Below are 142,848 nucleotides of genomic sequence, written 5' to 3' on the forward strand. Positions count from 1 at the left end.
TGCCATCGAGCAGCTAATGAAATTTAAACTATAGCTGCATTTGAAGAGTTTTATTACAAAACTGACACCTGCTTTAAAAAAAAATTATTTCCATCATGAAACTTGTTATTCATTCAGGGTCACAATGTGGGGCTGGAAAGCCTTGAAAAGTATTGAATTTGAACTTCCAGATTTTCAGATGTGCGGGAGTTGCACAAAAAATGTTTGAAAGATTATGAACGAATAATGTTGTGAAGGTTGAAAATACATGTGAGTGCTTACTTTTTTATGTAGCTGTGAACATTGGTGTGATATTTAAAGACGAGATGAAACTTTAATGTCGGGAAACTGGGTCTCTGCAGGAGAAAATAGTAATGTGATGCAGCGAGGAATCTTTTGAGAGAATAAGTTTGAGCTGCATATGGTCTAGTTACCCAGCTGCACGTGGAGACATTAATGTCCTCAACAAGTATGGAGCTACGAGATGGAAATGAAGTAACTGTATTAAACACATCATCTTGAATTTTTATGTATTGTTGCAGGTGGTGGGAGAGTGGCGCTTCAGCCTCATCCACTGTGATATCCTGCTGACTCTCGACGTCATGATGTGCACCGCCAGCATCCTCAACCTCTGCGCCATCAGCATCGATAGGTGTGCTTTTCATCTTTTTTCTCTCCTTTTCTGTTTTTCGCTGTGCTTTGCATCTTGTCTTGTCTGCTCTTCCATCTGTTTTCTCCCTCCAAAGTTCAAAGCAAGATAAGAAGTTGGTTGCTGACAGGTGATTTTGTTATGGCCAGTTTGCTCTAGAGACGATAATAACAAAGATGATAGGAAATCAAATTGTGATTTCTTTGCTTTGTGCCTCTTTAACCTTGATCTTGATCGGTGCTGGTATTTATTCTCTTCCCGAGAACAAAGGGGTAAACAGAGCACACGTATGCACTTTTACTACCTGGACACAGATGCAGTTGTTCAGAAGTTGATCGCGGTTTGCACTTTGACCCCCAGAGTCTTTTGAAATCAGTAGAGTTCATTTTTATTCCTCACGGATCAGCAAAACTGTCAGATGTTCGATGACTTGGTGCTCCTCCGCTGCCCTTTCTGCAGTCCTCTGGGAGGCGAGCAGACTTCCAGGGGCCGAGCTGTCAGCAGCTGCATCCTAATTCCACTAACACACTGACACACTGAGGATGCACTGGTTTACACTTCAAAACTGTCTAAATACCTCTGTAATATGGAGGATTAATTCAGGATAGCATCCAACTGTTTTGTTGAAACTTTAGATGTTGACAGATGCATGCTGTAACTATATGTAATCATAGCTGTATATAATTTCTTTCGTGTTTTTGACACTCTAAAATACCCAACTTAAATTCTATATTTTATCATCATGCTTGACAAAAGTCTCCAGAATTCTTCTTAAATGGCAAAGTCAATCTAATTTATAGTTACAGTGTGTGTTTATTTTCTTCTTTACTATCCTGAGCACACATACGCCACACTCTCTCTGCTCCACACACCAGGGATGGTCCCAGTGCAACCAGAGTCTGCACTGCAGGCCACTGAGCACTGAGCTGGGAGGAAAGTGCCTTGCTCAAGGGCACATCGGCCGTGCTGAGAGAGAGGAAGGCGCTGTTCTTTCACCCCCTCCACCCAAATTTTTCCTGCCGGTCTGGAGATCAAACCAACAGCCTTCCGGTCACAAACCCGCTTTTGTACGCCCGGCTGCCCCTTAAAGTGTGGACTCGTGTCTACGAAGTGTTGACATTACCTGCAATTGTTTTAATAAGCATACTGTGTATACTTTAAATTTACAAACATATTAATGCCAAATGGAGTGCTGTCTCTCCCAGCGATTCCTCCATAAATAAATAATCTAACTGAGATTATTTCACCAGTGACAAAGGAATAGCCTTGCGGTTACAGAGAGCATTAGAAGTCTGCGATAAATGAACGGCATGAGCAGAAACGCTTCCCATTTCATCATCCTTTTTTTGAACAATATGCATCCAAATTTTCAATAACTGTGTACATTCTTAAAAGAGTGGTGTTAGTAACAAAGATGCACATTAACACGTTGGGAGACAATCCAGTGGATTAACAACTAACAAGGCATCTATGGCGTTGTTGACTCCATAATCTTTGGCCGTGACTGTTGTACATAAGAAACCCATTTTGACCATAACTTAGTAAATCTGTTCAACACTAGGCGAAGAGAAAAAGCATTTTTTCTATTGTGTGTACTTCATTAACTAAACCTTTCCATTCCTCTGTTGTGTAGGAGTCAGTAAGCAGCCTAGAAGTGCCTGGAGATTTTTTTTTTCTGCACATATCAGAACACCAAATAAATATTAACTTCAGTGTTCTTAATGAAAGTCAAATTTCCCTAAAATAAAACTCAAAAAGTGGCAAGGTGTTTTCGTATTAAATATGCCCTCCAATGTTTTGTGGATCACTGACCTGAAATGCCTTAGTGAACAAATGCCAGTGATTGGTTCACGACCTCCAGCGTTTTAAATCCTCTCCTCTAAAATGTGCTTTCTGCTATGGGCTCATAAAAAAAAAAAATCTAATTAGACACTTTCATCCAAATTCTATCCATGTATGCCAGCCGGTGCACTTCAATTGAAATTTCAATATAACCTTGGTTTTCCCATGTATTTTTAACAATCTCTGCAAATTTTTTTTTCATGAAGCTCTTATGCAGTCTGGATATAAAACCTCTGTTTAGCTCGGACAAAGAGGCTCCTGAAACTTCTCTCAGCACTGAGAAATCCAGATCTAGTGGGCAAATTTTAACAACTTGGTTTGTCTGCAGCATATTTTTCTTTCAAAATTTGGAAATCTTTTAATTGTCCCTTACCTGTTATTGAGTAAAACGTTGTTATTCCTTTGGCTATCCAGTTTTTAAATCGAGGGTCCAACCGATTTGGCTTAAAATTGGGATAACAGGAACATCGTCTAGTTATTCTTAGTTTATCTTGTAATTTGTATTCCTCCCTAACAGAGCTCCAGACTTCAGGTTGCATCAAATAAATCTTTATTGCCTCAATTGGAGGGTTGTTAATTAGTGGCAATTCAGTGTCTCTCCACCTGGCGTCTTGGTGGCACAGATCACAAACGGCCTAATCTGAACTGAGTAGAAGGAAAATCTTTAAAATGTGTGTCATACCTCCTTCCTCCTCTTGGAGTTGGGAAGTTTTAAACCTAACTTTTTTTTTTTCCTGGATACTTTGATTTGGATTGCATTTAATACGATAAAATAACAATAAAAGAGCATTATTTGACAAAATAATGAAGGCAGCATGTTTTCTGTGGGTGATTACTTGTCTGTGAAAGATGTTTTTCATCCCAGACACAAATTAATGACAAAAAGTTGCTTCTAGAGAAGGCAACAAAAATCTCACATCTAGAATTTCTCAAGACAGTGAACAGACAGACTTAACAAGACCAGGTTGAACCAAGTTGTGCCACTCAGAATTAGTTGCAAAATGTAATAATTTGCATGTTCACATGTACAAATGACTCAACAAGTGTTGTTGAGTCATACCACTTACTCTATTGTTACTGTCTCAGCTGCGGAGATTGTGAGCTCTGAAAATAGCCAAGCATGTCCAGCAGCTTTGAGTTATTCTGGATTAAATGCCCGTCTCCCTGCTCCCCAACACACACACACACACACACACACACACACAACTAGGCTGTTGCCGAGTTTGTTGGTGTGTTAGAAGGCTAAAACGTGTCGATGACCCTTTTTTTCACAATGATGACAAAATGATGAGTTGCTCTGTGAAAAGGACAATTAAATTATTTTTTTTTTTTTTTTTTTATCCCCAACGAAAAATAATGACATGAAAATGCCAGAGGTAGACTAATAGACAGGGAGAAAAAAATACATTTGCCCCCCTTTCTTAGACAATCTAACAGACAAACGTTTCCACTGGAAGTGAGTTTGAACTCATGACACCACCTGTTGGTCAAAATCGCATACAGAACGTTTTTCAGTCAGTCAGTCACTCGTTCCCAGTAGTCAAGTTGTAAAAAAAAATTTTCACTTGATGAAAAGTGAGGATAGCAGTTTTACAGGGGGGATGATTTTACCATTTTTATTTCAGGGGGGATGCCATCCACCCTCATCCCCCCTCAACTCGAGTACTGCTCGTTCCCATTACATCGATAGATCTAGAGCCGGCTCACCTACATGACACGGCTAAAAAAAAAATAACATTGTCCTCTCAGTTCCACTGCTTGGACTTGAGATTTTTTAAGAAATGTTATCCAAACACCAATTAATGTCACTCCAACACTCATAGACTCTATATTGCAATTTTTTTAAACATGGATCAACAAAGCATTCCTGAGAATTGTACCTGTTGAAGACTGAGTTGCATCAGCTCCGACTCTTGGGTAACTGTCTGTCTGTGTCCCTGACCCGCCGCCCCTTGCTGGGCTGACAGCAACAGAAAACTGCTCACACCTGCATTTAAAGCAGAGGTCTCTCAAATTGGTTTTGACATGCTGGCAGATTTGGACTTTTTGTCAAAGTATCTACGAAACTGGCTTTGACAGCTTTTGTCTGTTTGTGGGCTTTTGGATGGAAACTGGGAGTTGTTTGTCTGGGCTGAGCGTCAGTCACTGTACATGAAGGTCAGGAGCGAGTGCATGTGTGGGATTATGGTGCACAAACATGCCTGTAGTCTTTGTGTGCATTTCAACACTTTAGACTTAATTTCCTTTCAATTTTTCAAATGTTCTCTTTTAGTCGACCTGTATTGATGTATTTGTGTGTTTGTGTACTTGCAGATACACAGCGGTGGCCATGCCTCTGCTATACAACACCAGATACAGTTCTCGCAGGAGAGTGGTGGTGATGATCACTGTGGTGTGGTTCCTCTCCTTCGCCATCTCCTGCCCTTTACTCTTTGGACTCAACAACACTGGTAACAGCACAGCCACTTGGTGGTCACAGTTTATCAACAGAGTGTTCAGCCACTAGTTGCACTAGAGAGCAAAACGAGTCCTAATTCAACTGCAGAAACTTTAATTATGTGTTTTTCAAGCACACATTCAAGCACAGAGGTGAATAATGAAAATAAGGACAGGACCTGCATTAGCCAATTCATCAATAGAACGGAGCTAAGATAATAAAACTTTAATGCGGTGGAGTACTGCAAACAGTGAAGTCATTTGCTGCAGTGAGACCAACCTCTCATTGAATGGCTTTCAATACAGCAATTCATGTAATTTTATAAAGGGGAAGTCAAGAGCTCCATTACAAATAGCTTTTCTTCTCTGCTCAGTCAGCTGTGTCAGTACAACTGAGAGCAGGAGCAAAAACACAAAACATTTTGAACGGAGAAAACTCATGAACAAAAAGGAAATGCCACGTTAATGCTGGAGAAGAAGAAAAGTGAAGTCACTGAAAATAGAACTAACTCTCAGACAACGGTTTTCTGAGTACTCACTTTAGGGTACTTGCCAATACAGAGTACTAACATGAGTACTTTTTTTAATACTGCAAAAATTCAGATTAAAAAAGTAGTGAGAGTGCTGAGAGCATTTGGACTGAACTCCACTGAGAGCCTTAGGACAGTCACTGAGTTCTGAATTTACAACATAAAACTTCTGGAGTGAAATACTAACAACTAAGTTTCAGTTTCTTCGCCTGAGTTTCAGCAGATACGCCACTCTCACTGTTCCAGTAATAGACCAAAAACCTGCACCGACATTCACAGAAACAAAACGCTGAACTGTCTCCGAGAGTCGAGACAGAGCAGGGAGCTGCACTTTGTTAGCTGCAGCTGGATGCTCCTGTCCTCTTGGGAGTGTTTCTGCTGGAGTTGCTTGCTGCTGTTTGCTGCTGTGAGCCTTAGTAAATTCGCTGTACTCCATGCTCTGTTGATTTTTTAGATGTTTTATCAAGTTACTTGTGTTGAAGGAGCTCGTCTTCGCTCCTCTTCATGATATTGCCCTCTGAGCCTCCATTGTCATGTCACGCTGGTGTGTTTGAATCAGTGCATTTTTACAAGTATGACTGCATGAGTACAGTACCAGACCGATACCCAATACCGATACAGGAAACAGTTCATCCCTATCTCAGACTGTAGCGCTATGCCCTGAGTTCGTCCACAGTACCGGTGATAAGAAATACAGAAGTTCCAGTTAAAGCCTTACATAGAGCTTCATGGCCTGGTATACATCTGTTTATGTTATTAAGCATGAAAAGCATGCGCTGTGCCCTGCGATGGACTGGCGACCTGTCCAGGGTGTTTCCTTGCCTTTGCCCTATGAGCGCTGGGATTGGCTCCAGCACCCCCCCCCCCCCAGAAGATGAATGAATGAATGAATGAATGAGCATGCGCTGTCTCTTTTTATTCTCTTCATATGTGCTTCTGTGGAAATACAGGATCTTTTATAGGGTTTAATAATGCATACTTAGAGTGCACAAATAGACCCAGACACACAAACAGTGCAGTATCCTGGTCCCTCAGCATTATTATCATCCCTGGATAAAATACTAAATGAGATGTTAATGCCATACATCTTCATAATTAAGATGCCTAACTAATTTGTTCATTCATATTGAGTCTACGGTAAATCTGTGTTTTATTAAGATGCCTAACTGTTCAGCAAATGAGAACACTATAGTGCACAAATACACCGACCGCTCGTTAACATCTGAGATTTCAATATGCCTTGAATGGACAGTGAGTGACAGGTGTCACTCACTGTCCAGGTGACAGGTGACAGGTGACAGGTGACGTCCGCTGCCGAGCGTTTGCAGACCAGCGGACACACACAACTCTTGACATTCTGTTGTCTCGTTTGAGACGCGAGACAAATATGAGAGCAAAGATACTCGGCACCTAAGCCCCAACCTTAATGAAGGCAGCTGTGAAGAGGGGCTTAAGTCGTGAATGCAGCCGCACTGAGCTCAGAGGAAAACACTTGACCTAAAATTGAAAACAAGTAATGGCAGACTTACCAGTTGGCAGCCTCAGTTGCATTTCATACACATCAAGAGCTGGTGTAGATATTTATGCACATCGGTAATTGATTGCCCATGAATATTCTTGTACATGGTTGAACACAAAGGCAATTATTTTCAAGACCGCCACTCTGTCGCTCTGACACGCTCCCTCTTGAATGTTTCTGTAAGTGCTAGAATGCCTGTGAATGGTTTTTATTTCATTATGGTGAAATATGCACGGCCAAAGTTTGGATGTCACAGACTTTAAAACGCCCCAGTCTTTAAGATATTAGTTCGCTTCAGTGAAAGGAAATGCCATTTTAATGGCATCTTTCTTCTGTAATTGAATGCATATCTGGTTGAAGGAGGATGTTTAGGCAGGACGCAACACAAACAGGGGCTGGGCTGCAACAAACAACAAAAGGCTGTTAAGACCATGTAATATACAATGCAGCTCAAAAAACAGTGGAGAGATTATTTGTATGGATTTGCTGGTGCACCATGAACAAACAACTAGAGAAATAAGTATAACTGATGCAACTTCTTAAGGTGATTTCTGAAATTTGCATTTACGTATGCATCCATTACATATATATGGGGATTTTTGGATCAAGTTGAAAGCCATTTTTCATTTTCTCGTGACTCTGATTTAAGATTTAAGAACATATATCTAAAAATTGTGATCAGGCTTTTGCCCATGACTGCAAAAATCTTTTTATAATTCACAGCAATGAAATTTTGTGACTTTTCTCTTTTGTTTGTTCCTTCACATTAGGAAAATTCCATGCACTGAGTCGATGTTAATCTGAATTTTCTCCTCTTTCTGCTCTCTATTAGCGAGCCGGGAGGGGACCAAGTGCAGCTTCGCCGACCCGGCCTTTGTGGTATACTCATCTGTTGCCTCCTTCTACGTTCCCTTCATCGTAACGCTGTTGGTGTACGCGCAGATCTGTGTGGTGCTGCGCAAACGAGGCCGGCGCACCGCCCCGCCTCGCAGACACGGCCTGCATGCCCCGGGAGCGGCTGAAGCCGGCGACCACCAGAGACACAGGAAGGTAGAGCTGCCAATGTGTTTCGGTGATTCTAAACCCACCGCTAAAGCCATTCACATTTCAAACTCTTTCATAATGCATTTCTTCTCCCAGACCTCTCCCAGCAAACATTTTCACATTGAACAGATATTGATCTGACAGCCTGCATCGGTGTTGAGAAATCCATGTAAATATAACAACAAACAAAAGTTGAGATGTGTATTGGTTCATACCTGCTGTCTGAATTGTTTTGTGAAACTGGGATTTCAAGATCTGTCTCCTATCAGCTCTGATGTTTTTAAAGCCGTTCAAATGTGATTTTTAATGTGCTGTCATATCACATCATGAGAATTTTTTGCTCGTTTGAGCTGATGCTCGGTCAGCGATCTCCTGCACATTGCCATCCATCAAATGCTTGCTGGGTTTTCATTACTTGCATTTTCATGGACAAGAACCATCACTCCTATTCAATATGTTATACCATCGTTGTCTGGTGAAAACCCCTGAGGTGATTTTAATTTAAACTGAAATATTAAATTGTCTCATATGGGTTGAGAAAGTTCCACAATCCTTGGGGCTTATTAAAACATTTCAAAACCCACTGCATTAGTGGAAAAATGTGTGCTGGTCAAGCTCAAAACCAGACTGGTTTTCCTCATTTTTTTTTTTTTTTAAAAGTTGGTGTTAAGAGATTGAAGGTTTTCACTCGACATATGCTCCATATTCTCAGGGTAGCGTTACTATTTTGTATGTGCTCCCCCCCCTTCCCTCTCAGAATAAGTGTACACACCCAGAGGATGTGAAGCTGTGCACCCTGATCCTTCGGCCCCCCACCGCCGCCCCTCAACGCAAGAAAGTGGTGAGTCTCCTGAACGAAACGAGCCGTAATAAAACCGCACAAGGGAACTTTCACTTCACTTTCATGTTTTTTTCTTTGCCTCATCCACTCTGCCTGTTCGCTCCTCTCCTCCCTCTGATCATCACCAGAGTTCAGAGTCTCCTTACTTCACCCTCATTTCACCTCCACAGTCAAACCTTGCTTTGTCCCCGCCGTCTGCCTCCCTCACCGCCCGCCCTCCTCCCTCTCTGTCTGCCAGACCTTGGTGAAGGAGGCGGTCGTGCACCCCCTTGAAGTGGAACCGGGACGATTCCTGTCCCAGACCGAGCAGAGCCTGGCTCCTCCCCCCGCGTCCCAGCCTGCCTCCCACTCGGGACAGGCCAGGATCTCCCTGTCCATCTCAGTTGGACCCGCCCCTGTCCTGCCCTCCACCGTGGCGCGGTCGGCTCTGACGCCCCGCCCGCCCACCCTCGAGGATGGCATGAGGGGCCAAGAGGGGTGGAGGGAGCGCCACGAAAGCAGAGACAAAGGGGGGAGCGTCAAGGAGAGGGTGAGAGGGAGGCTGTCGCAGCAGAAGGAGCGGAAGGCGACACAGATGCTCGCCATTGTGCTCGGTGAGACAAAAACAGAGGGAGCTGCAGAATAGCTGATTAGGTCTTAATATCTGGCATGTGTCATGTGCTAACAACATTTGGGATAATTGAGTTTGCAGCAACACAAGTCAGTACATCTGTGCTAGGCCTGGGCCATATGGACAGAGTCAAAGATCACAATATCTTTGACCAAACACCTCGATATGGATACTGTGATGATATTGTAGGGACGACTGTTGATGCCTACAAATATTTCAGATATTTAAAGAGATTTTTGACAAACAAACATTAAGTGGATCAAGTAACAAGACTCAAAACAGTCTAAAAAGTTCAGAGAATTGAATCCTTTTAAAAACAAAGAAAGATGAGTCAATTAATTGATAAGTTGATCGAAAGAAAATGAATTCAAGGGATCATTTTAGCCCTTTATAATGTAAAAACACCAAACATTTGCTGGTAAGCGCTTCACAAATGCTGAGTTTTGCTTGCATTTTTCAGTTTGTGCTCAGGCAACTAGTGATAGGTATTGCTTAGTGTTTTCGACATTTGCTAGATGAATTGATTTCTTGATGAATCAAAAAAAAAATATCGACAAAGAAACGACCATATAACATCGATGAAATCAGAGCAGAGCAGAGGGATTGAAACCACCTAATCTCCATTTACCCATTTTAATGATGCCAACTGTACTCATTATACTGTTTCTCGTGTAATCCCTGTTTGCGTGAGATTGACATCACCAGGGAATGTCAAGTTAATATTCGCAATTTTGGAGAACATCAATGATCCCACGTGAATCATTTGCACTGGATGACTGATGATCTCTGCGTCCTGTTGAACACAGAGGTCCCATGATAAAAACGAAACCCGTACAAATTGAATTCTGGACAGGTTTAAACATAATTTGGTTTGGGTACATGATTCCTTTTTCCTCCTCCTGTAATTTCTCTTCTTTCTGTCACAAAAACAGAATCTGTTCGGGAAGGTTTTAATGGAATTTTTTCAGCCAAAACTAAGTTTAGCTCGGGTGAATAATCAAATGACAAATTGTTAAAAATTAATTGCCGTCTTAATACGGTTGTAGCAATATCGGCAAACTTCATTATCTTGTGCAAATGCATTAGATGAAGCACTGAGGTTGGCGGGTGTTTGATTAGTTACATGAGGTCCCCACATAACACTGGTCCTGCGCACAGAGGGGTGAAGACACCAAACACACGCACTCATTCATGCATTAAATTGATGCCTTGTTCTGTTCCCAAGGTGTGTTCATCATCTGCTGGCTGCCTTTCTTCCTGACTCATGTGCTGAAGGCTCACTGCAGGAGCTGCTGCATCTCCCCCTCCCTGTACAGTGCCGTCACCTGGCTCGGTTACCTGAACAGTGCCGTCAACCCCGTCATCTACACCACCTTCAACATCGAGTTTCGCAAAGCCTTCATCAAGATCCTGCACTGCTGAGAGAAGGAGGGATATAAGAAGCGCCGTCTGACAAGTAAAAAAAGGAAACATGATATCAGTTTGAGAGCAGAGGTGAGAGATTGATGCTCAGACTGAAAGACTAACGGCAAGGAAGACAGAGAAGTGAAGACGTCAGGGTTGGTTTTGATAGACAGGAAGTGGGAGATGAGGCGCGGGGACATGAAAGAGTGATATCTTGTTGAAAATGACAGACAAGAGGAGTGTAAACAGCCCGTAAGACAGAGGAAAGACGGGGTAGAGTGCAGAGAGTGGGAACGAAAGAGGCAGGGAAAGGGACGCAGAAATTAGATTTAAAAAACAGAATCCAGAAGGCAAGAAAAAGACAACTAGGAAAACACAGAAACAAGCTGGAGACACTCACAGAGAGGAGGATGTGCACTGCACTGTATATATAGTCTGAAAAGGGAATATGTGAGGGCTGCATCCCAGCTGAGAGACTGCACACACTGTATGTGGGGTCAGACTCCCTCAGACATGACTGTTTTTCCAATTCACTGGAAAGTTTGACTCGAGTCAGGCTCTGTCTGTTGTAGTTTCTTGTAAACTTGGCTAACAGCATCTTGTTATTTGTTCGCATGTGCTTGTCTTTCTCAGAGGACGCGAATATGTCAAGACAAATAAAAAAACAATCTTTGATTTGCGAGTTCAACTTTTTTTTTTAAAATTCCCATGCCCAAGGCTGTATCTGTTTCTATAGATATATTTTTTAACAGTGCATTAAAATTACATGAAGGGAGACGCTGATTTGGTGATTCGGCACACGGAAATGAGCAGACGGGAAAGAGTCCTTTTATGTGTGTATTTTCGCTTTGATTAAGTGTGTATTTGTGACGTATGTCTGTAAATAATTGTATTACTGCTTTAGGCCACAGAGGACTGCCATTGTAAAGGTCATTGCAATAAACAAAAACAACAAAAAAAACATTCTCTTTTGCTGCTTCCTTATAGCCTTATTATCATCAGTCTAATAACAAGGATTTGTAAAGTGCCTTTCACTATAAAATTTAATGTGGTGTACCGAGGCTGTGGAAAAGGACTGTGGGCGAGTCATTAGAGGTCCAGCCGGATTTCACCACATTTGAGCTGTTGGTATTCAGAGAGGAGACTTGTGTGCGCTGATGTTGGATGCCCGCCCTTGCACACTGGTTTATTCAAAATCTTGCCCTCTTTGTTCCTCCCATCCTATAATGGAAAATTGGGTCATGGACTTCTCTATTTTTCTGCAACTTTCACTGCCTTTAAAAACTGCATCTTTAATTTAACTAGGGACAGTGCTCTTAAATTGACCACTTTGGGAGATGAGATACAAAACATAATCACATATAGAGTTCTTAGACCTCCAGTTACATTGAAATTTGGCAGAAACAGTTTCGGGCACGTTGGCAACACAAGCCAGCTGAAATTCCTGTTCAAATACTGTTATCTTTTCCTGCTAAATTGGTTCCTGTGCACTGTGCGCTCTGATGGTGCCGGCGACATGTGGAAAATAATGCCACGGAATCTGCCTTTGATGTTGTGTCTGTATATGCACAGCATGAAATGAGAAACAGGCCTGAGATACCACCCTGTCTGACACAGCACCTTCACCTGGGTGGGAATTGGCACAGCTCAGCGACCAAAGCCCTATCCATGTGTAGACCCCAGTCTCCAGGTGAAACACAGCACTCCTTTTATTTTTTGATGAGCCTTTTAAAACCCTAGGATATAAATAGAAAAAAACATAAATGCTTTGCTTACTGGTGAAGAGTCTCAATTACAAATACCGTAAAAATCATTCCAATCATCATAATCATCATTCCATGCGTCTGCCATTACAATTATTTGCGAAGGAGCTCACTGAATTCCAGCATGGTGCTGTAATTGTAATGTAATAGGATGCCACCGCTGCAACAAGTCAGCTGGTGAAGTTTCTTCCCTCCTAGATATTCCACCATCAGCTGGAAGTGGGATTATTGCAAAGTGGAAGCGTTTAGGAACCACAGCAACTCAGTCACCAAGAGACAGACCACGTAAAGTTACAGAGCGGGGTCACCGAGTCCTGAGGCTCATAGTGCTCTGCTGCCTCAGTAACTGCAGAGCTCCAAACCTCCTCTGGCATTAACATCAGCACAAAAACTGTGCCAGGAGTTTCATGGCATGGGCTTCCATGGCTGAGCAGCTGCATGCAAACTTTACATCATCAAGCACAACGCCAAGCGTCAGATGGAGCGGTGTAAAGCACGCCACCACTGGACTCAGGAGCGGTGGAAACATCTGTGGAGCGACCAATCACGCTTCTCTATCTGGCGGTCTGATGGACGAGTCTGGGTTTGGTGAACGCCAGGAGAACGTTCCCTGCCTGATTGCATTGTGCCAAATGTAAAGTTTGGTGGAGAAGGGATAACGCTATGGGCTGGTTTTTCTGGGCTCGGCCTCGGCCCCTCAGTTCCAGTGAAGGAAAATCTTAATTATTCAGCTCACCAAGACATTTTGGATAATTCTCTGCTTCCAACTTTGTGGGAACAGTTTGGGGGAAGGCCCTTTTCTGTCCCAGCATGAGTGAGCTCCAGTGCACAAAGCAGCTCTGTAAAGGCATGATTGGGTGGCCGACCTCAACCCCATCCAACACCTTTGGGACGAACTAGATCGGAGATTGTGAGCTAGGCCCTCTTGTCCAACATCAGTGTCTGACCTCACAAATGCTCTTCTGGATGAACGAGCAAAAATTCCCACAGACTCACTCAAAAATCTTGTAGAAAGCCTTCCCAGAAGAGCGGAAGCTGTTATACTAACAGAAATGTATAACCTGAATGGAAGAAACAGTGGTGGACAGGTGATGTAGTAAGTTCAGTTCATGGAGAGCACAGACACTCAGAGGGTGGACAGCGTGGATGAAGAGACAGACAGGAAACTTTACAGTTTATCAAAGCAAACAGTACGCTGTTGCTGGCCTAGTTATCCATTAACATGGAGAAAATAATAAATTAGGCATACAATGATTTTTAGCAGCTTATTGGAGATACTATTATGTATCTTGCGAATGATTAATGTCATGTATATTCATGCCAGCACTAATGCCAACTTTGTTAACATTTCGTCATTTTACATAAGGTTGATCTTAATTCAGAATAATCTGCATAATTAAACTGTAATTACTTGTTGCAAAATTAACATAAAATACTTTTAAAAAATATTTATTTCAATCCTTCATTCTGTATCACTGAATAGATTTGCATTGTTTTTCACTGTAAAATACGCCACAAGTGTGTCTGAATAAGTACCTTTGGAAGCAGCTGGTTCATATACAAAACATCAGATCTTATTTTTAGTGAGCACGAACTATCAGGTTATGCATTTTTTATATAATATACCCAAGGTACTGACATTATGCTTCTTTTACAACTGAACATAGGATTAGGGGAAGATGGGTCTGTCTGTTTGCAGGCTGAAAAAAAAAATACCTGTGAACGTGGATGCACTCCCAGGCACATCAGACAATATTAGACAGCTCTGTTGCCAAAGAGGAGGAAAGCTTTGACGGCTGCAGGAAGGAATATGACTGAACTGGTTGACCTCTCTGACCTGTTTTCTTCTAAATACTATTTCACTTTCATAGTATCATAGTTTTGCTGTGGAGAAGCTCAACTAGACGCCCTTTTCTTAATCCACAGGGAGAGAAAGCTGGCGAAGATCTGTTCAGTTCATATAGTTATGATGAGCCAGACAACCTGACTGCTCTTAAAAAAAAAAAAAAAAAAAAAAAAAAAATTACTCAAGGGGTTGTCACGGGTGCACCCAGTGGTGATGCAATCCCTCCATCATGTTTGCTCTTTGAAGTGATCTCCTCGCTGCTGTAGCCCTGTCACTAGGTAACACCATGACTAGAAGTTTGTCAGCCAGCCTGCTGAACTCTTCCCTCATCGCCGTCTGCCAGCACCTTACACTGTCTGATCACGCAACATGATAAGATGAACAAATACACTTGCTGATGTGAAGGAGGATGAGCACATACACACACATACACACACACACACACACACACGCACACACACACACATAATGCCTCTTCAATTTCATGATTGGAGTATCATTATTTGGATGCGTATCTTTCAGCCATTTGAAATTCAATTCCTTTAGTTTGCATGGAGTTTGTGCATGTGTGCCTCAGCATGTGTGAGTGGGAGTGACCCAGTGGCGTGGTATACATTACCCTCTGTTGTTAAACTCCAACCCAGGCTCACAATTATCCCCATGCATATTTCATGGACCCCGATGACAAGAAAACAGATATCCATTACTGCCCAGAGTGACTCCTAGCCCTCACTGTCCTCCTGACCAGAGGAGGAAGATTAAAGCTGAGGGGGGAAAAGTGTCATGGTAGGAAGAGAGATGAAGAATGTGGAGGGGTAACATAATAAAAGGATTAAGAGGTAACTGAGTAGAGGTGGAGGGCTGCAGAATCCCAACAGAAGAGGTGACAAACTCCTGAAACTCATGCACGTTGAAGAAGATGGATTCACAGTGACAGAAGAGACATCCTTGGATAAAAGATGCGTCAGAACAAAAGGGTTTCTTTGGGGTCCTGTCGGGGCACTGATGGTGCATTTTTTCCCCCACAGTGATACTTGCGGGTATGATGAATGATACTTGTCTGATTAATCCCATGCATACAAATGAAGCCAACGAATGCAAATCTGTACGACAGACATTCAGGTGAGAGCTCTTGAGAAATGTTCCCCATCTTTATTGTGTAGAACATGAAAAGTGTATTTTGCCCTGCAGATGAGAAGCTTTGCTTTGATTTAACATACAGTTTATTTTATCCACAGATGTCCCTTTCCAAAGGAGCATCTGTCACTTGTTACCGTTTAATATTTATCTCTGATGAATTAATTAAGTTAAGATTTATTACACTTTTGGTGCCAGTGAACCGCAATACCTTGTGGTGCCTTTGATCGGGAGTTTTTAGATGATTCGCTTTTTTTCTCACAGCAAACTTGTGTTTGGATGTTATCTTCTTAAATGTGTGTTAGATAATGACCATGAAATTACAAGGTTTCATCTGACATTTTGGTCAAAAGGGTAATTCTCATGCTTGTTGCAGTGTTGAAAATGTTTATTTAAGGGCTGTAATGAAGTGGCCTGTGAAAACATCGTATTCGCCTTGTTCTATATGGTAGGTGAAAATGTCAGTGCTTCATAACTGGAGAATACTTTGGACAAATATGCATAATTCTCTACTTTGGTGTTGTCTTGGTTTCTTTCACAGAGCTCATCTGATTCCAGTTCAGCTGAGGTTTATGACTCCTTCCGTCATGTTCAGCCATGTCGTAAATCCAGTGGAGTTCATCCAGAGCAACTCCTGAATACTATTTGAGATTAACACACCTTCAGCCCGAGGAACATCAGCATATTGTACCTTCCCCAACACTACAAACACTTCCAGCAGCTAAAGACAACTTCCCCAAACTTGATAAATATGGATTCCACAAGCTCCAGTGCTTCTGATGCCCAGCAGCCTGTGATTGCCTCCATCTATCCGTCGCTTGAGTACTGGACATCTACATCTTTCCAAACTCCATCCAATCCTCCAAACATGGGTGTTTCTGCTCTGGCCCCGTCTGCGCTCTTCACACTTTTGCCCAACTTTGGACTTGCCGAACAAGTTGCTGCAGCTAATGGGCATCATGGAAACTTGTACCCAGAGCTTCCATCCTTTTCTGAGGTAATGTCCGAGCCTCAACCTCTAGAAACACCATCGCCTGTCTCTGCTTCTTCAGCCTTACCCACTGAGACCCAAGACACAGGAACTGCTCCTCCATCATTGCCCCCGAGTGATAATCCCCAAGATTCTCAACAGAGGAAGACTTCAGATGGAGGCCCAGTGGAGGAGGCATCAGTGGATCTGACATTAGCCAAAGACCCTCCTGATCAGCCTGATCCAGAGCCTGGTATGGTAATAAAGCACACTCTCCACTGTGCTGTCACTTACTCACATGTCTCTGACTCCTTCGTGTTAGTTTTTATTCAGACTATCCTCCACAGAGCTTCCACAAAAATCAGCTCCAAGTTCCTCTTTTCGTCCAAAGTCTTGGATGGAATAGGTTTCTAATGGATGTGATATAACAGAATCACATTTTTCATTCATTTCAATCTGCCTTCCATGCACAACATAGTGCTGAAGCTCTTCTCTGGCTCATTAATGACACTGAAATGTGCTGATGATGGTGAGTGGTCTGTTGGTTTGCATCATTCCTATCGAATAAAATTTTTAAAAATGATTTGAAGATAATGTTTTATTGTCCACTTGACTGATGTGCTGATTCCCCCAGGGATCTATTCTTGGATCTATTGTAGTTTTGCACCCCAACAGAGTGTAGTTTAGGATTTTCATGGTTTTGTTGTTGTTTTTTGTTATCTTTTTGACAATTGCCACTGGCCCAGACCATATAGTGTAGTACATATTAAGTATATAATTTTTGTTCATTTATTGTATGAATTTTAAGCTGCATGTTAGGTTTACTCAACCTTTCCTCTCCCAAATAAGAAATAATATAATCTGTTTATCTGTTTATCTGTTTATCGAGCCAGAAATAATCTTAAAATATACTTGTTCTTGTTTTTTGAGTGGATGTTTTCTGTTTATTTAAATTATCCTTCCATCACCAGGCAAGTCACTTCAAAAGCAAATTATTATTATTATTTACAGCTGCATGCTTTTTGATGATTACCCACAGGGTTTAATGGCTTACCCAGCTTCACATTTACAACCACATCGCTGCCCAGCTCCATCTGGTGCAGAACGCCGCTGCAAGGCTTTTGACAAAACTTAGTCATAGGCTTCACATTACACCAGAACTGGTCTCCCTCCATGGGCTGCCAGTCAAGCATAAAATTGATTTCAGAATTTTTACCCGGAAGGCTCTGCATGTAGGTCATACTCTACCTTATATTATGGATTTGTTCTGTCCTCACAGAGCGGTAAGGTCTTGCAGGTCCTCTGAACAGGGCCTGATAGCTGTCAAACTCCGAGTTTAGCTTTGAGAAATTACACCTTTTCTGTCAGGTATTCTCTAATCAGACATTATGTTGTGTTGTCTCTTATGCTGGGTAACAGTTTATGATAACAATCTGTTATAAGTCATTTATAAGCCATTACTTAATGCCTAATTAATGATGAACTAATCATGAAGTACACGTTTGTATAGAACTTTAAAAAAAAAAAAAATGCTGATGCTTTATACCTAACGTACCAAAATGCGCCAAGTTACCGTGCACTGAATGTTGTTTCATACCTCCTGTGTGGTTTCATGATTTCTTTTTTTTTTTTTTTGCAGTCGGCGGGTCTTCACAGCGTGCCTGTCCATCACGAAATGTCTTACTGATGGTCTGCATCCCCGTCCTCATCGTGTTGGTTGCCACCTCGGCTGTTTTAGGTAACGCTCACGCCTCCACTCTGTATCTCAGTGAACAGAATTGACTTTTATTCAAATTCTGATGCATGAATCGCTGTCGCTGTTAAACTAGTGATATTATTTGCAGAGCAGTGGTTCACTGAATTTAGTCACAGAGTTACTGACACAAACTGTACGATCTCGTCTCTTCCCTCCTTTGATTCATGCTCCTCTGTTACAATACATTTACAATTCGTCCTGCTATTCTTATCATCGCTCACTCACTGACTCACTCACTCGTGAAGGGTGTTTTTAAAATGTGTAAACACTGAGCTCCTGAATTATTATTTGCCAGCCCGTGCCTTGAAATCCTCAGATAAGGCCCTCTTAGCAAATTCCCCAGTCAAGGCTGAAGACTGAGGATGAGGATGGCAGGGCTGTGCTGTCAGAGCTCCGACCCTCTGAAACAGCTTACCTGAGGAACTTTGATCAGAAAATCCTCTGTTTTCCTTAATTATTTTACCTGTCACTTATTTTAATTGATTTGTGTTTTAATTGTATGTATTTATTTTCCATAGACTTAGAATTTTAAATCTTTTATTTTTAACTGTTTTATTTGTTGTGTTATTTGTAGATTTGTTTATTGGATTGCTTCTGCTTGCTTTTATTCTGTCCCTTGTTTATGAAGCATTTTGCAAAAGTTTTGGTGCTACATTAATAAAGTTCTTCTCCTCCTCCTTCTCCTCCTTCTCCTCTTCCTCCTCCTCCATCTTCTTCTTCCTCCCCTTCTCCTTGTCCTCATCCTTCTTCTCCTTCTTTTTCTCCCTCTTCTCCTCCACCTCATCCTTCTTCTTTTTCTGCTTCTTTTTCTTCTTCTCATTGTTATCACACTGACTCACCTGGTTCACTTCGACCTTCAAAATTCAATTAAAATTGAACCGATTATTCCAGTTGTCAACTAGATTTTAATAATCATGTAAACCAGGTGTACCTTCACCTGTTTAGACAGCCACAGTTTACCATGGGTGGTGGGAAACCGGTGTGAAACTGATGCAATGGCATAATCATTTGAATACGAATATGTGTGTTCTCCCATTCACCTTGTCCTCTCACTGTTTTTTATTGTCTCCTCAAATTAGTCAAATTCCTCATTTTCCCCCCTGAGTTGCAAGACTTAAGTCTGCTGTGTGGCGAAAACGGGAACTGCTGCATCCCAACTCTGCTGCCTCTTCTGGCCAAGAACCCTGTCAACCAGACACTCAACACCACTGCAGGTAAACAATAAAAACACAACGTTAATTAATGTCTGATTACTTGGGACACTGAGGACTTTCATATTCATATCTAATTCTCTGCAGGTCTGTCTTAGTCAGATGATGATAATTACATGTCTATCTAATATCTGGCAGTCGTGGCCATTATTTGAATGACCCTATTACAGATGAGGCTTCAACTTAATACTAATATATTAAATTCTTTATGGACTGATTTGAAGATCTTCAGGCCTAGTTATAAGGCAAATCTTTTCAAAATGGGAGGCAGGCGTCCCCCGGTGGGGCACCAAACTGTTTCAGGGGAGATTAGAGACTGAGGGTGGTAAAGATATTCATGAAATTCTTCTAATAAAGATTTTTTTTTCTTATCAGTTATCAAAAAGGCAATGCTGTAGAGTAGCCGCAGTTACTGTCATTTTATGATAATTGAGCGACACTTCTGGGGAATTTTTCTGTTTTTCCTACTCCAGTCAGAGAAACTAATAGATCCCTTTGCAGTCAGCCTTTTTTATGGTTTTGCCAGCATGTTGAACAGCAGTTTTAGGCCAGCTTAGCTTAAAGATTTTTTTTTTTTTTTTTTTTTTTTTTTTTTTTGTCATTTCTGTTTTATTTGACAGTGACAGTAGAGAGAGACAGGAAAGGCAGGGGAGAAAGAGAGGGGGGATGACATGCAGCGAAGGGCCTGGGCTTGGATTTGAACCCAGGATGCTGCCATCAGGACTCAACTTTAACAAGTGGTATGTGAGCAGGTGAGCTGCTGGGACGCCCCCTCCTTGGCCTGGTTGTTGTTGAAAACCCCAGTCTGGGCGCCCCTGTGGCTCACATGGTAGAGCATGTGCCACATAATCAAGTCAAAGTCATTACTGCAGCGGCTTGGGTCCAATTCTGTTCTGGGCCCTCTACTGCATGCCATCCCTCCTCTCTCTCTCTCTCCTCTGCCTCTCCAGTCTCTCTCTACTGTCACTATCAAATGAAGCAAAAATGCCATAAGTAAATAAAAAATCTAAAAATAGCCCATTTCCCTGCCTTTACCCAGAATGTCAAGGTCCAGTCAGTGACGGCAGGGACAGATGGCGTATTGTCGGGGGGACGCTGGCGGCAGAGGGCACGTGGGGCTGGCAGAGCAGTTTGCAGTGGAGAGGGAAACATGTCTGCGGAGGCGCCATCGTCTCCCCTCGCTGGATCATCACCGCCGCCCACTGCTTCGTCCAGTAAGAGGCGAGGGAACCCGGTGTGGGAGGAAAACACGCTGTACATTCAGGGGGAAACAAGCTGGTGGGACGCTGTGTTAAAGTTAAATGCACTGGGATGTGGGTCTGCAGGAACTCTGTGCTGTACCTTTCAACATCAACCAAATCAGTGTGTGAAGTTTTGACTAATCAGTGCATAGAAGCTTGAGTACCACTGCATACTGTGCACAGGTGTGGTCCATTAAATTGGCAGGAAAAATCAAGTGAATGTCCAGTATTCAAAGATTACGACAAGTCTGAGTCAAAAGAGGCACAAGGCCGAGACAAATCCAAGATGTCAGAGAAGTGACCTGGTCAGCAGGGCTCTTGACAATCACAGGAAAGACAACCTTCCCTGTGTGATGATAAAAAAAAAGAAGAAAAAAAAAAACAATATCAATATGTCACCTACTTAAATTAGTGCAGTTTGGGCCTGAATGGACAGTAAAAATGGGTTGGATAGTCATTGTCAAGACTGTTTCTCAGTATTGGCTTCAGAGATATAGATATTGAAATATTTCTCCATGTGACAGCTGAGGTCTGAGATCTGAGCTGGGTTGAGTTTAATTGAATACCCCAAAAAATACAGCATTTGATCTCCCTGCCACACCGGTGTGTTTCCACAGGTACAACATGCTGTATGAGGGCGACTGGCAGGTGGTGGTGGACACAGTCAGCCTGACAGACGATGCTCTCGGCAAACGATACAGAGTTCAGGAGATCCTCTACCACCCTCGCTTCAACAAAGACAACAGCGACTACGACTTGGGACTGCTGCGCACGACCACTGAGATAGAGACCGGAGGTGCAGCATCTTGTCATAATTTATAAATGCTTGCTCACTGGGTGTAGTAAAGTAAATTACAAAACAGGCCCGGTGGCAAGAAATGTCTGAAATCTTTTTTTTTCTTTTCTTCAAAAAACTGCTTTGTAGAAACTCTTAAGTCCTGTATTCTTTGGACTTTTTCTTTAACCTGCAAAACAACACCTGCAATTTATCCAACGTTTAGACTGGCTGATGAGATTAACTGTTAAACACTACTATAATGGCCTTGTTAACAATTAAGTAACATCCATAATTAATATAATATAAATATAATTACTATATAATGTCTAGACACTAATATGCTTAGCTCAAGTTCAGGTAGTTAAGTAGTTAACTTGCTTACCTGTCTTTATGGGTGCAGTGTGTTTATTTATTTATTCATTCATTTATTTATTTATTCATTTACTGTCAGTGGCATAAATGTTAAATTAATGTGTTATACCCACTTTGGAAAAAAATGAATTGTTTCTGTAATGCGATGCTGCTCATGGCACTCAGTCTTAGTGGTGAGCCAAATTTGTGGCAAAACATGTTAACTAGTTTGCCAGATGCCCCCAGTTATTTTTGTATATTATTTTTGCACTTTTTCACAATATAAAAAATCAGGCAGGGCTGTTTTTGAACGGTGCCAATCCGCTGACTGGTTGGACTGTCTACATGTAAGTCAGCTATTGCGAAAATTAAATCCAAATTTGATAACGTCTCTCTTATTTTACAGAAATCTGACAGATTCCATAAAATACCGTGAAATATAAAAATACTGCTATAAAATACTATCTTGATACACATTATACTATACTCCAGGCAAATACAAATGACAAAATATGCAAGTTGTGACTATAAATGTACTGCTTATATTTTTATGTTATATGTTATGCTATACTTATATGTATGTTATTTGGTGTTTGTGTCATTGTGATGGCATCAATCTGTTACAGTTACAGTTACAGTAATAATCTTTACTGACACAGCACTGTTAAACACTGTTATAAAGCACTTTAGAGCACTTTAGGAGAAAATGCAGACAGAACGATAAAATCAACTGTATAAACTAAAGAGCAAAAAAAGTTATAGTCCTTTCTAAGTTCAAAGATGTGTAAATGGCCAATAACTATTTCACTTCTCTCTATTTCTTGGCTTCTACTCAGCGTAAGACAAAGTGCCAACCGAAGTTCCTAACGGATAAAATAAAGTTCATTGAATTGAGCTGAAATGAGCTGATTCTGATTTCTGTGTGCTGATTGCAGGCGGGGTGCGACTGGTGTGCTTACCCAGACCGAAGGAGTCCTTTCCTCCTGGAGCCTCCTGCTGGATCACAGGCTGGGGATACATCCAGGAAGGGGGTGCGTTACACACATTAACATGACACACACTGACATCCCTCTTGATTGTGCCATTTACGTCTGCACTGCACCGTATTCATTACCAGCTCTTGCCTCTTGTCGCTCTTCTCCCCCTATTTTTAACTCAGTGTGGTATTTTCTCTCCATCATGCCTCATCTAGATCAAATTGCTTGTATTTAAGAAGTGAATGAAATTGATAAACAACAAGTGTGTTTCCCCAGTGCCTTTCAATTTTTACGTTTGTATCATAGTTACCGTCTAATATTTCTAACTTGACTCTTTCTCTCTCTCTTCCTGTCAGGCTTTGTGTCGGATGAGCTGAGACAGGCTCAAATAAAGGTCATATCTCAGTCTATATGCTCCCGCCCAGGCGTCTATGGTACCCACTTAACTCCCAGAATGCTTTGTGCTGGCAATATGGAAGGAGGCGTGGATTCTTGCCAGGTATGCACACAATCCTATAAATTGCCACATCTTTGAAGTTTACAGTAGATCGATTTGCATCAGTTTCCGCCATGCTTTCTTCAAAACCTGATTGATGCTTGGAATGTGTTTTGGCCCTGCATGGCTGTAAAGGGAGACAGTGGCGGGCCGCTGGTGTGCCAGACAGCCAAGGGAGAATGGAGGCTGGCGGGGGTGGTGAGCTGGGGACAGGGCTGTGGACGGCGCAATAAACCAGGCGTCTACACCAGAGTGACCGAGCTGATCCAGTGGGTTCAAAAATATATCAAGGTACTGTGTGATGGGATTCTGTTTTCAATATGAAATCTGAACCATTTTATATTGAAAACAAGAAACCCAGTATCAGGAAGGTTAACACTGCCTCTCCTTCTGTGAATTAAATAGTTGTGTGTTAGAGGTTTGTTTTATCCTTGTTTTTCCTGTGAGGAAACTTTTTGCTGTGAGGAAAGTCTTTTATATTTCTGGATTTAAAAAAAAATCTTAAATAAGCTAAATTGATTTACTTTGCTTCTATTGGCAGATGTTATTCTGTGTGGTTACAGATTTTTCAGACATTATGGTATAGAGATATATGAAACTGTTATACATGGAGACACTGTGCTTTTCCACTTTTGCAGCTGGATGAACCAGAAGGAGAGGAGGAGACCACGACAGTCATGAGTCACACAACATTTTAGCTCTGTAATCTAACATTTGTCTAATGTCGTAAGTCAATAAAGACGCACCATCAATTTTCTATGCTTGTCTGTTGTGGCTGTGTAGCATATAGTGGACAAATTATTACTTAGACTTGATTTCAAAAGCAAAATTCAGTCCCACAGTAGCCTTTTGGTTTCCCACACTTAAGTGTTATTTGGATCCAAATTCCTGACGAGCCAGTTGGCCATGCTATTCGGAGAAATTTGATCAACTTGTGATGTGATATCAAAGCTCACTGATGGTGTAATTAGATGATGACGATGGTAACAATACATTATTAAGTCACAAATGGACTGGTAAAGGGATGCTAGCATGTAAACACCCAACTGAGACGATCTACACCTTGAAAATTATTTATAAGTACCGACTCACAGCTTTACAGAAAAGTTACAAGCCACAATCAATGGATTTTCAATTATGATTAAATATAAAAAAATAATTTACCACAGTTTTGTATGCTTTTAACTGTTATGTATATGTTATCATTTATTAAATTAGGATGCCTAACTTGAGCCAAGTGAACTGTTGGTGAAAACAAGCCTTTTGGCTAAGTCTGGTACATTTACCTTTGTTGAAATGTTGATAAATGTACATTGTCCTTTTTCAAATAAATAAATTGAAAAACTTAATAGAAACTTAACAGAGTCAGTAGAAAAAAAACATGAACGGAAAATAATGCTTATTCCACCTTTCTTGGAAGCTGAAATAGGCCTCACTTCACCAGGAGAGATCAGTGTCACATAGTGCACCTTTAATTTTCAAATTTGAATTAAAATTTAAATATTGTGAACCATACAACCGGATAAATCTTTAAAAAATTAAATATTAAAAGGCTTCTTCATTATTATATTAATGTGGTAAGGACCTAACCTCGAGTGTGAGAAGATGCAAGTTGAATTATTGACTTTCTACTTTAATTTTGATTATAATGCGGGATTTTATTGTCGTTTCCAAGTTTAAACCGTCACTTATTTTTCTTACGTCCACAACACGCACCTATAAAATCAGCCTGCAGCGCCAGGCAGCAGTCACGTAGGCCACATGGACACATTTGACCTACTAACCATTATTGTGTTTGCGTGTGCGCGTCTGTCGTGAGCACGCACCATTCTGAGCGTGCACCGCAATAGAAAACAGCGGGCACAGGCGCACCGCGCACAGTAAAGGACCCTGGGAAGTCGGCCAGCAACATGAACCGCCCACCACCGCTTGAGCCCCCGGCGCATTTACGCAATAAGCGTGTTTGTTATGGCAGCTAAGATAAAAGAGTTAGGTAAAGTTACTTAGATTATAGAGTCCTACCTCGGGGGTCAGCAGCTCTCTAAATACTTCCACTACGCGCAAAAGAAAATATATTTACGCTTGCATAAAGCACAACATTGCGTGGAGGAGTTGCATGGAGATTGTGCAAGTATCTTTGTGAGAGCGGACCCCGGAAGTACGGAGATAACGGCGATGATAATTTACTTTTGGTGCGGGTTAATCCAAGGTGAGAGGCTCTCCTCCTCCAAACAACGCCTTGAAATCACCGAGGGACGGACTGAGCAGGTCGTTATAATAAATGTCACATCTCCCCTTGGCAGGACATCCTCATAAGGAGTTTGACATTAAGAATCGCAGTAACAGGAAACACACGGCTCCGCGGCTGCAGCCTCAAAAGTCTGAGTTGCTTTTGCCCAGTTGCACATATCTGAACCGGTCCTGACGCTTTTACTGACAGCCGACTCGGCTTATCAACCTGCGAGTCATCATGTGTTCAGTCGTGAAAGGGGCGAAACCGGTGCAACAAGCTCTGGCCTTCACGCTTCACCTCCGCACAAAGACAGCGGCTTGGAGTTGTGCTGCAACCCGGAGCAGAGTCCTCTATCCCGGCGTGCACACCAGCAGCAGACCGTACTGCTCCCGGATGGCGCTGGGCGAGAGACTCCTCTTCAGACAGGTAAGGTGGTGTTTATTAACTGTTTATTTATTGATGATAATCATTTTCAACCCGAGTTCTGTTTCATCAACAATAATATGTAGGTGCTGCAGTGTCCCATAATGTTTGCATGCAGTTAACAGTGGAGGTGAGTCAAGTGGGGATACACTCCTGTCAGAGCTGTCAGGTTTCATTTCTGTTATTTATATCCTGACTAAACGCACTGCACGCATTTCGAGGTGCTGGGAAATTCAAGGCATGCAGGCTCATTTGTTTCATTTGTTGTCTGTTGGCAGCAGTGTAACAAAAAGCTCCTGGCTGTGTGCATGGGGGATTAAGCTGCACTGTGTGTGTGTGTGTGTGTGTGTGTGTGTGTGTGTGTGTGTGTGTGTGTGTGTGTGTGTGTGTGTGTGTTGTGATGTGTTGCCCAGGCTCACAGCCTCATACAGACAGGCTAATTTGATTTCAAATGAAACTCACCTAGAACTTCTGATTTATGACTTGCACACAACAGAACAGCATCCAGGAAGCTGTGAATATACATTTTATTGGTAAGAGTGAAATCACTCCCAACATCTGATTACAGTTAACTTTGAACAAACTGCTTTGAAAACAAGGAACTCACACATAATAAATGTACACTTGCCCTCCCTAGCATTTCTCACTCTGTCTCTCTCTCTTTCCACACACACACACACACACACACACACACACACACACACACTTTTTTATTATAGAGTACAGGAAATGCCTCAGGTCATTATCATCCTTTCTCATCTAACCTGGGGGGGCAGAGGAATTTATGATTCACCTACATTCAGTCTCTGCAGCCTTTCCCAAATGTTAACCTTAACCAACCTAGGCCAACTCTAATCTTGACCTAATCTGAACCTTAACTTTATCCAGTAAATTACCACCCAAAATGTAAACAGCCAGAGCCTGTATGAACTTTTGACAAATGAGTTTGTATATATATTGTTAAAATGTAAATGCCAATAAATTATTTTTTTTTAAATTTCACTGATAGTTATACTATGTATTAACAATAAAATCATCATATCAGTCATAATCATTTCAGTGGGCCCAAAATCATTGTTTTATGTGATGGCCAGCACCAAAGGTCAAGTGGCCTTGCCTCCAAAATGATGAAATTCCAGATCTGCATCTAACGCTAACACACCTTTGTGTCCTCACCCCCGCCCCCCTCTCTGTTCAGCTGTTTGAGTCAGCGAGCAGCACGTACACCTACCTGCTGGCAGACACACAGACCAAGGAGGCGATCATCATCGACCCTGTGCTGGAGACACTTGACAGAGATCTGAAGCTCGTAGACGAACTGGGAGTCAGGCTGAAGTTGGCAGGTTAGCTATTAGCAAACTCCATGATCATTCAGCAAACCTCCACTGGCACAGCCATGAGGTGTGGTTTTTATTGTGTAATTGCACACTATCACAAAATCTATTGAACCATAAACCTTGTATTGGCCAAATGCAGTCATTCTGCCCCGTCCTCCTCGCTGACCGAAACAAACAACTCTCTATGTTTTCACACACACTGCACCTGATCCTTCACCTATAAACTAGTGTTTGATTCATGCACCAGGGCAGTATTGGCACTTTTACTTAAAGGAACAGTTCACACAAAATACAAAAAAAAAAAAAAAAAGGTTTTGTTACTTGTGTGATTTGGTGAGGTTTCCAGTCTCCCTTTGCCCCAGTAAAATGGAGCTGGGTGGCTGTTGTTGTGTGAAGCTCAAACCATCAAATAGTTACATGTGTAAAACTCAACAGCAGCATCTCTTTCAAAAAACGATGACATGGACACCTGATGTACCCCACAGCCGTCAGACAGAGAGTTTTGTTGGGAACTTCAGAGACAGTTTTCTGGTATTCTTCAGCAGGAAACACTACCAATTCACACAGCAACAATCTGGGTGGATGGATCACACTAGGAGTGAGTTGGAAAATATCCTTTTTTGCATTTTGGGTGAACTGTTTCTATAATAATGTCGCCATGTGAAAAATCAGTGAAAAACAATTTTCCACCGTTTGGTACTGTGGTTAAACAATAAATAAAGACTGTACTTATTAGCTTTTCTGCCTCCTTGTTTTTGGCAGTAAACACCCACTGCCATGCAGACCACATCACAAGCACAGGGCTGATGAAGAAGAGACTGCCGGGGTTGAAAAGCGCCATTTCCAAATTCAGCGGTGCCTCTGCAGATGTCCACCTATCTGACGGAGACAAGATCAACTTTGGAAAACATGTAAGGAGCAACTGTTCAGTGGATTATACTACACCTAGAGACCCATAGAGTGGCTCAGTTTAGATATACTAATGTCTGAAGGTATAAGCATTTATGAAAGGCAGGCAGGACATTACACTATATCTTTAAAACATGTATTGTCAAATATGTATTGTACTGTATTGACACATTCTTGATCAACTTTTATTTTGAATCTACATGGTGTGTGGCTCTGTAAAACTCTTTGAGATGGAGTTGTTTTGGTTAAAAGTGCTTGATTGCAGAATTTGGACCGGTTTGACGTTTCCTCTTTCATTGCCTCTAGCATCTGTCAGTGAGGGAGACTCCAGGACACACAGATGGGTGTGTGACTCTGGTGATGGGGGACCAGAGCATGGCCTTCACCGGCGACGCTCTGCTCATCCGAGGCTGCGGCAGGACGGACTTCCAGCAGGGTAAACCGGCACTCTCACCTTGATCTGATTATCGGGTCAAATATCTTGTGGTTACTCAGTGTCGTTCCTGAGAAATCACCAAGTCACAGTGAATGTTTTTGGTTTTGGTTTTTGTAATACTATTAGATAGACACATGGAGGCAGTGTTGCCATCTGTTGGTGTTGCCCAGGCTCAGCACACACTTTCCTTTTGTTTTTCAGGCTGCTCCAAAAGGCTCTATGAATCAGTCCATCAGAGGATCTTCACACTGCCTGATCACTGCCTCATCTACCCAGCACATGACTACAAAGGTTGGCTGCTCAGTTTTTTTTTATTTTTTTATGTCATATCTCAAGGATTTACTGGTTTCAAAATGTGTTGGATTTGATTAAGTACTGACAGCGCAACATGTTTTGAAGGGGCTGGTCAGTCACATGTAAATAAACATTTTTCTAAACCATCACCATTTTTCTAAACCCATGTCGGTGTTTAAAATTTGCTTGTTCCACTGTCTCTGTTAACATTAGTCATATGCAGACGGCGGTTAGGTAACGTTCAGACTGTGTGATAAGATCCCACTGAAATAACAAGTGAAACCACAGACTCAGATGCATCAGACCAACCCATTTCCAGAGGCACAGAGTGCTTTTGTCATCATCTTCCCATCCTTTAATATAGGCCTACACCATTTATCAAAACTGACTCAATGCATGATCTGTCATGGGAATTTTTTTTTCTTGATAAGCTGGAGCCGTGCTTTCCCTACTCCTGTCCCTGGGATGCTGAGTACTGCTGGTTTTCATTCTATACATTTAACCCATTAAGACCAAATGTGTCATTTGCACGTGTATTAAGCACGATTAGACTGGGGATGCAATAATCCACCAAATAAAATAGAGAACCAGAGCAAGGGACCACTGTTCAAAAAATCTTCACCAGTCAAAATCTGCAGTCAGAGAAAGAGGTTTTGTGCAGAATTCCCTGGCTTTTAACAAACAAAGTAAAATGCAGAGTTCATGGAGTACAGAAAAAAATGACGTGAATGATTTTAAATGAGTCGTCCTATGTTATCTGTCTGTATGGACAGATCAATAAAGCTTTTCTGGAATTTCTGGAAAGTCATGGCACTTTGAAAAGTCTTTTTCCAAACAGGGAAAGTCAGGGAATTCTTAGGATGTGCAGTAGAATATCATGTCAGTTTAAAAGTTAAAAGTTAATCATTCACCAAACATAATATTTATTTTCTGTTGTGTCATAGAATACAACAGCTGTTTTATTCTTTAAAAGGTTTAGGTTTTAAAAGGTTTAAAGGTTTTAGTCATTGGGAGATGTGGTAATGTTGGAAATTTTTTCCATCACTAGTCTTGCACATCTGGTCCAGTGAAGGTCTAATTTATACTGCTGGGTTAAGAGGAGGGGCAGATGTAGCTGAGCAAGTTGTGTGTCATAGTGTGCAGCCCCTGCTCCAATCAGGTGATCGAGAGTAAAGGAGGAATATAAACGTACCAGGACATGGTGTGCTTGAGGACTCGGGGGGATATAAATTATGCTGCCATCTCTCCCTGTGCATCAGGTCAGATGGTGTCTACGGTTGGTGAGGAGCGCAGGTTTAACCCACGCTTGACCAAAAGCCTTGAGGAGTTTGTGGAAATCATGGAAAATCTTAATCTCCCCAAGCCTGCTAAGATAGGTATCACAGTCATATGAAGCTCTGTCCTGTAATATCCGTGCTTGGCTAAAGAACAGTTAACTCATCGCAGAGGCGTACTATTGTTTTTGAATACTCCTTTACAGTGTATTCATATTAATGTTAGACAGCGTGGAAATATTTCTGTGCATTCACATCTTCCCTCGCATTCATTTGCATGAATTTACTAACTTGGAACAATTCAGCTTGTTAAGAGTTTGTCTCTGTTCTTCCCTGGCAGATATTGCAGTGCCTGCCAATCTGGTTTGTGGAGTCCATGAAGTTTGAGTGCCGATTTTCATCACACATCGACATGCAAACAAAATGAAATAAGATTTACATATTTACCTCGGAGCAAGATTCACTAAAAAAAGCACTTGATTGTAATTTAATGTAAATTTAAAGGTGTGTATGTCTGAACAGTTTCTCCTCTGAATCTGACTGATTAATAGCTGTAATTATCATTTGGTGGCTTGCCCACTGAAGACACCACTATCATGCTGAAAATAGAAACCCGATCAGTTATATGTTTATTTTTACACGACTACTACAGAACTCTACACAGGGAAAGACGTAAAGAAAGTAATCTGTATGACTAATGATAAGTTATTTTTGCAATAAATTTTTATCACATTTAAATACAGAAGTCTTTGGTCTTTACTTGGCTACATCATTCTGAATTGCAGAGCGGGAGAGGAAGTTTTTGAGAAGTAAAGCTATAATAGGAATGTTCCATTCAAGGCTTTGGTTTAGTATTCATGAATGCTCGACTGAGACAATTGAGTTCTTCCACATGGCCTTTCCAGTGATTCCGGACTTCTCTAGCCAAGGCATTACGCACAAACACTCTCTCACACACTCTCTCTCACACACACACACACACACACCACTCTGACTGTTGCCAGCCGTGGCCTTTTTGCATAGCAGGAAAATGAAGCTTCTCTGATTTGCATTCAGAATCCATGAAGGCCAAGTTTCCACTGCGAAAGTCAAAACCATGTCAAGGCCGTGCCTCTGCTTGTTTGACTGTTTTCTGCTCCTCTGTCCTCTGAATGTACTGGGTCATTTTTTAAAAAAAATAAATAACAGTCACTATCACAGTGTGGAGCTGCAGCGTCCTGCCTCCCATCACATGCCCCTGCTGAAGCTGCTCATCCGTTTGATAGTATGCCATAAGATAGGACTGGACTGATACAGGCTTTTAAAGGCCAATCTCAGTGCTTGCTTTTGGACTGAACCACTTTGAGTTGAATCCCAGCTTCATGACAGAGAATTTTCACTGTTTCCCACTCACATTTTTTCTCCTGTCAGTGTGTAACAACCCCTGAAACAGCATTTAAACCACCATGGGCCACTAAAACACCATTGTAACCCATACTACTGCCATTATTTTGGATGGATCAACAGCTACTGTGGATAATTATGATTAACCAAAGTGTCCAATGGAAAAAAACAACTTCATTGCAGATTTCATAGACTTTACCATATATCTGTGGTGAGGCAGGAATCTCCATTATATGAGTAGCAGACCGCATAAAGGCAAGATAAAAGGCCAATTAATCTGACTAACTATACTGCAAGTTATCTGATTTAATTCCCTTGAGCTGTACTTGTTGGTTGTTGGTAATTTTATCTTTGATGGTTTGACAATGAAGTGTCTGCAAGCTAATAAAACACAGAAAGGCACTACACCCTAAGTAGATCTTTTAAACAAATAAAAGAAAGAGTAGACTAAAGGGGAGATAGTGATCCTGTCCTGTCACATGCAAGTTGACACTGTCAGCGAGACACACACACACACACACACACACACACACCATCTAGCAGCTGTCTCTGTCAACACCTCAGACAAACAACATTACTGAACGGCCCCTGTGTTCTCACCTAGCCTACCCACTGACAGACACCTGCCTTGTTTTTCATTCAGAGCAGGAGGCGTGTGAGCGCTGTTGCCATCAAGTGGAAGATATGTTGCTTTGGCGGCCCGGTTTTTCTCCACTTAAAATGCCTCTGGGTCCCTCTTCTGTCTCTTTTCTGCCTTTGAGAAGCAGAGGTGCCAGCTGTCCTTTTCCCCCAGTTATGTCCCATCTGCTGTCCCTCTTTCAGTCTGTCCCTCTGCCCACTTACACCGTGCCACCCTGAACCTGCCGCCCATTCTCTGTCGCCCCAGCCACATGTCACCGGAGAGGATCTATTACGCTATCAGCTCATTCAGAAAGAGCTGTAAAGAGGCCGGCCAGGGTGATAAAGCCTGTGGAGTGGAGAGTGGCTCCAGCCTTGCAGTCCCTAAGGAAAACTCACTATATAATACTCCTATAGGGACTTAAAGTGTGTATGTGGTGCTCAGGAGTGTGTTTACAGTGATCTTATTGCCTGATGGTATTTTTCTTAAATTGTACAACATTCCTTTATGGATGTATAGTGAGTCTGTGATACCCTGTAGTGGGCTTGTAGTGATTTTATACTAATTAATGACATGTTTAACCTCTTAAAATAAGGGTACTATATTCTTACAGGGACTTAAAGTGTATCTGTACTGAAACACTCAACAGCAAGTTTACATTTACCCCATACTGTTTTATGTTTCCATGGGGATACACAGTGTAGTAACACTGAATTTATAGTGAATTCATTAATTCGTTAATCGTTTAAGGGATCACTAATATTCCCATAGGGACTTAAAATGTGTCTCCAGTACTCAACACTAAATTTATACTTAACCCACATGTTTTATGGCATTTTTCATTCCCTATTTTATCACAATAATCTTCTAATGGGGAACTTACATTGTCTCAACGTGACCAAATGGTGACTTCATAGTGACTTTTGGGGTCTTAATATTTTATTAATCATTATTAAAAATTGCTTTAAAAAAATAATAATACTAATACTACTAGTGACAATAATAATTGTGATGATGATACTAGTACTAGTACTACTACTACTACTAATTATTATTATTATTATTATTTGATATATAGTAGTAATAGTAGCAGTATTTTAATTACTGTAATTTATATATTTATTTTTACTATGTTGTCCCTAAAATTCTCAGGTTATTGTTTAAAAAAAAAAAAAAAAAATGTAACACTACTACTACTACTACTTCTACTACTACTACTACTACTACTGCTACTACTACTACTACTACTACTACTACTACTACTACTACTAATAATAATAATAATGTTCTTAGTAGTATTAGTAATGGTAGTAGTAGTTACAGTAGCAGTATTTTTATTTATTTATTTATCTATTTATACTATGCCATCAGGTTATTATGACTTTAGAGTATTTAATGATGTTTAATCACCATTTGTATTACGGTAACGTTGACACAGTTACAGTTACATCGTTACATAGTTGCCGTTGTTGCAGCGTCTGTGTAATCTGTACCCTCAGTGCTTTGACTCTGTGCAGCAGCGGCTCTCACTTCTCTTACAACAATAAACTGCCTGATGAGAAAGTCCTGGCAGTTCCCAGAATAGAAATGCCGCCTGGGTGCGGGACTTGAACGGGACTCTCCTCTCAACCGGCGGTGAAGTTTCGAGCGCAGGACTTTCCACACCACCACGCACAAAACTTTTTTTTTTTTTTTTTTTTTTTTTTTTTTTAGTTGCTTAGTTCCCGCCTCCCTCGCCCTCATACATGCGCTCAGTTTCACCTGTTGACGCCGACAGGCAGCTCACAGTCATCTGTCACTTTCCTGGGAGGCGATAGAGAGGGATTCAATCAAACCAGACGAAGATAAAGGTATCAAAAAAACCGAGACAGAAAAACCTGTGGGACTGACTGTCAGCCCCCCAGCAGACAGGAGCTGGAGCGCTCAAAGCGACTTTTGGCGACCGGAGTTGTTTCTGAAAGTGAAAGCGCTGCGTAAAGTTCGCTGAAGTGAACTTATTTTCCATTCACTTTGTTGTTTCGTCCGGCTGTGCAGCACTATGTTATGAGGCGGAGGAACTACATCACTTCTCTTTGAGCTTCAAAGCACGTTTACGCGGTAAGAGCTGTCGCTTTGTTTAGAAATTAGTTCACTTTATTTGTTATCGCACCCAATGCACGTCAGTACAGTGAGTTTTTTTTTACCTCCCCAGCTTCCATATATCCAGAAACTTGGGATAAAATATATTCAAATCTTTCTTCCTGTGTATTTATGGGATCTTAGCATGGGATAAATTTGTCACTCCCTATTAAAAGACTGCAACACATTAACCTTATGAATACAGTCAACCTTTTTTTAATCCATATGCAGCTGTTATATCAGACCTACTTATAACAGAGAGAAATTAATAGACCTATGTCTTTATGATGTGAGGAGACACTTGACTAGTGCAGTCACTGCCTATTATTTGATATGAACAGTGATTTCACTGCAAGCATGGCTTGTTGTTACTTGATGTGTACATGCCCACCTTTGAGTCATTCTGATTAGTCCTGCCCTTTGCCCTAAATACAAGCCTACATAATGAGGATTTTTCATTGCTTATCTGTGAAAATAGTTGCAGTGTCTCTCCCTCCTCTCTGTGCCTAGCAGTTATTTCTCAGCCAGGAGTCATCAAACCACATATCCCATGACAAAAAAACTCTGTTTACATGAATTCCCTTTTGTTTACAATGTGCCTGTGATATCTTGCCTCTATCTTTGCATCAGCACATGGAGGGTAAACAGGCAGGGTGGGAGTGTAAGCTGAGAGAAATAAAGATTGCCTCGGGAAGGGTCGCCGTCTGGGGAGCTGGGAGGTCCTGCGTTTTGCTTATTCTTTCTCACACACGCCTTGTTTTGACCGGCATGGACAAATCTGTGTCTGAGCCCTTCGTCCCAGGCTGTCATTAATGGATCATTCTTCTCTTGCATCACAGTTCCCAGAGATTCGCTCAGGCCAAAGGAATCTCCGTCAGTGCAGTTGAACCAGTCCTAATGCCCGCAGTAGTTACACCGCCGGCTGAGAAATAAGCGGTGGCTTCTTTGAGAACATTCCTCACAATATTCCTGCATCTGTGCATTCAGGCTTATGTAATAATTTCTACCAAAGAGATTTGCTTTATGCAAGCCTAGCTAAAGCTTACGCCTGTGGTTTAGTTTGAAGTAAGTGTGGCTTAAGGGGAAAATAGCTGAAATACTCTTAGACTATTCGATGTCTGTGATGTTGAGTGTGTTGTTGTGATGTGTTAAGTGCTGTTGTTTACTTCTCTGTCACCTCAGCCTGCTTTGTTTACTTCTGCTGCAGAGGGTGAGTCCTACATTTCCCAGAATGCCTTTTTCACAACATACAGGTGTGAGCTTGAGTCATTCAGCACAAGTGATAGTGCTGTGCAATATCTGAGCAAAAGTCATTTTTTTTTTTTTTTTTCGGTCAAGAACAAGCGACAGTTCTCAAACTCCTGTGGTTCCAGTGCATTATAGTCCACTGAGGCTACTGTCTGTGGAGAAAATAGATTTCCTCCTGCAATAGTTAAGAATTAATATAAAATGTTGAGTCTAGAAAAAACCTCTTTGGTTTTCAGGAGTTGACACTAAAACCGGTTGTTTTAGATGGCTCCCACTCCATTGTAGCTGTTGTCGAAACATGTTAATGTGGTGTCATGTTGTGTAAATTTGGCCAGTAATCCGTAGGGGAAAGACGAATACACCACCAAGCAACATCATAGCTTATTTTCTTAAGACTGCTGCAGTGCTTTAGGCTGATTTTCCCTTTAGTGGTTGGTTTCATCATCAGTTAATAAAATATTTGATACAGAATGCAGGCCGATTGGCTCATTGCAAACTAAAGTATAGAGTTAAACTGTGTGTGTGTGTACTGCTCACTATGCACATGCATCTGTGTGTTTAACTTTTTCTTACTGGCCCACACTGACAATCGGGCAGCCGTCAGAACTGGCCTGTCACCTGCTCTTCCTGCTCACAGGCTAATATTGTGGTGACAGCTTCCTGCAGCTCAGCTCTGGACCAATCGTAGCCGCGTGCAGATGGTGTTGAGGTCACCTGGTCCTACAGAGCGTTCGATCTGTCCGATGTCGATGTGATATTTGACGACAAGTCAAGATAGGTCTATGAAAATCTCTTTTGAGGAAGAGGTTGCACAGAAACATAAGCAATCAAACATTTGTATGCAGATTTAACTTGCATACACACACATACAGTCATTTATTCACATGTATATTGAGTAGAAGCCATTGCCACTGTCATGCACGTATTCTGTATCTATTGTGCACTAACGCTGCTATTTTAAGGTCATCTGGTAGAAGCAAACTGGTGTATTGCAACATGAATCTCCAGTGTTTTTCAGTGAGTGGTTTACCAGGCCATGCCTTTCAACTTGAACTTTTTTGTTTGTTTGCTTTTGAACAATCCCCCTTTGGATGCAGCAATGCCTGTGCAAGCAGCAAAAACTGTCCACAGTCCACAGTCTGTATCTGTGTGTACATTTTCCCATTTTGCCAGTGAAAACAGAATAAAAGTCTTCTTTTTTTTCTGGAAACATTGTGTACTTGAGTCGCTGATGTTATGATGTGAAGCCAGTTATTGAATCAAGAGACTAAAAGACTGGAGATTGGTCTGTTTGATTGAAGCAGCAGGCTGTAATTGTGGCCTGTAAAAAAATGTGACTTGTCCTACCAGTTCACTTGGCTTAAAAACTGGTTTTGATCTTTATGCCTTCTGCAGATGAGAAACAGCCACTTAACAAAAGAATCATTACTGCTTTGGGTGCCTGGCATAAGAGTTATCCATGCTAATAGAAATAATGCCAAACTAATGTTGTTGCATGCCACTCTGGTCAGAACAATTCAGCACTTGGTAGCCCAATACAGTGAATATATGTGCTGTGGTCAGTGTGATCGTCTGTGACCACAGTTTAATAAAGCTCTGAGAGGATCTGAGGAATTATCTGTCATCTTGTTTTGTTTTGTTTTGTTTTGTGCTTTACAGACTGAGCCGAGTTTCAGAGTCATGTTTCAATCTCGTCTTTTGTTTCTGCTGCTATTCAGCATCTGGAATCAGAGGTTCTTCCTGCTCAGGGCCTTTCTTATTTTATTAAAATCTAAAATGCAGTGCAGCGAAGTCAGTGTGTCCTTTATGTTGCCAAAATTCTGCGTCCGCCTACAGGGCTAGGACACGTCCCCGGTCCTCTGTTTACAGTGCACAATGCACACAAACACCCGGAGATTAGCCCCCTGTCAAAGTCGGCGTCAGCTTACTTACTGTTCATCCAGTTGACAAAATAATTCCTGCCCATTCTCAGCCAATTCATGAACTTGGATTCCTTGAACATTCAGAATCTGGACATAACTCCGTATTATTCTTTAACATATTTCTGTTGAATCGTATGACATGATGAAATAACAGCATTAATGTATCGTGATACAAAATGCTATTGTCTGAATTCATGATAAAGAGTGATTAGTAATGATCATCTCCCACAAACTAGCATCTAAAGCACATTTATTTGACCGTTATGGATCTACAGTATTGCAATTGATTTCTGACAATGCAGTTAGACGTCTATTTAAAAATAATTACACACGATTGCTGACATTAATTTTTGACTCCTGTTCCAGTAACACGCTTTTAATATCCAGTCTATGTATAAACCAGTGTGAACGAGGCCCGCTATGTTATGCATTTGCAAGTGACCTCCCTGGATTAATTTGGGATTGCCCCCCCTCATCCACCTTCCCCACCTCACCCCAACCTAGACACACACACACACACACACACACACACACATGCAGAGAGGCCAGTTGTGCTCACGTGCCCCATGTGTGACGCGTTTTCCCTGTAGCACCCAGGCTGCCCTTGCATTGCGCACATAGCGGCAGGCTCCCCTCAGCATTCACAGCCGCACACAGCGTGCCACAGTTAGCACTCTTTTGTCCTGTATGTTGTTGACCGTATGGTTTTGTGTGGAACAATGCTCATCCCCACTTTTTCTTTTTCGCCTTTCATCAGCGAGGGCTCCTGACAGGGGATGAGGTGTTTTCAAAATGCCACCACGTGTGTTGCTGTCATTGGGGAAATATAAGGCTGCTTCTCATTCATAATATTAGAATCACTTTATTTGGCAAATGGTAAAAATATACAGGAGTGTGTCGTGTTGGCAGTGGTTGCCAGCTCCAGGAGTTTCACGGTTTACTTACACACACTGCAAGGACATCAGGACTTTACATTTAATGCAGAAGGACAGTACAAGATGCACAATATATAGACTGTACATACAGCAGCACTTGACTTACATGTGATTTGGGATTACACGGTCCTCTATGGGTTGAGAAATCTATACCACTCCTAGACTTAGTTTACAAAATCCTTTCAGAGCTAGAAGAATGTATGGTGGCCCGTCGAGCTGAAAACAAAGTTGTTTGTTTTTGTAACAGTTCACAGTTTGACAATGTGTGGTTTTCACCCGATACTTACCATATATCAAACAGGCTGTTCAGCATTAAGGAAGGAGTATATCACAGTACAAAAATATGGCAATACATAGCATATTGTGGGGCCAAAAAAATGAAGCACGATCGCCCATTTGCTGCATTTCATTGCAATTGCTTCATTGCACTTTGTTGTTGACTGATGAGATTCATTTTGTCTGATTTTTTTTTTTTTTTCATTTCGTTTCTTGATTTCTAACAGACATATGAGGTGTTGTTGTTTACCTGACATGATTCGACTGCCAAAGCCTTCAGTCTTCATCAGCAACACCTCTGATGAAGATAGAAGGCTTTGTCAGTCGAAACATGTCAGGTAAATAACAACACATTATTTCTCTTTATATAAGAAACCAACAAACTACATTCTTTGTTGTCATTGAACTTAAACTTCATTTGAACTTTATCACATCACACGCATTGAATTGTCTTGTGCCATTCCTGTTCAGCATCTGCGCACATTCAAAATTATAGCCAGAAGACGCTTCAAAATTATTATTTAGTCAACATCCCAGCTATAATCACATCATTTAATAAGATGGAAGCTTGTGAAATGTTCAAGACCACATTTTCCACTGTGTGAGCACTCGATGGGTAAACTGACTGCAAAATGGGGGTTTCTACTATTTGAGATCAGTAAACACATTACCAACAGACTGATAAAGCAGTGGAATGGAAACGTTGACTTATTTGCCCATAAACTGATCGATACGGTCCAGCGATCATCTTGTGTATATTTTGCTCCCTCTTGAGGATTTCCGGACTTGCCGATTATGTGGTGGCTGACACGGACAAAGTCAACAAACTCAACATGAAACACAGTCGAGCGTGCAATATGATACCAGGAGTGAGGAGGGATTTTGTCATGCAGCAGCCTGCATGTGTTTTTGCCTGACTTCCTGCTGGAGGAGGTGAGATCAAACTGCGGTGCGATGGATGGGGATCACTGAAAGGTCACAGCGGGACTCACTGAGCGGCCCAGCATGTGCTTGGACTTTGCTGATTTTGAGCACATGGTGAGATAATGTGACACGGACTGGCATTCTTTCACTCCTTCGCTCACACCCCCCTACCTTATGTGCTGATTCATACTCTCACACATTAGTCTGACTCCGTGTGTGTGAGTGTTACGGTGAGTCAGCTGTGGATGGTTACAGCTGAGTTGCAGTGGATGATTAGCTCTGCAGAGTGTTATACAGAGTGAGTCTTCTAGTCGTCATCCCAGCAGCCTGGGAGATGAGGGTTATGTGTTGTGTCACCTCTTGGTGGGAATTATATAACACACACGCACACTTCTGATTTGAACAGCGGCTCTGTTTGTTCCCTCTCCTAATCTCTTGGGCCGATCCCCTCCCCTGCAATCAAGACTAATTATTTTAGGCAGCGTTTTCTTCTTTAATCTCCCTTTCAATCTTTGTTTCACTACTTTGCCCTCTTTTCTCTTTCTGCGTCTCCTTTTTATCCTCCTTTAATGCCCTCTCTCTGTCTAACTCCCTCTCTCTCGTCAGTTCATTGTGTTTGTTTAGCCTTTTGTTTGTTGCATGTGACGAACCACTGTGTTGACATGAAAGCATGGACTTTACTCCTGCATGCCTCTCGCTCAGGTCCGGTGTTGATAGTGTATCTGGACTGGACTTTAGCTAGAGGTCAGATGGCAAACACCTCTGCTGACGTCTGTTTGGGTAATAATGAAACTCAGTCAGTTTTGGCGCAGGAGAAGCTCTGACTGCTCTGTTTTCACTGGAAGTTCACTGTGTTTATTAGAAAGCGTAAAGCCATACAGCACGGTTTGCAATTTACTACACCGCATAGTGCAAAAAGCAGCTTTTTCCATACAAGTGGTAATATAGAAAATTAAGGCAGATCTCTCCAAATAGTGTCAAGAATATTCTCAAAACAAGTTGATTTGCTTTGGTAAATCTGAAATTCTCAACCCATATGGCAGACGCTTGATGCATTTGAAGGAAACATATTGTAAGACTGTTACTAAATGTTTAGTGAAGGTGGATATTTTTTGCCGTGGATGGTGTCATGTACTGCGCCTGAGAAATCTTGATTGGTCAAACATATTTCCCAGTTGAAGCGCTTCGGCTGCGGCTCAGCATTTTCACCTCGTGGTCGTTGCTGTGTATTTCCACAGCAAGAGGCTACTGCATCCTGTGGACGGTCACTGTGAAAACGTTTGATATTAAACGCAGACTTTTGCATTTGTGCTTAGAAGTAGTGCATGCAGGACATGTAAGTCATGCATGCCTCATCAGCTGATCTTCAGCTGATCCAAACAAGTGCCACTCATGTTCCGCACTTCAAACGAGGCGGTCGGCTTCAGCGCTCAGCGCCTCGTTCGTCCCTGTGGTTCCTGCTGTTCTGGCTACATGCTCCTGCCGGCTAGATGTGCTGCTTTCTCCTTCTCCTCCTCCCCGGCCTCCCTTTGTCCTGGCTCCTTACTGAAATACACTTGGAATGGTATGTTTCTATTAGAGCCGCAACTAGCGATTATTTTCATTCTTGATTAATCCGTCAATCCACAACCCAAAGATATTTAATTTCCTGTCATAGACGACTAAAGAGACCAGATAATATTCACATTTGAGAAGCTGGAATCAGAGAATTTAGAAATCTTCTTCTTGAAAATGATTCAAAACGCTTAATCGTTTTGATTAATTTGGTACTTGGCAACTAATCGATTATTCGACTAATTGTTGCAGCTCTAGTTTCTACGGGCCTGTCTCTTTAAATGGATCTTCCACATCTGAATATGTATCAGCTTGATTCTGCTCTGTGCAGACCTGTGAATTATACACCCTGCTGAGACTTTAGTGTACTCCTTGGAATCAAAGAGATGGAGAGAAAATTAATTGTTTGTCATTTTAGGAATTGATTAATCATTTTAGTCTTTTATCAAGGTGTTTATTATGTGAAGTGCTGGTCAGACTAAGTCTCCCACATAGACCGAAGTTTGTGAGTATTGATGTTCACCCAAAAAGTGGGAAATTTGGACCAGATTTTTTACTGAAAGTTGTCATGTTTCCTGGAAATTGTATTGTTACGTGGAGACGATGTGAGCATGCTTCCTGTGCGAGCATTATAATGTTTTATGTCCATGTTTTATCTCTGTGAAGTTGCACTCTGCACATCGGGTGTCCCAGTAGAAATATGATACCGGTCTCTGACATTTTAGATCCCACTTCCTCCCCCTCTCTCTCTCTCTGTCAGTCTGTCTTACAGGCACCCTCCTCCACCCCTCTCTCTCTCTCAGTGTCAGTGTGCCAGTCGTTGTTTGGAAGCCCTCACTCATATCTGAGTTGTATATTTATCTCTGTGCTCCTGCTCCTCCTGCATGCCCTGTAGCCTAATAAGGCCTGGACACACGGGGAGGGAGGAGGAGAGGGTGGGAATGGCTTTGACAAAGGAATCAAGAATATTTTCCCACAAGAGCATTTTGGCTTTGGTGTGTGTGTGTGTGCACGTACATGTGAGTGTACATGCACATGCATGCCGTGCTTTGTGCTCGCATGCATGTTTTTGTGAGAGAGAAATGAGACAGCTGGGTGGTAAAGGGCAAAATGAGATGGGGATGACAAAGGTCTGCAGCTTGAAATGTAGCAGCAGCCACTTGTAAGGCACTTTGAGGTGGATCTATGCAAACACGGCATAATGAGATTTGTTTGGGTCAAAGTGCATGAATGCGACATGTAAAAGCAATTATAGCACCGCAGCACATCAAAGTGTATTTTGGTGGGTTCGTGCAGTTTTGTGGCCAGTGTCTCCCTGTAGTATTGCATTGATTGGTCCAGTTCCATTCACATGCTGTCCCACTGTGATGCACTTCAAAAGCCGCCAGCACAAAGGCTATTATTTACCAAGCTTCTGTCCGTACACCAAAGAAAGACCTTAGCTAAGACAGACCCTGAGATAGAACCGCAAAACCACCACCCACATCCTGCTATTTTCTAGTCTCTTTCACGATTACTTCCTCTTCACTGAGAGGTGGTTTCTCCATCTCAACTACTGTTTTCTGTAAGTTAAAGGGGATTTCTGCACTTGTAAGCGCTTACGCAGTATAGCTTATTACTCAAGTGTGTTATCCCCTCCGTGAGCTGGCACCTGATCCTTCATATGCCTTCAACCGTGCAGCAGATTAGATTACTGCAATATTCAGAAAAGTCAAGTCAGTGAGGTCCCCCAGCGCTGCACCTCTAATTAACCGCTTCCTCTCTTCGACTCAGAAATGCCTCGACACAACATGGACTGCCCCAGGAGCCAGTGGGAACAAGGGCTGCGGACGCCGTGGATCACCCGATTGGCTGGAGAGCGAAGTCCCGCCTCCTCGGGGGCGGAATCAGACACAGAGAGTAGCAGCACAGAGAGTGAGAAGGTAAGTGATGGCCGTCCCCTCTTTAACTGCTGTCAGGTGAGGCTGTTTATGATGGGGTTGAAGTCATTTTCCAGGCGCTTTTATGTCAAACAACCTGGCGCTGACACATGAAATTAGCTTACGGAGCTCCTGTGTGCAGGCCAAGCAGGACAGGGAACTCAAAACTCCACGAAACTGAACCAACACATCATTTTTTCTTTCTCCGTTGATTAAAATGTCTGCCCTTAGGCCTACGTGCGGTAAAGCTGCCTTCTGTTTCTCTCCTTTCTCCCAGTCCTGCTGTAAAAAACTGGAGGTTGGCTCAGTGAGGATCCTGCCGTCGCCTTCCATGCTCCAACAGCGAATCACAGAGATCGACCAGCAGAAGGAGGAGCTAAAGATTGAGGTGAGGAGATGCTGATTCAACCTCTAATTGTTCTGTCACATCTAATCAAAATCAAATCACCACAACAGGTCAGTTTGGCTTCAGGACCTCTTTAGTATCTTTCTCTGAATTCTTTAAATAAGATAAACCTGTCGCACCTGAACTCAAAGCCGTACGTAATTTTACTCAAATATTTGCCTTTATATAAGCTCTTTCAAAACAGCTACACAGTTGTAACTAAAATATGAAGTGAGTTAGAAGCAAAACTGAAAGAGTATTGCATAAGGAAGTCGTGGTCTATTTTTTTTAAACACTGACTACTGAATTTGATAGATATAACTGAATGAAAAAGTAGATCCAGGTTGTGGGTCGTCCTGATAAACCAAATCAACTTTTGTCATATGTTTGCCACCTTCAGTGTCAGTTTATAGACTTACACTGAGATCAATAACATATACAGGCAAATGTTTTACTACACGTCCACATCACTGTAAGATGTCTTTGCTGAAGTCTGCATGTTTCAATCTAGCAGACCTTTCGAAACCTGAAAACACTCAGAGAGCAGGAATGCATATCTCAAGCTTGTTGCTCAAGCTTTGGTCAGCATGATTCACCTCTGCGCCGTCTGCTGTCCTCTCAGCTGCAGCTGGAGATAGCCCTGCTGCAGGGCGAGCTGCAGGTGGAGAGGAGCCAGCTGCACAGACAGACCCAGCAGCTGCAGGCGCTGCAGGAGGAGGCGAGACAGAGCGAGAAGCACAGACACGCCGACAGACACAAGGTGAGAGACACTGCATGCACTTTAATGTAACGTTTACAACCTTTTGTTTTTTAATGGGGTGCAGCTGTGGATGTTTTGCATCTGATAGTGTTTTTATATATTTTTTTTTATGTATGTCATGATTTTGTACTTTTGTTGTAATGGTTCATGGTCAGCAGAATTTCCTTCTTCAAGACAATAAACACTAACCTGAGTTAATGAAACATAAAGAATTTAAACTGTTCAGCATGTGGACTGAGTTTTCCCCCACACTCGGTGTAGCACAGGCTTGTCCATGGTGTAGTGCTGATAGCAGATACACATTATCCTGTTCCCACAGTTTCCCTTGGTGCCTAAAATCATTATAAACAACAGTATATGTGATAAGTGGATGGAATGTAGAAAGTACATTTTTATTCACACATTTTGAGCTGTTCCAGAGCGCACACATGCTGCCCTGTGTAGGATCAACCTATTAGAAATAGGTGTCAGCCAGATTAATAAACACTGGTCCGGTCGATTTATTTTAGTTACACATGGTTATACTACTCATTTCTGGAGTCCAGTTTCAAGAATGCTTTTTTCATCTCTTGGGCTGATCTCAGGCTTGAATCTGCCTTGGTCATAACTGGATGTTGATTCAAGTTTTTCCTAAATCTACAGTATAAATTGGTCAATTCTACTGATGTTTGGTTTAATTTTTCCCAGCATTATTATATGATGGTCCACACACTACTACACACTGACTTGCCAAATCCTTTCCACTGGATAGTTGTATGTTGAGGGGTTCAGTACAGAGCTGATTTAAAGATGTTGTTCCAGTCTTTACGCCTGGTCTTTGACTCAAACTCAACTGCACTCAGTCTTGGAGCTGACGTGGATCAGACATGGTCTTGAATACAGCCCTAGTAAAGAACACCCTGTTTATGTTTTTTGAAGACGTTTTTCTTGCTTTGTTGTTTCCCCTCGTTCCCGTAACAGCAGGAGCGAGAGGGCCTGGAGGAGGAGAGGACGCGGGTGGAGGAGCTGAAGAAGAGGTGTGAGGAGAAGGAGAAGCTGATCCCCACGCAGCCGGAGAGCCAGAGACAGCAGCTAACTGTGCAGCTGCAGCAGGTCTGAGAACAGCCTCATACATGCTATCAACTGCATCACCAAACCACAACCACACACAGTGCTGCTATTGAGCGCCGTGATGACTAAAACTGGGCAAGTTTGTGATGGCTAACCACCACGTCAAATTAACATCAGATTAATTGGATGTAGAGTATCAGAGGTAAAATGATCAGTCCCCAGTTGTCTGTTGAATTCTGGTGAGATGGTGAATTTACATTTAGAAACACAACCACAGCCATTGAAACTGAAGACTAACCCTCTCACTTCCGGTGCCAAATCTTGAGAAATGCGAAGTTACCCAGCTGGAAAAACTGCGTTCCTAGGATGTTTTTGAGTGGCAACATTATATTTTAGGTTGTTTTGGTCCTGGAGCGTGCATCTGACATTTTCGTGAGCATTTTTCTTTAGTACAATTTAGAAAAAAGACATTAAATGCAGCACTGTGAAGTTTGTGAAAATATAAAACATCATTAATTGGTTAAGTTTTTTGGTGGTGATAAAATGGTTCATGAAATATTATGCAGAAAACCATGAATTAAGGTCGCATCATGTTATGTGCTTTTTGACTCTTATTTGAATATAGTTAGACTGATTTGACAGCACTAGGATGGTTGTGTGGTTTTCATGACTAGCATCAGCCTGTCAGTCAGCACACTCTCACCTCGCTGTAATTATGTCATGTTTAATCAAACCTGTCTGAAGTTTTTATTGAGAAGCTTATTGAAAATGTATAGACTACCAGCTACTAATAATTAAACATACTGATAAGTCATAGTGTGTCGTTGACAGGTTGCTAAATGAAATATATGTGTGTGTGTGTGTGTTCCACTTAGTGCACAGCCCTGGGACATGCTGGTGTGTGTCAGATACCTGCAGTGTTGACATCACTTAATTTTCGGTTGCACAATGTTTTTTAAAACCTGTGTGAGTTTTGGTGATTGTTCAGTACCTGTTCGACCAGATGTGTCAATATGTCAGAGGTTTACAGGGAAAAAACACACCCACCCATGTTCACACACCCTCACACACACACATACACACACACAGGGTGGCCATTGTGCCTTGTGAATGTGGCACAAAGACCAAGATGGTGACTGAGCCCTGGATTTAGTTTTGTTTTAAGCGCTGTGTGTAATGATGGGCTGGATGCCATCCAACAGTGTTTTGTTCTCTTACGGTGTGTCAAGTCAGATTTATAAAGCAAGCACTTTAAACAGAGCATGTTTGTCACCAAGGGATATAAAGACACAAGAGCGGCAGAGCAGGTACAAACCAAACCGGAGACAGCGCTGCTTGTTGAGTGTCACTCGACATTTTCCTGTGCTCTTTTCTTCGAACACGGCTGTTTTCTTGTCTTGTTTCCTGTTCGGGGTTTTTCATGATTCATTGCTACTGAAACCAGCGCTTTTACTTTTTGTGCCAAAAAGCATGAAATACAAATAGCTGCTTCAGGAATAATAAAAAGTCTAACTGAGGAGTTTAGTTGAAGGCATTTAAAGAAACACTGAATGACTGAATTCTATAAAATCAACCAGTTATCAAACCAATTATGTTTTTCATATAAAATGATGGACGGCACAAAATCAAAACAAGAAATGGCACTAAAGGTAAAGCTTAGGTTACTGACTGGCAAAAAGTCAACAGTTTTGGATTGGTTCTTCATTGGAGAGATGTTGAATAATGATTTTCAGGTCAGGTAGAGCTCATTAGGAGGTATTATACGTCGTAGGCAGGTGTGGTAAAACTCTTAAACTCTTTATAAGTGTATTATAATAACACACATAATGTGCCAAAGCTCCAGAACAAAGATATTCAAAGTCCAGCCAGCAAGTTGAAGGTGGCCGCCGCAAAAGACGTGAGCGAAAGTCCCAGAGTTCCCTTTGAGTCCACAGGGCCTGTGGATAGCAGAGCTTTTATTCTGAAAGGTTTTATTTCACCATCTGAACAAAATTCACCTTTTTAGTTTGCATTTTTGGTTGGAAGTATTTTGTAATTTTTTGGTAATTATATACTTTGAGAAACACTACACATTCATTCATTCATTCATTCATCTTCTAAACCGCTTATCCTCACCAGGGTCGCAGGGGGGTGCTGGAGCCTTTCCCAGCGCACATTGGGCGGAAGGCAGTGAAACACCCTGGACAGGTCGCCAGTCCATCGCAGGGCAGACAGACAAAGACTGACATTCACACACACAGTCACACCTAGGGGCAATTTAGCTTCTCCAGTTCACCTAACTTGCATGTCTTTGGACGGTGGGAGGAAACCGGAGTGCCCGGAGGAACTCTGTCTTTTTTGTAGTTTTAGTCTTGTAATGTTTAATGTCTGGTCATTTCCGGCATTTCTTGTAATTTTTACTTTTTTCACTTATTTTTCCACAGATTGCATGCGAATTATCAGACAGTTTTTTAGTCTTTTTTGTAATTTAATGTATTGTGCTTTCAGTGGGTTAAAAGGGAAATAATTTAATGCCATTGTGGCCAATGCCTTATGTCGTGGTGTGTTTAACATGTTACTTGCAGCAGGACAAATGATTGGGACTTGTACATTTTAAAAAGAGAAAAGTCAATAATGGCTTGTTTTATCTAGTGGCTCCTGGCCCTCTTTAATTCTCTAAAAACTGACCTCTGACCTGAACTTTTGCTCAAGAGGTTAAATACTTTGTGGGACAAATTCATTGATCAGTACACTTAAAGTGAGGTGTTATTCTTCATATTTCATCCAGATTAGATATTAAGCATTTTGGAAAACTTTCCAAATGAAATCGGCTGGTATTAAGGCTGATTAGTTGCTTTTTTTATCTTTTTGCACAGGAGAAAGAGGCGATGGAGGCTGCTGTTCGGGCTTTCGAGGACTGGGAGTTTCGCGTCCTGGAGCGAGAGAGCGGCATCGGTGAGGAGGACGAGGGCGAGACGAACAAAGAGAAGGAGAGAGAGAGAGAGATGGACAACAAGATCTCCTGCCAGCAGCATGCGGTCAACACGGCGCAGGTAAACAACACGGTTCAGCTGCTCCAGACTTGTTGTGCGAGTTTGAAGCTTATCCACATGTCATGTGCTCTAAGTCACAGTTTACTCTCGCATGCAGACGCTGGATTAACCTTCAGGCGAACTTCCTTTGAATGCGTTCCTGTGAAATAAGACTTACATACACACAAACACACACACACACACACACACACACACACATCACTGCACAAAATAGTCATGATCTTGATACCAGGGAGGTGATGTGCCTCTAAAAATTATGTCACAAAATATTTGAAACAAGCACATTTGTATGAGAAACCCTGTGCAAAACTGCAGCTTTTATCTGATTGATTTCTTATGTGATTTAAGAAAAATATTCATTTAAAGAAGCACTACTCTCTTTTGCATTATTTATTTTTCTTTTTGTTGTACATATTACGGAGCGTGCAAGTCTCAACACTGCCCCCTCCAGTTCTACCGGGCCAGTCAAGATCATTTGAGGATAAAATAAGTGTGTAGTCTTCACTGTAGATTTTAAAATCATTTGTCTGAAGAAGGTCTATGACCGAAAGCTTGCAGTAAATTTTGATATGCACAGTGTTTTAGTGTGCGGTTGCTGTTTTGTTATCTTCTTTATCCTTAAGTTCAGCTCCAGCACCTTTTCTAAGCATATTGCTTACGGATGAGCGGTGGCTTTTTCTCAAAATCATTTGTCTGACATGAATAAAACATTTCTAGCCACCCAGCCCTCATCAGTGTGTACAAGTCCAAATGTCCAGTGCAGTCCCTACTAACCCAGGTCAGGAAGGCTAACAGGTGGAATTAATCACCAGTCACTGTGACTTTACCTAACTCACATAGAGCTTCAGAGTAAATCAAGTTTTGAAAACCAGAAATGGCTGGGAATGCTTAATTATTATGCCTTCATCTTAAAGTGTTACATTATAGGCATTTTTCTGCATTTGTCGTGCCTGTTTTCCCTTTTATTAGTCAGTCTGCATTAAATAATGGGGATTTACAGTACACACACATGCACACACACAGTCACGCTCCTCTCCTCTTTGTGTCCATGGATGTCACTGCATGTTAAGGCCGGCTCTCCCACCCCTCCCTCCCCCGACACGAGTGTGAACTTTCCTTTCCTTGCGCTCAGCTGCAGCATCAGCCCGCCGCTGTCACATGACTCCTCACAGCGAGCTAGGTAATCACATCAGAGGCCACGACAAGAACGAAATGAAAAGAGAAAGACAGAAGGAAAGGGGATAGTAATGAGGAGGAGGAGGAGGAGGAGGAGGAGGAGGAAGGGGGTTGCACACACTGCAGTCGAGGAAATCAACAAATGAGAAATCATCAGGGACGGTTGCATCAGTTTGAAACACACGCGAGAGCTGAACAGTCAGTGGAAATTTAATCAGAATCACCATCATGTCCAAATCACAGCAGCTGCAAGTTTTGGATGAATTTTGGACAATCAGTATTTCCCAGATGTAAGAAACTATATTTGTTTGATACAGAAATAAAGAGCAAAAATCACACCATCACCATTTTAACAGCCTTTTCAGTGAAAATGAAAATGCAGAAATGATCATTTCTAGTAAAGTCATGAATCGTACCAAAATCGCAAATCTGTCAAATTAATTATGAATTAATTAAATTAATATCTTTTTTCCCTATATTGTTTTATATTACTACTGCCCTATTGCTTCCATTATAAATTAGTTCTTTATGATAGAGTGGCTAGAAATGGAAAAATAAATAAATGAGTGGAAGACAAGAAGACAAAATTATGATTTATTATTTAATTTATAAGGAACACTGTCACTGCACTACTCACTTTGTGATTTATTGGACTGGGGATATTTTTTCAGTCTCAGATTTAATGTCTAAGCTTAAGAAATAAGAAGTGATGGTATAATGTGTATAAAAAAATTACATCTTCATATATTTTGAGGCAATATTTTTTATGAGTTTATATGTGAAGAAAGCCCTAACTAACTATCGGTGGTTGAATTCATATCAGATTGTGTCTTTATTAGCTGGAGTGTGTAGGAGGCAGAGTGAATGAGGGATGGAGAAACAGAGGGATTGTGTGAGAGCGAGTTGACTCAGCTGGACTGCGGCCTCGCCGGAGCTGACAGCTCATTTCTGGACCTTCCTCTCTCCACCTTTGACAGATTTGCCGCGCCGAGCCGCTGATATCACGTCTCTCAGTCATTCGCTGGAGTTACATTCCCAGTCGTGCTGTCATGTTTCCCTCTCAAGCCTCTCATTAACTTGCAAATGGATGTTTGATTTGCTTTGTGTGTCCCTGAATGGATCGTGAGCGTCTGCACTTACGAACACGAAGCGTCGCCCTGTCGCATCAGAGTCAATATTTACACAATATCACATCGCGGCGTGGTGAACAGATTGCATGAACCCGGGGCGACCGGATGAATTAGTTATCATACATGGCCATTCTGTCGAAGAGAACATATGACATTTCACACAAAAGGGAAATGTTTTGTCTTTTATTTTTCCTGTTCTCAGGAGCGAGTCCAGCAGCTGGAGAGGCAGCTGAAGGAGATGGAGAGAGAGAAGGAGAGAGATCTGAACGCCTTGAGGAAAGAGAAGAGAGAGCTGCTCCAAACAAGTCAAATGGTAAGAGTGAACTCAGTGACAACACAGTGATAAACAGTGTACACAAAAGAAAAGTAAACAAAAGAATCAACACCTAAATCTGAATTTTTAATGCTTACTGATTTTTGCTCATGTGTGTAAACGCTGGTGTTAAAAAGACCTGCAAAGGAACAAAATGCCTCTTTTCCATTTGTAACTTTTTAATCATGTATGTAAATTTACTTGAAAACTATACGATTACACAAATCATAAATTGGGCTTTTACGTTCAGTCTCTCACAGCTGTAGACGATAGTAATCATAATCATGATAAGCCATTTTGTTCTGTGTGTTCACTCATGTCACACACCACTGATTGGATTTTGACAAAACTCTTGGAAATGCTTCATCCTCCCATAAGACCGCGAGTTTTAGTTAAAGAAGTGTTTCATGCAAAAAAAATAATCTCACTGGTCGAGTTAAACCTCCATGGACAGAGCCAAAAAATAAAAAGCCGGTGGGAGAACTCGAATGGAAAACAGAGAGCTCTATTCAAAATATAAATAAAAAATTCTGAATGAATAGCCTTTTTTTTTTTTTTTTTTTTTAAATCCATTCATGATCACAGAAGTCATCATATTGGAGGTTCAGCAGGCTCACTGAACCTCCAACCTGCAGGCTTAACTGGCTGATAATGTGACGAGTTTGAATTAGCCAACCTAGATAGTCTCTATGGCTAGCCTGCATGTTTATGTGAGTAACAAGAGTCTTAGCATTCACAATATTCGCTGCCTCATTTATTATTCTTTTCTGTTTTCACTGGGAGCCAAATGTTCTCGTGCTGCATTCATGAGAGGTGGGAAGCTGGGAATGTTCGGACTTGGAATTTACAGCTTCCCACCTCGAAGCGTTGAAGTGGTCGGGAGTGGCGAGGTCAGAGCAACACGGAAACTTCTTGTTGATATCGGCCCTGGAACTGGCATGAATCACCGACTGCAAACGGTTGCATAACAACATTAGGCCACATGAAACTGAACCACTATCAAGGCTGTGCTGACTTGCAATGCAAATATACCATTAGCCTATAGAACACCTACACCTGCCTTAATATCAGTGTGCTCATGCATGTCTGCATAAACAGGGACTAGGAAGTCAACAAGTTCCTCTCTCCACTGGCTTTCTACCATGTTGCTTTTCTGTGTTATCTGATGCCACAGACATATATCTCCATAAACCGGAGTTCTCAGAAGGACCAGAGTTTCCAACTGGGAATTATGAGTTTAGAGGGCCATTTTTTCCTACTTGGAAGCTGGAAACTTCCCAGTCTCACTGCTCATGAATGTGGCATTAGCCATAAAAACTGAGCTTTATCTCAACCAGTGAGGTTTTTTCTGCCTCCAGAGCCGCTCAGATTCTCAGAGATACTTGTTTTACCAAAACTCTGCCATCTTCTTTGCACCTTTATTTGGCATTTGCAAAAATAGGGTTTGCACTACAGTGACACATAAAAACAACATAAGGTTTTGTTTCTGATTGGCTCAGACGGGGGAGCGACAGGTTTATTATTGCCAGGTCTATCTGTCTGTCTTCCTCCATAGCCATCTATCCATCTGTGTGTCTGACTCATGAGAATTTCCAAGTCATATAACATTTGCATCAGCATTTTGTAATGACCATTTGGCGTCACAAAGTACGTGATTCACCAAGTCACTGATTAAGCTGCACTCTCACTTTATCACCCAGCCAGTGGATTTCCTTTGATTGCTTATGACGGCACCAGTTAGCATGAGGAGACAAGATCAGTTCAGAGGAGCAGATCAGACAAGGAGAGAGAGAGAGAGAGAGGGAGAGAGAAAGTCAAAGAGAGAGAGAGAGAGAGAGAGAGAGCTTTGTCAGAGCTGGAAGGAGGGAAAGAGGGAGGAGTAAGCAACGTGAGGGAGGGTGCTGTGGGTGCTTGTTTGTGCATGTGCATGTGTGTGTGAGCGAGTGACTGTGCGAGTGTGTGTATGTGTGTGTGGAACAGAGAGAGAGAGAGAGAAAGAAGATAAGTTGGGAGAAGTTTCACATCCGTGCGACAGCCGGTAAGCTGAAACATGCACTTGTATCAACCTGCGAGGCTGAGGGGTTTTAAATTCTTGTTTGCCAGAAAAGTTCCTTGATCAGCTGTGCTAAATGACAGAGAGAAAGGGAAAGAGAGAGAGAGAGAGAGAGGGAGATGGAGGGAGGGCAGAAGGGAGTGGCAGATCAGAGGAGAGAGGGACAGACAGTGTGTGACTACAGTATGACTGTGTGTGCGATGCCGCTTGCCTCCGACAGCTGTAAACTCAAGCGGTTGTGTCGCAAAGAAACTGAATTTTACACCAGATAGTTTCAGTCTAACAATCTGAGGAGCAACAATGGAGACAGTGTGCAGTCTTCCCAGGCTTTTATGCTTATATATATATATATATATATATATATACATATGTATCTCATAATTACACATCATACAAAACATATTTTAGACATTAGTAACTGCTGTATGAGCTTTTAAAGAACGCCCTCTCCGGTATTGTTGCTATATAGAATTCATACTTCCTATAGGTCAGTACTGTTACAGAGCAGTGAGACAGATAAGGGTTAAACAGTGGACTGCATGTGGCGACTGAATTGCTCATGTGTTTGTGAGTCAGGGAGGGGAGGAGGGAGGCAGGGAGGGAAAGATAGTGAGGCAACGATAATTTTTAACTCATTATGGTAGTTCGCAGAAGCGGGAGCAAGTTGCACTTCTCAGTCGGATGCGGTATGTCTAATGCTGAAGCCTCTTCGCCTGTCAGTGTCACAGCTCCACTCCAGCGTGTTAAACTGTGTGTAACGGCGTGCTCATGCATTGCAACCTGTTTCACGACAGGTTCAGAGTCACGTCACGGCTCGGAGATCTGATTCTCCTGGTTCTTTATTTATTTGTCTGTCTTGCAGGTTGTAGAAATACAGGACACGGACAACAACAGTGTGGTTAAACAAAAGATATCACATTTTATGGTTATTAATTAACGAGGATACACGCCAGCATGTATGATTGGGGTTGGAAGTACTGATCAGGGTTCATTGTTGATCAGTCTGATAGATATGGGGATGGATGTGTTGTTTGCTCTGTCTCAAAGTTTAACTTGATCACACTTTCTTGCAGGTCCTAAAAGACAAGAAGCCGCTCAGTGACTGGTCGAACATCACCGGCTCGGCGCCTTGCATGATGTCACTCTCCCCGCTGACAGTTCACAAACCTCCACAGGTATGTGAACGCGTCACCGTGGATACAGCGCGTGTTTACCGTATACGAGATTCTCTGGAATGACACTAATTCGATTTGGCAAATTTTTTTCATACTTGACACAAACTGCCACTGTTGTCCTGCATTCAGGAGCCGTGCAAGCAAGAATCAGCCAGTTTACCCAGAAGACGGAGCTCGCATCGCAACCACAAACTCAGCGACCGGCCGCTGTCGGCGCAAGGTGAGCGGTCGCTGGCCCCCACACCTGATGCTCTCTTGTGTTTTTGGTGTGCTTAGGCCCAGAGCACCATCATACAGAGTAAAGGCCCATGTTTCCCTCTACTCTTGTCCTCATTTTATCCGTCTGTTTGTTCACTTCCCTCCCTTTCAGTTGAATTGAAGGTGTGTCAGTGGAGTCAACAGGGTTTATGGCTGTGGTAGAAAGCAGGATTTACTTGTATAGACTGGATGGGCCAGTGAGGCTTCCATACACTGTAGCTACAGTTGGTTAGTTTGAGTTTGCTCTACGAGCGGCCAAAGCTCCTCGTGTGTTTTTCACACACACTTAAACAAGGTTCATATGGGTGCTGGAAATCCTTGAAAATGCTTTGAAATGCTTTAATGTGTTTTTTTTCAAGGGTTGAAAAACGCTTGGGCTTTAAATTAGGTCCTTGAAACTGTTTGAAATTGTGCTTGCATTACTTTCACAGTAAACCGTCTTTGTAAATGTGTCTCCCCTCTTTAGAATGCTCTCACTAAACATTATTTTGGTTGTTTATAGCACAATAACATTGGATTCAACGTGATGAAGAAGTGAAATAATCAAATGAACATGATTTACCACAGCCATGAGGTGCTGGAAAATGTTTGAAAAGTGCTTGTGTTTGAGTCAAGAAAAGGTGTAGGAACTCTGCTTAAACATCATCAAATATCTGGGCAGTTTGATGTGTGTGTGAATGTGTGTGTGTCTTTGTGTGTCTGTGTAAACTTAATATAGTCCTTCAGTTACAAAGTGCTTTCCAAGTTTATGAAAAACAAGGTAAATACTCACAGTTGCAGTCTAAATAAAAAACAAATTAAGATAACAGTTGATAAGGTTAATAAAACTGATAGTTACTAAAAGTTATAAAGGAAATAAAAGTACAATAAAATGCAACATCCAAACAAACAGGGAAAAAAGTTGAAAAATGCCAGTTTATAGGGATAGGTTTTTGAAAGTGTCTTAAAATGAGGCACAGACAGAGTTTACTATCTACAGTGTATAGTGTGTGTGTGTGTGTGTGTGTGTGTGTGTGTGTGTGTGTGTGCGCACGCGCCTCTGTGCCCTCTTCTGCTTCTTTGCTGTCATTTTGCCAAGCCCCTTATGCCATGACAATAAAAAAGCTGTGATCTGTCATTGGGATACACTGCCGCCACTGGTGTGGTTTCTCCCAACAAAGCCTCCTGTCACATCCTATATAGAAACGATTTGCAGTAATCAGTGCTCGGTGCTCTTGTGTGTCTTACTTTGTGCTCCTTCCTCTCTCAGGCTTGGTCAGGACAGAGCCAGACAGCCAGAGCCCGGAGACTTTCACTTCCCCCCTCCCCTCCCATCGACTCAGCAACGGGCACAGCAACGGGCACAGCAACGGGCACAGACCTGGGCACAGCAACAGCGGCGGACTCCTCACGCCGTGCAACAGTGCCAGCAGCTCTCGCGCTGCCAGGTCGGTTGTTTTTACAGCTTGCTTGATGAGATCTTTTAAAGGGAATGAGATTGTGTGTGGCTTTTTTATTTTTTAAATGCGATTAAGTTTTTGAGGATTTATATGGAACAGAATGGAAAAGTGATTCATGTGTTAAACTTTGAGTCACAAATGGAGAGATTCAGTGGCATGTGTGAAGGGTTTCAATTCAAAATACAGACTAAGCATCACTATTTTTTCCTACATGTGCAGAAATATGGTGACACTGGTGCAAGAACATACTGTTCTTTGCGATAATTCCCATAGTAGCAAGAGTTTATAAAGCACACATGGTCCACATGGTCACAACAGGATCTTACATGCATTGCAGAGAGAATATGGAGGACAGTATAGTAGGCAGTAGATTATAAATACTGTGCATCAGGAGTCTCCAATGAGCTACCAGTGGCTCACCGCCTGTTTCTTAGTAGCTCATCAAAACATTTTCAAAAACAGAACAAAATCAGTGAATCAACAGGAGCGCATTTTTGAACCCCCTTCCCATTTCAGTCCAATCAAATACACAAGATGTCCCACGTCCCCTCCAACTTGCAAAACTGTAAGAACATCCACCAAGCAGCCCTGAAAGTATCGGCCTCGCTTGGCTCCACATTCCTTTGTGAAGCAGCTTTTCCTGATATGAATGTCATAAAATCTAAATTCAGCACAAGGCGGATAGATGAACATTTAAATGACTGCGGAAGGGTGAACAGAAGTGGAAAAAGCGGCTCCAGTCAGCTTACTGTGAGAAGGAGTGAATGCACTTATTATACACACATGGACTGTAAAATGATGAGCTTTTGATACGAGAAGTGAAAAGCAGGCTCAGTCTTCTATGATTCAGAAAATGCATATCACATGCATTTTGATGTGCATGTTTATGCAAAATGTTGCTTTAGATAACATTAAACATCTGTTGCATTTAGCTGGTATGGATTTAAACCTCATTGATGAGTGGTTTGATACAATATATGAATAAATGTTAGTAATATAAGACATGAATAGGTTTTTCTCAAAGTAGCTCTCAGATTGGAGACCCCTATTCCACATAGCTGTACAGTATGTATACAGTGCATAAAGCCTTTGCTGCATAAATGCTTCATGCATGTAGGCAGTATAGGGTTGAGTAGATAGTAGCTTAAGGCCTCAGTGCATTGGAGCAACATGCAGTAATGTGATGAGATCGTTTGACAAAGTTGGGTGGGATGCATGAAATAGTTGGCAGCATTCAGGAGTTAGAAGAAAAAAAAAGAGAAAAAGAAAGGGCAGGGCTTCCTAGCATGCAGAATAAAAAAATAATGTAACAGAAATCATTGTGTCCACTTGGTAAAAATTAATTCTCCAAAATACAAAAGCACAGATACCACCGAGCATTCAGGTCAGAGCTCACTCACAATGCATTTCAGCCTGAATATGGTGGAGTTTGAAGTGTTGTTCTTATTGCTTCCCAGCTATATTGGATTAGTTTATTTGCTCACTGTAAAGCACTGTGAGTTGCATGTCATGTGTGAAAGGTACTCTTCAAATACAATTTAGTGTTATTATTAGAAAACAGCAAAATGTACCTATACGAACATTAAGAATAGTTCACGTAATAAGAAAACATTTTCAGAATCAGATTCAACTTTACTGGCCGGGTGTGCTTCTGCATACCAGGAATTTGTCTCAGGTTTACAGTTAAATTGTGTCTGTAGCTGTCCTTTAACGTGCTTTGCTGTCATGACAACATATCCAGCCAATTTTCCAAACAGCACATATCCTATTTGGTCTCTTTATATTTTTGTGTGTAGGAAGGATGATATTGCCGTTGACGACTTAATTACATTTACTTTACCTGACCAATAGAGCGATTCTGGTTCAAATTGCAGCAATTTTGAAAATGCTGGTCATAGTGACACAATGTTAAAAGTCTTCCTTCCTCTTTTAGCCCGTCCCAAGGACTGCTGGACCTGGTTGAGATCGAAAAGAAACTCAGGGAAGCCAAGGCGGAGAGAGAGCGGCTGCTGAGAGAGCGGGTGAGTCACCTGCAGTGGGAAACACTAGCTGGCAGCTCTAATCACCACCGACACACTGCATTAGACATGGCTGTCTGACTGCTGACGCCCACACAGCTCGCACATGACGGTCCAAGAAAACAGAAAACAGCAGGCAGATGGCTGAACGCTTTCAATGCATGCACGCCTTATTGGCAGGAATCGAACCTGCAAATTTACAGCCGTATGCCTGTGACTTGGCCGAGCTGGTAGGGCACCACAGTCATGACTTTCAAATGTTAGATCATGCTGGTTTCAGACACTATTTCAAAACACTGAAAGCAGCTTTTTGGTTTACTTAAAGGTGCATTATGCAAACTTGCAGAACCCTTTAGACTCAACTGATTTAAATAAGTGGAATAAGCACATGCTTTGATGGTTTAGTTCTTATCATTGGCGTGACTCACTACTGCATGCTTATTCCACTTTTTTATTTTTTTAGGTCAGTTGAGGCTAAAGGTTGTCATTTCAATCAACCCTCACTAATATCACAGTGTGTATTTCACACACCAATATCAGGTGAGGTTTCTTTTTATTGACTTAGGACAGCAGTACATGTTTGTTTGTTTAGTCCCACAGTAAATCGTTTATAGCTTATGATGTGCTATAGTTTATATGTGTGTGTGTGTGTGTGTGTGTGTGTGTGTGTGTATCCAGGAAGAGCGGCGGCGGTTGTTACAGGAGGAGAAACGGCAGAGAGAGCTGGCCTCTCCCAGGACGGAGCCGCCAGAGAGCCCGCACCAGCCTGACCCAAACCCACAGCTGAAGGCCAGTTCTCCCCCAAACTCCCCAGAGGTACACACACACACACACACACACACACACACACACACACGTATGACATGTGAAGCCCAATGAGTCCTCACTGTCAGAGCATTTTGATATTCTTAAAAAATATCCTTAAAACGTCCCCAGATTTTAGCGATGGTATATTGATCACATCCAGCCAGTTATTTACTCACTTTGTTATTAGTCAGACAAAATTATTGCATTATAATCAATAAATACATTCACTTTGACTTAGAATAGAATATAAAAAATAGCACCATTTTTTTGTTTGTTTGTTTGTTTTTAGATTATATTGACAATATGTAAATATTTTGGTATTATTCAGGGAAATGCTTCAGTACTCTACACTCGACCTGATAAAATTTCGTATTTTGTGAGAATTGTGTCAAAAATATTCAAATTGTCAAGTACAGGTAATAAAACACATCATATAACCTTTATATAACCACAAAACAAAGCTTAACTGCCCATGGAAAGTTTCTGGAAATTTACCGTACATTTTCCACCCCTTTGCAACCCTAACTGTGAACAAATCTAAAGGCAGGAAGATCGGGAGGGTGCTCCACAAACCAGGACTAGAAAGTCAGCCAGATAACTAACTGTGTAACTGTGTAACTGTATACTGGTGATAGTGGTTTGAATCTGAGAAACAAAGGTTGGATATTCCTGGTAATCATTTCTAATAACATTTCAGAAGATATTCAGTGACACTTTGTAAAGTTGCCTGGCTAACTTGCTAATGCTTCGAGGAATACCCCTCAGGAAAAAGTAAAGCAGAAACAAGAAATTCACAAGACGGCATTTCAGGCCGAGCAGACAAACGCGGCAATGTGATCTCATAAAATCCTCTGGTCAGATTTCAGCTGAAGGTCTCATTGAAGTGACGAGTGTAACCGCAGCCACATACTCAGTCCTCATTTACCGCCAGACTCCATGAGCGACAGCGTGACTCTGCTCAAGCTCGCTTCCATTTGTCCCCTCAGCAGCGTGGCCTCCCCCTCTTCCTCTCTCCGAACTTTGACCTCCGGGCCCATGTGGAGTCGCTGGGTCACGGGGTCTCGGGGTGCATGGGCCTGCGCATGACCTCTCGCCGCTGCGCCGGCTTCCTGACCAAACGAGGCGGAAGGGTCAAGACCTGGAGGAGGAGGTGGTTCCTGTTTGACATGGACCACAGACGACTAGCTTACTATACAGGTTAGACCGGCCGGGAGGAACTGTGTTTGACTTAGCCTGTGTGTGTGTGTGTGTGTGTGTGTGTGTTCATGTGTGTGTGTGTGCATTGAATGGAAGCCTTCTAACTCTCTCAAAGGAAGCTTTATGGGAGATTATATTACATGAACACCTTTGTTTTCCCTTTGTAGTATATTATGTTTTTTTCACTCTGCACTGCAAAAAAAATCCATGTAAACATTCATGTAGTCCCAAATTAAATCTTAATGAAATATTACGGTCATAAAATCTTCCAGTGGGATGAGGTAATTCCGCTTGTTGTTGATTTTTTTTTCTGGGAACAAGCATAAATATGTGGAAACGGCAGAATAAGGCAGATCAGCCCAGGAGTGTCAAGAAAAGGAAACTTGATTCAGGAAAACTCTGGAAACAGGTTGATTGATGAAGCATTGGGATAAATAAGAAGGTGGGATTATTTTGGGATTATCTCATCCTGCTGGTAGATTTTTTTTCACATGCTTTAAGAAAAACAAGATTTAAAAACTGAATGTAAATCAAAATGACTTGTGAAGACATTTTTTTTTTTTTTGCAGTGTGGTTGTGTTCACAGTTCAGTCGAGTTAAAATCAGTGAAAATCACCAGTGAGTCTGCTGTAATCTGCTCTCTCTTTGCCCTCTTCCTGCCACGCTGCAGACTGTGACGAGAGGAAACTGAAGGGAGTGATTTACTTCCAGGCCATAGAGGAAGTTTACTACGACCATCTACGCACAGCCACAACAGTGAGTTCTCATGCAGCATGCAGCACATTTTGAATGTTTCTCTTATGAGTGTTGAGTGTTTCTGCTCCAAAATGTGTGGCCATCAGCATAGACACAACAGATTCACAGATCAACACAGAGTCTGCCTCATTTGTCTGACTAGAGCGATGATGCTCTCTGTTTTGACATCGGAGTTTACTCTAAAATGTCCCTCCTGTATGGGAATTAGTAGTAAAGAAATATTGCAGACTGTGGCTTTAGTCACATTGAAATGAACGATGACTTCTTTGCCTTTGTAGCCTGTTGTGTCTCAAACAGCTCTGCCAATTTATGTCAAAAAAATTGCAAAAATTTTTCCCTAACTCACATCACCAAGAAAGGCACAAATGAGCTTCCTGGATGCTGAAAATAGCATTTGAGAGAAGCTCTCACTGCATTTCATCTCCATCTGTTTTGTGCACTGGAGCCACTCCCCTTTAGTCCTACCTTTTTTTTTTTTTTCACCCCAACCTGTTTAATTATAGGTGTGGCTCCCTTCTTTCCAGGTCATAAGCCTGAGGGAAGACCTTTATGTTTGAAACATTTTGTGTGTGTTTTGTTTGTGCCCTGTGTGATATGTGAAGATGCACATTGTCCTGTATTTTAAAGCGCCCATTTACAAATGTAAAAATATGCATTCAGAATTATTTTTCTTAGCATCCAGGGAGCTCATTTGCTCTTGTCTTGCCGAGTTTCATCTGCCATTTGGTTGAGCTCTGATCTTGTAATCTATATTTAATTCTTCTCACGTATATCTCTGAAAAACAGGTTCTCAGTGTACCAGGAGGCACAAATTATTACAGATTAGTGAACGATCTCACCAAGTAAAACGCCTTTCTCTCCCTGAGTGATATCCTCCTGGTTTATGGTTTTTAATTATCCCTTTTTTCCACATTATGTCCCACCCCGGTATCACATTTCAACAGGAAATGCTTCACATTAAGGAAGCAAGCAGCTCTCAAAATGCAGTTTCATTGTCACTAAGTTCTTGGAAGAGCCTTTTTCAGCTGAGTAGAAATTATATACAGACTACTGTTTGTCCCAGTTGTTTATTTGATTATTTAAATGATTTGGAGTCAATAAAATGAGTATGTAGTGCAACTGATGATCTTATGATTGTGGCTCTGTGCCCTTCAGTCTCCACGGCCCAGCCTGACCTTCTGCGTGAAGACGTACGAGCGTCTCTTCTTCCTGGTGGCTCCCAGCGCCGAGGCCATGAGGATCTGGATGGACGTCATCGTCACGGCAACAGACGAGCACAGCCGGTACTGACCTCCGCCCTGCGACTGTGACCCACGAGCGAAGCTACACTTTTCCCCAAATCTGCTTTTGTGGTTTGGAAAGTCAGCCGGGCGACTAGGGGACCGGTCGTGTTTGTCGCTGTGGTTCGGGGTGTAAAACGTTTCAGAGCGCCAAAACGGACCGAGCAGACGAGGCACGTGAACTTTGGAGGAAACTGTTACCAAACTGATGCCTGATACAAACCACAGCCAGATTTACACGACAACAGATTGGGTCTCTTCATCTCAGGGTGTGGAGGGAGCTCTCTGTTTGGACATGGTCTCCCCCTGGTGGTCACAGTCCAGTATTACAGGACCAGCGTACACTACATTAGAATTTCTATTATACTGATTTTCATTAAAACAAAAGAAAAACACACACTGTACATTAAATTGTCATGGTTTAAGTTATTATTTGGACATGTATATGGATGCGATGAATGAAAGGATACACTGTTCTGACTGCACTATTAAAAAGTTTCTTTGTAAACACTTGGGGTTCGTTTGTTTTGTCACTTTTAATGAAGGTGAACATCTTTACACTCCCACATAGCAGTGGAATAATAACACAGAGGACGGTGTGAATTAAAACACCCAAGATTCATATATGTTTGTGTATTGTTGTTTTGGGTTATGTTGTTTTAGACTATTTAGTGCATTATTTTTGGGCGTTTCAGGATAGAGATGGGCTCTTTGCTGCTAAATCAACCAAACTAGTCTACACAGTGCTTCACACTGAATGTATTTTCATACTTTCAACACGAATTGCTTCCTGTTGAAACATGACAAAACATATTTAGCTCTTTGTTGCCGCTGTGAGATCACTTTTGGAATTGCAGACAGTGTGATCTGACAGTGGCTTGTTGAAGACTGCTTGTGTGTGTGTGTGTGTGTGTGAGAGAGAGAGAGAGATGTAAACCAAAATGAGGGGCCGATATAGAGTATTTGCAGTGTTTTTAAATTTCTGATTATCATTTTCTTGTAGATCCTTTTTGATTATTCCATGGTCATTTTTAGAGCCTTCAGGATCCGGCCTGCCATCATAATTAAGAAAATAAATCAGCTCACTCACTCCTTCAGCCTTTCAGGAAGTTCAGGCTGAAGTGACAGGTGATTATTTTTATTTTACCTGAGACGGCCCGGGTTTGATATCAGCTCGGACTCTTTGCTGCATGTCATCCCCCCTTCCTCTCCTGTCTGCCTCCACTGTCTCTGCCCAACACAACAGACATCTCAGAAAATAATCTGATTAATCAAACAGTCAGTGGAAAATTCATTACAGTGTAGACTACTATACAGGTTAGACTGGCCGGGAGGGACTGTGTTTGACTTAGCCTGTGTGTGTGTATGTGTGTGTGTATGTGTGTTCATGTGTGTGTGTGTGTGCACTGAATGGAAGCCTTCTAACTCTCTCAAAGGAAGCCTTATGGGAGATTATATTACATGAACACCTTTGTTTTCCCTCTGTAGTATATTATGTTTTTTTCACACTGCACTGCAAAAAAATCCATGTAAACATTCATGTAGTCCCATATTAAATCTTAATGAAATATTATGGTCATAAAATCTTCCAGTGGGATGAGGTAATTACACTTGTTGATTTTTTCTGGGAACAAGCATAAATATGTGGAAACGGCAGAATAAGGCAGATCAGCCCAGGAGTTTCAAGAAAAGGAAACTTGATTCAGGAAAACTCTGGAAACAGGTTGATTGATGAAGCATTGAGATAAATAAGCAAGTGGCATTATTTTGGGATTATCTCATCCTACTGGTAGATTTTTTTTCACATGCTTTAAGAAAAACAAGATTTAAAAACTGAATGTAAATCAAAATGACTTGTGAAGACAGATTTTTTTTTTGCAGCGTGGCTGTGTTCACAGTTCAGTCGAGTTAAAATCAGTGAAAATCACCAGTGAGTCTGCTGTAATCTGCTCTCTCTTTGCCCTCTTCCTGCCGCGCTGCAGACTGTGACGAGAGGAAACTGAAGGGAGTGATCTACTTCCAGGCCATAGAGGAAGTTTACTACGACCATCTACGCACAGCCACAACAGTGAGTTCTCATGCAGCATGCAGCACATTTGAGCGAATTTGAATGTTTCTCTTGTGAGTGTTTCTGCTCCAAAATGTGTGGCCATCAGCATAGACACAACAGATACACAGATCAGCACAGAGTCTGCCTCATTTGTCAAACAGTCAGTGGAAAATTCATTACAGTATAGATAATTGATTCGTCGTTATAGTCATGATTTACTTATCCACTTGTTGAGAACAGATGTAACTATTGCTACTACTGCTGTTTGGGATTACTGATATATGGGATTATCTCATCCCACTGTCAGATGTTTTTACTTGTTTTAAGAACAGGATTTTTAAAACTGAATATGAGAGAATGAGATTATTATTACTGCCACCGCTAGCTACTAATACTACTATTATTACTATTACTACTAGTTAGTTACAGAAAAAGGAGTTATAAAGTTCTTTACCTGAAAAAAAAAATAATGCTGCTATGAGTACTGTGGTAGAGAATTATTTAATTGTGCTTGTCTCAAATACCCTTTGCCTCCATCGGTCTGTTTTAGCTCTTTATCACTTCACTAAAATCCAAAAAAGACAATTACAGGACTTGAACTTGAACTTGACCAGCCGCGGTTATGTTGCCCTTTTGAACTGCTTATATAAAATATGCAAGCGAGAGGCTTTTTTTTTTTTTCATTTTTTGAAGAAAATGTGCTTGTTCCATTCCATTCACTTCCTCTTTAACTCTAAATGAGGAAAATGCTGAATAAAACACTCATGTTGGCTGTGCCTCCGTTAAAGCCTGTGCGAATGTTGCAACACTAATTGTTTTGCAATACATATATTCCCATCAGCTCTCACTTTTTTTGTAATCTTTCGGTATAATTTTGCAAAAGGTTTGACACTTTAGTTTATGTAATGTCTAGATCAAGTATTAGTGATGCTGAATTCATCCACCATGAGCAGTAAATTGATTGCTCAACAGGAAGTCACACACACACTAATGATGTATTATAGAGCTGTGCTGACAGTAAAACACTATTTCTCATATTTAAAAGATGCGTAACATAATGATTAGCTAATAACTGACATGGTAATGTAAAACAGAAATCCACTAGCTTTAGGAAAAGAAAAAAAAAAGGAAAAAAAAAAACTCCTGTTCCTGTGCTGAGTGCCACTCCCCTTGACTCTGACTGGTGTGTGTTGTGCCATCCAGAAACAGTGAGAGTTTGGGATGACGGAGCCGATGTTTGGATTTGAACTGGACGGTCAATGCTGGTAGGATGTTAAAACCTTTATTCCACTCCATTTCCAGTCTTAATAATAATAATAATAATAATAATAATAATAATAATAATAATCTGTGGTGAAATTATTGCGTGGCATGTGGCAATTTTCTCTGTGTGTGACAAAGAGGAATCCTCTGCTGTTTTTGCTCTTCATCCAGAAAATAAAGATACCATATGCTGAACTTCACTGTTGGCTTTGAGGTAAGACTGAATTTTTTTGCAAGAGAAAATTAATGATCACCAGTGGGTAGAACATCATTACATGAGCTTAAAGTCTCACTTGATCTATTTATAGACAGATTTAAATATTTAAATACATATGAAAAACTATGTTCAACTGATAATGTAATGTCTTTCTCACAAGCTATAAGCAGTACACACACAGCCGCTATTATTTCTGGCCATGAAAACTAAAAGTTGACTGGGTGAAAGTTTAAAAGAAAAAAAAGATCAGATGAAGCTTACATATTTAAATCAAATGAAATTTATTTAACATTTCACACACACACACACACACAAATCGATTATGGGCAGCCACAACTGTAAGGAATTCTTTTACCTGAGTGATAATAAAAAGTTAACACAAGAAAAAAATAACTAAATAAATAAACTAATGTCCTCTCTACTCAGTACTTACCCATCGGATCCTCAACCTGACAGAAAAGCATGCCTGGTGCTGTAAAGGTTATTCTCTTATGCTGTCTACTTCAAGGTAAGCTATTCCACATTTGATCACTCTGAAATATTTCCTAATATATAAATACCATAGAGACGTGCACGCCTTGATTGCCAATTATAACTGTTAATAAGATTTACTTTTAAAGCATAACGCTTGTCATTATCTCCCAGATGTCTTTTAATGTTTTTTTTTTTTTTTTTTTTTTTTTTGCTGTAAAGTTTTGTTTTGTGTGTATTTTCAGATAGTTTTAGTAATTTCCTTTTGATGGTTTCAGAAAAAAAAATCACTTTTTCTATTATTCCAATGAGTTATTTATTTGAATTTTATTGGAATACAGAGGTCATTGAATGTTTGCATTTTTGGCAGGTCTTTTTGAGACATTTATTGTACCTGTTTCACCCCAGGTATTTTATGCCAGGACTGGACAGCATCCATGCCCCAGAGTATAGAGGGACTGGGTGGATCCTGTGTGATCATCCCCTGCAATTTTCACCTGCCCATGTCTTGGGAATCAGCCCTAGATAACACATGTAAAGCCATATGGAAGAGAGGAAGCTGGAGCCGAATTCAGGTGTTTGACTCAAGTCTCACTGGTGCAAACGCGAACGTAAACATTGTGCAAGGAAACCTAACAGGGAACCTTCTAGAGAAAGACTGCACCACCATCTTCCACAACCTTCCATCCAACCACTATGACGACTATTACTTCAGACTTGAATGTGACAACAGCCTGAAGTTCAACTTTAGAGACAGCGTCAAGATTATAATGAGAGGTTCTTGCTCCTTATGATTCTGTTGCATCTTCTGTTTCACCCACTGAAAAAAATTCTGTAGATAATCTGCCCATTCTTTATTATTTTACTTCTCAGATTCACTGTCAAAACCCACCATAACTCCATCCAGAGTGGAGGTCGAGGAGGGGAGCTCAGTGAAACTGAGCTGCTCTGCTCCTACGCCGTGTCCCATTCTGCCCCCAAGCCTGACATGGACACCCGGCGTGGGAGAAAGTGAGGAGCAGCTGGAGAATAAAGCCATGACCTCTGTAGTGAACTTCACAGCTTCTCCCCTCCACCACAGACAGAAGATCACCTGTGCCGCTCTCTACAAACGACAAGCCGGCACTGACCTTTTATTTGAAAAAAGTTTGACTATCAGTGTTTTTTGTGAGTATCATCTTTATTTTTATGTCATGTTATGTCATGCCATGTCATTTCATGTCAGATTATGTCATGTCATTTCATGTTTTGTCATGTCACATCATGCCATGTCATGTCATATCATGCTATGTTATGTCATTTCATGCTATGTCATGTCATGTCATGTCAGATTATATGACACATAATGTCATGTCATATTATAACACATCATGTCATGTCAGATTATGACACATCATGCCATGTCATGTCATATCATGCCATATCATATCATAGACTGTTATGCTATGTCAGATTATGTCATGTCATTTCATGTTATGTCATGTCACATCATGCCATATTATGTCATAATATGCTATATTATGTTATGTCGGATTATGATACATCATGCCATGTCATGTCATGTCATATCATGTCATAGTATGCTATATTATGTCATGTCGGATTATGATACATCATGCCATGTCATGTCATATCATGCTATGTTATGTCATGTTGGATTATGGCACATCATGTGCTGTCATGTCATATCATGCTATGTTATGTCATGTCATGTCAGATTATGACAGATAATTTCATGTCAGATTATGACACATCATTCCATGACATGTCATATCATGTCCTAGACTGTTATGTCAGATTATTTCATGTCATTTCATGTTATGTTATGTAACATCGTGCTATAGCATGTCATATCATGCTATGTTATTCCATGTCATGTTACGTCATGTCATGTCAGATCATGCCATGCTATGTCATGTCACACCAGATTGTGTCACGTCATGTCATTTCATGTTATGTCAGATTATGTCACACCATGTAATATCATGTATGTCATGTCATGTTATTTCATGTCATATGCTCTGTCATATTATGTCAGGTCATTTCATGCCATGTCATGTTATGTCAGATTATGTTGTCTTTTCATGTTGCGTCATTAGCAATCTCTGGGATGAGATGTTAAGTTGTCATGTCACACCATGCCAATTTATGTTATGAATATTATGACATGACCTGCCACATGCCATGCTGATTGGGTCGTGTTACTTTAGGATACACTATGTTATGTCATACTTTCTATGATGTGATGTGATGTGATGTGATGTATGATTCACAATTCTCTTCCAGATCCACCAAATAACACATCAGTCAGTCTCCCTGGTCCAGTACTGGAAGATGACTCAGTCACTCTGACCTGCAGTAGTAATGCAAATCCATCAGTGGACAGCTACACCTGGTACAGAGTGGACGGAGACCAGGTGACAGCTGTGGGTTCTAGGAAAAGGTTTACGACCAAGGCCTCAGAGGACAACAGCCACTTTTACTGTGAGGCCAGAAACATGTACGGGACCCAAAACTCATCCGTCATTCAGATAGATGTGGAATGTAAGTCAGACGGAGGGATGAAAAGATGACACACATGCATAACTGTCATTTAAATTGTATTGCTGTTGGCTAAATGTCACACGTACATAACTGATGACTATCAATAAATGTTCACTGGTTTTCCAGTTTCCCCCAAGAACACCACAGTGAGCGTTGACCCATCTGGCCCAGTGCTGGAGGGCAACTCTGTCACTCTGACCTGTAACAGCCATGCCAACCCAGCGGTGACAAACTACACCTGGTACAGAGTCGACGGAGAAGATGAGGACATGTCAGAGTCTGGACCGACCCTAGTTATAGACCGTGCTGACCCAAGCCACAGTGGCGAATACTACTGTGAGGCAAAAAATGACCATGGAGAAGAAAAATCGACAGCATTTCAACTGGATGTTCAGTGTGAGTTCATGTTCCACAATAACGACACTGATTGACACGTTAAACACAAAACACTGTACATTCCCAGTGATTTCATGCAGTGAATATGGCCCAATGTCTTGAGACAGCGGTTACATAAGTCCAGCTGTGGTTACCCACATGTAGCCTGGTGCCAAACCTTCAGTCTCAGAGCAACACTGCAGTGTCTGGACCATGGACAGGCACCCATTGTCGTGTTGCGTGACAACCTCAAATCTTTTCTGTGTCAATAGCCTGCCATGACTGAGGTCTGTTGTATGTCCACATGTGTGCTAGTGTGTTAATCTATGTATAGATGCTTGTTGCCTTTTGCCATTGGTGTTTCATTATTAGGATGTGGTTTCAAACCGTGGTCTGCCTATGACAAAAAGACCATTTCAGTTTAGTGAAAGCATAAATCACTCAAAACTGAACACTGAACAATCTTTATTTTGACGGGGCCATAGTAACATGTCATCTATCTATCTATTTATGTAAAATACAAATTGGTCTCTAACTTGTATTTTAAAAAGTTAATTGTTGGGATATTTAAGCAGTGATATGCAGCTCTGCAGCTCACTTCATGTAGCTTATGATGTTTTTCTTTGCCGTTGGTGTCTCCTTATTGAGATGTGCAAAATGGTTGCACTAGAAATCATGAAACTACCATGAATGAGATACCGCAAATTATGTGCTTTGGGCAAAATCTGCTCAGTATTCCTGATGGAGACACAATCAGTAGACATACTGTGCAATGTGAGTTCCATGTGCAGTCTGCAACTAATGAACAGATCATTTCAGCTTATTGCAAGTCTTACAACTCAACCTATCTACGCATGAGCCAACTGAAAAAGTAAATTGTTACCGACATTGACTCTGCATTTTCATGACTTTCACAACAGTCCATGGATTGACTGATTTCTTTCAGATCCGCCCAAGAACACCTCATTGTCAGTCGATCCCCCTGTTTCGGTGCCAGAGGGCAGCGCTGTGACTCTGACCTGCCACAGCACAGGCAACCCAGCGGTGCAGAACTTCACCTGGTACCGGGTCAGCGATGGAGAAAAGGAGGTGATAGGGTCTGAGAGAGAGCTCACCTTCAACACGACAAGGCTCTCAGCCGATGAATACTACTGCGAAGCTCAGAATGACCATGGAGCCGAAAACTCAGAGCATGCCAGCATTGATGTAACATGTGAGTAATTTGTTTTCAGGTGTTTATATACCTGTTGAATTTCCTCAGAAGCCTTTATTTATCTAAGGACGTTTTGCATGCATGCTGCACTCCCTCATTCATCAAACATCTGACGGGTAGCTGGGATCGGTAAGGGATCATTTGGATTTCATGACGCAAGATGGCATGATGCGCGTGCCACCATTGATATCATTATATGGACATTGTGGCTAGTTGTTTGAACGACCAGGTAGTTAATAATAATAATAATAAATTTAATTTATAACGCACTTTACATCAAATAAATGATCTCAAAGTGCAAAGTTAGATGCAAAGTTAGTTAGATAAACAGGAGTTAGTTTAAGGCTAACATTTTAAGCCCCAAAAAAAGACTTGCAAAAACTGAAACGCCACAATGAAATATGACAATAACATAAGGTGAACTATTTCATACTCCATTTATAAATGGAGTGATAAGGATTAGAAAATATCACTGTTATTGCATTTTGTTCCATATTAGATGGTTTAAACATTTTTTAGCACAAAAAAAAAAAAAAAAAAATTGTGGCGTAAAATGTTGGGCCACAACTTGGGTGTCAGAATTTGACTGTGTGGACTCAATCAGGTCTAATCAGGAGGGTTTTTTTAATCAATGCAATTTATAACTGGAACGTGCTCTTGATTGCCTTTTCAGTTTCTTCTGAGATCCTCCCCTCCTCCCAGTGCGTCAGGGTTTTATCCCAGATCAGATGTACCTGCGACAGCCAAGGAAACCCGCGTCCCTCCCTGGTGTGGGAATTGGCTGGAGAGCTTCTCAATCACTCTGCCGACATCCCAATCAGGGAGGTGCCTTTGGGGAGCACAGGCATGAGGAGCCTAATCACCTTGCGCCGAGTAGGTGATGACATACCCACTCTGGTCTGCCTCAGCTCCAACTCAATGGGATCTGACAGTCTGGCATTCAACGTGTCATCTGCTGAACCTCCGATAGGTAGAGGAATCTTTGCTTCATTTATAATTGACTTCTCTCTTATTTAAAACTCCTCCTCCTGGTTTTATTGACTCTATATTGCACTATTTGGACTCTACAGGCTTCCATACCATGTCTCTGTTAATTGGCTCGGTGGCAGGGGCAGTGGGGATGATGCTCGTGTGTGTTTTCCTGCAGCTAATCGTTCACAAGTGAGTGAATCAGAAACACTGAGTATTTAGCAGGAAGTTGAGCCCAAAAGTAATGTTGTGGCACTTGTGTTTGAAATCCAGTTTCATGTGTGATCGTGGGCGCCCCTAGTTATGCCTCAAATATACCCTTCAAGAAAGAGATTCAGATCAACATCAGAAACACTTTCGATGTTATTACTGATAATGACATTTTGTGTTGGTCTCAGGAGGAGGAAAGGTCACCTTTCACCTGAACGCCAAGGGGTGGACACTTCAGATATCTTGGTTACTAATGAGGTGAGTGTAAACTTATACAGGAGTGCAGGCATGTAAAAGCTCACACAGGCACACATACGCACAGATGGGAACCTTTACACATTCTGCATGCATGAAATAATTCTGCAATGGCACCGATAAAGCTTAAGGTAAAATGAATTTGCTCTGACACTGGTGGACCAGATGTCAACATTACTGCACAAAAAGGCCATGGTAATAAACTCCTCTTCATGTCTATTCCACTGCTGAGGCAAGCTTATCTCTCTATCTGTGTGTTGTGCCTTAGACCAACTCTTCACATGTGGAGACGATTTATGCCAATAAAGCCATGATGGAGGCGGAGGGAGGAGGCGAGGAACATGCCCTCCACTATGCCAATGTGGACTTTGCTAAACTCCAGGCCAGAGCAAAGGGCCAGCCTGGGGAAGGGGAGATCAGAGGCTTGGCGTCCAAGACCGCCGAGTACGCAGAGATCCGCTTGCACTCCAGAGAAAGCATCGGAGAGAAGGAGAAAGACGAGGAGGCGGTTGCAGACACTGATTTTGGACAGGAGAAAGACGTTAGCGACCACGAAGGTCAAGCCAGTGAGGAGACTGTGCCACAGCCGTAGGGAAACGGGCTCCCACAACCACCGGACTTGACTACATCTCACTTTAATGCTCAGCTGTCAGGGGAGGACCAGCTAAGGCATTGTGAGCAGAACAACCTGCTGGAGCCTGCAGGCGTGGAGGTGGCCCGGTGAAGCTGCAGCTTCACGCCCAGCTCCCAACTGTTGTCTCATCAAAATTTTCTTTCTTTCTATCTCTTACTTCTTTTTGTCTCTCTCCTCTGACTGCTGATTAGCTAGCATGAAACATTATGTAAATTACCTTATAGGCAAACTATGTAATTTTATGATGTTTTAGTACCATCTAGCTACTATTGCTGTCCACATCTGTATTACAGACATAGTTAAAAGCTTAGTAGAATTTCATTTATCATGGCTAGAGGTTGTATTTTTCTACTGCAGCACAACTTATGTCAGCACATGAAGTTGAAATGTTTAGTGTAAAAGAACTGCAAGAAGTATTAAGTCAAGCAACAACCATAGGAAACAAGGCAAACATACATTTTAGGCTGCAGACTGTCCATGCAACAAGTCATAATGGTCCCAAAGGTTGAAAGCAAAAGCAGCAATGTGATGCTGCAGTAACTGTTGAAGGTAAATTAGTGAAACACAGCATATGTTGCTCACATGAACAACAAATTTAAAAAAAAAGGGCCATCCTTAGCCTGCTAACACCACTCTCCACTGACTAGCGCGGCTGGCATCAGTCTGGCTATGTGTGTGTTTTGTGTGTGCGTGTGTGTATGTGTGCATGTGAGTGTGTGCTGGGGAGCGAGAACCCCCGGTGCTGCGTAAAAGATCATTTACACCTTTGAACAAGCAAAATATCACATTGTGTACCTTTTCATGAGGTATAAAACCGACCACACACCACAGGCGTTAATGTTAACCTGCATGCTGGGGACAAAATGTCAAGGTCACCAACTTCCTCTCTCCCCACAATCAACCGTAAAATGTTCCTTTTTGTTAAAACATGAACTTTATTCTTGTGTATAGTCCTCATTTTACCACTGTAGATACACTGCTGCCTCATTAATCTGTCTACTGTTTGTTCAGGTTTAATAATAGCGCTAATGTTTCTCTTAAAGTTGCCTTTGTTAATTTATTATTTGATAGCTATTTATGCATAGTGTGAAAACAAATGTTCAATTAAATTAAATTTTAAAAAAAAGGTAGAGATAGAGTGATATCTTCCAAACACATTTTATTGATAGCTTTTGATTGGTTTTTGTTTAAAAAAAAAAAAAAAAAAAAAAAAAAGTATTCACACTGGTAAATAATAATAATAATAATAATAATAATAATAATAATGATAACAACAACAACAACAACAACAATATTAATAATAATAAGGCATAAGTACTGTATTTAAAATAAGTCAGCAATTTTAGCAGGAGCTAAAATCAAAGCAGGGATATTGCGATTGTTGTGGTGTTGCAGAAATAAAGCCGTTGCACCACAGCTTCACATTGCATTGTGTCATCTTGTACTTTTACAAATTCTGTAACCACGTCAAGTCACCAGCTGTTACCCAGTGTCCCACAGTGATGCCAATAAACTTTTCCTCTTCTCTACACACACATCATTTCTTCTTTTTTTTTTATTTATCTTTATTACACACGACTCTGGCACTTGCACCACATTTATACCCAGATATTGTGAATTCTTGTGGTTTGTTTCCTCCCTGCTGTCTTTCATATCTTCTCTGTTCCTTTTCCGCTGCTCGCTATCACACTGCACACTAGCAAAAACTGAGATGCCACAAAAAAGTAATATCTTAACAGCGAAAAAAATTAACGGAAAATAATGGCTTGGAACGTGACACCTTCGACTTGTGGCTTTGCATGGCTCAGTAGGCTAACCCACTTCCAGATTTCAGATCCGGACCTCAGAGTACTGAGTCTTGTCTTCCTCGTCTGAGCTGCTGTAGCCTTTTGTGCGACTGTGGTGGCCTCCTTGATTGCCGGACTTTGCCTTGAAGTTCACCACCGAGTAGTTGATCTCTACGTCTTCTTCGCTGCTGTCCGAGTCAAAGTTGGACGCCACGGGCTGCTTCTGAGCACGCGCCTTGCCAATGTTCTCGTAGACATCGTGCTTTCCCTGTGCATCCTAGGAACACAGGAGAGATCATCACCAGTTATAGTCATTCATCCTGAGTTTATTTTAGGCACATCATGATTCATATGAAACACACATCTGATATCTCGTAACTCATGCGGTACATTTCCATGCAGGGGATTGGGAGAGGGGGATGTCCCTTGCTGTAATCAGTGAGTTTGCTACACCAAACTTAATTTCCCAACAGGAAGCATCCTCTGTGGTGTCACAGATGTAAGTACTTCTTATTTTGGAAGTTCCTCATTTACTCCAACTGCAGTTAAAGTAGTAAATTAAGTAAATAAATAGCTGATGATAGAAGTTAGGGGTGACTAAGATAAAATAAGCCTTTATTAGTCCCACCACAGGGAAATTCACCACTACAGATTACATGGTAGAGAATCCTTTACCGGTATGAACTGGAGCAAATAGCAGCAATTAAAGTGAAATGGAGTCTCAGTAAAACATTTACCTGAATATGTTCTTGAGCTCAATATAAGTTTGTATATTGCCACTCTGTTTTGTTGCCTCCCTACTCATGTGTATTGCATTCACAAAATGACTCTCAAAAACAAAAAATATGTAAAATATGTAAGTGTGATGTACATAATATGTATATAAGTTGCAAGAGCATAAGTCAAAGAGTATCACAGGTCTATCTGCCCTGCTGTTTTTTCCAGATAACCATGTTTACTTTTTCATTCAGTTTTGAAAAATTGGCCATCAGTGTTATAAAGAAATAAAAATAGACCACATTTTCCTTATCTGATACTCTTTGAGTCATGTTTGTAATTTGATCATATTTTTGTTGTCGCTCTGTTTTTGAGAGCCTTGAATGAAATTAATGACATGGTAGATAATGGAAGATCTGTGTTCGACAGTTGGGCTCCTGGTGAACCCGAGTGGCAGAATATCGACTTATGTATCGACTAAACCTTTGAGGCACTAAAGGTTTGCATGTGGCTGACCTTTTGACGTGGCTTTGGCTTCACCACTTTAGCATATACGTCTTCTTCACCCGCTTTTGCTTTTGGAGCCGGTCTATTCCTGAAAAACAGAACATCATTATCCATATCTGTCGCCTGAACATTTTTCTCTCTGGTCACGGTATTCAATACGCAAAGACACACAGTTCTCACTTTTTCTGTTCCCCAAAGTGTAAGGAAGCATAGTTGACTGCATCGTCCTCTGTGGATCTGTCCTGCCCTCTGGCTGGCTGCGAGGGACCCTGAACAGATGTCAAACAGAAAACATCAATGATTATACAGTAGCAGCTGAATCAGTTCATTCATCTTTCCAAACAGATGCTGCAAGTGTCCAGCGGTTCATGCCCTCGCAGTACTGAACACTGAATGATCAGTTCGTGGCTGCAGCCAGACACACTCTGTCATTTAAATCAGCAGCCATCAGTCACAGACAAATCCTCTGTCTACCAGTTGGATCTGACTGGTGGTGCATTTTTTTTTTTTTTTTCAAGGCTGACACCAATATTTTCAGTGAAGATAATAAATTGAATTTGTGTCAGTATTCAGTAAGTTGAAATGTGCGACGGCATATTAGTGCCATTGTAGGGAGACAAAAAATTATGGAGCCAATATTCTAAGAAAAAACTCCAATTTCTAAGATTCTAGTGTAAATTTACAAGATAGAACTCACAAATTTATGAGAAAAAAACCCTGAAAACTATGAGATTATAAAGTCACAAATTTACGAGAAAAAAAAAAATCATCGCTTTACTTTGCAAAGTTGGATCAACCACACACTGCAGGCACATAATAAATTAATTCTCACAAATTTGTGAGTTTTTCCTCTCACAAATTTTCTACTTTAATCTCAGAGTATTTTTCTTGCAAATTTGTCCCTTTTTTTCTCATAAATTTAGGACTTCAGTCTTTTAAATTCTGAGTTTTTTTCTTGGAATATGATGCTGTATAAATGTGATGATTTTTATGTCAAAAAAAAAAAAAATACACAAGAATTCTGTGCTTCCCCCATGTTTTAATCTCTGCACAGATGGAAAGCTCCTGAAACACTATTTAGAGATGAAATTCTTCGAGGGAAACCTTTTTAAAGTGTGTGCAAACTGTGATACTTTAGTGCAACGGATTAAGAAACAAAAACTAAAACACATGGAAAAGATCTGTTTCAGGTTTAAGTGACTGTTATGCAGCTCAACAGCAGACGACACTGACTGGCCATCATCCAACAGTCACTAAAGGTCAGTTTGCTGTGCCTCTTCCCATTTGGCGGATTTCACAAAATTCAGTCATGCACTTTTGTTTTCATTTACTGTTTTCATGATGAGGATATCACAGTTATTTTAACTTATTCGCATAAACTTGACTTGACTTGCTTTTTCACCGTCTCACCTGCTTGCCCTTGGGCAAATTCACAGTACAGTAAACAGTGCTGATGTTGGAGGCCGGCCTGAGGAGAAATAAGGAGAATAAAAACTGTGAGTGACAGCCACAAACAATCCCATTTGTGTCTGAAGGCTCTTCAATGAATCTTTTGACTCCGGCATACACACCAGCCCACCCGGCCCCGTGTCCTACAGTGTGTGCCTTGTCCCGGTCAGGAACTGTGTGTGCCTGATGCCTTACGTGCTGTCTGGACGAGGCCGGCAGGGCTGGGGCTGCGGACGACACCGTCGGTCGGGCAAAAGGTCATCTCTGCTCCTGCAAGGCCCGACAAAGCCGTTTTCACTCACCAGATTCTCCCTGGTGCCGTTCCGCAAGACCTGATTTTTTTTTTTTTTTTTTCACACAGAGTCACACACTGTTAGTTCATTTATCTCCAAGTATGTTAAATTAAGGTGTGCAACAGGTTGTGCAGAATAAAGACAGAAAATAATCACCAGAAAACCAAAGATGCCCCAGCAAGGCCGTGTGTTTGACGCCCCCTGCTGAAAAGGCTTGTTTCGTCTTTGTCTGAAAAAACAACAACACTGATTGAGCTCTATTTACATGTGCATAGTTAGCACATTGAATTCTATACTGTATAACTGTAAAGATTGTGTTTTGTTTTGGTTTTTTTTCTACCTGCACAGAAAACCCAAGAGCAGAACAGCAACCAGACCAAAGAGGAAGAAGAGGATGATTGGGAGAAAACGCAGGAATCCTCCTGAGGTTCGAGGAAGAGGAGAGAGGGGATAAAAATCAATATTTGCACTGAAAATAAGTTTGGTGCATTTAAACTCAAAATTGTACCGCTGCTCTCAAACCTAATATAGCTTACTCCGTGAAAAAAACTCAGTACATACAGATATAGTATATACAGTATACAGCATATACAGTATCTCCCTTTTAATACCATAGAGAGGCAACATACAAGAACATCCTGGATTCATTCTGCAGTGTTTATGCTGAAAATGACGTGTGGGCTTGTAATTCACTCACGGTCAAGAAACACTTCTTGTGACTCAGAACGTTGGAGACCCATTTGATTTTTAGCAGTGCAGTAGTACATTCCAGGCTTGTCTGGGGAAACTGTGTAATTTTGACCAGATGAGACCCATGTCCCGTCAGATTCCTCCTCTGTAATCTTGTACCACTGGTACTGGCTGACGGCAGGAAAGCTGTGACACCTGCAGCTCAGATTCGCCGGACTCTTCCAGTTAAGCAGGGATATGTCGATCTTTACATCTTTTGGAGCGTCTAACATGGAAAAAAATAAGTGATTAAGGATAGCACAAATTCCTAGTCCTGTAGAAAATTCATATCAGGTATTCAGTTTACATTTTAACTGATTTATTAGGCAGCTGTTACACGCTTAAGCTTTTCTGTTTCACCTTAAATGCCACATCCGGACAGCTGAGGTGGAATATCATAAATCCCCACTCCCCCCCTCACTTTATTAGGCTGCTTATGTTTAATATTGTAAAGTGCTCATAATTATGATAATTCCAATAGCACCTGAAGGCAGCATGAGTAAGATAAGTCATTGTTTGACCCCCAAAAAAGAGATACTAACACTTTTAACGTCTTTATAGTTTATGTTTATAGACTGAATAGAGAATAAATTTGGGATTTATTTAGTTAGTTAGTTTGCTCATTTGTTGGTAGCACACATTATTTCCAAGTTTCTTATTGTTGTGATTAACATCAGTTGAAGCAACTGAAGCCAATGAACAGGAATAGGATTTACTTCTGAGACGAATTTATCTGTGCACCGTCCACTCGAGGGAAGCGTAAATGTTGTGCCTTTGGCCTCTGACAGTCGGGTCACAAGGCGCCGTGGTTCCCCCCTCCCATCGATTCACACCCATCAGTGTGTCAGTCTACTTACACATGACTTTGACCTCGAATTCCTGTGACTTTCCCGTTCCAAGGTCATTATGGGCTGTACAGCTGTACAGTCCACTGTGGGAGGGAGTGACAGAACGGAGAGTTAAAATATCTTTTTGTCCCTCAAGCTCCTCTGTCCTGGCTGCAGTCGTCCTCCAGGTGTAGGACGTCACTGGTGGATTTGACTCAGCTTTGCACTTCAGCACCAAGTCCTCTTTTTCACGCACATTTGGACCATCTTTACCTTCCGCAGACGAAACCAACACATTTTTGGGACGATCTGTATTTACCAAAAATAAAGTCAGGTTAGAAAACTGTTCACAGGATCTGAAACACAGTTTGAAAACATCCCATCAGATGATTACTGTATGATGATGGCCGTAATCGCGGTCTTTCTCACAGTGGCTCTCATCTAGATGATTATTTCTACTGTAATGAATGTTCATTATACTGTACATATGGAAAGAAAAGGCAAGGTGGCAAGACAAGCCTAAGTAAATAATCAAAATCCACTGGTTATGGTTGCTCAAATGTATTGAAGCCATGTGCCATTAGTAAAATTAAAATGACACAATTTCAAAAAAAAAAAAAAAAAAATGGAATGGAAACCTTTTTTTGTTTTGCTGTTTTTTACAGACCCCTGCTGGGGTCAGCTGAGAAAAAAAAAAAAAAAAACTAAATCTGCACTCAGGGCACAGATTATAAATCTGACAGCCCTGTTTGTAAAATTGTGTACACAGATTATTAAACCAAGAGTGCAGATTTAGTGTTTGTTTTTTGCTTCACCTGACCCCAGAGGGAGTTTTTACAGATCTGCAATGTACAGATACAAAGACTTCTCTCCCATTGGCCTGTTCTGCCTCCAGAAAGACATTTTCAAGATCATGCATGATTATTTCAGATTCATAATTGTGAGGAATGAGCTGCACTCACATTTCACCACCAGCTCCTTCTCTGTGCTGTCAGAACCTTCAGAGTTTTTGGCCTTGCAGAGGTACCGGCCTGCGTCGTCTGGAGTTACTTCAAACGGGACTTTGATTGTGCTGACAAAGTTGGAGTCGGGTGGAGAAGTCGTTGAGGAGAACTGACCGTTTGAGTTGATGTGTGACAAGGTGAGCTGTGCCAATGGGAAGCTTTCAGTGGTGCAGCTGATGGTGATATTTTGACCTTCAGTGGCCTCAGAAGGCATCCACAGTGTGAGATTGGTGGGTTGGACTGTGGAGAGGAAACAGGTGACCTTCAGGAGGGCATGTTCAAATTGTCAAGTTGATTTGTCAAGCTGAGTGACCTGTATCAATCGTAATAACCCCGACATGTGTGGGTTAGTAGGGCCCTATTGCACCCTCTAGTGGGTCAGAGGAGTTTTATCCTCTCACCAGTCGGTCTTAACTGAGGCCCTGGAGTCACACCTGCCTTGATGCAACCTTCTCCCTCACCTTAACCAGCTATTCATGGTTATTAAAGCTAAGAGTGAACCTACTGGTGGGTTAGTAGGTTCCTATCAGTCCACAGATGTGGACTGATAGGAACCTACAGATGTGTGATGAATATGCCCATTCAATAATAAATTGACCGAGGCTATTGGTTATAAATTCCAGGTGTGCAAAGGACAATTTTCCAAACTATTTGGTGGGTTGTTGGAATAATTAGTGGAGAAGTTGGTCTCAAGAAAAGCTTAAGGTTCAATTTTAGGTGCACCGTGGAGATGTTTAGAACAAATTTTCTGGGTTGTCTTAAAGAAAAAACAGTATAATCCTTTTTGAAAACCGGAAGCTCATTGTACATTCACATCTTCCTATTTGGATTATGTATGTATTTTTTCAGAAAATGTTTTGAACAACTACTTTTCACTACCTTTATCCCAAATATTCATAACCACAGAGAGCCATTATAAATAGCCTAATCTAATATTTAAAAGCATGGTTTGCCACTTTTTGTGCCTGAACAATTTAAAAACAGATTTGACTATACAGTTCAAACTTTGAAAAAGAGCATTAATAATAATTTTTGAGTTTGAAAACAAGGGTCCTGCTGGGTTGTTTTCAAAGTTAGAATGAACATTTTAAAATAGGTTGAAAAATACCAAACTTGTTCCTTAATTAAACAGCATAAACTGTGTATGAGGACTTTATCGGTTCCCTCTTATATTGAAAAAAAAAAAAAAAAGAGAGAGAAAAAAGGTAGCTCCTGTCTGTTGGTTTCTTTGTGTTGAACACAGATCTGTAGCCTCGGTCTCTGTAGCCTGCATCATAACATATTTTAGATGAATGAGGAAGCTTCATCTTTGAGGTCATCATAAAAGACAAAGAGGCTACAGCATGCAGTGGTGCAAGAGCGTAACTGATCTGAACCACAAGGTATGTTTTTACCTTAACCTACAATTACTTACAGAGTACTTTGATGCATGTAGCACTACTATTGGTCCCTGGACCGATGATGTTGGTGGCGCTGCAAATGTAACATCCATGATCTTCTCTGTCTACACGGTCAATACGAAGGTCCTTCTGAGAGTGTGAGAGCTTGTGGTGACTGTTGTGGTACCAGCTGTAAGTCTGTGGCTCAGGAAAGGCCTCAGTGTTGCAGGTTAGACTGAGGGGCTCCCTGATTTTCACAGAATCATCAACAACATAATATCTGGAAACCTTGGAGTTCCTTGGAGCGTCTACAAAGGAAAAGGCAACTTTAGTTTAGGTTCAGCAACATCATGTGCGCCACTTCATCTGTAGCTTGAGCCATTTGGAGAAAGCTTTATTCAAAAGCCATTTGACTGGATATGGTATTAGTATGAATAGTCCTTGTGGAGGTCCTAACTTTGTGCCATGTTCTGCTTCTTGAGATGTACCAGACCAGGGGTTGTGAAACTTACACAGAACATTGATTTGATGCGGCTGAGACCTGGCAGCACCCACACTGTTAGTTGCTTCACATGTGTAGGATCCACGTCTCTCGGGCTGGATCTGCTTAATTTCATATGTCTTTCCCTCTCCAATCCAGTTGTTGTTTTGGTACCATCCGAAGGAATGAGGTTCTGGGTTGCTTCTGCTCACTGCACAAGTCAACGCGATGTCTTCTCCCTCTGTAATTTCAGAGCTATTCGTCTCTACTTTAACCTCACTTGGACAATCTGAAACAGAAGTTTTCCACATTATTTTAGTTTGATTCACAATGACAATCAACTTTTACACCAGAGACTCCAGCGCAAAATATTAGATGTCATACAGCTACAGCACTATTATGAGGGAAAAGTATTTATAGAGTAGATAGATAGATAGATAGATAGAAGTTAAATAAACGTAAGAAGTTCTCACATTTCACATCAATGTGGATCGTAGCTGATCTGTCTGTCCCATACTTGTTTGTAGCTACACAGTAGTACGTCCCGCTCTCTGAAGCTGTAATGGAATTAATTTTCCACTCTGCTCCTGTAACATTGATTTTAACAGTGGCCTCAGTTCCATCTTTAAACCAGGAAAATGCGGGGTCAGGACGCCCTCTAGTGGAGCAAGTGAGAGTTACAATGTCTCCTTCCTTGACATCCTCAGGGCTTTTCCTCGCCTCTGTGTTTCTAGGCGAATCTGAGGCAACAGAAGAAAAGAGGAACTGATTGAGAGAAGCTGAGAGAAATGCATTTGCATACTGTCATAATGAAAGTGGATGCAGACATTGACATTTACCCACGCTACATTAATTGAGCAGCTTTGTTATGTACTTTTTTTTTAACGTCAGTAGTTTCACATTTACTTAGGTACATTTTTTTTTAAATCATTTCCATTACAGAGAACAAATGATCAGTGACAGATTGTGGAACGTTTAACAATAAAAGCTAAGCCAGCAAAGACGAGAGGAGGAATCTGCTTCTGCCTTGTTGGTTCTACTTTTTGTCATTTCCAAATTTCAAATCAAAGCTGCATGAGGAAAAACTGCAGATGGTCAATGGAGGCCAGAACCATTTAGACTCAACTGGCCAAAAATGTGGAATAAGTGTGGAAAAAAGAGGAAAATTTGTACAATTTGAAAAACTACTGCACAGTGTAGCACAATGGCTTGTTTTCATTCTGCAAGAACAGGACATTCAATCTGAATACAACATATTCATGCATACTTTGTGTTTATGTAATACTGAGATGAAAAGGACAGATGTAAAATCTGCAAAATGTCTTTCACTTCCTTGATAATAGTCTCATTTACAGTATATATTTTGCATGATTCCTTTCTTTAACTTCCTGCCCAGTAGTTTTAAGATGTTAGCAATGAAGAGGAAGAAAGATGCATAATGTTCATTGAAATCAGTCCACCAAGTTTTTCTTTCCTCGCTCTTTCAAACAGAAACAGATATACAAAAGCTCTGACAGCTGCTTGGTGTTTCAGGTCTAGGTTTTCACATCTGGCCTCTCTTTCATAGCAGACTACTCCATGTTGACCAAAACACTCAAGCACCAAGTGTTTTCTTCATTTCTATAATGATTATGGTAATAAAAAGAAACTGGACTTGTGAAATGTAAAAGTATATGATCCGATGCTCAGTAATTTGTAGGCTGTGATCCTGTGAATCACAATTACACTTCCTAGTTACTGCAGTTAAGAAAGTTTCCCTGATATAGAAAAAAGAGAATATCACCAATTTGTCCTGACGGTGAGAACCACGTAGACTCAACCATCATATTGTCATGCTTATTCTATATCTGCCAGTTGAGTCTACAAGGTCCTCACTTCGATCGATCCTCAGCAATTTTGCATAATGCCCCTTTAAAAGAATCTAGTTTGAAGTGTGTTCTCTCCTCCCTTTGTAACTGCATGGAAAGTTCACACCTATAGTTTGTTGTGCTCTTTCCACCACTGTGCAGCAGTCACTTGCTTTTCATGCACTTGTACTAATTTGAGTACTTTTTAAAGTCTGTAGTTTTACTTTTACTAAGGTGTTGTTAGATTTTAAATCACTTTCATTACTTAGCATCAGATTTGTGACTCTGGAGACTCTTGGCTTGTCTGATTGTTACACCATTCACAACCAGTGGCAAGTCTGCACAGAGGGAGAGACTGACTTCACTTTGTTATCCATTTTCTAACTTACTTTTAGGTAAGGACAATTTCAGAGAGCTAACAGTAGACCTACCTCTACTGGAATGGGACATTTTTATTCCCTCCACCCCTGCTCAAATGATAGACATCTCATTATAAAACTGAACTCAAATTCTGAACTTACGCTCCACAGTTAGACGGACACTCTGAGCCAAACAATTGTCTCTCTTATCTTGCAATTGACATGTGAACGTCCTCCCATCATCCTGCCCGTTAGCCATAAAGCTGACTCTGCTGACTTTAAGGTTTTCGTCATAGTCCTGTTGATAACTTAGTTGGAGCTCTTTAATTTGTGGACGGAAACGGCAAGAACTTGATGTTGAACACTTGAGGGTTACAGGACCGGACTCCTTTACTGTAGGTGGCTCTTCAAATGTGATCTTGCATGGGTTTTCTGAAAAGAAGAAGGGAGACAATATAAGCGATGCAGAGTTAAACAACAAGGTGTTTTGTTTTGTTTTTAGCTTATGTGAACCTGTTGTAAAAAGTTTGACATAAATGTGCATGATGGAAAATATTTTGTTTGATATTCTTCATATTCTATGCATATGATATGTGACAAACTTTTCTCAAAGGCGGAGATAAGCTGAGGTTATTGGTATAAACCTCAGTTAACCTTTTTTTCTGAGCAGAAGTGAACAACCTGGCAAACATCTTTTTGGCCTGGAGTTTTCAACATTTTCATCTTTTGGATGCTCACACCCCATTTGAAGTGATTTTTCCCCAACAAGTACCAAAAGAGATAGTTAGTACTGAATGTTTTTTTCATTTCCTCCCATAGTTTTCTGGTAGTTTTATTGATTTTCTATTAGTATTATTTTGCAGATTTTTCACTTATACTCCATTATTTCTCACATTTCTCACATTCTCATATTCTCATATTTTAGCACATTTATTTTACTTGTTTTTGACAGAAATCAAATTCATTTGTGCAGGTTTAATTGTTAAGATTTCTTACATTAGCACTGACAATTAGTGGTGAGATTCAGGAAAATGTTAAAATGATCCCTCATACATGTTCTGCATTGAAACAATATCTTAAGGTATAGTAAAATTAAACTGTACATTTTGCTGAGGATTGCCTGAAAGCCCCCGAAGGACCCCGGGGGGTCCTTGGACCCCACTTTGAAAACCACTGAGTTTGGTTGGCTAACAGAAATGAGCAAAACTACATATTTCTTCCTCAGTTAGCAGCAAGCATACCAGATGTCATCATATACAGGGACAAGAAAAAGTATATGAACCCTTTGAAATATCCTAGTTTTCTGCATTAATTTGTCATAAAATGTGATCAGATCTCCATCTACGTCTATGAGTATAGACAAACACAAAGTGCTTAACCTAATACCACACAAACAATTATAATATTTCATGTCTTTATTGATCACATCCATTAAACATTCACAGTGCTGCTGGAAAAAGTGAGTGAATCCTTTGGCTAATGATTCCCAAAAGAATTAACTGGAGTCAGGAGTTAGCAAACCTGAGGTCCAATCAGTGAAACGAGATGTGAGCCAGGTGTAGAGCTACTTTTGACTCCTACAAAAAACACTCAAACTGTTGTTGAGTGTTTTAACAAGAAGCATCTGTTGTGGTGAACCATGCCTCGCTAAACAGTGATCTCTGAAGGCCTTTGGTCAAGAATTGTTGATTTGCATACGATTGGAAGGGGTTACAATGTAATCTCAAAGACTTTAGGTATTCAACAGGCCACATTTAGACAAACTGTCCACAAATGGAGACAATTTTGTGCTAAAAAATAAGTACAGACTGAGCAGCATTGTGAAATGGTGTGGCAAAATATAAAACTTGAAGAGCCAGAGCTACAAGGAAGGCCAAATCTGTCCTGTCTGACCAGAGTCACCTCTTGTCTCTTGAATACAGACGGCTGCCATCTGGTCGCAGGTCCATTGTACCAAAGTGTAGGACCAAGAGATACAAGACCTCATTTGTCCTGGTCACTACTGGCATCATGAATAGCTTGATGTGGTCTGTCCCTTATAAATGCCAGTAGACTACATCTGTATGTTGGGTATTCTGTGTATGAACTGCTGTCTTTACCATTTATTTATTCTCTGCTGGCTGTACAACAAACTGTTCCTTGGATGTAATAAAATTTACTTACTTATTCATTGGAAGAGATTAAGCAAATGCAAAAGATTGAACAGGCATGGTGTCCATGGCAGGACACCATGGAGGAAGCCGCTGCTTTCCAAAAAAAAAAAAAAAAAAAAAAAAAAAACATCCCTGCATCCCTGCAAGTTTGCTAAAGAGCGCCTTGACACTGCACAACACTACTGGGAAATTGTTTTGTGAACTACGTATGGTGTAAAAAGGGCACTGCATACTGACATGAGAACCTCATCCCAACGGTGAGGGACTATGGAGGGAGCATCATGATTTGAGGCTGCTTTGCTGCCTCACGGCTTGGACCACTCGCCACCATCGACCACTATCATCGTACAGGTGATGTCAGGGTGTCTGCCAGCTGAAGCTCATTAAAGGTTGACCTGAACAATGACCCTAAACATTGAAGTAAATCTACAACAGAATGGCTTCCAACAGAGAAAATCCACCCTTTGGAGTAGCCCAGTCAGAGCCCAGACCTGAATCCAATAGAGATGCTGTGGATGACCTCAAGAGAGCCGTTCCTACCAGACATCCTGAGAATATGGCTGAGCTGAAGCCCTTCTGTAAGGAAGTGTGCAAAATTCCTGCACAGCACTGTGAAAGTGTAATGGCTGTGTTCAATAAAGACATAAAATGTTAATTAATTGTGTATTAATTGTGTGGTTAAACACATTGTCTTACTTGTGACTTGCAGATGCAGATCAGATCACATTTTATGACCAATTCAAGCAGAAAACTAGGACATTTCAAAGGGTTCAATTACTTTCTCTTGACACTATAAGTCAAATCCTTTGTTATCACTGTTCCTTTTTCAGTGGTCTCCAGTCTCACCTTTTTAGTCAGAGGAACTGGTAGTTCTTTGACTCTGCCCACTATGGTTTAATCAAGGGTAAAACCAGGTATGGTTTAACACTCAGCTACATCTCTGGATAATACATAACCTAAGAGAACTGCACCAAACACTGGATTTTAAATCCATATATTTTTAAAACTGTGTTTCAATAATGTTCAGATCTGTGATGGACTAACATACCTTCAACTGTAAGGTTCACCCTAGGATTAGTCATCCAGATTTGTGCTCCTTCATATCTGAAAGAATAGTTTCCACTGTCTGTTTTCTGCAGGTTGTTGATCCTAATACCACACTTATTTTGTGATTGTCTGCCAAAACTTTGAGAGCCAAGGTATTCCACTCTGCCTTCAAACTCCTGACTGACAGGATATTTTGGTGTGGTGCTGTAAATGACAGTGCCAGTAAAATTCTTGTTTGTCTCATGATACTCCGCATTTTTTATCCAATACCAGACTGCATTTCCTTCATTTGCTCTCATTTGAGTCGCATCGCCTGTACATCTAATTTCAATGCATGATCCTTCTTTGGCTCTCAGGTGTGTGTCAAATGTTTCAAAGAGCTTTGATGAGCAGGAGAAATCTGTGGTGGTGAAAACAGAGGTGGAACAGTCAGTCAGTGAAGTGCCATTCAACCAGTTACAAAGACAATTTTTAAAATGTAATAAAACAAAAAGTATACCTATTGTTATGGCCAGAAACACCAGCCATCTGCAAGTTGAAGCCTTCATTTTATGAATCATATTTACAGCTTAAAATCTGAAACAAAAACAGGTGCATGTGTCATTGTTCGACACCAGGCTTTGTGTGGAAACATTTGCGCTGGATTTGTACATTTTTCTATTCTTTGTACATTTGCAAATTAATTTAAAAAGTTTATTTACACATGTATGACAAATATTCACTGTCTGTTCATGTGAACACTGTTGCTTCATTTAATCCAGTTAATCCAGTCTCAGTCAGTCATTCTTCTTTTTTCAAGTAAGAAAATCTATCTAAAACTGAGGAAATCACACTGTCTACTATGTAAATCTACTGTGTGTGTGTGTGTGTGTGTGTGTGTGTGTGTGTGTGTGTGTGTGTGTGTGTGTGTGTGCGCGCGCGCACGCATGCGCACATATGACACACATACTTGTGCATGTGTGTGTGTGTTTGATAGCTGTGAAATGATCTGCCTTATTGCAATGGTGACACTTTTTGTGTGTAAAACATCCTGTAAAAAACAAAACTGCGCTGGAAATAACTCTAGTTATTTATCTGAAATTATTGACTTTGGGAAAAAAGGTTTCCTGATGTGCTACAGTATGTTAACTTACTGTTTTCTGCTTCATTGGCCATGCATTCATTCTTCACACCATAAGATACCACACCTAAAGACTTTCATATACTTACTGTACAGAATGACAAACACTGACTAATTTATTTTTTTACAGTATATTGCATTTATTCTATTCCTTTAGTCTTTTTATTAGCAAAATATTGCTTTGTCCAAAAAGGAGAAAAAAAAAAAAACATCCAGTATTTTTAAAATTTCCACAAATACACATAAAACCTGACATTTTTCGTGTTTAACATAAGAGCATAACACCTGTACATATATATGTATATTTACATTAGTTTTTTCTTTCTAAAAGCAGTGACAACAACAGTAACAGTTTAGACTGAGGCATAATTTACAAATCATCTCATTCCTACCTCAGTGGATCTTACAGCAGTCTGCAGCACACATCATCCATCCTCATGTGCGACTGAAAAGCGATGTCCATAGACTCAAAATCACAAGACCCACAAGAATTTTGCATGTAAAATTAGGCAAACCAGATACCGGAGCCCACTATATTTTTATCATCGGTGTGCACCTCACTGTAGGCATGATGTTAGCGAAATCTCACTTCCTCTATTCAGTGCTTTTGTGAAAGTGTAAGCTACTGCACAGCATTCGTAGGCAAAGACTTTGAACAAGCATGCTGCAGCTTACTCACCATCAGTTTGGAGAATTTTAAGTGAAAATGTATCAAAAAGATGCATAGATCACTATTTAAAACATGTCTTCTATCCCAAAGGGGGAAAAAATAAATCTGAACTGACGGCAAACAGAGGAAATAACATGCACAAACAAAACTATCACTTCCCATCCCCCACTGCTGCAGCTACTATCTTCTCAGCATCAGCTGCCATCTCATCGATGGCCCCGTTTAGGGCCTGCAGCATAGCAGTGAAGGAGCGGCCTGCAGAACGGGCATTTCGGGGCATCGCCATCTGCACCAGCCGGGATGAGACAGAGGACAAGTCCTTTTCCGCAGACACCAGCCGTTTTTTCACTTCCCCCTTAGTGATCTCCACTGACAGGGTACAAGTCCGCAGATCTTTCAGTTTTTTGGGTTCTACGCCCCGCTGTCGGGCCAACCTCTCAACTGACTCGTCATCCAGGCCCAGTGATATCTGTGCTTTGTTCAGGATCCGCACTCCTACACTGGAATCCACCATGGAGGCCACCAGGGGAACAGGGATGGCTGACACCCCGCCAGAAAGCGAGGCGGCTGCCCACACCAGTGCTTTGAATGCATCCTTTTTCTGAGTGACCAGGCTCAAGGTGAGTATTGGCAGAGCTAGGAGGAGAGCGTTGGCCCGCACCTCTGGCAGGTCGCTGGCCATGTCATCCAACAGACTGGGGAAGTCAAACTTCTCCAAGGTGGAGGGTCTTACCATGTACACTTTAGGTCGTGCCACACCCTCTGATGTCAGCACCTCCAGACTGGCTTTCTTTTTGGCCTCCAGACTCTTTTCTGTGTCTTTTTCTGAAGCTAAGAGAACAAAGTATACTGTTTCTCGCTGGACTGAACGGGCCTCCAAGAACAACTCCACACAGTTTGGGTGGGGGCTCTGCGTGAACATCATTAAAACGGCATTATAGCGGAGGAACTTAACTCTGTCCATGTATCCCTGGGGTTCAAACGGAGAGGTGGTCGGGACAGGTGGCAGATCCCACAGGCGGAAGTCAGGGTGTTTAGGGTTGGGGTAGCCTGCCACTCCCTCTGGGGGCGTAGGGGATGGAAACGGGGCTGCTCCCTCGTCCTCAGGGCCAAGGCCACGCAGGGCATTTAGAAATGTGGCCTTTTCAACCCCACGTTCCCCCACAATCCCTAAATTGATCCTGCTGATCAGCAGATCTTCCACTGCATCTTTGACATCTGATAATTTATTGTTCTCTATGGACTCTTTTAGGGTCTCCAGGAGGTTTAGGCTTTTGATGACATCAGCCATTTCTGTGGAAAAACATCAGAAGTCCTTTTGAGTATTCTGTCTCCAGGAGGGGACAGATCTCCATGATGTATGTGGTAGCACAGGCATTTTTTTTAATGACAGCAAAGCATCAAAATTGTTCTTACAACACACTTGATAATAAAGGCGACACAGTTAACACTGACACCTTAATGAAGACAAATTAAATTGGCAGCTTGACGGTGACAGCCCTGTATAAAACAAACCTACAGAGAAGAATCCTAAACACTCTTGTCTGTATTCTGCACCCTTACCTCAGGCCTTCAGGAATAGATCTGTGTTCCCGATGGTCAAATGTAGATTTCTCTCCTGCTTTCGAGAGCTGACAGTATCTGGTTGATCTATTTAAAGCGTCCGTCCAGCTAGTGGAACATTCTAATCCTGTAAGCTCATTCTTAATCCAGAGTGAGCATTAAGCACACTCATGCATGCTGTGTACTGTACATTCATACTGAAAGCTGCCTGCTGTCATATAAACATATTTATATGCTCATTAGCAGACACCTATTTATAATGGAACCACACAACACTGGCTGTTTTATGGGGTTTTATTATTATTTCTAATGATTTACTGTCCTCAAAAGCTTCACTTATGAACATCACTGAACTGCCCTATGTGAGCATAAAACACAATGCTGAGCAACAGTGACTACTTTTTTATTTTCACTGCCTCCTACACCCAACTATTGCAGTGATATGATGGTGGTCATATATCACATATTCATACATGCCTTGTGTTTATGTAATATTGAGACAGATGTATATAGACAAGATATGTCTTTCACTTCCTTGATAATAGTCTCATTTACAGTATATATTTTGCATGATTCCTTTCTTTAACTTCCTGCCCGGTAGTTTTAAGATGTTAGCAATAAAGAGGAAGAAAGGTGCATAATGTTGTTTGAAATCAGTCCACCAAGTTTTTCTTTCCTCTCTCTTTCAAACAGAAACAGATAAACAAAAGCTCTGACAGCTGCTTGGTGTCTCAGGTTTTCACATCTGGCCTCTCTTTCACAGCAGACAGTCTACTCTATGTTGACCACAACACTCAATTTCCAAGTGATTTCTTCTCAACTATATGAATAGGGGTTCATTTCTGTAATGATTATGGTAATAAAAAAGAATTTGGACTTGTGAAATGAAAAAGTATATGATTCGATGCCGAGTAATGTGTAGGCTATGATCCTGTGAATCCCAATGACACTTCCTAGTTACTGCAGGTAAGGCAGTTTAAATGCATTTTCCTGATATGTAACAATAGTCAGATATAATTGTCCCCGCTCTTCAAAATGTATTCTTTATTTAAAAAAGGCAATAAAGGCAACACAAAGTGGCAAACACATTTGTCATTATCAGCTATTTAGATTTTCATTTTAGTTTTTCTCTCTGAGCTTTAAATAGTAAAGATGTCATCCGCATACACATTTGTAACTTAAATATTCAACGCTCAAAAACAAAATAATAATAAGCATCATACCAGTAAAGGAGTCTACTTTTCATTTTTCATTCTCCTGTAACAAATGAAATGAAACAGCACTCGAGATCTAATAATACCTGAGAACGTGTGGCTGATATGATGAGACATGAAACTGTGGTAACCTCAGAAAATATTCATTGGCCAACCAGAGAGAAGTTCAATGATGCTTTTGTAATAACAGCAAAAAATGTTTGTCTTTACCAACAACACTGCGACAGACGCATCTGTGCCATATGACAAGTTTCCTCCAAGGTAGCATATGTACATAACATTAAAGGATAAAAAAGAAAAACAGCAGAATCAAACATTTTTGACGAACTCAACATTTTCTATAAGATTTGCCGAGTTCGTCTGTTTTCAATACAGCATGTTATAGTAAAGTGGATATGTCGTAAGAGTCTTAATTCAATATAACAACAAAACGGTGCACTTCTGAGAAATAAGGAAGTAGGGAAGCGGTGTACAAGCCTTTCAGGGTGTAAAGCTGTCTGAAGAGTCAAGGGACATTTGTTGAGTTCATAATTTGAGCAAACTGTTTCCTCCTGTTGCAGTGACATTGTTTATTCCCCCAAGAGTTTCAAGATTTTAGACAAAACTTTTAAGTTACAATTTTGCATGGAAAAAGCCTTCTTTAAGATAAAATAATACACTTGGATGTTGGCAGTGTTGTAACTGCATGGTTTTGACAAATAAACACAAACAAACACGAGTCTCTGAGATGAGACGCAGGGAATTCGGTCCCCAGTTGTGCTTGAACATACCACAAAGGGCACATCAGATATTAATTGCTTTTTTGCAAAGTTTGTACATTGTTTTTTTAATCTTTTCCTGCCCGCAAACTACAGATGCAAATTAGCTACTTTGCTAATTTTGTCTCAGCTACTGTGCTGTGCACAGTCCCTGACAAATAAACTCACAAACCGAGGTAAGCTAAACTTTGTGTCTGGTCTATGTCTATGTATAACTAACCCCCGCAAAGTCAAACCCAATGCAAAATTAGATCAAGGGGTGCGTTGAGCAAGAGCAGAACTGGGAGGCACTACGCCCCCCCCCCTCTGCACTGACCAGGGGCGCACATTGCGAGTGTGCAGAATGAGACAGGGACTAATTTATGAAACCCAACCTTCTGTCATGTAACATCATCATATTTGCATGCAAAAAAGATTATTATGGGGAATTTCAATTGCATTGCATATTGTATACTTAATGAAGAACAGAGTTGATTTGTATAAAATTGTTTGCACAACATGACAGAGCATCATAGCATCCACGTACAGAGGTGTGAAGCCTCTCACTTCTGCTTATTTTGGCTGAATTTAACTGCTGAGGAGCACAGCACAGTGGTCGAAAGTTTACACAAGATCATCATTTACAGTTGGAAACAAGATTATCAAAGCCTCTGAGCAAACTGTAAGCAACCAGATACATTTGAGCCCAAGCAAATCCTCAAAGTCAACAGACATTAAAATAATCAAACCAAATACAAGCATCAGTCTCAACAGACCCAGAACAACAACAGCATGATGTGTCACTCCTTCTCACCCAGAATAGCCTTCACATTGGAATATAACGCTACATCCTCACCTCCCTCCCCCTCCAGCATTGGGTGTTTCGTCTCCTCATCCTCCTTCATCACTGCCTCCCCCACCTCCTCTTCCTCGTTCTCCTCCTCCTTCTTCAACATTTCACTCTCCTCACCACCGTCCTCTTGTATCTGCTCCTTCTCTTCTTTCTTGATTTCGGCGTACTCTGTCTCTATGACCTCTTGCTTCTTCTCTGGGTCATCAGGACTCTTCTTCTTCAGTAGGGAGTAGTCGATGCTGGCGTAGTCCCCGTCTGTAAGTCCCCCGTCAACACCTGATCTCACCACAGCCTCGCTGCTCGGGGCTCCACTTTCAGCTCGTCCTTCTTCTTCTACTTCATGTCCTACATTTGCCTGGTAGTTGCAATGTGGATGGGTCAGTCATTTGCCAACTAAAACATTGCTTAAAGCTACCTACCTATGAGATTTGTACATAGTTTTCAGCCTCATAATTCAAAACATTGCCAGGTAAAATGTCTTGAGAAAAGTCAGAGATGCGCAGTATCAAGAATCAGTTAGAGTAATGCCACATAAGATCATTAAATAGATGAATAATCACTGATGACTGAAATGACGAGCTGTAGAGATAAATGTAAATACCGGCTGATCTTGGGAAGTCACCATCTCCAGGGTCTCAGACAGATTTTTGGAGTTCTTCTTTTTTTTCCTAAGCATAAATGTTATCAAATATTATTCAACAGCAAAAAAAATTACAAAAATCTGCTAAAGTGGATTTTTTTATTATATCAATTCCACATAAGGTGTAATTTGACACCGTAACTCTGGGTTTGCTGCAGTTACACAGGGTGTCCCCCAGGGGTCAGCGCTTGATGCCCTTCTTTCCCTTCAGTTGAATCATGCATCACTACCCCATCATTTTGTTTGGTTTTATATTTCCTCTAAGTCTGCTGCCTCCAGGAGATCAAAACTTTGATGGCCTGTAATTTCCAACTACTCTGTGCTAATAAAACTGAGGGCATCTTCAATGCTTCAAAATTCACTCTTTCAAAGGTTCTAGTTCCACCATCTCTGAAGATGGCAGCAGTACCTCCCTGTAAAGTCAAATTAAAAGCTCTGAGATCATCTTGCACATCAACTTCTCATTTTAACCCAACATAAAGAAATGCTTTTTTCCCCCCACCTCCATATTACCTCCCCCATCACTCTCCCAAACTAGCGCTGAAACCCTAATCTGTTCATTTGCAACATCTTGATTGGACCACTGCAATGGCATGCTCACGGGATTAAAGTCCAAACCCATCAATGAAGTGCAAATCATTCAAAACGATCCAGCAGTTACTAGTCCTTCATTACCTCATCATTACCTTAAGATTACTTACCCTTTTTGTGTCCCCACAAGTAAACTGGTAGCTAATTTGGAGAAGTTACTAAGTACTTCATCACTTGAGGGACCACAGAAAGGGAAAGTAATCTTCAGATAATGCTGAAATAATGAGGAGTAACCTATTAGCTACTCAGCATTACACAAAACTTGGGGGTGCACAAAAACAGTGACCAGTGTTTAGTAATGAATGAATGAATGAGTTGTTACTAGTTTGGTGCAGAGTTAATCAGTAATGACTCATTTTTGGTCAGCATGATGATTTACAGATGTTCATGAACTAATCATTAACTAGTGATTCATTAGTATAGGATCTCCCAGTCTGTTCTGTAGGAATTATTAAGGAAGTGCTTGTTAAAGATTCATCACGTATCAGGTGGTTCCTGATTCGTCCCTCACCAGTTTCTCAATTAACTAATCATTCATTATTAGTTATTCTATGAAATTTAATTAGGTGTTACTCAAGAATTGTACACTAACTAATGGATTACAAGCAGGTAATTACTCATTCATTCAAAATGTTGTGTACCTTATCATAAAGTGTTACCATGAAATTGCTGTTCCTTTATGTTAAATCAATCATGTTAAGTCAGTCTCATTTGTATAGCCCAGTATCCCAGAATCACATTGTGTCATTATGTTTCTGTTGTTTCCCTGAACTTGTGCAAGATGACCAGCCTGGGTTTTTTGAAAGGCAGCATTAAATAAAAATGTATTGTTATTTGGACATTATAATACACAACCTGGAATTCATGGCAATGACAAAAATGAACAAGAATACAATAAATCCAGAGAAGAAAACTCGATAACGTACCTACAGCATCTCCTTGTCAGACAGCAGATGACTGCTGAAAGGACAACGCCGATCAAAAACGCAATGATAGTTTCCAGCCGCGTGACAACAAAACCCAAAACTTCATTATACAGACCTGCAGACAAGAAAAACAAATTGTGAACAAATCCATGCTTTTTTGTTTTATTGCGGTTGCTGCCCGCAGTTCTCAGTGTTGACAAAAGTTATGTTTTATTCTTAGAAGATTTTTCTTTCTTTTATGATGCAGCTTGCCCTAAGACTGTACAAATTAACAGTAGGTTACAGCACAAAATAGGTACTGAAAGTGTCCTAAATTCATGATCTGTGACAGGATGTGTTTAACACTGAGTGGTTACCCTCTTGTTCTGTCTTGGTTTTTCTGATGATGGTGAGGTTTGTTTTTACTTCCCCAGTCACAGCGCTGCTGCTGACACACTCCACAGTGGTGTTGTTGAGTTCCCCCGCAGCCAGGACGATGGTGCTGTTGACAGTGGAGCTTGACACAGTGGTAGTGATGGAGTAATCAGCCTGGCTCTCCAACAACGGCCATTTGATGGAGGGCAAGGGAACCCCCAGGCTGATACACACACAAGTCAGGACGTCCGACTCAACCACACACTCAGAACCATTTTGGATCTTTGGACGGACTGGAGGAATGAGGGCAGTGTCACAACATCACAGGAAAGAAAAGATCATGTAGGATATGCAAATAAATGTCCCCTCCAAGAATCTAAACACAGTACTCACACATCACAGTTACATTAGTAGATGCTGTCAGGGTTGTGTTGAGGTGTTGTGCTGTACAGACGTATTGTCCAGAATGTTCTGCTGTCATGTTGGGGATGACCAGTGTAGCCGTTTCAGTGCCATTCTGCAGGTATTCCTCAGAGTCGAGTTTCGTCCATGTGATGTGAGATGGAGGGTGACTGTCAGCGCTGCAGGTCAGAGTCAGAGCTTCACCCTCCTTCACGTTTGTATTGCCGGTGATTGTAGGTGTCCTCACATCTTCAAGGTAAAATGACATTTAGAGTTCCAGTCATTTGAAACCATCACATAACATGATTTCTAATTGTTCTAAACCTGCAGGTCCAGTCAAATGAAAACATCCTGAATGCCTCAGTATGTCTCAGATAAAGTTTGAATAAGGGATTATATTGGTGAACATGCCAAATGACACCACAAATTTTGCAGTCTGTAGTAATTTGAAATTTTACAACCATTTTTAGATTTAATCTCCAACTGAAAAATTAAGAAAATCTAATTACATTTGATTAAAATGGCCTAGAAGTTCAAAAAATGAAAGAGGCACACATGTGGCTCTACCTGGACCTGAAGGAGTAGTTTCCAAATTAACATTCCTATGAAAATAAGTACAGTTCTCTGCTCTAAACTCACACATGTTTGAGTTTGATCCTGATGATAACACAGAACGTGACCACATATTTACTATCTAAGCAGACAGGGGCCATATACTCACACATCACAGTTACATTAGTAGATGCTGTCGGGGCTCTGATGAGGTGTTGTGCTGTACAGATGTATTGTCCAGAATGTTCTGCTGTCACGTTGGGGATGACCAGTGTGGCCATTTCAGTGCCATTCTGCAGGTATTCCTCAGAGTCGACTTTCATCCATGTGATGAGAGATGCAGGGTGACTGTCAGCTCTGCAGGTCAGAGTCAGAGCTTCACCCTCCTTCACGTTTGTATTGCCGGTGATTGTAGGTGTCTTCACATCTTCAAGGTAAAATGACATTTAGAGTTCCAGTCATTTGAAACCATCACATAACATGATTTCTAATTGTTCTAAACCTGCAGGTCCAGTCAAATGAAAACATCCTGAATGCCTCAGTATGTCTCAGATAAAGTGTGAATAAGGGATTAAATTGGTGAACATGCCAAATGACACCACAAATTTTGCAGTCTGTAGTAATTTGAAATTTTACAACTATTTTGAGATTTAATCTCCAACTGAAAAAATAAGAAAATCTAATTAAATTTGATTAAAATGGCCTAAAAGTTCAAAAATGAAAGATGCACACATGTGGCTCAGCCTAAACCTGAAGGAGTAGTTTCCAAATGAATAGTCCTATGAAAATATGCACAATTCTCTGCTCTAAACTCACACGTTTGAGTTTGATCCTGATGATAACACAGAATGTGACCACATATTTACTATCTAAGCAGATAGGGGCCATGTACTCACACATCACAGTTACATTAGTAGATGCTGTCAGGGTTGTGTTGAGGTGTCGTGCTGTGCAGACGTATTGTCCAGAATGTTCTGCTGTCACGTTGGGGATGACCAGTGTGGCCGTTTCAGTGCCATTCTGCAGGTATTCCTCAGAGTCGAGTTTCATCCATGTGATGTGAGATGGAGGGTTAGTGTCAGCTCTGCAGGTCAGAGTCAGAGCTTCACCCTCCTTCATGCTTGTACTGCCGGTGATTGTAGGCATCCTCACATCTTTGTTGTAAAATGACATTTAGAAGGAGAAGTTAACCCTCGTGCAGTGTTAACAAAAAGTTAACGCTGGACAAAAATCCTTATTATTATATATTAATATTTTTTTAAATTTTCACTCACCCACACTGAGTGTGTGCACATGAATGTACGTGCATGTGTGTGTATGAGAGAGAGAGAAAGGGAAGGAAAGGATAAATATGACCTCCTCCCTATATGTCCCACACTCTAGTTTCTCCACACACATAAGGGAGGCGAGTCACCACAACATGACTGTGTAATGCATAATGTATACAGTGCTGCTGACCCCATGCCATTTGAACCTATGAAAACAGCATGTATTTTGCCTCTGCTGGAATATGCTGAAAATTACAGTTTCTAAGGAAAATGATGAGCCTGACAGCCTGCTATCATACAACAGTTTATGCTGCAGAATACCAGGGATCAAAATGTACGGTTTCAATGGGTTCCAATGTCCCAGTTTTGGAGTTAACAACTTGAGAGCGTGACAGTATATTCACTGGCTGCACACGTTATTATAAACTTACCATAAGATATATGATTACTGTTATGGTCAGGCTTGATTCAAAGAGTGTGCCAGACCCTGCGTTCCAATACTCATACTACCATACTATTTAGTAGGGAAAAAAATAATTAGTATGTCCCAATACATACTAAACTACATACTTTGTAAGGGCAGCTGCAGTACATACTAAAAGTAAAAAGTATAAGTATGCGATTTGGAATGCAGGGACAAGGTTTTCCTACTAATCAGGAGCTATTTGGTGCACCTGTCTCACTCTCCAGCTGCTGCTAATCAGCCTGGCTGGGAGGATATAGGGGAGTGAGTTTTGCCTGTTCAGTTGGGCTGTGTGTCTCTGGAGAGTCAACACCATCATTTGGCTTTCTGTGATGTTGTGTTTTGAATGAAACTCTGAGTTTGTTTGTGTGTGTGTGTGTGTGTGTGTGTGTGTGTGTGTGTGTGTGTGTGATGGATGTTGAGTTTTCTTTTCTCTCTAGTGACTCTTTTTTAGTTTCCTTTGGGTCAAAAACCTTTACCGTAATTTCCGGACTATAAGCCGCTACTTTTTTCACACGCTTTGAACCCTGCGGCTTAAACAACCCCCCCCAAACACACACACACACACACACACACACACACACACACCCACACCCCCTTCCGTCATTCATTCAGGTTACGCGTTCTGGGGGAAATGTAACAATTACATTTGAAAAATTCATGATCCAAACTTGACATCAGGGTTAATTTGTGGTGGATCTTCCTTTTCCTTGACAGAACTGGGCTAATGACTCCCATAGACTTCAAGTCGTTTTGCTAAGCTAACACAAAATGCTACCCATAGGAACCAAACCTCCGGAGGTATAAAACATGAAAATGGTGTCCAACATATTGTCGCAGTGTGGGTCCAAAATGCCCAGTCTCAAACTCCAAAATGTTGGAGTTTTCCTTTTTTAAAGTGTGTAAAGCAAAAAGGTAAGAAAGTAAAAGTGCTACTCACAAGTCACATCCAGAGTCACCGTCTCCTCTGTTGTAAACCAGCTCAAAAAGGTGACCATACAAGTGACCTTAGTGCCGTGGTGTGTAGCTGAAGGGGTAAAGGTCAAAGTTGAGCTGTATTTCGAAATGTTTTGGTTGTTGAAGTTGAATATTATGTTTTTCTCATCACTACATGTGGAACCACATTCAAACCAAATGGCATGTTTGGGTTTGGAGTGGGTTGGATGGGTAAAGAGCAAGGAATAACAGCACAGAGTCCAGCCTCTGCTGTTATAGCTCTTTCACTAAGGGTGACACAGAAGCCACTGGGACAGGTTTGTTTTCCTCCTTGATATACACATGTTTATGTGAAAAACGGGAAAAAGAGACAAAACAGGAACAAACATTCAGATTTTAGTGTAGATTTAAGAAGTAGACAAACAATATGAAGTCAAAGCAAGACATTTTGTAATTAAATGATGCTGTAAGCTGCTGCCATGTTGTGATCAACAGCAAAAGACCGAAAGTGAATTTAATATACACATTATTTGTGCCTGCCTTTGTGTGACTGTAACAAAATACAAAAGAATCATAAGCTGGAATCACACTACATCACTTAACTGTTACTGGCATTTGGGTTTGATCATTAAATCAGTTTCCTAATATGTAAGGCTGATATCGGAGCTTTACAAAATATCATCATGTGGTCTCTTGCCAACAGATAACACAAGTTATTTTCTGACTACAGCCACACAAAGAAGCTATGAAATCTGTGATGCAGTTTTCAGTGATAATAAAGTCACAGTTTCATGACATGAACAAGTTGACGCTCTACCTGTGGCAGAGTTGGCAGAGAAGAGCAGAGCTGCCCAGATGAGAACCAACATCTTGCAGCAGATGTCCGAGAGAGCCTGTCTCTCCCTCCAAATGACAGTCGCCTCCTTTCAGAAGAAAAAAAAAAAAAAGATTATCAACAGTGCAATAAAACATACAGGAATATATGTTGATGAAACAGAAAACTCTATGACTTACAGCACAGACACAGAAACACTGAGAAAGGAAGCTTTTCTCTCTGTTCTTATTATAACTAAATTTGCATATAGGATGCTGCACATTCAGCCATTCTGTCGCTGTTTTGTGAATCAGTTTCGTTGCTATTTTCTCAACTATAGTCCACCATATTGTACAAGCACAGCCAAGCATTTGTACATCAGTACATCACACAGCACATCAGTCTACTGTTATTCAAGTGAGAGAAGAATGAGTCATTGTAGTTCCTTCTATTTACAGATGGACGAACACTCACAAAATAAAGTTAATGTAATGTTGTACCTTGCTCTGCTCTCCTGACAGCGGCTTGTCTCTCTTCTGTGAACTCTCTCTCACTTAGCTCTTTCCTCTTTGCACCACAAGGAAGTTTCTCATCACACTGCTAGGCGTTATCACTTTTATCACTTCTCTACTACTACAAAACTTAGTTATTTGGTGACAAAATGCATGATATATGATTTGATATATGTATGATCTCATTTGACGTTAACTGTTTGTTTTTTCCATGAGCAATGGAGTCTTTTTCACTCTGACTGTTCTCTGACAATGTAAGCAGAAGTTTTGGTTTTGTATAAGCAAATCTTCAAGATGGTGAAAGAGTGAGAAACACTCAGAAAAGGGAACTATTAGTGCAACTTCATATAAAGACAAATTTCCTGTCATCTTCAGAGACTAACCAACTGGCAGATATGCTGAATATGTGTTCCTCTTGTATTTCATATGACTTAGTTTTGTTTTGTAGTGTTTACAGTTGTTAGTCATATATTTTCAGTGTCGCCTCAACAATGCATAATGTATTTAACTGGACAGTGTGATGTGTTGAACTGCTCGTTGTGTATTAGGGCCGGATGAGCAGTTACAGCATCAGCTTAGTGATGCATGAAAATATAAGACAGACAGATAATTCAAAGAGAAAAATATTTACATTGATCATATCTCTCCATCAACTGATGACCCAGCACATGACAAGCAGAAAACATGTAGCTGAGTAAGAATGACAATATTTCTCTTGGAAATGTGGAGCAGTAAAAGTGGAAATTGCTCTTATCTGTCAGAACTTAAGTACAGTTCGTGGGTAAATGCACTTTATTTCCGTGTTGCTCACTTATTTTGACCACATGCAGACGTTCTCAGAAGATGCAGTGGCATGTCACTGTGGTTTGTGTGTCTTCTGCATTCTGTGAGAGCTGATCAACACCAGAGCTGCAAGTCTCTGATCACTGTCCCTGGGTGGACTGTAGCCATGTGTGGAACGATACTGCCACCAGCTGCTAGTGTACATCCTTATTTAGGTGAAACATCAGGTTGCTTAGGAGATGACAGAAGATCATCCCATATCCCTCCCAAAATATGCAAAATTCATAGGCAAATAATACTGTTCTGCCCTTACCCTTAAATAGCCTACACCTTCACTTTGCGCCTAAAGAGTGGCAGACGAAAATTGTCACAAAATTTTTTTTAAAACGATTTTAATTGTTGTCAGACTATGTATCATGCATGCATTGTTGATATTCTTTAGAGCAAGCCGGTTGAAGCAATATGCAAAATGCGTTGCTTGCCTTGCCTTTCCCTTGCAAAATATGTTGAAATAAATAGTATGCTGATCACATGGGTCTAGAGCTTTTTTTGACGTGAGTATAGTGGCTGTGCAGGATACAACCTGTTTGTATTGATGTATGTATTCAGGGACAATGTAACCTACTATATATTCCTGAGTAAAGGGGTCTCATGTTTTCTAGTGGTGTGTTGTTCACATCTCTCTGGTATGAATGAAGGTAACTGAGCTCAGGGACCCCTGATCCTATATAATATACAGTATAATACTATATGATACTGAACCTGCGAGACAAGGACCTCCATGTACAGAGAGGACCAGTGCAGGCAACCCTGACTTAGCCATTGAGGTACAATGCGCGGTGTTAAACACCCTGATTATCACAGGGGTTCAGGGATTTGAGGTGCTGAGCAGCTTAGGGATGACAGCCAGGTTTTCTTTGAGCTGGATTTCTGCAAACCCCAGAGCAAAGTGCAGACAGGAAGGGTGCACAGAGAAGGGCTTTAGTTTTCTTATCTGCTTGGTTGATGCTAGAGCCCAAACCGCAACCATTTTAATGACATTAATGACACTACAGGTGCTCTCCAGTAGTGTGAAACGCTGCCAAGAGAGCCTCTCAGACCAGTGGTAAGTCCTACATGTGGACCAAAGGCCTGGTGACGGGTAGATTTCACCATGCTCCTTCATGAAACAGCAGACCATAGCCACAAGTGTGTCTATTCAGAGGTTCATCTTAAACCAGCAGGGAGAAGAACAGTGGGCACTGTGTGTTTTTCACACGAGGTGAAGAAATCTAAAGCGGCCTCGCTGTACCTCTGCAAGAGCTCTGTGAAAATCTGGAGTTTCATTCCCCAGGATGTGCGCAGCGCACAAACAGAAGTTGACACTACTGCACAACAGCAGTGTGTGTGTGTGTGTGTGTGTGTGTGTGTGTGTGTCTCCCTGACTGTTTATATACTGCTCTGTGGTTGACTGATATGCATGTGCACTGCATATGCAGCCTCACAGTGACCAGGACTCTCTGGAAGAAGAGATATACTCCTGGCCAACTAAACAGTGGTACAATGGCTGCTTGCTAATGAAAGACATCTCTGAGTCAAACATTGGTTGAATTTCTCAACTTTTTAATGATGTATGAAGAGACAATCACAAACAATGTCTTGCAGCTGTCATTAGGAAAGAGCAAATGATTGCACAAAGTATGAGAGCATGGACTGAAGAAAGATATTTCTCATTTTTCACTTTTAGAGGAACAATTAAAATCCAGCAAATGACAAGTTTTTTTTATTATACATCAGTGAAGATATTAAACAAGAACAGTGCAAAATCAAAATTTTGTTTGTAAAAAAAAGAAAACACCAACACCTGTTAAGACCCTAATGAAGAAAACTAGTGACAGGTTCATTTGGAGTAGATGGCTGGCCGGCAGGTGAGGAGTCGGGCTCGGGCTGAAGAGTGTGTTGCTCCGAAGTCCAGGTGGAGCTGGTCGATGGATGAGGAGAAGGACGAGGAGTGTCATGCTCAAGTTCATCTAACACCATAAGCAGCCTCACTTTTGCTTCTCTTTTTTTCCTGCTGTCCAGTCTATTAAGGATAGGAACCAAACTCAGGGAGAAATGGTACATTTCATCATTCTGTTGTGGCACCTGGTTGGCTACTGACTCCTGGATGATGTCCAGGATTCTGTCCTCCACACTCTTCTCTACAGCTTTGCTTTGACTTGACCGACCATCGTGGGCTGAGGTGGAAAGAGTGCTTGACTTCATGAGCTCCTCTCGCTGTGAGACTGAGGTCGATGAACTGGTGTTTTCTGCTGAGTCGCCTACAAAAGCATCTGAACTGTAGAGCTGTGATGTGTTATCCTCAGATGGTGCTGCCGGAGAGAAGTTGCTTCTGGAAATATAGTAAAACATTTTGATTATTGTTGGTTGATAACATTGTTGGTGACAACACTAACCAGCAAATTGAAGGGATTTGTATTGTGCTCAAACACTCTAAAATACAAAATAAGGAGTTCACCCGACATACAAAAGATACTTTCCCACTGACGTCTAATGCAGTCTGTCAACTGAGGAAGTTTCTGTGTGATCTGGTGAAGTTTCCTGTTTGCCACCATCTTCACTGTCTTCCAGCACCCAAATGCAAATGGGCTGCATAGACATGCATTTTTGAAGCTCAACACATCTTTCTAAAACTAGTGAGAAAGATACTCAATGTAATCTCCAACCTTTGCAGGCAGGAGTTTTGTTGGGAACTATTTTCTGCCAGACATCATCGTCTAATTGGTTGTATGCACATGGAAACTATCTGGATTGATAGACTGCACTTGGAGTCAGTGGGAAAATATCCTGTTTCTCTGCCAGGTGAGCTGTACTTGAGTCTTACACTCTGGGCTTGGGATGAAGTAATCGATATGACATTTGCAGTTTGTACTTCCATGTAGCCTCAACACTTCCCCCCGGATGACTTGGCCTGTTTTGACTTTCGCCTGTGACAAATGCATCCAACAGAACTTTCTGGCAATCTTTGCTCTGCTTTTCTGTAAAAATAAATAAACAAATAAATAAATAAATAAATAAATAAATAAATAAATAAATAAAAACAAACAAACAAGCACACAAAGTAGATAGTAACTTGAAGAGGTTATGGCAAGAGTGGAGTTTCTGTGCTTTTGTTTAATGGGTAACACTTTACAATAAGAGTACAACAATTATGCTGTAATAAACATTAAGTAACAAGTAATAAACATTAAGTAACAGTTAACTAACAGTTAACTAATGTGTCCAAGAATCATTTACTAATGCTGTTCATGCTAAGGTATTAATTTATATGTTATTTAAGGGTTATTGTAGATATTTTTAACATCAGTAAATGCCATAATAATCATTAACTAACAGTTAATTGACCATTATGGCATTAACTAATGTTAACTAATGTTAATTGTTGTACTGTTATTGTAAAGTGTTACCGTTTTATGACTGTTTCTCCCTGTGGTTCTCAAAGATCACAAATATGCTTTTTTAATCACAGTTTGCATGAAGGCTGGACAGATTTTCAGCAGGTTCAGCAAAAAGTAGGTACAGAAAGTGTGCTAAATTTATGACACAAAATTACATTTGCAATAAAGGTCATTTGAAACCATCAGATGTAAAACTGGATTGTTCAAAACTAGATAAGGCCTGCGAATCTCACAGACACAAAATATTAAGACAGATGATGTTGGACGAAGTCCAAGATCTCAGCACCAATTTTGTGGTGTGTAATAATCAAAGATATTAGAACTATTTTTTGGACTTTATCTTCAATTGAATACCAAAAGAAACTTTAATTCTGTCCTTCATTGCTGATTTTAACTCCTCTTACAGTGATAAAATGAAAGATGCACACATGTTGTTGCACATTTTCACACTGCTCTGAAGGACGGGGGTGAGTCTTATTTACTCAGGAATACTGAAAAATACAATAAACTCATAAAGATATGCCATTGTTTCCTGTGTGTTGTATTTATTGCTCACGCTAAAGGGATTCAGAATGTGCCAGAATAATTAGTGAAATCAAAATTTGCTAAGGTTTTAAATTCCATTCATGCATGCATAAGCATTAGCAAGTGCCAGTGTCTCTTGCATTAAGTGACATTACTTTTTGAAATAAATAAAGAAATTGCGTATGTTTCTTTTAAAAAAAAAAAAAAAAAAAAAAAAAATCATCTGTGCTCAAGTCATTCGGCTTCAATGTGAATTCCCAATAGCTGTGGGTAGGCACGCTCATGCACCCATGTGTGTGCATTCATACTCACACAAACTTGCAGACACTTGACCTCCATGTCAAGTTTCAGCCTCATAAGGTTGCAGTTTATACAGGGTGGGCACAGCTTTGTGGACCATTGAACTGATGGACCAACAGACAAAGATGACGAGGCAAACCCTCACCACTGCTTAGCTTGAGCCATGAAAAGCCATGAAAACTTTGTTCAAAAGCTACAAGACTGGATTCATTATTAGTATGATTGTCCCCGCCAGTGTTCAGGCACTCCAAGAATGTCCATCCCAAAAATATTGCTGGAATATATTAGCAATAATATCTGTCCCCCCCCTAATGCTGAAATGGTGGTTTCGACCCTGACTTACGCCCAACGTTGATTTGATACGGCTGAGACCTGGCAGCACCCACACTGTTAGCTGCTTCACATGTGTAGGATCCACTCCTCTCAGGCTGGATCTGCTTAATTTCATATGTCTTTCCCTCTCCGACCATGTTGTTGTTTTGGTACCATCTGAAGGAGTGAGGTTCTGGGTTGCTTCTGCTCACTGCACAAGTCAACACGATGTCGTCTCCCTCTGTAATTTCAGAGTGCCTATTCGTCTTTACTGTAACACCACTTGGAGGATCTGAAACAGAGGATTTCCACATTATTTTAATTTGGTTCACAATGACAAACAACTTTTACACCGGAGACTTCAGCGCAAAATATTAGATGTCATACAGCTATAGCACTATACAGTTCCCACTTTGAAAAAGAGCATTAATAATATTTTTTGAATTTGAAAACAAGGGCTCGCTGGGTTGTGTTCAACGTTAGAATGAACATTTTAAAATAAGTTGAAAAATACCAAACTTGTTCCGGAATTAAACAGCATAAACTGTGTATGAGGACTTTATCGGTTTCCTCTTATGTTGGAAAAAAAATAACAAACAAAAAAAAAAAAACGAAGAAATGTAAAAGGTAGCTCTGGTCTATTGGTTTCTTTGTGTTGAACACAGATCTGTAGCCTTGGTCGAAGTTTCCATTTTCTGCATCATAACATATTTTAGATGAATGAGGAAGCTTCAACTTTGAGGTCATCATAAAAGACAAAGAGGCTATAGCCTGCAGTGATGCAAGAGCGTAACTGATCTGAACCACAAGGTATGTTTTTACCTTAAGCTACAATTACTTACAGAGTACTTTGATTGACTCACATTTCACCACCAGCTCCTTGTCTGTGCTGTCAGAACCCTCAGAGTTTATGGCATTGCAGAGGTACCGGCCTGCGTGGTCTGGAGTTACTTCAAATGAGGCATTGAGTGTCCTGACATTGTCGGAGATGGGTAAGGAATTCGTTGAGGAAAAATGACTGTTTGAGTTGATCTGTGACAAAGTGAGCTGTGCCAATGGGAAGCTTTCAGTGGTGCAGCTGATGGTGATATTCTGACCTTCTGTGGCCTCAGCAGGCATCGACAGTATAGGTTTGGTGGGAGGGACTGTGGAGAGGAAACAAGTGACCTTCAGGAGGGCATGTTCAAATTGTCACGTCGATTTGATCGCTGCCACACTGCTGAGTGACCGGTATCAATCGTAATAACCCTGACAGGTGTGGGTTAGTAGGGCCCTACTGCACCCTCTAGTGGGTCAGAGGAGTTTTATCCTCTCACCAGTCGGTCTTAACTGAGGCCCTGGAGCCACACCTGCCGTGATGTAACCTTCTCCCTCACCTTAACCTGGTTATTAAAGCTAAGAGTGAACCTACTGGTGGGTTAGTAGGTTCCTATCAGCCCATATATTTGGGTCAGATGTGGGATGAATATGCCCATCCAATAATAAATTGACTGAGGCTATTGATTATAAATTCCAGGTGTGCAAAGGACAAGTTTCCAAACTATTTGGTGGGTTGCTGGAATAATTAGTGGACAAATTAGTCTCAGGAAAAGCGTAAGGTTCAATTTTAAGTGCACCGTGGAGAGGTTTAGAACAAATTTTCTGGGTTGTCTTAAAGAAAAAACAGTATAATCCTTTTTGAAAACGGGAAGGTCATTGTACATTCACATGTGTCTATTTGGATTTTTTTTTTTTTTTTTTTTTTGAAAAAGTTTTGAACAACTACTTTTCACTACCTTTATCCCAAATATTCATAACCACAGAGAGCAGTTCATAAAGTTGCAGGAAGTGTAATTTTGCTAAGCTAAATGCTAAATTAACAAGCCATTATAAATAATATAAAGGTTTTAAAAGCATGGTTTGCCACTTTTTGTGCCTCAACAATTTAAAAACAGATTTGACTATACAGTTCCCACTTTGAAAAAGAGCATTAATAATAAGTTTTGAGATTGAAAATAAGGGCCCTGCTGGTTTGTGTTCAAAGTTAGAATGAACATGTTATAATAGGTTGAAAAATACCAAACTTGTTCCTTAATTAAACAGCATAAACCGTGTATGAGGGTTTTTATCTGTTTCCTCTTAAACTGAGAAAAAAAAAAAACAAAGAGAAATGTAAAAGGTAGCTCTGGTCTGTTGGTTTCTTAGATCTGTAGCCTTGGTCAAAGTTTCCATTTTCTGCATCATTCTGCAACATATTTTAGATGAATGAGGAAGCTTCAACTTTGAGGTCATCATAAAAGACAAAGAGGCTACAGCATGCAGCGATGCAAGAGTGTAACTGATCTGAACCACAGCGTATGTTTTACCTTAATCTACAATTACTTACAGAGTACTTTGATGCATAAAGCGCTACTGTTGGTCCCTGACCCGATGACGTTGGTGGCGCTGCAAATGTAACATCCATGATCTTCTCTGTCTACACGGTCAATACGAAGGTCCTTCTGAGAGTGTGAGAGCTTGTGGTGACTATTGCTGTACCAGCTGTAAGTATGTGGCTCAGGAAAGGCCTCAGTGTTGCAGGTTAGACTGACGGACTTTCTGATTTTCACAGAATCACCACCAACATCATTTCTGGAAACCACAGCGTTCCTTGGAGCGTCTGCAAAGGAAAAGATATCTTTGGTTTAGGTTCAGCAACATCATGTGCGCCACTTCATCTGTAGCTTGAGCCATTTGGAGAAAGCTTTATTCAAAAGCCATTTGACTGGATATGGTATTAGTATGAATAGTCTTTATGGAGGTCCTAACTTTGTGCCATGTTCTGCTTCTTGAGATGTACTGGACCAGGGGTTGTGAAACTTACACAGAACATTGATTTGATATGGCTGAGACCTGGCAGCACCCACACTGTTAGTTGCTTCACACGTGTAAGATCCACTTCTCTCAGGCTGGATCTGCTTAATTTCATATGTCTTTCCCTCTCCAACTCTGTTGTTGTTTTGGTACCATCTGAAGGAGTGAGGTTCTGGGTTGCTTCTGCTCACTGCACAAGTCAACACGATGTCGTCTTCCTCTGTAATTTCAGAGCGTTTATTCGTCTCTACTGTAACACCACTTGGAGGATCTGAAACAGAGGATTTCCACATTATTTTAGTTTGATTCACAATGACAATCAACTTTTACACCAGAGACTCCAGTGTGATTTTAGCATGACACTTTACAAATATCAGAGCAGAGCAAAATATTAGATGTCATACAGCTACAGCACTATTATGAGGGAAAAGTATTTATACACAGATACAGTAGATAGAATATTTTGACTACAACAGGCAACCAAATATAGTGACAGAGATGAAGTTAAATAAATGTAAGACGTTCTCACATTTCACTTCAATGTGGATCGCATCTGATTGTTGACTCCCGTAATTGTTTGTAGCTACACAGTGGTATGTCCCGCTCTCTGAAGCTGTAATGGAATTAATTTTCCACTCTGCTCCTATAACAGTGGCCTCAGTTCCGTCTTTAAACCAGGAAAATGTGGGGTCAGGACGCCCTCTAGTGGAGCAAGTGAGAGTTACAACATCTCCTTCCTTGACATCCTCAGGGCTTTTCCTAGCCTCTGTACTTCGAGGCGAATCTGAGGCAAGAGAAGAAAACAGGAACTGATTACAAGCTGAGAGAAATGCATTTGCACACTGTCATAATGAACGTGGATAAAGACACAGATCAATTAATATGCACAGGAATATATTTCATTTCATTTGTCTTTTTGAACATTTAGCTGCAACAAAAAATGAATTATTTTCCAAGGTAAGCTTACCCACAATCAGGTCTTTAGGTACAGTGACGCTGTCTTCAAGTGATATCACAAATAAAATAATTAAGCACAAATAAACCATGTTTGCAATGCTAAAGAAGTATTATGGAAAAAGATTTTTTTGTGATACCAAAGTTTCCAAGATTAAACATCATTTGTGGAGAAAAGGGCCATGAAAGCTGTGTGGTAAAAGTGATGCCATTTTTTTTGCTGATTTCTAAAATAAAACAAGGGACTCCCCAAATTTTTGCAAATTTTTTAACTCACAGAATTAGTTTTGCACTAGTAGTTTTACTTCTAGGTAAGTACAGTTTCAGAGAGGTAACTTCTACTTACCTGCTTATTCTTGAATAAGACAGTAGGCCTACTTCTACTGGAATGGGACATTTTTTATTCCCTCCACCCCTGCTCAAATGATAGACATCTCATTAGAAAACTGAACTCCAATTCTGAACTTACGCTCCACAGTTAGATGGATGCTCTGAGCTGGACAGTTGTCTTTCTCATCTTGCAACTGACATGTGAACATCCTCCCATCATCCTCCCAGTTAGTGAAAAAGCTGACTCTGCTGACTTTAAGGTTTTCGTCATAGTCCTGTTGATAATGTGATTGGAGCTCTTTAATTTCTGGGCTGGAATGACAAGAACTTGATGTGGAACACTGGAGGGTTACAGGATCGGACTCCTTTACTGTAGGTGGCTTTTCAAATGTGATCTTGCATGGATTTTCTACAAACCAGAAGAGAGCATTGGTTGGAGTTACAATATTGACATAACAGATGGAGCTGAAGGTAAAACGAGGTATGGTGTAACCCTCAGCTACATCTCTGGATAATACATGGTCCAATAGAACTGCACCAAACTCTGAGTTTTACCTCCATATATTTATAAAACTCGTTTTCAATTATTTTCAGATCTGTGATGGACTAACATACCTTCAACTGTAAGGTTCACCATAGGTTTAGTCATCCAGGTGTGTGTCCCTTCATATTTGAAAGAATAGTTTCCGCTGTCTGTTTTCTTCAGGTTGTTGATCTTGATACCACAAATATTTTGTGATTGTCTGCCAAAACTTAGAGAGCCAAGGTATTCCACTCTGCCTTCAAACTCCAGACTGACAGGATATTTTGGTGTGGTGCTATAAATGACAGTGCCAGTAAAACTCCTGTTTGCCTTGTGATACTTTGCATCTTTCATCCAGGACCAGACTGCATTTCCTTCATTTGCTCTGATTTGAGTCGCATAGCCTATACATCTAATTTCAATGCATGATCCTTCTTTGGCTCTCAGGTGTGTGTCAAGTGTTTCAAAGAGCTTTGCTGAGCAGGAGAAATCTGTGGTGGTGAAAACAGAGGTGGAACAGTCAGTCAGTGAAGTGCCATTCAACCAGTTACAGGTTTTCAAAAACGAAGACAATTTTTAAAATGTAATAAAACAAAAAGTATACCTATTGTTATGGCCAGAAACACCAGCCATCTGAAATCTGAAGCCTTCATTTTATGAATCATATTTACAGCTTAAAATCTGAAACAAAAACAGGTGCATGTGTCATTGTTCGACACCAGGATTTGTGTGTAAACACTTGTACTGCATTTGTACATTTTTCTTTTTCTTTTCTTTTTTCTTTTTTCTTTTTTTTTTTGTACATTTGCAAATGAATTTTAATGAAGTTTATTTACACATGTATGACAACAAATTCACTGTCTGTTCATGTGAACACTGCTGCTTCATTTAATCCAATACTGAGTCTTTTTTCTTCTTCTTCCTTTTCTTTTCCAGTAAAATTTTAAATTAGAAAGGAAATGGTTTCACTTCTCTGCACTGCAAATAAATTGGGCCCGAGACGTGTGTGTGTGTGTGTGTGTGTGTGTGTGTGTGTGTGTGTGTGTGTGTGTGTGTGTGTGTGTGTGTGTGTGTGAGCTGATTTTGTGTCTAAAATATCCTGTAAAAATTAAACAGCATCAGAAATATCTCTAGTTATCTTAAATCCCTCCACAGGCCGAAACTGTCATGTCATTACACTTTGCTTCTCTGTTTTGAGACATGCCCACCTAATAAATTTGTTATTAATTATTACAAAAAAGGCTTTTTTCCCACTGAATTATTGACTTTGGAAAAAAAAAAAAAAAAAGGTTTCCTGATGTGATACAGTACGTTAACTTAATGTTTCCTGCTTCATTGGCCATGTATTTGTTCTTTAAACCATAAAATACCACACCTAAAGACTTTCATATACTTATTGTACAGAATGACAAATACTAAATAATTCCTTTTTGCCTTATATTGCATTTATTCTATATATTTAGTATTTTTATCAGCAAAACATCAGTTAATTTCCATTCTAAGAGCAGTGACAACAACAGTAACATTTTAGTCTGAGGCATAATTTACAAATCATCTCATTCCTACCTCAGTGGATCTCACAGCAGTCTGCAGCACACATCATCCGTCCTCATGTGCGACTGAAAAGGGATGTCCATAGACTCAAAATCACAAGACAGAATTTTGCATGTGAAATTAGGCAAACAAGATACCGGAGGCGTCTATATATTTACCATCAGAGTGCACTTTATCATAGGCATGGTGTTCATCTCACTTCCTCTATTTAGTGCTTTTGTGAAAGTGTAAGCTACTGCTCAGCATTTGTAGGCAAAGACTTTGAACAAGAAGGGTGCAGTGAGGGCTCTGTGTGAACGTCATTAAGACGACATTATAGCGGAGGAACTTAACTCTGTCCATGTATCCCTGGGGTTCAAACGGAGAGGTGGTCGGGACAGGTGGCAGATCCCACAGGCGGAAGTCAGGGTGTTTAGGGTTGGGGTAGCCGGCCACTCCCTCTGGGGGCGTAGGGGATGGAGACAGGGCTCCCCCCTCGTCCTCAGGGCCAAGGCCATGCACGGCATTTAGAAATGTGGCCTTTTGAACCCCACGTTCCCCCACAATCCCTAAATGGATCCTGCTAATCAGCAGGTTTTCCACTGCATCTTTGACATCTGATAATTGATTGCTCTCTATGGACTCTTTTAGGGTCTCCAGGAGGTTTAGGCCTCTGATGATATCAGCCATTTCTGTGGAAAAACATTACAAGTCCTTTCGACTATTCTGTCTCCAAAATGGGACAGATCTCTGTTATGTATTCCATTCCTCATGGTGTATGAGCACTGGCACTATTTCTTGAATAAAAACAAAACAGCAAAACTGTTCTCTTTGAACACAATCTACTAAAGTCTACTCTTTGTCAACCAAAACAATGTGTCCTTCACAACAATAGAAATGGAAAATTTTTATAATGATATCGTAAAAAGAATTTGGACTTGATTTCCTAGTTACTGAAGTTAAGGCAGTCTAAATGCATTTCCCTGATATGCAACAACAACCAGATGCTTTTGAACCATTTCTCCAAAATATATACTTTATTGAATAAAGGCAATGAGGCAATACAATGTAGAAAACACAACTATTTGAATATTCTTTTTTTTTTTTTGTCTCGGCTTAAAATAGTAAAGCTAAGCTGTTATCAGCATGTACATTTTTCACTCAAATGTTCAGTTCTCAGAAATGAGATAATAATAATAAACATAATAGCAGTCAAGGAGACTGCTTTTCATTTTCCAATGAATTGAAAGAGCGCTGGAGATCTAATGATACCCAAGAAAGTGTGGCTGATATAATTAGATGTGGAATTCATAAAAAACGACCTCAGAAAATATTCATTCATGATGCATGACTTTACCAACAACACTGTGACCAGCTATGTGAGGTTTCCTGCAAGGTAGCATACGTACATAACATATGCTACCTTCATGTAACATCATATCATATTTGCATGCAAAGAAAAAAAGAAAGGAAATTTAAACTGCACTGTCTATACTCTATACTCAATGACGAACATAGTTGATTTGTACAAAGTTATTTGCACACCATTACAGAGCATCATAGCACCCAAGTACAGAGGTGTGAAGCCTCTCACTTCTGCTTATTTTTCAGCTGAGGAGCACAGCATAGTGGTCAAAGTGGTTTACACAAGATCATCATTTACAGTTGGAAACAAGATTATCAAAGCCTCTGAGCAAACTGTGAGCAACTAGATACAATTGAGCCCAAGCAAATCCTCAAAGTCAACAGTCATTAAAATAATCAGACAAAATACAAGCATCAGTCTCAACAGACCAAGAACAACAACAGCATGGTGTGTCACTCCTTCTCACCCAGAATAGCCTTCACATTGGAATATAATACTACATCCTCACCTCCCTCCCCCTCCAGCATTGGGTATTTCGTCTCCTAATCCTCCTTCATCATTGCCTCCTCCACCTCCTCTTCCTCCTTCTCCTCATCCTTCTTCAACATTTTCACTCTCCTCACAATTGTCCTCTTGTATCACCTCCTTATCTTCATTCTTAATTTCAGCGTACTCTGAGTCCATGTCCTCCTGTGCAGTATCAAGAATCAGTTAGCGTAATGCCATGTAAGGTCAATAAATAGATGAAGAATTATGACTGATATGACTGGCTGGAGAGATAAATGTAAATACCAGCTGATGTTGGGAAGTCACCATCTCCAGAGTCTCAGGCAGATTTTTGGAGTTCTTCTGTTTTTTCCTAAGCATAAATGTTATCAAATATTATTCAACAGCAATAAACATTACAAAAATCCTCCACAATGGCTTGTTTGGTCATATTAATGGTACACAAAGTTTAATTAAACACCATCACTCTGAGTTTGCTACACACTTTCTTAGCTTGTTTGTTACACAGGGTGTCCCCCAGGGGTCAGTGTTTGATCCCCTTCTGTTTAGAATCTGTCTCGTTTCCTTCAGTTCAATCATCACCACCCCATCAATTTCTACTGCGACGCTGATGACATTCAGCTTTACATTTCCTTTTACTTCACTGCCCCTCTCCCTCCAAGCTTCCTCATCTGCTGCCTCCAGGACATCAAAACTTTGATGGCCAGTAATTTCAAACAACTCTGCACCAATAAATCTGAGGACATTGAGGACTGTGACTCAGTAGATGCCACCTTCTCCAGCAGTTCCTTTCGAGAGCTTTGAACCGCCTGAAAGGTCTGTTCCACTTTGTCACACGTGTCATTCATGTGTTTCAGGATCCGGTTAGAGACCTTCTCCCAGATCAATGGAAAATCATCGGTGACAACACCGATGATGGGAGCTGGGAGACTCACTACTAGCGTTGCCGTTAGCATTAGCTGAAGCTGGTTGAAGCAACTCGACATCTTTAGACTTGTTGTGCATATTGTCGCAAAAAAGTTGACGAGTTAAATTCCACTGTGTCAGGGAAGTTTCTGAGGTTTGTAAAATGACACGGGTCTGTCAGAATACTGATTTTAAAACTTGGCAGGGAGGAGCATCTGAAAACACATCTACTCCATGTGCTACTCATGAGCATGTTTACGTTATGTCCCCGTACTTGTGCAAGATGATTAGCTTGGGTGCTTTGAAAGGCAACATTAAATAAAATGCATTATGATTGGAACAACATAATACACAACCTGGAGTACATGGAAACAACAAAAATGAGCAAGAATACAATAACTCCAGAGAAGAAAACTTGATCACATACCTATAGCATCTCCTTGTCAGACTCCAGATGATTGCTGAAAGGACTACGCCAACCAATAACACAATTTTGAGCAGATTGGCAGTTCTTAAAACTCTGTGCTGATCTGCAGTGAAGAAGAACAAATAGTTTTTTTCCCCTTTTTTTCACAGTTGGCTACAGCAAAAAAAATGGAGAAATGCAAGCAGTATCAGAACATTAAAGACGATAATGTAAAATGTGTGAATGCATTTCCTGTCTACCTTTATAAACACAGTACTCACACATCACAGTTACAAAGTTTCCTAAATATATGATCTGTGACTGGATATGTGTTTTAACACTGAGTGGTTACCCTCTTGTTCTGTCTCGCTTTTTCTGATGATGGTGAGGTTTGTTTTTACTTCCTCAGTCACAGCGCTGCTGCTGACACACTCCACAGTGGTGTTGTCGAGTTCCCTCACAGGCAGGATGATGGTGCTGTTGACAGTGAAGCTTGACATGGTGGTAGTGATGGAGTACTCAGCCTGGCTCTCCAACAACGGCCATTTGATGGAGGGTAAGGGAACCCCCAGGCTGATACACACACAAGTCAGGACATCCGACTCAACCACACACTCAGAACCGTTTTGGATCTTTGGACGGACTGGAGGAATGAGGGCAGTGTCACAACATCACAGGAAAGAAAAGATCATGTAGGATATGCAAATAAATGTCCCCTCCGTGCATCTAAACACAATACTCACACATCACAGTTACATTAGCAGATGCTGTCGGGGCTCTGTTGAGGTGTTGTGCTGTACAGACATATTGTCCAGAATGTTCTGCTGTCACGTTGGGGATGACCAGTGTGGCCGTTTCAGTGCCATTCTGCAGGTATTCCTCAGAGTGGAGTTTCATCCACGTGATGAGAGATGGAGGGTGACTGTCAGCGCTGCAGGTCAGAGTCAAAGCTTCACCCTCCTTCACACTTGTATTGCCAGTGATTGTAGGAGTCTTCACATCTTTGACACAAAATTACATTTGGAACAAAGGTCATTTGAAACCATCACATAACATGATTTCTAATTGTTCTAAACCTGCAGGTCTGGTGTAATGGAAACATCCTGAATGCCTCAGTATGTCTCAGATAAAGTTTGAATGAGGGATTAAATTGGCAAACATGCCAAATGCCATAAATGTTGCAGTCTGTAGTAATTTGAAATTTTACAAACATTTTGAGAATTAACATCCAACTGAAAAATTAAGAAAATCAAATTAAATCCCAATTAAAGTGGCCAACAAGTTCAAAAATAAAAGATGCACACATGTGGCTCTACCTGGACCTGAAGGACTAGTTTCCAAATGAATAGTCCTATGAAAATATGTACAGTTCTCTGCTCTAAACTCATACATGTTGAGTTTCATCCTGTTGATAACACAGAACGTGACCACATATTTACTATCTAAGCAGATAGGGGCCATGTACTCACACATCACAGTTACATTGGCAGATGCTGTCAGGACTCTGTTGAAGTGGCATGCTATACAGACGTATTGTCCAGAATGTTCTGCTGTCACGTTGGGGATGACCAGTGTGGCCGTTTCAGTGCCATTCTGCAGGTATTCCTCAGAGTCGACTTTCATCCATGTGATGAGAGATGGAGGGTGACTGTCAGCGCTGCAGGTCAGAGTCAAAGCTTCACCCTCCTTCACGCTTGCATTGCCAGTGATTGTAGGCATCTTCACATCTTTGAGGAAAAATGATATTTAGAGTTCCAGTGATTTGAATTCATTATAGAACATGATTTCTAATTGTTCTAAACCTGCAGGTCCAGTCAAATGAAAACATCCTGAATGCCTCAGTATGTCTCAGATAAAGTTTGAATGAGGGATTAAATTGGCGAACATGCCAAATGCCATAAATATTGCAGTCTGTAGTAATTCAAAATTTTACAAACATTTTGAGATTTAACAGCCAACTGAAAAATTAAGAAAATCAAATTAAATCCCAATTAAAGTGGCCTCAAAGTTCAAAAATGAAAGATGCACACATGTGGCTCTACCTAGACCTGAAGGAGTAGTGTCCAAATGAACAGTCCTATGAAAATAAGTACAGTTCTCTGCTCTAAACTCGTATATGTTTGAGTTTCATCCTGTTGATAACACAGAACGTGACCACGTATTTACTATCTAAGGAGATGGGGCCATGTACTCACACATCACAGTTACATTGGCAGATGCTGTCAGGACTCTGTTGAAGTGTTGTGCTGTACAGACATATTGTCCAGAATGTTCTGCTTTCACGTTGGGGATGACCAGTGTGGCCGTTTCAGTGCCATTCTGCAGGTATTCCTCAGAGTGGAGTTTCATCCATGTGATGAGTGATGGAGGGTGACTGTCAGCGCTGCAGGTCAGAGTCAGAGCTTCACCCTCCTTCACACTTGTATTGCCAGTGATTGTAGGAGTCTTCACATCTTTGACACAAAATTACATTTGGAAGAAAGGTCATTTGAAACCATCACATAACACGATTTCTAATTGTTCTAAACCTGCAGGTCCAGTCAAATGGAAACATCCTGAATGCCTCAGTATGTCTCAGATAAAGTTTGAATAAGGAGTTAAATTGGGGAACATGCCAAATGCCATAAATGTTGCAGTCTGTAGTAATTTGAAATTTTACAAACATTTTGAGAATTAACATCCAACTGAAAAATTAAGAAAATCAAATTAAATCCCAATTAAAGTGGCCTCAAAGTTCAAAAATAAAAGATGCACACATGTGGCTCTACCTGGACCTGAAGGAGCAGTTTCCAAATGAATAGTCCTATGAAAATATGTACAGTTCTCTGCTCTAAACTCACACTTGTTGAGTTTCATCCTGTTGATAACACAGAATGTGACCACATATTAACTATCTAAGCAAATAGGGGCCATGTACTCACACATCACAGTTACACTGGCAGATGCTGTCAGGGTCGTGTTGAGGTGTCGTGCTGTACAGACGTATTGTCCAGAATGTTCTGCTGTCACGTTGGGGATGACCAGTGTGGCTGTTTCAGTGCCATTCTGCAGGTATTCCTCAGAGTGGAGTTTCATCCATGTGATGAGAGATGGAGGGTGACTGTCAGCGCTGCAGGTCAGAGTCAAAGCTTCACCCTCCTTCACGCTTGCATTGCCAGTGATTGTAGGCATCTTCACATCTTTGAGGAAAAATGATATTTAGAGTTCCAGTGATTTGAATTCATTATAGAACATGATTTCTAATTGTTCTAAACCTGCAGGTCCAGTCAAATGAAAACATCCTGAATGCCTCAGTGTGTCTCAGATAAAGTTTGAATGAGGGATTAAATTGGCGAACATGCCAAATGCCATAAATATTGCAGTCTGTAGTAATTCAAAATTTTACAAACATTTTGAGATTTAACAGCCAACTGAAAAATTAAGAAAATCAAATTAAATCCCAATTAAAGTGGCCTCAAAGTTCAAAAATGAAAGATGCACACATGTGGCTCTACCTGGACCTGAAGGAGTAGTGTCCAAATGAACAGTCCTATGAAAATAAGTACAGTTCTCTGCTCTAAACTCGTATATGTTTGAGTTTCATCCTGTTGATAACACAGAACGTGACCACGTATTTACTATCTAAGGAGATGGGGCCATGTACTCACACATCACAGTTACATTGGCAGATGCTGTCAGGACTCTGTTGAAGTGTTGTGCTGTACAGACATATTGTCCAGAATGTTCTGCTTTCACGTTGGGGATGACCAGTGTGGCCGTTTCAGTGCCATTCTGCAGGTATTCCTCAGAGTGGAGTTTCATCCATGTGATGAGAGATGGAGGGTGACTGTCAGCGCTGCAGGTCAGAGTCAGAGCTTCACCCTCCTTCACACTTGTATTGCCAGTGATTGTAGGAGTCTTCACATCTTTGACACAAAATTACATTTGGAAGAAAGGTCATTTGAAACCATCACATAACACGATTTCTAATTGTTCTAAACCTGCAGGTCCAGTCAAATGGAAACATCCTGAATGCCTCAGTATGTCTCAGATAAAGTTTGAATAAGGAGTTAAATTGGGGAACATGCCAAATGCCATAAATGTTGCAGTCTGTAGTAATTTGAAATTTTACAAACATTTTGAGAATTAACATCCAACTGAAAAATTAAGAAAATCAAATTAAATCCCAATTAAAGTGGCCTCAAAGTTCAAAAATAAAAGATGCACACATGTGGCTCTACCTGGACCTGAAGGAGCAGTTTCCAAATGAATAGTCCTATGAAAATATGTACAGTTCTCTGCTCTAAACTCACACTTGTTGAGTTTCATCCTGTTGATAACACAGAATGTGACCACATATTAACTATCTAAGCAAATAGGGGCCATGTACTCACACATCACAGTTACACTGGCAGATGCTGTCAGGGTCGTGTTGAGGTGTCGTGCTGTACAGATGTATTGTCCAGAATGTTCTGCTGTCACGTTGGGGATGACCAGTGTGGCTGTTTCAGTGCCATTCTGCAGGTATTCCTCAGAGTGGAGTTTCATCCATGTGATGAGAGATGGAGGGTGACTGTCAGCGCTGCAGGTCAGAGTCAAAGCTTCACCCTCCTTCAAGCTTGTACTGCCAGTGATTGTAGGCATCTTCACATCTTCATGTAAAAATGAAATTTAGAAGGAAAACCCTGGTGCAGCGTTAACAAAAAGTTACTGTGGAGTTGATGGAGGACAAAAATCCTCCTCCTAAAACTGATGTAAAATTATTATTAATTATTGTTAATTATTATTATTAATATTTTATTATTTTTATTCACCCACACTGAGTGTGTGCACATGAATGTGTGTGTATGTGTGTATGAGAGAGAGAGAGAGAGAGAGAGAGAGAGACAGGGAAGCAAGGATAAATATAACCTGCGCCCTATATGTCTCACACGCTCATTTCTCCACATACATAAGGGAGGCGAGTCCGTACAACATGACTGTGTAAACAGATTTACTTCCCCACGATATTAGTAAATCCTGGTACACACACACACACACACACACACACACACACCATTTTTGGTTGAAAACAATTGCTGCAGTGGCCTTCAAAGCTTGATAATGCACACAGTGAGGGCTGCTGACCCCATGCCATTTGAACCTATGAAAACAGCATGTATTTTGCCTCTCAGGGCAAACATGAAAAATGGTGCAATCAGCTGGAAAATAGTAAAAACTAAAATTTTGAAGGCAGGGCTTCAGTTTGAAAGCCTTATAAAATATAATGCATGATTTTATCGTGTGATAACCATCAGTTCAAAAATTACAGTTTTTAATGTTTTTCATGGGTTCAAATTGGGCCATAAGAATGGAAACACATGCGCGCATGTGCATGCGCATTCACGTGGGGAATGGCACCATCTCCTGGAATATGCTGTAAATTACAGTTTCTAAGGAAAACGATGGGCCTGAAAGCCTACCATCATAGAATGCAACAGTTTATGTTGCAGAATAACAGGGATCAAAATGTACGGTTTCAGTGGGTTTCAGTGTCCTAATTTTGGAGTTAACAACTTGAGACTATATTCATTGGCTGCACACTTTATTATAAACTCACCATAGGATATATGATTACATGATAAAAATTCATGAGAAAATAACGAACTTTGGTAAATTTCATGCTCATGGGTTTAAGATCAGTGTGTAAAGCAAAAAGGTAAGAAAATAAAAGTGCTACTCACAAGTCACAACCAGAGTCACCGTCTCCTCTGTTGTAAACCTGCTCAAAAAACTGACCCAACAAGCGACCTTGATGCCGTGGTGTTTAGCTGAAGGGGTAAAGGTGAGAGTTGAGCTGTATTTCTGTGAGACAACAGTTTCTGTGGAGGTGTTGCTCACAACATGAGAGCTGGTCTCTCCTGTTCCTCTCCACTTCCAGATGATTTCAGGAGGAGATCCAGAGCAGTGTCCCGGAGCCGTGCAGGTCAGTGTGGTCTGCTGTCCCTCTGTCAGCTGAGGAGACGTCACTGTGGGCTTCTGGCTCAGAGCTGACAGGACAGCAAATATACATCAACATAAAAAAATGACCGTATAGAAATATCAGTCTGAGTGGGATCAGGTGAGCAGCTGTGTTGTCTTTCACTGTTATAATACAAATAAATATGAATAATTTACTCTATCAAATCTTTTGAAGAGGTAACATGTAACAAATGCATCGCCCTTTTGAATAAAATTTCCACAATACAGCAGTGGGGCCAACAGAAATGTTGATAAATCTCAATAACTCAACACAAATCCACAAAACCTTTAATCTGCAGTGAGAATAAAGCCTACAAAGTTTAATTCTCAAAACTTTTGTAGGAGGAAATAAGTTCAGTGTTTCAGCTACTACTTGTTTGCTGACTGAAGTCAAAAAGAGTCACTTTCATAATAAAATAATAAACAAATATTAAAGCTGCAAGCAGCGTTGGACGGGCCCTCGCCCCCCCGTGCACGTCGGGGACGGCACGCGTGTCGAAGTGTAGACAATTCGTCAGTTTGTGCCAGTTTTAAGGGTATTTTTCAGTGCTTTTATTTTGAAAGAGTTTTGGGCTTTTATTTTGAAAGGCCGCGGAAGTCCTAGTGTGTGAAAGACACGAGTACTGGCAGCTGCTGCATGATCACACCAAAATGCAGGCAGACAGAGAAATCCTCATTCAATCCAATGGAGAAATCCAGAAAACCCACCCCTGTTTGAGGTGTCACAGCTCGGTCACCGTTTGAGTTACAGACTTGATTTTGCTATCTTTTACCGTTTTTGAGTTATGGCAGTTTTAATTTGAGAGTGTTTTCTGCTCCCTCTGAGCTCTTACAATGGGTGTGTATTGCGCATTCCTGAGGCAGCTAGAGTGAGTCACATGTCCAGGCAGAGTGCAGAGCAGAGCACACCAGAGTCAAAAATGTTTGAAAACTCTTCACAGCTCCCACAAACTTGGTCCAATCCACATCAAAACTACATATTTTTGTAGGAATTTTTGTCCTCTTTCCATCTGCATAGTTTTCAAAGCCGTCAGACTTTTACTTTAGACTCCAGGGGCCTAATTAGTGCCAAGTGTCAGCCTCTTCACACCAAACTCCATGGGAAAAAATGAGGTTTTGGTTTTGGCCACTCCGACTTTGAGGGCTTCTAAAATCCAAACGATTCGAAATAATAATAAATCCTTCTGAACTTTTGTTAAGCACTGTTTCCTCTGTCATCTGTTAAATTTTCAAGCTACTACCATTTACGCCCTGGGAGGAGATAGATTTTGTTCAAAGCGGAATTTTGGGCGAGAACATGATTTTGAAACGCAAATTGCGGACTTCCTGTTGGTTTTAGGTTGGGGGTGTCAGCGCGTGATTTGTAGGGCTTGATGAGACCTATATTTCGGCGTTGGTTTGGTCTTTCTATCACATTCCTGTGGGCTGCAGCGGCTGCCTTTGTGTGCCTAGGTGGCGCTACCGAGCCCATTTTTGCACTTACGGGGTCCGTTTGTCCATTTTATCAAATTTTTCGCCAGACCTGGCCTGCGTGCTGAATTTGGTGAGTTTTGGAGCATGTTTAGGGGGTCAAATTAAGGTTTATTTTGACGTAATAATAATAAGAAAGGAGAAGAAGGAGAAGGAGAAGAAAAAACACTACAATAACAATAGGGCTTCGCGCTGTTCCAGTGCTCGGGCCCTAATAAATATATGATCTCTCATTACAGGACTGAACATCATCCATATATGTTTGTCATAGCTCTTCATACCTGTGACATTGACCTTTGTTTCAAAATTGTAAGTCAATCCACTTCTCCCATCAGTAACCCTGAACATGTATGATCCAGTGTCCTGCTCAGTGAGGTCATTGATGATGATGCTACAGTTCTTCGTCATTGCCCAGTCAGAGTCCAACAGAGCCACTCGTTTTTTATATCTGGCCAAAACATTTTGGTTGTTGGAGCTGAATATTGAGCGTATCACATAACTACATGTGAGGCCACATTCAAACCAAATGGCATGTTTGGGTTTGAAGGTGTCTGGATGGGTGAAAGAACAAGGAATAACAGCACAGAGTCCAGCCTCTGCTGTTACAGCTCTTTCAAGGGTGACACAGAAGCCATTGGAACAGAACTCTTCTCCTCCTTGAAATGTACCTGTTTATGTGAAAAATGGGAAAAGAGACAAAACATGCTTAGATTTTCTTACATAATAAAATAATACTTAACATATTGCCTCATTTTAACATATTATGGCACTAATTGAAGTTTCAAATGTATGAGGACACATCAAGACATTTACTGTAGTTTTTAACTAAAAATGTTGTAATAACCACTATAATTACTGCAGGAGTCCAATATAAAAACAGTAAAATATTACATGCATCCATGCCTTTTTGCGAGCAGACAATGACAAAATTCACAATAATTAAAAACTGAAATCTACCTACAGTACATTTATTGGCATTAGGGTTAGACTGATAAATCAGTTTGCTTAGACTAACTAGGTTGAGATGAAATATGAGATATGGGGTTTTATTAAATATCATCATTTAGGTTCTTCTTGGCTATGGCTGCAGAAAAAAAGGCCCAATCTAAAATATTATTTATATTTTTACATTATTCATTTATTCATTTGCTAAACAATGTTTGAGGAAATAAATTATTCATTTAAAGGCAGTAATCTATATATCTAATCTAGTCTGCTTTCCATGGCTGTTAACAATGAGAAAATTTCATCAGTCTGGGTTTCAGTGGTTTTAGTGTCACATGATAATTTATATGTTGTATTAGCTCTTCCATCCATCCAAAAATAATGTTTTCATAGGATTTATAGGATACAATTTAAAAAATCATAACAGTCAAACCTCAGTTGACAGTAATGATAAAGTCACATTTTGATGCTCTACCTGTGGCAGAGTTGGCAGAGAAGAGCAGAGCTGCCCAGATGAGAACCAACATCTTACAGCAGATGTACGAGAGCCCGTCTCTTCCTCCGAATGACAGTCGCCTCCTTTCAGAAGAACAAACAATTCATCAACAACAATAAAACATACAGGAATATATGCTGGTGAAGTACAAACTCCACAACTTACCGCACAAATAATTCTATATCTACATGTGTACATTTGTTATACATTTGTAGTTGTGCATTCAGCTGTTCTGCAGTTTTCTGAATGTAATAACAGTCCACAATATTGTAAAAAGTAAAATCTACTGTAGTTCAAGTTGAAGAATGAGTCATTGTAGTTCCTTCCATTTACAGATGGACGAACACTCACAAAATAAAGTTAATGTAATATTGTACCTTGTTCTGCTCTCCTGACAGCGACCCGTCTCTCTTCTGTGAACTCTCACTTAGCTCTTTCCTCTTTGCACCACAAGGAAGTTTCTCATCATGCTGCAAGGCGTTATCACTTTTATCACTTCTCTCCTCAGATCACAACACTTAGTTCTTTAAATTTCATGGTGACAGAATGTGTGATAATATGGTTTGATATATTAATAAGCTTATGATCAGTGGCGTGCATAGGATTTTTGAAGGCCAGGGGCGAAAATGAAAATAGGGCACTCTCCCTAGGAGGGTCCGGGGGCATGCTCCCCCGGGATAAAATTTGAGCGCAACAGTTTCAACCAAGAGGACACTTTAGCGTGGCATTTTCAACCAAGAGGGCAATTTAGCTTGTCAATTTCAACTAGGAGGGCATTTTAGCGCGATTTTCAACCAGGAGGTGGTCGCCCCCCCCTGCCCACCCCACCTGTGCACGCCACTGCTTATGAGCTTATTTCCTTTTAACAGATTTTTTTCCATGAGCAATAAAATCTTTTTTCACATTGGCTCTTCTTTGACAATGTAAGCAGAAGTTTTGGTTTTGTACAAATGAGTCTTACCTTCAGTCTCTCCCTGGTGCATGCTACTGTCCCGGCCTATCTAAAAACTGCCACTATCATCCCAGTGCCCAAGCAGACGAACACCAGCTCCCTGAGTGAATACAGATCAGTCGCCTCCATACTGCTTCGACACATCTGGAGCAGAAGGGGACGTTAGGATGCTGTTTGTGGGTTACAGCGCTGCTTTTACTACTGTCCCCAGCAGACTGGTAAGGAAACTGCAGGACCTTGGTCTCAGTAACCAACTGTGTCTGTGGAGTGAAGACTTTCTCAGCCCGCGCCCACAGACTGTGAGACTCGGCCTGAGACACCTCCCTGAGTCTGACCCTCAGCACCACAAGGTTGTGTGCTTAACCCCGCCCTCTCCTCCATCTATACAGATGACTGCACACCTACACACTCCGAGTAAACTGTAAAGTCCACTGCTCTGGTGAAAGAGCTCCACAGGACGACTTCCACAGGACAGAACAGGCTCTCTGATCAACACAGCACAAAAAGTTATCAAACTCCCCCGGAGGACATCTGCAGGTCTCGCTGCTACAAGAAGATCCTGCAGGATTGGTAAAGACAGTACTCACCTCTTTCACGTTCTGTTCACACTGCTGCCCTCTGGAGGACGCTACAGGGCCCTGAAATGCCCTGAGGAGCATTTTTTACCCTACAGTCATGCACAAACTGAACTCTCACTCCCAAATCCCTGACTGACTGATGTACAATAACTGCATATGCACTTTAAGTTAGCCTTTTTACAGCACCCTATCTATTTTAATGTGTGGGTGTGTGAGTGTGTGTTTGAGCAGAGTGAATGGAAACAGTTTTTTCTTTTATGAGACAGACCAAATTTCGCTGTATGTGAACATGCAATCCAAATAAAGACATTCAATTCAATTCAGCAACAACAACAATTCAAGACAATGAAAGAGTGAGAAACACTGAGGAAAGGGAACTAACTTCAAAAAAAAAAGAAAAAATTCCTGTCACCTTAAGTACACTACGGATCCCACAGAGCCCACCTGTGGTCAGCTGGATTAAGAATCCATACCCACAGATTTGCGCTCTGATTTCAAGGTAAATCCGTGGGCATGGAATCATAATCCATAATTTCTCAGCTGATCCCAGAGCTGGCTCCTTAGCATGCAGACACTGCTAAGAATTATGAAAATGTTATGACCTAAATGATTAGCACAAACTTGACAAAAGTCTGCCAATGCCCTTTAAGGTCATTTTACCCTAAAAAAGTTTTTCCTTTTATCTCTTATTTTCAAGTGAACTTTCAAAGGACGTAGGTCTCAATTTGCCCATTACGCCCCTGATATTTACTCAGCCCTGTGTGATCCAGCAGTTTAAGTATTTATAACCCAAATAAACTTTGACATAACTCATATTATACTATGAGACACTGAACCTCAAATGGGGCAACTGCAATATAATCCAAATATCATCATCAGATCACAACTTCAAAGCAAAATGACAACACACACGCTATAATTTACTGTGCACAGATTATCGAACAAAATCGACCATTTCCATTTTGTGTCTTTTACTTTATTTATCTTTGCATGGAACTGAAGACAGATGAATTTGCTTGAGGCGTGAAAGACTTGTTTAAAACAAAAGAGCAAGCAAACTACATCATCGTAGAAATCCTACTGTCATTAAGTAACAACAGTGCTAATTTGCAGAGAGATTGCAAAATCCTGATCGGAATTATTGTGTCAATTATATAGAAAAAAAACTCTTCATAATAATAATAATAATAACAATAATAATAATAATAATAATAATTATGATCACCACAAAGTATAGAACGTACAAATTGGCTTTACAACACACTAAGTGACAAAAGATTAGGTAAGACATAATTGATACTTCTACATTGTGTGCCCCACCTTACAAAAAAATAACCCCCACATGATGAATTCAAAACAGGATATGGTTATTGATTTTGTCCATACTGGCAATTTGAGAGCGCTGGCTAGCATGTTTTGAACCCTCCATCATAAAGTTGACGGAACAATGTCTTAATAAAAGGCTAATAAGAGAGATGTCATGGACAGTCGTCACACAATAGCTGTCAAAATCCAGCTACGTTTACATGCATTAAGAGTCGTGTTATTGACCGGTTCTTGGTTGAGGCATGTAAACACCAAATCAGATAAGCTCGTACTCCTGATGATGAGGACCAGTTTAAACGTCTGGCCTAACCTGGACATCTTAATCCTTTTACTTTTGGATTACAAACCAAACCTGCACAGCACTTTTGGCACAGAATGATTCCCGTTGCTACCGGCACCATCATTTATTTTCTGCCCAGTCAAAGATGATGGATTTTTCCTACTCTTCATTTCGGTGGAGTGTTCAAGCTGTTAGCGGGACACCACAGGTGGAAAGGGATATTCTGTTAACTGGTTTATTCACAGAAACAAAAATAGCAAAAGACTCCTGTAAACACCTTCACCTGAATAAGAGCTCACTGCACGGCCAATAGCCAAGTTTTCTCCCTGCATGTAAACGTAACCACTTGTGGACTTTGAGCCTCGTGGTTTGGCCCTGTTGGTGGCGCTGTTTCCCCACATCAGCTGCTGTGACTGCTCATGGCATCGCCGCAGCTCATAATAAGACAGAGTTGAGTCAGTGAGGTGTGACAAAAATGTATTCGAGTCGCCACGCTGGCAAGACCGCTGCTGCAAAACTACATTTTCACCATATATTGCGTAAATATATGCCTGCTATCAAAGTAGCCATGCAGGGTATTTACATACTGGCATCCCTTTACCTATCCATGTACAAGTTATTAATGTATTATTAACACCATCATTATCTAGTTAGACCATTAGTGAGCTCTGATATTACATCACGAGTCGATCAAATGTCTCTGAATAGCGCCGCCAACTGGCTAGTCAGCATCACTTCTTGTCATTCAAACATCTGATGCAACCCTGTGAGAATAAAGCATCAACTTCACACTTCACAACCATGTACAAACACTTAAAGCAGTCTCAAGTAAAGTGATACTCTTAACTCCCTTAAGACCCCAGTGATCAGTGTCCTTTGATCTTTCAGCACTATTTGGATACTCACACACACACACACGCACGCAACCACACACACACACACACACTCACATTGTCTCAAAGAGATGCACTTTGGCCGGTGGCGCAAGTGTGTTGTGCTCTATTTCTGTATTACCCAGACCAATTGCCTAGAATTAGCGTTTTAGGAGAAGTAAGAAAATAAAATAATAAATTAAATAAATTAAAATAATAATAGGAAACAGAAATTTTGCAGTGCCATTTTTTCAGAGCCAGCCATTTCTCAAGCGGGCGCTTCCAGACACGTTAGGTTATCAAACCTCTTTGTTTCTTATCATATAAAAGTGATGGTGACAAATTGCCAGTGTTTTCATTTATTGTAAGAGGCTACTGAGTCACAGCACACACACTAAACATAATTAAGTGGAACAAGATACTGATGCCCCCGTGACGGGACACATATCCGGCTCTGACTTTAGAGAAATATCTTCCTGGGATGTAATTAACCACTGGGGTGAGAAAAGAGGAGAGGAACACCCCCCTTGTTCTCAGCCCATATCCACAAATGTAGATAAGAGAACCAAAAAGCACAGTTACCCCTTTCCCTGATGCATTGACAGGCAGCAGACACAGTGACGCTTACAAGAGACAGATGTGGAGCGAATAATGAGGGTGATGCAAGCACAGGGGAGTCCGAGATGTCCGTGGCATGACGGCAACATTGATAAAAAGTGATAAAAACAAGGACAAAGCAACACAAAAAAGGAAAGAATGAAGGAAAGAAAGAAAGACAGAATAAGCACTGCACATGTTAGGGACTTGAGAGCCCATGTACTACATAATCGGGTCAACTGATACTGAAAATTCAAAGAGCTTTTTTTTGTTTTGTTTTACATTGTCCAGTGTGTCATGCTCCGACCCAGAAAAGTACCAGTTTTCCCAAATGGTGACATGAGACTGAGCATCCATTGGAGGAGGAGGAGGAAGGGGCACAAGTAGTGGCACAAAGGGGATCATGAGGGATGAATCTGAAGAAATGTAGAAACAAGAAGTCATCGTGAGCAGGATGATATCCAGTGGGGGAGTTAAGTTCATGGGCCAGAGGATGCGGAGGGTGCATGGCTGCCACTGCGTCTCGCGTAGCCGAGGCATCAGGGAAGGATCGCGATTCATTTGGCTTTGATTTCAATATAGTCGCTGCCGTCATCCCCCCTCCCTGAGGCCCCCTCCCTGGGCCGGGCCCCGATAAACTCCAGAGCAGCATAATTCAGCTCTTGCTTCTCCAGTTCTGCCAGAGTGCCCACAGGTTGAAAATCCCCGTCTTCTCCCTGCAGGCAGAAAAACAGAAGGCCCGATCAGAGCCACCGACACCTCAGACCACAAGAAGCGTGCAACAGGCAAGCCCGTGCACCACAAAGAAGATATATTAGTTGTTACTGGTCAACGTACAATAGGTGCTGACAAGAAGACTGAGATGTTTCCTGTTAGTACAGCGGTTTCTGTTAGCACCGATGCAGCCATGCAACAGCAGTTTTGGAAAATGAAAAGCAAGTGTACAGAACAAGGAAGCTGATGTGTGAGGAGGTGCCGTCTATCACTGAGGCTTGTATTTTTAAGGGGGGATTTGTTTAGGAACCTTACCGTAGTCTCCTCTAGAATGGAGTTAAACTTTGAGCCCAACAGCTCTGTCTTAAGCTGTGCAAGAGTTAGGGAAGAGAAAAACAGACAGAAAAACGCAGAGAAGCGATGAAAGCAAGAGAAAACAGTGTTTGGAAAGGTCATGGTTGAAGCTACTTGACTGGTAGTGGGAGAGATTCCTTCTAGGAACAAAAAAAAAAAGAGCTTATATTTCCTCATTTTTCAGAGGACAAATGGGGTCTCATAGTTTACGACTTTTGTTTCATGATACAAAACTAGCCCCAAACCGTTTGCAACAATCTGAGAATGGTCATCCAACCCATCCTCCATCATAATCATAATCATTGACATCAACATGTCTCACCACTTTCTTCCTCAGATTTTGTTTGTCCTTCTTGATTGCGCTGTAGTACAAAGCTGGGTTCTCCAGTTTAGAGACCAGGTCCTGCCCAGGGTTGCCATTCTCTCTGGGGGACGGAGTCACATAATCAGACTCGGTCTCACTGCCACTAACGCAGGGCGACACTCCAAGCCTGGGCATCCATTTTAAAACAACAAGCTCTACAAGGTTATGCTCAAGGCCAACTGTGGCTGTGGTTGACGTGGTTATTTTATGGGTTTAGTCGCTGAGCTCACACCCACTTCAGGGGTGAATTGCTTTAGAAAGCTTGGTTTTTTGGGTCCAAATATGCCTTGGAGCTAAAATAAAGCACCTTGGTTAAGAGGGCTACCTGGGTTGTATTTAGCAGAGCAGGTCAAGGATACAAAGCAGTGTCAGAGCAGGGAATTGTGCCTGCAAACTATAAGGTTAGTCCAGCTTGCTAACCCACTGCACAAGGCAGCCAATGTGGATCTCCAAGGATTTCAACAGGGACTTGTGATGGCAAATAAACTGAAGTTGCTACATGGCTCTGATTCTCACGCCTATCCGTCCCACATTCACTCGTGTACTGTATCGATAAATGTGCTTTAGAATGGATGACTAGGCTTAAGTGTTTCCTTGGACTTAGAAAAATGCTTTGTGAGGAAAATGGCTACTTCTTCCTCGCCTTGCCATCTCCCTTGGTTGGTGATGGATACTCACTTCTTGTTGTTGTGGCCCACGTATCTCACTGCTGCAATGATGAAGGCTATGACAGCCACTCCTCCAATGGTCCCAACTATGACCGCCATCATGTACTTTTCTGAAAGGTAAAGGCAATCAAAATGAAAACTGAGATGTAATCATGGATCGGGTGCAAAAACAGAGGCGCATCTACCCAACTAGCATGCAGCACAAAGGAAAAAGAGGAGGACGACAAGGAGAATGTGACGTGATTTTTCAATTTGATGCAATGCTTTTTCATTAGGTAAAAGAAGTGGGAGATTCTCCCATTGCAACAATCCCATCCCATTGCAATCCATCGTAACAAGTCATTAAGTCTCATTCAGTCTTAAAATCATGTCATTCTTGAAAAAAGAGAGAAAAGCAGCCATTAATTGACTTGTTTCCTTTTTTTTCTTGAATGAAGTGTCATTTTGTTGATACTAGTGGGCTGTCTGCCTTATTCTGAATTTCAATGAAGTGAAATGCGAGTATACACAGAAAAACAACAACAGATTGAATCTGACACAAAACTCATTTTTAGTTCATATGACTCAACCCATTATTAGCTCATATGATTAACTGACACCTAATGCATCATAACTTTATGAACCTTATCCCAAAACTATGCCACACATCATATTTATATCAAATTAACTGTAACCCAGTTAGGAGAACCAAAGCTTCCCAGAATGGTTCATTTGGTTTCTTATTTTATGCAGGAAGAGAAAAATAAGGCACTGCTTTGCTCTCAGAAGCTGATTGAATGCACAGTCTGATAAGCAAATTACAGGTTATTTGATGACATGTTAATTAATATATGACTTTGCTATGAGTTCATAAACCACTGATGGATTAAATGTCAAGGAATATAAACGAATAATGACTCCATCATGTATCAATATGGAGCCAAAAGACCTTGTGATACTGCAGTAATTCATGTGCCATGTGTGAATTATGCTTTAATTAAGTATGACTTGTGGTTCGCGCCCTTATTATAAAGTGTTGCTCACTCACAGAATAATAAGAGGAGGATGAGGGAAGGAGGTGGAGGAGACTTTCCACTTTTAATGCACTTTGTCTAACTCACATCTCTACCCAGTGTCAGAGGTGCAATCAGTCAGACTCACTCTCCTGCTGCAGCTCCAGCAGCACGCTCTCTGTCCCGTACATGTTGGTGATGCTGCAGTGGACGTTGACGGCAGGGACGCCGTCGCCGGCTCGGTCGCCTTTCTCCCGCAGCTTGATCATGCCCGTGGATGTGTGTCCGTCTGTGTGTGTGTAGTAGTTGTATCTGCCGTCCGTCTCGTTGATGGTGATGTTCAGGTCGGGCAGGTAGAACTCGATGGTGGGCTCCGGGTTTCCTGTGGCCATGCAGACACACTGCACGCCCTCCCGCACCACCGTGCACTTCGACTCCTCCAGGAAGACCGGGGCATCTGGGGAATGAGGCGGCACAGCCAGGAGCTAGAGTTTATTATATGAAACTCTGTTTTTTTTATATACAGTTACGCTTCATTTTTTGGTCTGGACGAGTCTAAAAACATGCACAGTGAGAATGTTTTTATGCCGATTAGCTCACCGGCAATTTTACTGTAAATTTGTGAAAGTGTGCAATATGGTTTTAACAGCTTACAGGTAGCCTAGCCAGTGCCAAGACACTCACACAACTCACACATGAATAACCATGTGAACTTTCAATTCAAGCAAGAGCAACATCCACACACTTTAGTGGCACAATTTGACAGCACATCAGGCCTTGTATTCGTGAAATAAGTGTCTGACTATTAGGGAAAAAATACCTTTTCGGGAACAATGAATTACAGTTCATTTATTTTTTTCATTGTTGAATTAATCCAAATATTCAACAATGAATCAGCATTAAATTATATTGTATGTGGTAGAACAACATCCTGGAAAACCCCTCCCACCCCCTCTATGAGGAGCTGTGGCTGAGGGGGAGCACCTTCAGCCAGAGGCTCACTCTCCCCAAGTGCAGGACGGAGCGGTTCAGGCGCTCCTTTGTACCCACAGCCATCAGACTGTACAACAGTGCCTGAACACCCCCTCGCTTCACACACACGAACACGCACGCACACAAACATACATGTACACACATAATTACAGGGACAGGCCCCCAGCACCGTAGTGCTTTTACCTATTTATTTATGGTCTGTGACCATACTGTTGTCATTTATTTATTTATCATGCACAGTGCTACTGTGATTGTGTGTCCGGTTTGTATATGGTATCTTGTATGTATCTGTTACTTTTGCCGCTGTGACAATTTGAATTTCCCCTCCGGGGGATTAATAAAGTCTTATTCTATTCTATTCTATTCTATTCTAGAAAATGTTCTGCTGCACAGCTCTCTAAGGGTTGTTGGTTGGTTGGTGTTGGGTTGTATAGTTACCTGTCCACATGGTGGCAACATATCCTCATTAGTTGCTCTGTGCCTCTTGGGGCTGCTAATCCAGAATAGTGCTATTCTGTCTCCCCATTTACTTTCGTAGTGCAGCCAAACAGCTCCAAATATAATACATAATACAATTATAAATATAAAATTCCCAGTACACATTTTATGAGGAAATTAAACAGCTATTTTCTTATTCTTTTCCTATTTGAATTGGAAAGCACGTATCTATATCAGGCGTCTGCAGGAAACAAGTCGCCTGCCAGGAAGAAACAACCTATAACTGTAATTACATACACAAAAATGGGTACAGGGATTTGTTGTTTTTATATGGGCACAATCTGCTTTGTTTGTGTTCATTTATGTGCGCAAATTATGTTATTTGGAAAGAAGCTATGAAAGTGAATGGAGAAACACAAATACATTATTCTGGATTACCAGTCCAAGGGAGCACCAAGCAACTAATGAGGATATTTTTCCACGTTTTGGATTTGTATCTCATCCAGGTAACTATAACACAACAGTAAAATCCAGTCTTGCTTTAAAAGGAGTGTTTTGTTGGCAGTTCTAATACAGGCTGTTATGCCAATCGTATAACTGCAACAAGATATTAACCACAATGAAAAGCATCTTTGTGCTTCATTGTGATGGTAATGCAATAAAAATCTCACCCTGATTTAGCTGTATTAAGTGTGGATTATATGATGTTTTTATGTCAACACACCTGCAGCGACGTCACAAATTTCTGCCACTAGAGGGCAGCGCTGCAGACGTTTTCTGCTCATGTTGATTCAGTGCAATGTGCAGACGTGCTTTCAAAATGTGTGCCAGATGCTTTGGCTTACTTCTTTTTCAGTGGCACAGTATTGTAATAATGCAAACCCATTCCAGAATAGACAGAATACGGAGAGAATGAATATTTGGAGACCACACTCACAACTGATGTCCCTTGGCTTGATTTTTATGAGCTCTTTCCCACTTTTTGATAGTGCTTATCTGAAATTATTAGAGGCACTCACACTCCACGGTGATGTTGAGCGAGCTGCTGGCCCGGCCGTGCTCGTTCTCGGCCAGGCAGCGGTACTGCCCGTCTCCCTGCGGCGTGATCGCTGCTATCTCCAGCACCGACAGCTCCTCGGCGGTGATGGTGCCCACCAGCTCCCCGTCCTTCAGCCATGTCAGGGTGGGCGCTGGGCTCCCCTGCGTGCTGCAGTGGAGGGACAGAGAGGAGCCCTCCAGCACCGTCAGAGAGCTGTTCACCACGGGCTCTCGGGGGGGATCTGCAAGAAACCACAAACTTATTTTTAGTCTGCAAAACTCATTTCATAAGTCAAAAATATGGTCAGCTTCCTTTTTATTTAAAAGGGCAATGCATCATCAGTGTAGACTGACGTGAGAGGGTTCGGTGTCTGAGATACAATATATGTTGATAGTTTTTATTTTTTAATTCAATACCAGTGACTACATGATGATTTTGAGGCACCTCTTTTCTGGTTTTTGAATGTCACATTTTCACCTGCAAAGGAGCAATTCAGCAATGGAGCAATACAAGCAAGTGACCTGCATATCTCAAGATGTGTGAGCTATGAAAGCTAATCAGCCTTGTTCTCAACAGGGACTTGGAGGGAGGCAGGTAAGATCAATGTTGTTGCAATGGAGTTGTGCCTCCACTGTCCCAGGAAGGTTCTTCATTTTGGGTCATGGCTGGGAATGGGGATTTGCTCCCATTCAGACACAAAAGCATCACTGAGGTTCAGGCACTAATTTTGGCTGCTGGGACGTGGCTCGGAGCACGTGGGACGGTGCTCCGGTTCACCACAAAAGTGTTAAGTGGGAGCTCTGTACACTCCAGACTCAGTAAGCCATTTCGTTTTGAGCCTTGGTTTATGCATAGTGAGGGGGGGTTGTCATTCTGAAACTGAAATGGGCCTCCCCCAAAATTTAAGCGACTAAGCTGGAGGTGTACAAAACATATCAAATAACCTGTCAAAGGTACACAAACTCCACAAGCCATTTAATATTTCTTAATTCTGCAACTTAGTATTGTTTTGGAATATTGCATGCTATAAATCTATTATTGGCATACAATATGTTTATTGTTTAGGTGAGTGAGAATTAATATTTCAGCTTGTGCTGTCACATCTGTTGTGCTGCTCTTTGATCAACATTATTTCTAAATTCATCGGTTTGTGCAAACTGAAGCCAGTCTAAATCTAAAATAGGGTGAGGGTTCAGATGGAGGAGGTGGAGAGGAGAGGATGGATTGATGTTTGAGTGGATGGTTGGGAAAAGTCCAGGCGTAATGCTGCAATGCATTTTAAGCTGCCTGAGGAAGGTCGCCAAGATGGAAATGTGTTGGAGCTTAATAGCTGCCTTAACAAGCCTATTTTAAGGCTAGTTACTGTTTTAAAGTGTTTATGCCTTACAGCAGTAGTGATTACAAATACAATATTTTGTTTTTGTGTATTATGCGATTTTCCACCTGTTCTATTTCATGTACTTTAACACCACTGGCAACATTTTTCTTCCACTGTCAGTTCATGTAGATTTCAGGGCAAAGTGCAGCAGAGGGAAACAAACAGGTCAAAAGGTATACAAAACTGCTAAGAAGGACTGTTTAGACTGAGCTCACAAAAAAAAAAAAAATGTAAGAAAAAGCACCTAATTTGATGGTTCATATCATCGGTTGGACTCACTCATACATTACATTCTTATTACTTTTTTGTGCCAGCTGAGTGTGACTGGTTCACGCTTCAGTCAGCACTCAGGAGTTTTGCATAGTGAACCTTTAAGTGAGAGATCAATGCACTATGAATAATCTCTATCTCTTCACCTCTTTTACCTTCCTCTCCATCATAAATCACACTCCTGTTTCACATCCCTTTTTATTACCTGATCATACCCCTGATTTGTGAAGGATTTCTCTGAGATTTCTATGCCTGGCACTTCAGGAATGTTGGTTACTTGCATATCTGTTGTAGGAGCCATTTGAATTGTATCAGTAAATGTCTAATGTCTGTATATAGCTTGCTCTGTCCACTAGTGGTAGCCTAAGCTCTGTTCATGTGGTGATATGTGGCACAGCAACAGGTGTTTAAATGAACACCTGGACATTCCTCAAGCCCCAATACCTGCTAATTAAGTTTGATCTTTTGGTCACTACATTTCTAATATTGCACCTGGCACCTCAACATGTCACTTTAACGTCTAAAATGTAAATGTGACAGATGTTTTGGAGACTCACACTTGACCGCCAGGTACATTGAGGTGTTCATGATGCCGTATCCGTTGTCGCCGACACAAGTGTAGACTCCCTCCTGAGCCGGCGTCACGTCGTCCAGGGAGAGCGAGGAGTTGGAGGCCGTGTCCCACAGAAGCTCCTGGTCTCCAAACATCCAGGAGATCCTGGGAGCGGGGTTACTGTCCACCTCACAGTGCAGTGTCACAGAGCTGCCCTCCATCACCTCCGAGGAGACGTTCACCCACACCGAGCGAGGGGCATCTGCACCACAGAGAATTTATTGTCACAGAATGAATACATCTGGACACACATACATAAATGCCTTGAAGCAGGTATTTTCTGCTAAAACAGGTTCACCAACCCCACCAAAACTCATAAAACAAAAGAGCCTAATGTGGTGATATGAGGCTATAACTTTTTTTCTGAATAAAAGCCTTTTTTATGGAATAAATTATGAAAAGCATGTCAAAAAAGGACTGAATCAAACACCAAATGCCAGTTCACAAACTCAAATCAAATGCTCCAAAAATAGGAAAGAAAGGACACTCTTAAATTGAAATGCCAATGAGGACAAATTAATTGATGCAAGCTCAAAATTCACACCCTTCTCCTGCATGTAGATTTCAGCTGTTCACCGACAGGAAGAGGGCTGCTGCTTGTAAGCCGCAACCAGACCCAAAAACTTTGAGGTTATCAGAATGGCAGATGGTAAAAGAAATGAAAAGCGACTGGGAAAAATTTCAGCACATGCTAGTCATACAGAAACCTGTCAACAGTCACTTCGACATGGCGTAAGGCTCCATTCAGCCCAGATCATGAGCACAGATGTGAGATAAAACAGCAACCTGAAAATATAAGTCCTCATCTCGGCAACATAAGGTTTCTCTCTCAGATACCTGGGGACTGAATTAGTCAAACAGCTTGTCATGTGGGTAACGTTGATTTCATTACTCTGGAGAGCAACAGTTGGCGTAAAACAACAACAATAAAAAATCGTTAGACCACCACTTCCTCTTGTGATACTGTTTGAGTCCCGTTTGTAGCTTGCTCATATTTCAGACAGATCTACATTCTTCAGAGTCATTTTGTGAAGATAGTACATGATTTTTGGAGGTAACAAACAGAAGATCTGCGTTCTACAGCTCTAGTGTGTTATAAACTTCCATGGCGTTTTCAAGAACCAAATCAGAACTTTGGCTTTTGTAGAGATTGTCCTGCCCAGCAGCTTTGTGTATTGTTTTGTCTTTTTTTAAAATCTCATTTCATTTGTTTCACTTATGGCCTTTCATGCTGATATTTACCGACTTACTATAGGTGACGTGCATTTCACACTACCTTTTGCCATGGTGGCATTTACTCACACTAAAATAACCACCTCTGCAAGTAACTGAGGCGCCTGCAACAGGTCTTCCATATTGATTCCTGTTGATACAGCATGGCATTGTGATCTCGTGTCATATTCAGGTTGTTTTGATAGACTCTTTAAAAGTTTGATGAAAAAAAAAAAACTCTCATTTTTACAGATGTTAAATGTGCTCTGTTCAAAGCTTATGTTACCCCTCTGTATACAGCTCACCTCTGGTCCTCCCACAGAGTGAAAAGTATGCAGAGGCTCCAAGTGGCGTGTAATGATGCCATGAGGTTGCTGCTTGGCGTTCCTAGGTGGCACAGTGCCAGCCAGCTGTTTGTGTCCTCTAATGTACCAACATGTCAGGCACTGTTACGAAAGCTAATGTTTAATTTTATGTGTCGACTGGATGTGTCTGAAAACATCACTGTTATGGCCCTAATCAGCCCCATAATGAGCTATCGGTTCAGGTCAGCTTGACCCTTTCTTAAGTAAATGCCGTCTCATATCTATATGTAGCTTGTGTATATATATATATATATATATATATATATATATATAAATATATTTTGAATTGGTAATTTAATAGTTAAGCACTGTACAATGTATTTCCTCTCATTTTTGCTTTTATTTTTAATTGTCATATGTACTATGTGTCTGAAATAAATAAACACAGTTACAGAGCTTTTTATGGCGTTATAACTGCTCACCACGGGAGCATATATTTTGTGTGTGGATATTATTTTTTACCCTTACGGTAGTTTCAGCCCTGCACTTACTGTTATCACGTTGCACACAAAGTCAACAGCCTTGTCATTGGTGTGTGGGTTGTTTAATAATTTTTAGTTTTTTATCCCAATGTTTTCGGCAAAATAGCCTTTTTCTAGCGTACCCAGACTGAGACAAGATGTTCGATACCATTTTCACCTCTGCACCTGTCTCAAGGTGTATGGAAGTTATTAGCCTAGCTCACAGTGTAGCATTTATATTTGAAGTACACCCCACTGAATTAAAAAACAAGAGTCGTTTTAAAGTCCTATACCTTCACTGTGATACACGGAAGGACATGTGTGATGCAAAGATTATTCTCACCATATTCTGAGAATTCCTTTAAGTGAGAGGGAATTTCTGCCTCTCACTTGTGCTTTGAGTCAAAGGGGCTTTTGTTGCTTTTTGATGGCCTGATGTCTCCTCCGTGTCAAACAGCTACTTTTTTTGTACTTAAAAGAGCAGTAAGAACATGTGTTGATCAGTCCCTGCTATTCAACATTATTCCTGCAGGTGCTGAATTTCTGCCTCAAAGAACTTCCTCTTACTGTGTTAGTGGTGTGAGTGAGCCACAAATTTCAGATATGGAGGCTAATAAGCTTCATTCTCATGCCAAAAAGAAGCAAAAGACAAAGCAGTACCACTGTTACAGTATCTGCACTAAGATATGTTACTTGTTCATGACAGGTTATTTGTTTGATTTCTGCTCTGATGACAACTCTGATTCATCTCTGACATGAATCAGTGATTTTATTGTTTGTGGAAATTACAGGCCACAATTATTCAACCTGAGCTGCCAGGGGACATTCCTTCAGTCAGTGTTATTAGATGTACTGCAGGTATTCATATGAGTGATAGATTACTTAATGACCCTTTATTATAAGGAGGTAATTACTTACACTTGATGTCCAGAGAGATGAGCCTCTCGTAGACGAGCGTGGTGTTGGGGAAGTAGACCCTGCAGCCCAGCAGCTGCCCGTTGTGCATGGGTCTGGGTGTGAAGGTGAGCGTGCTGGAGAGCACGGCGGTGTTGCTCTCCTCCACGTAGTCAGAGGTGAACTCGGGGTCAGGCAGGTAGTCGGTGTACATCCACTGGATCTCTGGAGTCATGTCCGGGCAGTTGTCAGGAGCGTAGCACGTCAGCTCCAGACTCTCGTCACTGACAATCTCCTCTGGGACGTCGATGCTGGGCTGATCTGGAAAACAGACACAGAAAATCTGCTCAATGGACAATCACAGTTTTGCAGGATGTGTCTATTTATGGGCTGTAGTGGCTGCGACATTTCATAACATTGCTACACCTGAAAAGGGGATGAATATGTATGGCTGTTTGGTGATTGTAAATGGGCTAAAAGTAGGTTTTTGGTAGCTAATTGACCTCATTAAAGGGCATTTTATTATGGGAATTAGTATTATGACACTGTGCTTTTGCAAAATTGGGTTATCAATTGAGTGAGGACCACATACACTGCACTTTGTTTTTTCGTCAGTTGAGCCTCAACAGTCCTCATTTCATTCAACCCTCAGTTTTGCACCTTCAGTGGTTTATTAAGTTAAAGTGAGTTGACTTACCCAGAACTTTGAGCTCAGAGAAGTCCGGGTACGTGTAAATGTTGGCGCCCCCAAGGTCAGCACGGAAGTAGTATCTCCCTGAGTGCTCTGTGCCGATGTTGCTGATGAGCAGAGTGCAGTTCCTCTGGTGCAGGTCACCCAGCAGCTTGGTCCGGCCTTTGTAGCTCTCGTGCACGATATCCGTGCGTGATTTGTACACTACAGGAGGGAAGAGCTGAGGGTAGGGCTGCCCAAAGTACCAGATACCGTGAATGCCCCGATACGGCCTGATGCCAGATGGATACATGAAGGTGCACGGGATGACCACGCACGAGTTAGTCATGGCAGAGATGTCCCGAGGTACCCACACGTTCCACTGGCAGCTGGCATCTGAGAGCAGAGGAGAGGCAAACGTTACACAAAATGGTGCACAGGGTTTGTGGCCTCCCAAAGATGATTTTTTTTTTACAGGACTAAAACAGTTGACAGTCATTGTTTTCTAACTTGCCCGCTGGCCCGACAGTGATCTCTCAGAGCACCAGGCCAGTTTATATTGAGTTTTATTGATACTCGATGTCAATATGTGTTGATCGGAGAGTTGTGTGTCCACTCATAGAGCTGGTGTAACACCTTGTCAGAATTATGAGAAGGGTTCAATTAACTCATAAATGGGAATTTATACACTAGCTGTAGTCGTTTTTAGCACTGACAATCTTTGTCACATTAAATTAATTTTAACACATTAAAACTGCAGTTTAGACTTCTCATTATCTTAAAGCAGCAGCATCAAGATATGCTGATGCACTAATGGGACTATTTTTTTTTTTTTTTCAGCTGGTTTGAATGCCAGTGCGCTGTGTGTAAACTGTGCCAGTGCCAAATAAACTGGAACTGGTACAACAGCTCAAGTGCTTTTTCAGTGTTTAGGGTAGCCCTTCTTTATTTATGTATTTATTTATTTTGGGGGGGCATTTCTTCTTTTTATTTGACATTAGAGAGAGACAGGAAAGGCAAGGGAGAGAGAAGGGATGACATGCAGCAAAGGGCCTGAACTTGGATTTGAACCCTGCAGACGCTGCACTACGGACTCAGTGTCACAAGTGTTACGCACTTAAAAGAAGTGAAGTACCCGGTCGCCGCCGGGGAGTACATTTTATAACCACCGCAGGTTTCAGTGGTATTTTGTCAGATATTGCCATCGAGATGACAGTTTGTTTGAGTGTTAATCATCAGCATTTTCTAAATGTCTCAACATCAGACAGGAACAACATGAATGAATTTATTACCTTTGATGATCAGCAACAATGGCAAGAGCAGCTCCACACACCACATGGTCTCTGCTTAGACCATAGACCTATGGAAAAGATCATGTCCCCTCAGTTAAAGGTCAGTCATACAAAACCTCTTGCTGGCAACGTTCTGCCTCACCCACAACAACAACAAAAAAAATATTCTGGTATCTCAGTATAAGAATCAGACAATTATTCAAATCAGTTCTCTGCTGAAACGTCAGAGTCTTGGGCTTCCGTCGAAAAGCTGTATCACTCATGCAAAGTGCATTCAGAATTGGTTGAAGCATTCAATAACACTTATTTGGAGTGTCCAGTGTTAAAACACAGCTTAGTATCAACTTAGTATCTAACCCTAACACTAAGACAATTGATTAATCAACTCAACTGAATATTAACGTTTGATAAAGTGTGACCAAATGACCCACTCTGTATTTTCACGTTTTTAATCCTCCCCTCGAACCCAAACAGACAAACAAAGCCTCCAAGCTACAGGTCAGACTTTATTGTCTGCTCCTACACTGAGACTGAAGTCTAAAAGTTGCAGAACCTTTGAGGTTAGGGCCCCTAAACTTTTGAGGGACTAAAAATGGATCTGTATCCTCTTTCAAATTGCAAATGAGCTCATTTATATGAAGATAAAGACACTCCAATTTTAGTAAGATTAACTTTTTTTTAATGTTACTGTTAATGTTGTTTATTTATTTATTTTATTTTTTTTCAGTAATGTTTTTATGTTGCTGTCATGCACTTTGTAACTTTGGTTGTGAAAAGTGCTTCATAAATAAAGTTGTTATTATCAGTCACCATAATACACGCTACTGTGGGGCACTTTCAATAAAGCCTTCCATTAATGAGTCAAAACTTTGTTTCTTGTTTCTACAAGGGCAGATCATGCATGGTCCCCCAAACAGCAGTCCATTCTTTCTGTAGGTAAGTTCAATTCAACACTAAACAACTTTTTATTTTGTGGTGACTGCACCAACATTATGACTGTCTATACCTTTCATATCAATTTAGTCCATCTATCTATCTATGATTTGACTCACTTGTTTTGTTTTGTGTAATATAATTTAATAATTTGGCCGTCTTGGAAGGGGGTTCCCTCTCTCTGTAATGTAATCCTTTGCAAGATTTACTTCCCCACTTTTGCTCTTTTGGCTTCTGGGGTTTTGGGGGATTTTTTTTTTTTCCATAAGGGTTCAAGTCAGACGGTGTGTTGTTTTGTTATATGATATATAATATAAACTCTAGGCTTGCAAAGTCCCTTGAGTCTTTAATGGTGATTAGGAGATTTAAATGAAATGAGGACTTGAACTTCAACCTCATTCTGTCTGTTTCCCTTTCATTTTTGTTTCGCTGTTATTTTGCAGGAAATTGACTCTGAGCTTTGCAGCCTGGGGCCTGACCACAATTCACCCAGGCTTTAGTTTATCCAACAGTGTTTGAAATGGTTGCAGAAACTTCTCAGCCCACACAGCGACATCTAATCCTTCAGCTTAAGATAAAAT

General features: G+C 41.1%; 9 protein-coding genes and 1 pseudogene across 16 annotated transcripts in view; 4 read left to right on the forward strand and 6 right to left on the reverse strand.

Annotated features, from left to right (window-relative positions):
* drd2l (dopamine receptor D2 like) overlaps positions 1-11,753 on the forward strand; it is a 12,829-nt gene extending 1,076 nt beyond the window's left edge. Inside the window, exons 2-7 of the mRNA XM_030072357.1 lie at positions 522-631; positions 4,784-4,920; positions 7,788-8,005; positions 8,757-8,840; positions 9,079-9,433; positions 10,676-11,753. Coding sequence (XP_029928217.1) covers positions 522-631; positions 4,784-4,920; positions 7,788-8,005; positions 8,757-8,840; positions 9,079-9,433; positions 10,676-10,872 — 1,101 coding nt within the window. The 3' untranslated portion in view covers positions 10,873-11,753. The remainder of the gene's footprint in view (positions 1-521; positions 632-4,783; positions 4,921-7,787; positions 8,006-8,756; positions 8,841-9,078; positions 9,434-10,675) is intronic.
* Positions 11,754-25,276: 13,523 nt separating this feature from the next.
* On the forward strand, positions 25,277-31,024 carry ethe1 (ETHE1 persulfide dioxygenase). 2 transcript variants are annotated; one of them, XM_030072615.1, is made up of 8 exons: positions 25,277-25,589; positions 25,684-26,039; positions 27,235-27,379; positions 28,136-28,284; positions 28,589-28,718; positions 28,920-29,009; positions 30,272-30,388; positions 30,627-31,024. In XM_030072615.1, exons 2-8 carry the CDS (start codon positions 25,851-25,853, stop codon positions 30,671-30,673), a joined length of 867 nt encoding a protein of 288 aa, XP_029928475.1. In that variant the 5' UTR covers positions 25,277-25,589; positions 25,684-25,850; the 3' UTR covers positions 30,674-31,024. The 2 variants fall into 2 exon arrangements, with proteins under 2 accessions (XP_029928475.1, XP_029928474.1); XM_030072614.1 differs by having other exon boundaries at positions 25,277-26,039.
* A 3,001-nt stretch (positions 31,025-34,025) lies between these two features.
* On the forward strand, positions 34,026-62,412 carry phldb3 (pleckstrin homology-like domain, family B, member 3). 7 transcript variants are annotated; one of them, XM_030072608.1, is made up of 15 exons: positions 34,026-34,137; positions 43,032-43,187; positions 43,462-43,572; positions 44,192-44,329; positions 45,290-45,421; positions 48,235-48,411; positions 50,920-51,030; positions 54,157-54,258; positions 54,388-54,478; positions 55,766-55,943; positions 57,889-57,976; positions 58,652-58,789; positions 59,767-59,977; positions 60,648-60,733; positions 61,889-62,412. In XM_030072608.1, exons 2-15 carry the CDS (start codon positions 43,041-43,043, stop codon positions 62,021-62,023), a joined length of 1,845 nt encoding a protein of 614 aa, XP_029928468.1. In that variant the 5' UTR covers positions 34,026-34,137; positions 43,032-43,040; the 3' UTR covers positions 62,024-62,412. The 7 variants fall into 7 exon arrangements, with proteins under 7 accessions (XP_029928468.1, XP_029928472.1, XP_029928471.1 ...); XM_030072612.1 differs by having other exon boundaries at positions 34,028-34,383; positions 43,031-43,187; positions 59,770-59,977; XM_030072611.1 differs by having other exon boundaries at positions 34,028-34,383; positions 43,031-43,187; positions 45,293-45,421.
* A 2,853-nt stretch (positions 62,413-65,265) lies between these two features.
* Positions 65,266-73,362, forward strand: LOC115374150 (myelin-associated glycoprotein-like). The gene is made up of 12 exons (XM_030072921.1): positions 65,266-65,328; positions 65,498-65,540; positions 65,970-66,051; positions 66,423-66,791; positions 66,888-67,181; positions 68,301-68,558; positions 68,685-68,954; positions 69,880-70,146; positions 70,820-71,116; positions 71,217-71,307; positions 71,514-71,583; positions 71,849-73,362. Exons 3-12 carry the CDS (start codon positions 66,006-66,008, stop codon positions 72,170-72,172), a joined length of 2,286 nt encoding a protein of 761 aa, XP_029928781.1. The 5' UTR covers positions 65,266-65,328; positions 65,498-65,540; positions 65,970-66,005; the 3' UTR covers positions 72,173-73,362.
* Positions 73,363-73,755: 393 nt separating this feature from the next.
* LOC115373541 (B-cell receptor CD22) lies at positions 73,756-87,548 on the reverse strand. The gene is made up of 15 exons (XM_030072000.1): positions 87,293-87,548; positions 86,795-87,193; positions 83,756-84,025; positions 81,861-82,127; positions 80,942-81,214; positions 79,486-79,767; positions 78,554-78,832; positions 77,665-77,922; positions 77,308-77,389; positions 77,124-77,196; positions 76,870-77,006; positions 76,636-76,693; positions 75,406-75,494; positions 75,235-75,313; positions 73,756-74,278 (listed from the first exon to the last, which is right to left on the reverse strand). Exons 1-15 carry the CDS (start codon positions 87,351-87,353, stop codon positions 74,045-74,047), a joined length of 2,841 nt encoding a protein of 946 aa, XP_029927860.1. The 5' UTR covers positions 87,354-87,548; the 3' UTR covers positions 73,756-74,044.
* Positions 87,549-88,039: 491 nt separating this feature from the next.
* irgq2 (immunity-related GTPase family, q2) lies at positions 88,040-90,283 on the reverse strand. Its single transcript, XM_030072002.1, has 2 exons — positions 90,147-90,283; positions 88,040-89,876 (listed from the first exon to the last, which is right to left on the reverse strand). Exon 2 carries the CDS (start codon positions 89,872-89,874, stop codon positions 88,735-88,737), a length of 1,140 nt encoding a protein of 379 aa, XP_029927862.1. The 5' UTR covers positions 89,875-89,876; positions 90,147-90,283; the 3' UTR covers positions 88,040-88,734.
* Positions 90,284-92,897: 2,614 nt separating this feature from the next.
* Positions 92,898-99,997, reverse strand: LOC115373684 (sialic acid-binding Ig-like lectin 11; annotated as a pseudogene).
* Positions 99,998-103,070: 3,073 nt separating this feature from the next.
* On the reverse strand, positions 103,071-112,055 carry LOC115373686 (B-cell receptor CD22-like). The gene is made up of 11 exons (XM_030072189.1): positions 111,971-112,055; positions 111,009-111,085; positions 110,497-110,895; positions 110,021-110,290; positions 109,127-109,381; positions 108,608-108,868; positions 108,131-108,403; positions 106,629-106,910; positions 105,797-106,057; positions 103,316-103,542; positions 103,071-103,151 (listed from the first exon to the last, which is right to left on the reverse strand). Exons 2-11 carry the CDS (start codon positions 111,067-111,069, stop codon positions 103,071-103,073), a joined length of 2,370 nt encoding a protein of 789 aa, XP_029928049.1. The 5' UTR covers positions 111,070-111,085; positions 111,971-112,055.
* Positions 111,982-124,043, reverse strand: LOC115373688 (sialic acid-binding Ig-like lectin 10). The gene is made up of 11 exons (XM_030072190.1): positions 123,992-124,043; positions 122,853-123,239; positions 120,825-121,130; positions 118,827-119,027; positions 118,044-118,301; positions 117,375-117,575; positions 116,592-116,849; positions 115,866-116,123; positions 115,475-115,765; positions 112,292-112,629; positions 111,982-112,023 (listed from the first exon to the last, which is right to left on the reverse strand). Exons 1-11 carry the CDS (start codon positions 124,041-124,043, stop codon positions 111,982-111,984), a joined length of 2,592 nt encoding a protein of 863 aa, XP_029928050.1.
* A 2,453-nt stretch (positions 124,044-126,496) lies between these two features.
* Positions 126,497-142,848, reverse strand: part of LOC115373951 (myelin-associated glycoprotein-like) — a 16,560-nt gene continuing 208 nt past the window's right edge. The window contains exons 2-11 of the mRNA XM_030072599.1: positions 141,335-141,402; positions 140,070-140,438; positions 139,397-139,693; positions 136,385-136,642; positions 134,160-134,420; positions 131,858-132,166; positions 130,728-130,827; positions 130,008-130,110; positions 129,647-129,700; positions 126,497-129,333 (exon numbers count right to left, since the gene is read on the reverse strand). Coding sequence (XP_029928459.1) covers positions 129,175-129,333; positions 129,647-129,700; positions 130,008-130,110; positions 130,728-130,827; positions 131,858-132,166; positions 134,160-134,420; positions 136,385-136,642; positions 139,397-139,693; positions 140,070-140,438; positions 141,335-141,380 — 1,956 coding nt within the window. The 5' untranslated portion in view covers positions 141,381-141,402 and the 3' untranslated portion in view covers positions 126,497-129,174. The remainder of the gene's footprint in view (positions 129,334-129,646; positions 129,701-130,007; positions 130,111-130,727; positions 130,828-131,857; positions 132,167-134,159; positions 134,421-136,384; positions 136,643-139,396; positions 139,694-140,069; positions 140,439-141,334; positions 141,403-142,848) is intronic.

The sequence above is a fragment of the Myripristis murdjan genome, chromosome 16, assembly GCF_902150065.1.
Source record: "Myripristis murdjan chromosome 16, fMyrMur1.1, whole genome shotgun sequence".
Taxonomy (NCBI): Eukaryota; Metazoa; Chordata; class Actinopteri; order Holocentriformes; family Holocentridae; genus Myripristis; species Myripristis murdjan.

Bases quoted from the DNA above. Each gene is read 5' to 3' on its own strand.
- ethe1 (XM_030072614.1), top strand. From the start codon at position 25,851: ATGTGTTCAGTCGTGAAAGGGGCGAAACCGGTGCAACAAGCTCTGGCC. The intron at 26,040-27,234 runs GTAAGGTGGTGT...CTCTCTGTTCAG, and splicing joins AGAGACTCCTCTTCAGACAG to CTGTTTGAGTCAGCGAGCAG. The intron at 28,719-28,919 runs GTAAACCGGCAC...TTTGTTTTTCAG, and splicing joins CAGGACGGACTTCCAGCAGG to GCTGCTCCAAAAGGCTCTAT.
- phldb3 (XM_030072608.1), top strand. From the start codon at position 43,041: ATGCCTCGACACAACATGGACTGCCCCAGGAGCCAGTGGGAACAAGGG. The intron at 43,573-44,191 runs GTGAGGAGATGC...CTGTCCTCTCAG, and splicing joins AGGAGGAGCTAAAGATTGAG to CTGCAGCTGGAGATAGCCCT. The intron at 51,031-54,156 runs GTAAGAGTGAAC...ACTTTCTTGCAG, and splicing joins TGCTCCAAACAAGTCAAATG to GTCCTAAAAGACAAGAAGCC.
- LOC115374150 (XM_030072921.1), top strand. From the start codon at position 66,006: ATGCCTGGTGCTGTAAAGGTTATTCTCTTATGCTGTCTACTTCAAG. The intron at 66,052-66,422 runs GTAAGCTATTCC...GTTTCACCCCAG, and splicing joins CTTATGCTGTCTACTTCAAG to GTATTTTATGCCAGGACTGG. The intron at 67,182-68,300 runs GTGAGTATCATC...ATTCTCTTCCAG, and splicing joins TTTGACTATCAGTGTTTTTT to ATCCACCAAATAACACATCA.
- LOC115373541 (XM_030072000.1), bottom strand. From the start codon at position 87,353: ATGATTCATAAAATGAAGGCTTCAACTTGCAGATGGCTGGTGTTTCTG. The intron at 78,833-79,485 runs GTGAGTGCAGCT...TGGTAAATACAG, and splicing joins GAAGGAGCTGGTGGTGAAAT to ATCGTCCCAAAAATGTGTTG. The intron at 77,923-78,553 runs GTAAGTAGACTG...TTTCCATGTTAG, and splicing joins ATTCGAGGTCAAAGTCATGT to ACGCTCCAAAAGATGTAAAG.
- irgq2 (XM_030072002.1), bottom strand. From the start codon at position 89,874: ATGGCTGATGTCATCAAAAGCCTAAACCTCCTGGAGACCCTAAAAGAG.
- LOC115373686 (XM_030072189.1), bottom strand. From the start codon at position 111,069: ATGATTCATAAAATGAAGGCTTCAGATTTCAGATGGCTGGTGTTTCTG. The intron at 110,291-110,496 runs GTATGTTAGTCC...TCTGGTTTGTAG, and splicing joins GGTGAACCTTACAGTTGAAG to AAAATCCATGCAAGATCACA. The intron at 103,543-105,796 runs GTAAGTCAGGGT...TCTCTCCGGCAG, and splicing joins GTATCAAATCAACGTTGGGC to CACCATCTGAGGATAACACA.
- LOC115373688 (XM_030072190.1), bottom strand. From the start codon at position 124,043: ATGTTGGTTCTCATCTGGGCAGCTCTGCTCTTCTCTGCCAACTCTGCC. The intron at 121,131-122,852 runs GTATGAAGAGCT...CTGTCCTGTCAG, and splicing joins AACAAAGGTCAATGTCACAG to CTCTGAGCCAGAAGCCCACA. The intron at 116,850-117,374 runs GTACAGCACAAC...TTTTCCTCAAAG, and splicing joins ACATTCTGGACAATATGTCT to ATGTGAAGATGCCTACAATC.